The sequence below is a fragment of the Equus caballus genome, chromosome 16, assembly GCF_041296265.1.
Source record: "Equus caballus isolate H_3958 breed thoroughbred chromosome 16, TB-T2T, whole genome shotgun sequence".
NCBI classification, from domain to species: Eukaryota; Metazoa; Chordata; class Mammalia; order Perissodactyla; family Equidae; genus Equus; species Equus caballus.
The window spans coordinates 62,477,984-62,593,106 of NC_091699.1; the positions used below are offsets into that span (position 1 = coordinate 62,477,984).

At 42.7% G+C, this 115,123-nt stretch overlaps 2 protein-coding genes and 2 long non-coding RNA genes across 6 annotated transcripts; 1 reads left to right on the plus strand and 3 right to left on the minus strand.

Annotated features, from left to right (window-relative positions):
* Positions 1-9,831: 9,831 nt before the first annotated feature.
* LOC138918063 (uncharacterized) lies at positions 9,832-11,510 on the minus strand. The gene is made up of 3 exons (XR_011426991.1): positions 11,246-11,510; positions 10,560-10,737; positions 9,832-10,365 (listed from the first exon to the last, which is right to left on the minus strand). It is a non-coding gene; the product is annotated as an uncharacterized lncRNA (long non-coding RNA).
* Positions 10,619-69,954, plus strand: SUSD5 (sushi domain containing 5). Of its 2 annotated transcripts, XM_005600855.4 has the most exons (5): positions 10,619-11,337; positions 23,208-23,385; positions 27,688-27,806; positions 45,483-45,671; positions 66,306-69,954. In XM_005600855.4, exons 1-5 carry the CDS (start codon positions 11,247-11,249, stop codon positions 67,607-67,609), a joined length of 1,881 nt encoding a protein of 626 aa, XP_005600912.2. In that variant the 5' UTR covers positions 10,619-11,246; the 3' UTR covers positions 67,610-69,954. The 2 variants fall into 2 exon arrangements, with proteins under 2 accessions (XP_005600912.2, XP_023476555.1); XM_023620787.2 differs by lacking the exon at positions 45,483-45,671 and having other exon boundaries at positions 10,795-11,337.
* On the minus strand, positions 32,457-45,975 carry LOC111768386 (uncharacterized). Its single transcript, XR_002800728.2, has 3 exons — positions 45,846-45,975; positions 42,428-42,559; positions 32,457-34,621 (listed from the first exon to the last, which is right to left on the minus strand). It is a non-coding gene; the product is annotated as an uncharacterized lncRNA (long non-coding RNA).
* Positions 69,955-76,159: 6,205 nt separating the features above from the next.
* CRTAP (cartilage associated protein) lies at positions 76,160-101,986 on the minus strand. Of its 2 annotated transcripts, XR_011426990.1 has the most exons (8): positions 99,755-101,986; positions 94,216-94,365; positions 91,296-91,467; positions 86,054-86,182; positions 82,752-82,897; positions 81,468-81,551; positions 76,999-77,208; positions 76,160-76,604 (listed from the first exon to the last, which is right to left on the minus strand). XR_011426990.1 is itself a non-coding variant. In XM_005614906.3 (7 exons), exons 1-7 carry the CDS (start codon positions 100,223-100,225, stop codon positions 77,155-77,157), a joined length of 1,206 nt encoding a protein of 401 aa, XP_005614963.2. In that variant the 5' UTR covers positions 100,226-101,986; the 3' UTR covers positions 76,289-77,154. The 2 variants fall into 2 exon arrangements, 1 of the variants encoding a protein (XP_005614963.2); XM_005614906.3 differs by having other exon boundaries at positions 76,289-77,208.
* Between the last annotated feature and the right edge of the window lie 13,137 nt (positions 101,987-115,123).

Below are 115,123 nucleotides of genomic sequence, written 5' to 3' on the forward strand. Positions count from 1 at the left end.
ATTCCTACTTTTCATTAGATTAGGTGCAAACAGTCTGAGTAAACAAAATAAAAATTCTCTGCCATTGGCAGCCTGCTGCTAACTGCTATACCCTGGATGGTTTTCTTTTCGTTAATAATTCAATTGCTAAAAAAAAAAAAAAGAAAGAAAGAAAAAAGAGGGGCTTGGCAGGGACTTGGCTCCAGCTGCAAATCAACTTCAGACTCCAGAGGAACTTGAAAGATCTACCAGCGCCCACAATGGCTCTTCAGTGCAGCCTGTGTTTACTCAGGACCCAGCCCACAACCTCCCTAGTCCTGAAGGCAGCCTGCATGTAAATGCTACATTGTGCAGTAATTTTTCGGTTATGTGGCTTCAGGCTGGTGGCAGATGATTTGTGAGACTGCTTCAGATCCATCAGGTTTGAAATTCTACGTTGGCTGGTGCATTGCTTTGGAGGCTCATTTACTCATCCTTGCATTCATCAAAGCTTAATTAAATGCCTACTATGTGCTAGGCACTGTACTAGCTACCAGAGATAGAAAAACACAAGGACATGGTCACTGTCCTAAAAAGACGAGGCTAGGAAGAGACTCATGCGATCCCTTGGCAAGTTCCTTCTTTTACTGAGCATATTACCATGACCCTTGACAAGCTCTCTCCTTGGGGTCCTTTGGAGAGTTAACCCAATAGCTTGGGGTATATGATTAATTCATCAAACATAGGTTGAGAGCTTACTATGAACCAGGCACTTCTCAAGGCACTAGAGGTAAAAACACAGAAAAGATGTAGCCCCTGTCCTCAAGGACATTCAGAGTAGTGAGAGAGACAGATCTGCATAACAATAGTTCCATTAAAGAGCCGTAATTACTAAAAGACATCTGTTCAGGGTACAGTGGAAGCACAAAGGGGAGAGTCATCAGTGGAGAGGTTGGACTAAGTCACAAAGGAGACTTCACAGGGGAGATGATGCTAGTATGGAGTCAAGAAAGATGAGCAGGTATTCGAGCAAGTATTCAACCAGGTGGACTGTGGAAAACAGAGGGTCCACAATACCATGGAAGTAACTTACTCATTCATTCATCAGACATTTAGTGAGTACCTATTATGTGCCTGGCACTGGAATAGGGGCTGTGCTAGACACTGGTGATACAGAGCTAATAAGACCCTGCCCCTACCCCCTGGAAACTTATTCTTCAGAAAAAGGGATAGACCCATAAATTTACAATCACATACGATGACCTAAGTTGTAGTCATAAGGTGCTCGAGAGGTTACTTATGGTTTCTTTCTCACACCTGGACATGAAATGTAACATCAGACTCTGCCTTTCAAGAATTTAACCCTAATTGAATGAGAAGAAATGCTACAGGGTATCTAAGAGGCAATATAGTATGAACATAAGAGTAGAGACTTTGGAATCATGTACAGTTGGGTTCAAATCCCACTTTTGCCATACTAGCTGTGTGACCTTGGGCAATTTTCATAACCTACGTAGAAAAAAATCTCCATTTTCTCATCTGAAACCTGACTGTAGAGTTATTGTGAAGCTTAGAGATAAAATTTAAATTAAAGTGCCTCGTTATCATAGGTGATCAATAAAAGGTAATTACTTCTTGGTGCACATATAACATTGTGAAGTAAATTTCCAGCACCAAAGTAATATGTTAAGTTTATTTAGGACAATTACTGTCCATAACTTCAGTGTTAAGAAAACTATGATCAACATTTAGCCTTCTGACTCTACATGCCGGGTAGAAATTTGGACATAACAAGATATAAATGAGGCCAGCTAGGCTAACTAAATTTGAAAGTCTTTAGTGATATACCAAGAGATCCTACTTAATGATCCAGGCCATTAGAGATTTTAAACAGAAAACCAGCTTTCCCTACAACTGAGAGACCAAGTGGGACACGATAGGCTGATCTATGTATTAGCTAGGGCTTTGCACATAGCCAGGCATCTTTTTGAATGCATGAACTCTGAAATATCCTAACCGAAACAGAATCTTTTGAATATAAAGAATGGGACTCTCAGGTAGGGTCTAAGCACACTCCATTTGTCATTTACAAATTTAATGACCATGGAATGTTTATGAGTGGTGTGTTTTTATGTGAGGATAAGAAGCCAGGAGAGGAGAGGGCCTGAAAAAAGAATGAATTTGGAAGTGAGAGAGAGTTGAGAAGAGAGAAGAGAAAAACAAAAGAAGATGGCTGTGGAAAGTGGCAGAGTGGGCAAAAGGACTTCGGACTTTTAAAATAGGCAAGTCTAATACTCCATTTTAAGTTGTTTGCACTTAGGTGAAAAACTCTCACCACTTTTCTAAAGCCTTTGACAAAAGACTGTTTCATAGGTAAAAGGTTTAAGTGAATAGAGTTTTGGTAAAAATTAAGAAAAAATTACTCCAACATGCATTCCACATTTGCGTGGGCACCAAGGTGGAAATAAAGGGACTACAGCCACTTTCTGTAGAACCAGAAGTGGGAGCAGTAATTTGAAACCCAAGCGTCTCAGAGATTTTCAGAAATCTTTGGGTGGACTTTGAACTTTTCACAGAATGTTGTGACTTTGTTAAATTAACCTTTGTTAAGTAGAGCCCCAGTTTAACTAAAGACCAAAGGGAAAGTGAAATAGAGAAGTTGATTGCTCACATGTCCTAGAGGAGGTACATGGCATGCCTTGAGGAGTTATATGGGGACGTCAAGGTGGGGTGCAGACAGAGCATTTCTGGATGTTATGTTTTTCTTCCCTATTTTCTATCTCTCTGTCATTCTGCTATACCTTCTGGGAGATTTTTTCAACTTTATCTTCAAACTTGTCTATTGAACTTTTCATTTCTTTTTTTTTTTTTTTTGAGATTTTATTTTTTCCTTTTTCTCTCCAAAGCCCCCTGGTACATAGTTGTGTACTTGTTTAGTTGTGGGTCCTTCCAGTTGTGCATGTGGGACGCCACCTCACTAAGGCCCGATGAGCAGTGCCATGTCCGCGCCCAGGATCTGAACCACCAAAACCCTGGGCCGCATAAGCGGACTGCAGGAACTTAACCACTCAGCCACAGGGCTGGCCCCAGAGCTTTTCATTTCTGATCTCATGTTTTAATTTCTAAGAAATCTTTTTTTTTTGTATTCTGAATATCCTTTTTTTTTTTTTGGTACAATGCCCCTCTTCTATGGTTTTTAATGCAGTATCGTCTCTTATCTCCCAGGTTATTGCGTTCAAGTTTTCTTGTCCCTGCATTGTCTCTGTCTCTTCTGGGTTGTTCTTATTTCCCGTTTCTTTAGTTAGGTCTCTAGCTATCATACTATAGGTTTTCCTCAGATATCTGGTGATCCTGCATTGTCTACACTTGAACATATGAGGTCTTCAAGGGATATGTGCTGTGACAACACCTACACACAAGGAGCCAGCTGAGTCATGATACATCTCCATTTTCTATTTAGATGGTTACATAGCTTACACAATATTTCCAGGCATCCATGCCACATAAATCCATAGATCACAGGTTTATTTACCACAAGTAATCCTAAACAACCATATACATCCTTCAAAAAGCATTCCAAGGATAAGGTTCTTGCTAGAAAATATTATTTGTTTGTTTGCTAAGAAGTCTGTCATTAACATATTTAAAAAGAGATTTGATGGGATCGCCTTCTTTCTTTCCTGGTTCTATCTCTGGAGTAATGAAGAAAATGAATTACAGACCTATTGCTTAGCCAATTACTTCACTGTGTTTACGGTGTGCTAGGACCTCTTATCTAATCACAAGAACTCTATGGGGTTGGTGTTATTATCCCCACTTAACAAACAAGGATGTGAGTGTCAGCACTTAAATCGTTTCCCCAAGATCATGACATCTGGTGAAATCAAGAGGGCCTCAAATGGCTAACTTCAAGTTCTTCTCCCCACTATGCTCCCACAGCTGATGTCCCCTAGCCAAACAACCCTCATCATCACAGGGACCAGGCACAGTTTCTGTTTTTCCCTGAGCAGCAGGTTTCAGTTCTCCACCAGTCTGAGGAATTATTGAAACAACCCAATCACATCCTTCCACAGACACCAGAGGTCATCTCACCTTCTTGTCACTACAAAGCCTGTGTCCCATAGCTCCTCCTTGTTCATTCTGTTCCCAAGTGCAAACCCCGTGTGGCACTGCATGGCATGCAGTGTCCTCCTCTCCTAGGCTGAGTATATGTAACTATTAAACTGCTATCAATCACACCTGTGTAGTGTTGAGTGTCATGTGTTTGGCCATCCTTATAAGAAAATTAGGAAATGATTCCAGGAGACCCGGCATGTTTCTCCTTTGATAGAATGAGCTTCTGAAAGATTTATCTTGATTTCATGCATAGACGAAAAAAATTGGACCGCTATTTAAGTAAGCTGATTTTCTTTTTAATGTATTGATGACACTGTGTGAAACTGGCATCATTTAACCAGTAATGGAATCAACATATATGCACAGGAAAACTTGAAATAAAAAAATGAAACAAATTAATTTATAAGAACAGTCATTTGATCACATTGAAAAGTCATGTTTCATAGAATCGTATGTAAATGGACCTTCTGCATTGCACATGTTAACATACTGTCTTCAAGCAGTGTTCTTAAAAATAACTGACAACTTTTGAAATGATTGCTGATGCATCAGCAGATTCACATATTCTGATTTTCATGTTGTCAGTGAAATCCTTCAGGTCCATGATGGATCGTAAACGTTGACAAACATTTTCGACAACTTGCATGTTCATTATTAACTATCTTGAGAAATGGAAATACAGTACTTAATTTTTCATTAAATATGCTATCAAAAGAATTTATTGCAAAATAGAGTTACCAAACAATAAAATAAATAACTAAATAGTTGTAGATTTACACGATATAATAAATGATCGTTCTATGTAGCAAGAGCATTCAAACTATACAGTAAGTGCTCGAGGATTCTTCAGTCTCTATTTTCTGCACATATTTCACATAAATTGAACCTATAATGTTCCTCTTTTCCCACTGACCTGCTGACTGGTGGCCTCGTACATTTTACAGACCACTGAAAAGCTGCCTAATAAGTTTATTGGTTGGCAGAGACTTTGAATACTTTTCCCATCATGACCAGAGACCATAAAGAGTGAGCTGTCCCTAGCTTCTTGCCTTTGAGCACACTTGATTCATATTGTTAATCATTCTGCATACTATCCTTGAAAGGGAGAAGTTGGTTACATGGCATCAGAAAAAGGTCAGGGAAAATGAGATGGGTCTCTGGTTATCTTTCATGTTTAACCATGTTTTCAAGTGAGAACTGCACACGCATCTCACACATTACCAGGTGACAATATGCAGAAGCTAGAAGTGCAAAATTGACAACTACCATTCTGGTTTATGTTACTTTTACTGTTAATAATTTTTCTTTTGAAAATGAAAAATCTGGATCAAATATAAAATTGGACAGGATGCTGGGACAAGAGGCACAAACAAGAGGTATAAACCAGGATGTTTGGTCATTCAATGTTTCTTTCCTGTTTGCTGGAGTGAAAGCCAGAAGAATTTGGACACTGTTAGTGGCTTATCTTCAAATTAATCAGGTGTTGAGGGCAATTGCACCTGCTCTTCCAGGTATATTGTCATTCCTAGGATAAATCAATACAGATTTTGGCACTTGTTATGTCATTATTAACCCAGCAATGGTTTATTTTTAATTTCATCAACAGAAGTATTTTGCCTTTGTCTAGCAAGGATAGCAGCACACTTTCACTGTCTCATCTCAGGGCTGTATCTAGAGACAAACTGATACCTCTGTACTACCATGAGGAATAACAAGATACGGTGGTTTGGGGACCATTTACTATGTGGAGACCCATAAGGCTCACAGTTTTGAAAATAGTCCATAGCAAGAGGGAACTCCACAACATCCAGGCAGCAGTGCAAACTGCCTTGCCACTTTGGCATCGTGTCACAAAAGACACAATGCTTTGTGTGTGTGGCAGATAGGGATACCTTATGAAGCTTGGGAAAACAAAATAGTAGAATGGCAATGCAGACCTCTAGATTTTAGGGTAAAATCAACCATTCTCCATTTGATAAGCAGTTCCTAGCTTGCTATTAGGCCTTGGTGGAGATTGACTTGACCACAGACACCACGTGAGTATGAGACCTTAGCTGGACTCATGAATGGGGCATTTTGAATCACACGGAGAATTGCACTGTTAAGTGGAAGTGGTATATACAAGGGTGGGTCTGGAAGGAACAAGTCAATTGACGGGCAGGTGACTCAGAGTCTCACGGCACTTGCTCCTACTGCTTTGCTGCCTCAACCCCAACCCACGCCTATGGACTCATGGGGAGTTTCACTTAACAGAAGAGGAAAACCCTTGGGCTGGCTTTACACTTGAGTGTTGATGGCATAGCATCAGCCATCCCCACTCTGGTATAGCACTAAAAACAGTAGTGACACAAAATGACAAACATTGTATGATTCCACTTATATTAGGTACCCAGAAGAGTCAAATTCATAGAGCCAGGAAGTAGCACAGTGGTTACCAGGGGCTGGGGGATGCGGGGAATGGGATTTATTGTTCCATGAGCACGAAGTTTCAGTTAGGGATGATGAAAAAGTTCTAGAGATGGATAGTGGTGATGGCTGCACAAAAATGTGAATGTACTTAATGTCATAGAACTATACATATAAAATGGTTAAAGTAATAAATTTTATGTTATGTATATTTTACCACAATGAAAAAGAAGCAACAAAAGAAAATCCTCCCAATGGGTGGAACGTTGGTTTACATGAAAGGAAAAATGGTTTATTCATGGATCTGCATTGATTTATGGCTAATGCCTAAAAGAGTTGGTCAGAGAATTGAAAAATTCAAGGTTGGAGGACTGATAACAAGGGTGTCAGTATGGAACTCTTGAAATGAGCAGCCTGTGAATACATATGCAGCCTATCCCCCTCTACAGGCATTACAGTGGAGAAGATGCTCCTAACAATCAGGTGGACACCTGGGAGAATTGGACCCATTTTCTAGCTGTCAGTTGCCTCCTTCTCCAGCCACATCTGTGCTTATGCGATGGAACTGTGTATGTAGGGGCCATGGTGACAGGGATGGAGGCCTTGCAGGAGTGCAATAACACGAACCTCTCTTCTTTTTAGATTTGATCTGATTACCACCACTGCTGAGTGTCCAATGTGCCAACAGCAGAAGCCACCGTGAGTCCCCATGTGGCATCATTCCCTAGCCGGCCCCTCCTGTTGGCTATGTGGGAAAAGATTGTTTACATTGGATCCCTTTGTTCATAAAGGCCACAGTTATGTGTACTCATTAGAACAGATCCTTATACTAGACATGATTTTGCCTTCCTTGCCTGTCTTGCTTCTGTTAGCACGACTATCATGGACTCAAGGAATGCCTCATCTATTGCCCTGGAATCACCTGTTACATCATCTATAACCAAGAAAATCATTTCATGGCAAAGGCAGTAGGGCAATGGACTCATGCCCATGAGTTTTACTATATACCCCATTACCCAGAAGCAGGTGTCTTGATAGAAAGGTGAGGTCACAGGGTACTAGCTGGGGACAACACTCTGAGAGGTTTGGGCAGTCATCCAGGATACAGTATATGCCTTAAAAACAGCAGCCAATATCCGTGGTCATTTCTCTACAGACAGAATACACTAAGAACCAAGGAGTGGAAGTGGGAGTGAGTGCCTTTCTATTACATGTAATAATCCACCTACCAAAGTTTCACACACCATAGCCACAATCTTTAGGTTGGTGAATTGGGAGGTTTGGGCGGGCGAGGCAGAAATACTTCCACCAGTAAACACACAGGTATGTGCCAGTAAATTGGAAGCTAAGATTGCTCTCCAACAGACAGAAAATAAGGCCACTCTTCTGGCTGGTGATTGATCCTGATTACCAGGAGAAAATTGGGTTGCTGCTACATAATGGGGGCTTGGATGACTATGTCTAGATCCCTGGGGATTCCCACATCCAAAAGTCAGTAGGAAACGTGGCAAACCAATAAAGATAGGTCCTTAGTAGGAATGAAAGTCTGGGTCCTTCCCACCAGTTAAAAAAACAAACAAACAAAAACTCCTGCGGTGAAAGATGTTCAGAGAGTGGAAGGGTAACATTGCAATGATTATCAAATAAGGCCTCATGACCAGTTACGGAAGTGGGAACTGTAGCATCTATATTTTATGATAATAGTTTACTTCTCCCCTTTTCTCTTTAAGTGAAAGAGGACTTATGTGAAAATAACCACTGATGGTGGTTAATATTACAGGTTAGCTCCAAGTGAGAATTTGATTGACATATTTGAATTGATGTACTTCTAGATCATACAGAAATAGATAGGACTTTGTGTTTCCCCTGTCTTGTTTTTAATTATTTTCATCCATATGAAAGAAAAGAATAGATGGATTGCTGGCTGTCTTCCAATTGCCTCGCCAGATCCACTCTCTACCCTTCTTTGCCCAACTCTGCATCCTGGGAGGACAACATCTAAGGACCGTGGCACCTGCGCTCCTTTGCCCTCCAGCCCATAGGGGGCATCAGGAGGAATCTGAAGGTTAGAAGGAGAGAGAGGCTGGGGTATTTCTTCCCCACTCCCTCCCTACCAGGCCCGTGGCAGCGATTTTATCTTCTACCTATGGCTACCACTCCTTTCAGGCATCCTCTTTCATGGCCACAGCCCTTGCTGGGTTTTGGTAACGCCCCACCCTCCCCTCACACCTTCAGGCCTCAAGGTGGTAACGGCTTCCTACTGTTGATAGTCCCGAGAGCTTTACCATCCTTTATTGGTTCCCTCAACTCTGCCCACATCTCTACATGTGGTCCTTTTATTAGACTCTTTTCTATTAAACCTATTTATTCCTTAGGTCAATGGCTGAATATTATTTTTGAAATATTTGTTATTAAGGTATAAATAACATTCAACAGAAGGCACAGATTTTAAGTGTATAGTTTGGTGAGGTTTGACAAATGCATGCACTCCTGTGACCACCATGCTCATCAAGATACAGAACACTCGCGTCACTTCAGAAGTTCCTTTGTGTTCCCACCCCCCTAGAAGCAACCAGTGTATGGATTGTTTTCACCACAGAATAGTTTTTCCCCTTCTTGAAACTTTGTATAAAAATGGAAGCACACAGTAAGTGTAAGTCTTTTGAGTAAGGCTTTTCTCATTCAGCACAATATTTTTGAGATTCATTCACATTATTGAGTGTATCAGTTTTTCATTCCTTTTACTGTTGAATAGTATTCTTTTGTGTGACTATTACACAGTTTTTCTATTCATCTGTTGATGTCATTTGGGTTGCTTGCGGTTTTTAATTTTTCTGAATAAAGCTGCTATGGCATTTGTGTGCAAATCTGTTTGTGGACCTAAGTTTTCATTTCTTTTGGATATACACTTAGGAGTGGACTTTCTGTTCCATAGGGGAGGTATATGTTTAACTTTATATGAAACAGCCAAACCGTTTTCTCAAGCAGTTGTACCAATTAAACCTTTAGAGCATGTCATCTCTCTAAATTAGGACAGCCCAAGACAGACCTGCATAAAGACAAACTTTAAAATGTCATTAGGATTAGGTAGTAATATCCAGTTGACTATTCTGAAAACATTAGCAGGCACAGCTCCTGAAGGAACCGGTCCGGTGCTCCTGCAGGTGCCTTCTGGCTCCTCCCTTCCATTCTCAGCAATCATCAGGCTTTAAAAGGTCCCCTCCAGCCCAAACATGCCAAGTCTCGCTCCAGGTTACCAGTTAGCTGTTAGAAAAGAAGTAGCTAAGTAAGTTAATTTACACTTACATGTGAATGATTGTCAGGCCTCACTGCATTTAACACCCTAAGGTATTTGTATTTTTAAAACCAAGTTTTATTTCACAAAGTAATTAACCACTAATAATAGCCTTGTAGTTGACATTTGGGGTGGAACATGGAGAGGAGACATCTTCTCCGTGAACGTCAAAAACTACGTGATCTGAAAAGTGACACCTGTAATATAGCAGATGTGGGTTCAAATCCCAGTTTTCACCTGGAAAAGAAAGTAAATAGTCTTTCAATGTCTGCATCCCAGTTCATTGTCATTGGGTCAATCATCTGTCCCTGTTAGCACCAATCACTTGTTCAATCTTCCTCAAGCATCTGTCTCATTTAAGCGTGAGCATTTTTAGGACAGACTGTAGCCTCATTCGGGGTCCAGCACGGGCGCAGGCACGCCGAGGGCACTCGATAGATATTTGTTGACCAGTACATGAAGACGGAAGGGGTCTGTAAACTGTGCAGTGCCACCAGTGCCCCACTTATAACAATGCCGATCTTTATTACTCCACCTACGAAGAATGCAAATTTTCGTTCCTTCACTGTTGATGCTGGGAGACGGGTAATCTGGAAGAAGAAATCAATTCAGGGCAGGGACGCCTGCAGCAGGATTCATAGGGACACTTATTTAGAAAGTAGATTCCGAAAAAAATCCGAATCGCAGGCCCTCTCCAGGTCAAGGAGCCCTGCTTTGGGAGGTGTAGTAATGGTGACATCCCCACCAGCGCTCATGGTGTTCTTGGAGAAAGGTTACGGTGTACCTGGAAAAGTCGTGAAGGAAGCGATGCGCAGATGCCCCTTTTGGAGTGACTGTCAATCTAAGCTCTTAGAGAAGAGGCGTCTCGCTATTCCGTGCGTTTCATTCCTTAGAGTGAGGTTGGTGAGTTAGAGTCTTCTTCTTTTTCATAAAAATGTTCCTCCTCTACAGGAGGACGCCAGCTGGAAAGTCAAGAGGCAGAGGGCAGAGTTAGGCATCCGTTTTCGAACGGTCCTCCCAGAGGGGCTCGCCCTTTTAGACTGCCTCACCCTCGCGCCGAGGGTCCCCAGCCAGTCGGGGGTTCCCTGCAGCCGGCGCTGCGTTCTCCCCGCCTCCCTGCGCCCTCGCCCTCCGCCCGGGCGGCGCCCCGGGGGCTCGCGGTCCGGCGCAGCCTCTTTTGGCACCGAGGCCTCCAGGTGTCCAGCACCAAGGCGGAGCCGGGCTGCAGCCGCCTCCCCGGCGCCAAGGACCAGACCCCGGGGAGTTCGGGGCCCCAGCGCCGCGGCTCCGGCGTCCCCAGCTCCCCGAGGCCCTCCGCGCTCCTCCCTCCCGACGCGCCGGGCGCGAAGCCTGCGGCGCGCGAGCCGAGCGCAGCGCGCAGAGCCGAACGGCGCACGCTGGGCAGTGGCCCGGGCCGCCCGGATCGCAGCCAGAGTCGCCTCGAGCCCGCCGGCCTGCGGGCGCCCGCACCATGGCAGCCGAGGGACCTGGCCTCCGCGCCCGGCTCTGGGCGGCGACGCTGCTCCTGCTCGCTCTGCCGCGCCTCTCTGTGCGGGCGGATGGTGAGTGTCCGCGGAGCGCTCGGGAGGCCGGGGACCGGGGGGCGCGTGGGGTCCGGGTCCGGAAAGCGGAGCCCGCTGGGGTGCCCCCGCGGACGAGCCCGCAAAACGGCAGTGCTGGCAGGGAACCAGGGGAGCGGCCGTCCTGCGACCCTGCGTCCCTCTCCCGGCCCAGCGAGTCTCCGCGCGCCGGAACGCCCCGTTGGGCCCCTTCACGCCGGGCGCGCGCTGGAGAAAGCCCGAGCGTCGGTCCTGCAGCCCTGCCGCTAGCCTTCCCGAGATCTCCATGAAAGTTCTTTGAAATGAAATCACGTCTAGGGTGGCCTAGAACCTCCTCTGCGGAGATATAATTTTCCACGTCTATTAAATGTACTCCTGTCGGTAAGGCCGTTGATTAGAACACTCCCTCAGCATTTTGGCTTGATCCAGGAAGACCTGAAAGATAAGTGGGAATCAACTAGACAAAGGGGAGAGGAGAGTGTCTTGGGTAGAGGGAAATAGCACGTGCAAAGGTCCTGTGAGCGGCAGGGAAAATGGGATAAATGATAGACAGTGTAGCTGGAGCTGAGAATGCAAGGTGAGGCTGTCCCACGACATGAGGCTAGAGAAATAGATAGGGACCAGATTATTGCTGAGAATAATCTGAGAATCGATCCTTGCCTCTTTTTTTTGTTCGTTTTTTGAACCTGAATTCAGCTTTCAATAATTCCCTGAAATTAGCCTGTTTGGAGCCTTATATCAATTCAATTTATAAAGGTAAATCAGCTGAGTTTTGATTTTGGAACAAAACTCAGTTGACTTGGTGCAGGAGGATCTGAAAGAAAAGAAGCCAGCAGTTCTTACATCCATGAGGGGTTCCTAGTAACTACAAGTTTGGGACAAATTAGATCGATGAAGCAGAAGGACCGTTGCCTGATTCAGGATGCTTTGTATATTTTAAAATGTCACTGCTATTTAGCAAACAAAATTGGGTGAAACGAAAAGGCTGGACAAAAGAAGCATGGTGGTTAGGGAAAGGGGAAAACAAGGAAAAAACCTCCAGATGTCATCTTGGAGTTTTTGGTGCTCTTTATCCTATGTACCACCTTGAAGAACTCTTTGCTCCTAATTAAGAATGAATGTCTTATTTCTTTGTATCCTCAGAGAGAGTGTTAGAGGAGAAAACATTTTTAACTTTCAAGGCTCCTTACTGACCACTGTTAATTTTTTAATTGAGATATAATTCATGTAAAATTTACCTTTTTAAAATGTGCAGTTTGGTGGTTTTTAGTATATTCATTATGTTGTGCAGTCATCACCACTATCTAATTCCTGGACATTTCCATCACCCAAAAATAAGTCCCATACCTGTGAGCAGTCAATCCACTGTTAATTCTTTACTGTAGGATTTGTTTTTGTTTTTGTTTTTGTTTTTTTTTGCCTGACATCAAGTCATGAAAATTAAGCTGATTTTAAAGAATGCAAGTAGAATAAATTGGAGCTAGTATTAACTTTTGAACAATGTAAACTATTGTACCAATTTTAATTCCTTTTAAAGAAATATCTCTGCAATCCATGAGGCTTTAGAGTTTCACCCCATTATACCTGCTTAAGTGGAATGCCAGATGGATATGGATCAATATTCTGTGCCTATCTGGCTTGATGTCAGTCATAGAAAATTGAAGGCAGAAATATCATTGGAAAAGGAGAAGGTAACGACAGCACCAGAGCATATTTTCTTGTTACCGCTTGCCAGAAATGTCTCTGTGTCTCCCTCCTTTCTTTTCTTCTCTCCACTTCCTCAATGGAGAATTATAGGTACACTTGTTTTCAAGAAACTCTGTTTGCTGCGCTCCAACTTTTATAATAGAGCCATTGAAGAATTATAACCTATATTATGAAAGGATTCTTTTCTTTACTAAATATATGCTTAACTACCACCACTTTCCACATTTAGTTATTTGTGTGCTACAGTGATGGAAGGGGTAGAGAAATGTTTGGCTAAACTGTGATGCGTTACAGACATTTGAAGAGAGAGAATTGGAACTATTTTTAAAAAACAAGTCAATGAGAAAAATTCCAATGAAAAACATTTAGTTTACATTCGACTAATTAGATATGCATCTCATCCATAAGGGAGACGTGCTACTGTACTTTTAAAATACTTTTGAAATTGAAAATCTTCACATTAACTGAATGCAAATTAAGTGTGTTGGATTACAGTAGTTTGATTAAAGTTTGTATGGGTAACAGGAAAAGATTCATTAAATCAACAGATAATTTATTGAGTATCTACTGTATGCTAGGTACTGTCCTTGCTGTTGAGGATAGAATGGTGAGGAGAAAGAGGTCCTTGCTATCAGGGAACTTTAAAGTCTAATGGAAGAGAAAGTCACTAAGCAAATAATTGAATGAATGAAATGTGAAATTGCAATTTTGCTAAGTGATCAGATTAAAGGATAGAAGGTACAATGAGAGTATATAATAGGAGATTTTGACTTGGTATAGGAGTCTCTGAAAGATGAGTAAGAATTAACTAGGCAAAGAGAGGGAAAGAAGAGTATCTGGGTAGAGAATAGCGTATGCAAAGAAACTGTGGGTGGCAGGGAAAATGGAACATGTGATAAGAGACAGAATGGCTGGGGCCAAGAGTACAAGATGGAAGTAGCTCAAAATGCTGCTAGGGAAATTGGTAAGAGTGTGATGATGTAGGGCCTCATAGGCCAAATTTAGTTGTTTTTTTCTTCTAAAGATTAGCACCTGAGCTAACCACTGTTGCCAATCTTTTTTTTTTTTTCCTGCCTTATCTCCCCCACATCCCCCCGCTACATAGTTGTATATCTTAGTTGTGGCATGTGGGACGCCGCCTCAACGTGGCCAGATGAGTGGTGCAATGTTCGTGCCCAGGATCCAAACCGGCAAAACCCTGGGCTGCCGCAGCGGAGCGCGTGAACTTAACCACTCGGCCACGGGGCCGGCCCCCCCTAAATTTAGTTTAAATCCAAAAAAGGAAAAGAAGCCATTGAATGGTTTCCAGTAGTAGAGTGACTGATCAGATCTGCATTTTGAAAACAATACCCTGATTGTGATGTAGGGAGAATGGATGGGACCAGGGCAAGACTGGATATAGAGAGACCATATAGGATGCTATTTCCCTTGTCCAGGTGACAGAGGATGAGAGTGGAGAGGTGGATGGGATGGAAGGAAAGAGTCTGGACTAAAGAGAAAAATGTGAGTCATCTGTGTAAGGATGGTCTTTGAAACCACGTGTGTGGATGGAATCCTGGGGAAAGGTTTTATCGTGAGAAGAGATGACCTAGAACTGAGACTGGAGTGAGGGAAACAGATTTAGGATTACTGAGTCTATGTTCATGAAATATATTGGCCTATAATTTTCATTTCTTGCGATAGTCTTGTCAGATTTTGGCATGAGGGTTATGATATTCCTAAAATGAACTGGAAATTGTTCCATCTTCTGTTCTCTGAAAGGGTTTCTGTGAGGTGAGGGTTTTTTTAAATGTTTGGTAGCAAGGTCATATGTGTTTGGACTTTTTCTTATTGGGAAATTTTAAATGATGAATTTAATTTCTTTAGTAGTAAAGGAATAGTCAGATTTTCTTATTCATTTTGTCAGTTTTGCTGTTTGTTTTTTAAAGAAATTTGTCCATTTCATCTAAATTGTCAAGTGTATTTACATATGTAACATAATAATCTCATTATTTTTTCAGTGTCCATGAGATCTGTGGTGATATCCTCTTTCGTTGATATTGGTAATTGGTATTTTCTTTTTTTCTTGATCAATCTTGCCAGGTGTTTATCAATATTATCATTCTTTAGAAAAAAGCAGCTTTTGGCTTTATTTTCTTTGTTATGCCTCTGCTTTCCATTTGATTGGTTTCTCTTCTGTCTTTATTATTTCCTTCTTTCTACTTCTCTAGAGGCTTTAATTTTATGTTCTTTTTTCTCTGTTTTTGAGATAGAAACTTAGATCCTTGATATTCAACCATGCTTCTTTTGTAATATGAACATTTGAGGTTATAAATTTCCCTTAAATGCTACTTGAGTTTCTCCACAAGTTTCTGTCACTTAAGTAAAAAAGTTTTATTTCAGTTGTGGTTTCTTCTTTGAGCCCGAAATATATTTGGTAATTTCCATGCACTAGAGGATTTTTCTAATTATTCCTTTGCTATTGAGAGGCAGTATAAACACAGGGGTCAGGATCACTGACTCAGAGCCAAACTGCCTGGTTTTGTATTCCAGCTGTGTGATCTTGGGCAAATCATTCATAGTAAACCTTAACTATAGAATGGAGATAATAATAACACGTGCATCATAGACCTGTTATAAAGATGAATTTAGTGGATATTTGTGAAGCAAGTTGAATAAGACCTGGCCTATAGTAAACACTATATAAGTGATAAATAAAACAAGTGATTTTAGTTTGTTTGTGTTGTGGTTTTAAAAACGTGCTTTGTATGATTTGGGTTTTTTGAAATTGTTTTAGATTCGTCTTGTAGCTCAGTATTTGATCAGTTTTACAGGTGTCCTGTGTGTGCCTAGAATGAATGTGTATCCTGTAGTTTGCAGGACTGTGTGTTGGTCCTTAGGTCAGTGTGTTGATTTTGTTGCTTTTAAATCTTCTATATCTTTTCCTTTTCTTTTTCTGTTTTCTCAGTTACTGAAGGAGATAGTGGTTAAGATTTTCGCAAGCATCGTGGGTTTTTCTATTTCTCCTTGTAGTTTTATTAATATTGCTTTTTTGTAGCCTAGAGTTGGTATTAGTGTTTGAAATTCTTATGTATTACTGATGAAATAAATCTCGTTATAAGAGATCCTGCTCTTCTCTAGCAATGTCTTTTTTTAATAACAGTTTTATTGAAATATAATTCATATGGCATACAATTCACCCATTTAAACTGTGTGATTCAGTGGTTTTAGTATCCTCATAGACTTATGAATCACCACACACAATTTTGGAACACTTTCATTACCCCAAAATAAACTCTGTACCCATTAGCATTCACTCCCATTTCTCCCCTCAAGCCCCAAGCTACCACTACTTTCTGTCTTTATGAATTTGCCTATTCTGGACATTTCGTGTAAATGGAATCCTATAATGTGTGGGCTTTTCTGACTGGCTTCTTTCACTTAGCATAATGTTTTCAAGGTTCAATCATCTGTTGCATGTGTCAGTACTTCATTTCGTTTTGTTGCTGAATAATATTTCATTGTGTGGATATATCATAATTTCTTGATCCATTTATCAGTTGATGGTCATTCGGTTGATTCTACTTTTTGGCTATTATAAATAATGCTGCTATAAATATTTATATACAAGTTGTCATATAAACGTGTGTTTTCAAGTATGTTGGGTATTCACCTAGGAGTGTGATTGCTGTATCATATGGTAACTCTATGTTTAACCTTTTGAGAAACTGCCAGGTAGTTTTCCAAAGCAGCTGCACCATTTTACATTTCCTCCAGCAGTGTCTGAGGGTTCCATTTTCTTCACATCCTTTCTATCACTTATTACGTGTCTTTTTGATTATAGCTATCCTAGTGGGTATGAAGTAGTATCTCGTGATTTCGATGTGCATTTCTGTGATGGCTAATGATGTTGAGCATCTTTTCAAGTGCATATTGGCCCTTTGTGTATCTTCTTGAAGAAATGTCTATTCAGATTCTTTGCCCATTTTTTTAACCATTTTCACCATCTTTAAGTGTACAGTCCTGTGGCATTAAGTACTTTGACATTGTTGTGAAAACATCACCACTGTCTGTTTCCAGAACTTATTCATCTTCACAAATGAAATTCTGTACCTGTTAAACAATAACTCTCTATTCCCTCTGCCCCCCAGCCCCTGGAAACCACCATTCTATTTTCTGTCTCTATGAATTTGACTATTCTAGGAACCTTTATATAAGTGAAATCATACATTATTTGTCCTTTTGTGACTGACTTATTTCACTTAACATAGTCTTCAAGTTTATCCATGTTGTAGCATGTGTCAAAATTTCCTTTCTTTTTAAGGCTAATTAATATTCCATTATATGTGTATACCACAGTTTGTTTGTTTATTCGTCTGTCAGTGGATGCTTCGGTTGCTTCCTCTTATGGCTGTTGTGAATAATGCTGCTGTGAACATGTACAAATACCATTTCAGTCTCTGCTTTTACGTCTTTAGGTATATACCCAGAAGTGAATTGCTGGATCACACGGTAGTCCTGTGTTTAATTTTTTGAGGAATCACCATATGTTTTCCACATCAGCTACCCTATTTTACAGTTGTATCCGCAATGTACAAGAGTTCCAGTTTCTCCACCTCTTTGCCAACACTTGTTATTCTCTGTTTTTTTAAAAATAAGAGTCATCCTAATGGGTATGAAATGGTGTTTCATTGTGATTTTGATTTGTATTTCCCTAATGATTAGTGGTATTGAGCATCTTTTTATGTCCTATTGGCCATTTGTGTATCTTCTTTGGCGAAATGTCTATTCAAGTCCTTTGCCCATTTTTTAATCAGATCATTTGGATTTTTTGGTTCTTGTTGAGTTGTAGGAGTTCTTTCTTTATTCTATTTATGAATTTCTTATCAGCTATATATTTGAAAAATTTTCTCCCATTCTGTGGGTTGTCTTTTCACTTTATTAATTTTGTCCTTTGAAGCAAAAAGTTTTAAGTTTTGATGAAGTCCAGTTTATGTTTTCTCTTTGGTTGCTTGTACTTTTGGTGTTATATCTAAGAAACTATTGCATGATCCAAGGTCAAAAAGATTTCCTCCCATGTTTTCTTCTAAGGGTTATAGTTGTAGCTCTTACGTTTACGTCTTTGATTCACTTTGAGTTTATTTTTGTATATAATGTGAGGCAGGAGTCCGACTTCATTCTTGTACACGTGGCTGTCCAGTTGTTTCAGCAATGTTTATTGAAAAGACTCTTCTTTCTCCCATTGAATGGTCTTGACACCCTTGTCAAAAATCAATTGACTGTAAATGTGAAGGATTATTTCTGGACTATCAGTTCCATTTGTCTGTATGTATGTTCTTATGCCAGTACCACATTGTCTTGATTACTGTAGCTTTGTAGTAAGTTTTGAAATAGGGAAGCATGAGACCTGCAACTTGTTTTGGCCATTCTGAGGCCCTGGAATTTCCATACAAATTTTAAGATCAACAAAAGCCACTGGGATTTTGATGGAAATTGTGTTGAATCTGTAGATCTATTTGGGGAGTATTGCCATCTCAACAATATTAAGTCTTCTGTCCATAAATATGGAATGACTTTCTATTTATTTGGGTCTTCTTTAATTTCTTTCAATAATTTTGTATAGTTTTCAGAGTATACATTTTACATTTCTTTTGTTAAATTTAAGTATTTTATTCTTTTGGTGCTATTACAATGGAATTTTACTTTTCATGTTTAGTTTGTCCATTGCTACTGTAGAGAAATGCATATGATTTTTGTGTATTGATCTTATATATTGCAACCTTGCTGAGCTAATTTTAATAGTTTTTCATGGACTCCTTAGGATCTTCTACATGCAAAATCATATCATTTGCAGATATAGTTTTACTTTTTCTTTGCAATCTGGATGCCTTTTATTTCATTTTATTGCCTGATTGCCCTGGCTCGTACTGCCAGTATAGTGTTAAATGGAAGTGTCAAGAGCAGATGTCCTCATTGATGGGGATCTTAGGGGAAAGCATGCAGTATTTCACCATTAAGTATGGTGTTAGCTATGGGATTTTTGTAGATGATCATCGTCAGGTTGAAGAAGTCCCTCTTCCTTCCTGGTTGGTTAAATGTTTTTATCATGAAAGTGTGTTGAATTTGTCAAGTGCTTTTTCTGCATCTGTTGAGATGATCATGTAGTTTTTGTCTTTTATTCTGTTGATATGGTGTATTGCATTAATTGATTTTTGGATCTTAAACCAATCTTATATTCCTAGGATAAGTTCCACTTGGTTGTGGTGTACAATTCTTTTTTTATGCTGCTGGATTTCTTTTGCTAGTATTTGTGGAGGATTTTTGTGTCTGTACTCAGATAATGACACAAAGTGATATCAGCCTGTAGTTCTCTTGTGATGTCTTTTGTCTGGTTCTGGTATTAGGGCAACGATGGCCTCAGAGAATGAGCTGGGAGGTGTTGTTCCCTCCTGTTCTGTTTTTTGGATGAGTTTGTAGAGAATTGGTATTAATTCTTTAGATGTTTGGTGGAATTCACCAGGAAGCCATCTGAGTCTGTGCTTCTCTTTGTGGGTAGTTTTTAAATTACTAATTGAATCTCTTTGCTTGTTAAAGATCTGTTCAGATTTTCTATTTCTCCTTGAGTCAATTTCAGTAGTTTATGTCTCTCTAGGAATTTTTCCATGTCATCTAAGTTATCTAATTTGTTGGCATATAGTTGTTTATAGTAGTGCTTTATCATCTTTTTCATTTCTGTAAGTTTGGAGTAATGTCTACTGTGTCATTCCTGATTTTAGTAATTCTAGCCTTCTCTCTTTTTTTTTTTTTTTTGAGGAAGATTAGCCCAGAGCTAACTACTGCCAGTCCTCCTCTTTTTTGCTGAGGAAGCCTGGGCCTGAGCTAACATCGTGCCCATCTTCCTCTACTTTATATGTGGGACGCCTGCCACAGCATGGCTTGCCAAGTGGTGCCATGTCCGCACCCGGGATCCGAACTAGCAAACCCTGGGCCGCCGAGAAGCGAAACGTGCGAACTTAACTGCTGTGCCACCGGGCCGGCCCCCTCTCTTTTTTTTCTTTGGTAATTTTAACTAAATTCAATTTTCTTGCTCTTCAAATAACCAATTTTTGGTTTTATTGATTTTCTTTATTGTTTTTCCTTTTCTGTTTCATTAGTTTCTACTCCGATCTTTATTATTTCCTTCTTTCTGCTTGCTTTGTGTTTGATTTGCTCTTTTCCAGTATTTTAAGGTAGAAGGGTAAGTTTTTTATTTGAGAGTTTTTTCTTATTTTAACATAGGCATTTACAGCTATAAATTTCTCTCTAAGCAGTGAATTAATTGGATCCCATAAGTTTTGTATGTTTGTTTTCATTCGTCTCAAAGTATTTTCTAGTTTCACTTATGATTTCTCCTTTGACTTATCAGTTATTTAGGAGTGTGTTGTTTCAACTCCACATATGTATGAATTTCCAAACTTATTTCTGTTATTAATTTTTAGTTCCACTGCATTATAATTAGAGAACATACTTTGTACAATTTTAATCCTTTAAAATTTGTTGAGGCTTATTTTATGGCCTAGCATATGGTCTATCCTAGAGAATGTTCCATGTACACTTGAGAGAAACGTGTATTCTGCTGTTGTTGGGTGCCATTTTATATAATCAGTGTTCATTTATATTTAATCATGTATTGATTTTTTTCCCCTTTTCCATTCCATCTTACCTCTCAGATAATTTTCTTTCTGCCTGAAATACTTCTTTTAGTATTTCCTATAATTGAGATCTGCTGTTGGCAAACTGTCTTGGTTTTGGCTTGTCTGAAAAAATGTTTGTTTCACCTTTGTTCTTGCAACGTGTTTTCAGTGAGTATAGAATTCTAAATTTGCAGTCATTTTCTGCTCATAACTGTATTCTTGCCTCCATTGCCGCTGTTTGAGAAGTTGGCTGTCAGTCTGACTGCTGCTGCTTTCAAAGTGTTCTGTCCCTTTTCTCTGTCTGCTTTGACAATGCTCTCTTTGTCTTTACTGTTCAGCAGCATCACTAGTATATGGCTCCTTAGAGATTTTTTTCCCACCTCAGCATTTGTTGTTGGACATATTCAATCTATATTGGAAAATTTATCAGTTCTATAAAATTCTCAGGCATTCTTTCTTCAGATATCACTTCCACCTCATTATTTTCTCTCCCATCCATCAGGAATTCTAATTAAAGCATACGTTAAGCCTTATTCTTTCCTCCATGGCTCTTTATTATCTTAATATTTTCCATCTTTTTTTCTCTGCTTCATTTTGGATGATTTCTTCTGATTTCTTTTTCAAGGATAAGTTCTTTGTTTAATCGTGTCTGATATACAGCCAAGAACATCCATTGAATTTTTAATTTATCATTGTATTTTTAATTTCTAAAAGTCCTATCTGGTTCTTTTTCAAATCAGCTAAATCATTTTTTATAGTGCTCTATCCTTTGCAGATATTTTCAAACTTGTCTTTTATTCCTTTAAATACAGCAATCATCATTGTTTTGTAATGTGTGCCTGTTAATACCAGTGTCAGACTTATGTTTAGGTCATTTTCTGCTCTGTGTTGTATCTGTTGCTTCTCACGGTGCCTCATTTCCTTGTACACGGGCTGTATTTTATTGTGGTGCGCATTGACTTTGAAAAACTATTTGTATGGGATTCCCTGAAGCATAAGGTGAATTCTCCAGAGAGGATTTACATTTGCTGTTACCACGTGTCTAGATAAATGTTGGTCTTAGGCCACTTTAAGCTAAATCCATGGCTTCAAGTATCTCAGACGTCAATTTTCTTGGACTACAGTTCCCGGTGGGGATTAGCACTTGGGTTTCTAGCACCAAGGCAGCTCTTCCCAGAGCCCCTTGAGGGTGAGGGGAGGAGGCTGTTTATCCATGTTCACTCTTATCCGGAGAGTTTAACCCTTCAGAGTCCCAGCTTCATGTATTTGTGTGTGTGTGTGATGGTGGTGGAGCGGTGAGGAGAGGTCTATCAGATTCCCTGCCTCGAGTGAGCCCTGGGCTGTCACTTTCATCCTCCTTGCTCTAGGGCTTGGGCATCAAAACCTAGTTTAATTTCATAACATTTTTTTCCACAAGGGCAAATGCTATTAATACAGAAGTGTCTTGGGGTGCATCCATACTTCTCCAGGCAGGGACAGCAAGTACAGTTGTTCAGGTTGCGTACTGAACATTGGGATCCAGTCTAAGGGAACACCAGTCACCTACAGATATGTCTATTTTGAAATTTTTTATTTTTATTATAACTTTTGGTTCCAAAGCTGGAGGGTTATTATATTTATTACAATAATTTTGCAGTAGATGACAGTTAAGTGTCTTATTCTAGTAAAATCACTATATTATGACAATTTTGCTGACAGCTGGAAGTAAAATGTCTCATTCTAACTGGGTTTTTCCTCCTCTGCCTTTATGTGAACTTCCCAGGGCCACCCAAGGCTTTGCTTCATCCCTCCAGGAGGCTCCTGGGGACCACACCACTCCCTCCTGCACCCTGGTTTTCTTGCCTAAAGCTCTCTTTTGCTTTCAGCCTCAGTTTCCCCCTGTGCCTGAATTCATGTTCCCATTCCACCACTTGTCACACATTTCCTGAGGCCGCTACATGCTCGTGTACTGCTTTGCGGCAGGAAGCAGAGACATGGCTGCTGCTGTCTTGTCCAGTAGGGGGAGAAATGCAGGGAACAGAAGTGAACTCATGGTGGGAAGGGCCTGATGATGTCCTGAGACGATAGGACAGAGAGAAGGGAAGCAGCCTGCTGGGTATGGGGTCATCCCAGGGCTGGGGCAGGCAGAAGAAGGCAGAGCTGAGGCCTGAATCAGTGCCTCGGACACCAAGTGACCCAACTCAGGGGAACCTAGGACCCTGAGCCTTGCCAGATGGTGTTTGTAAAACACCTTTTTAAAAGGAAGATTTGAAGAGCTTATCTGGATAAACATGCCGGAGCAGATGGTTTATTTTTTTTTTTTAAAGAAGACAAGAGCAAAAAATGGATTAAAACACCCATAAATTGTCATCACCTGGTCCCAGAGATGCATACAATGGGGTAATTGCTGCACTTGGGTATTCTGGCAAGTCGGAAACTACAGTTCTGACAGGCGTCTGCCAGAGAGCGAGTTTGCTGAGATTAAATTCCCATGGATCCTGGAGTCACCCCATGTTTGTGTTTGTCCCCACACAGGGAAGCTCTTTGTGTTGGAGTCTCAGAATGGCTCTCAGGGCCTGGAACTGGAGGCGGCTCGGCTTTCCTGCAAGAACAGGGATGCTCGCCTGGTGTCTGCGGATGAGCTGCGGAGAGTGGTCCAGGATTGCGCCTTCGCGGTGTGCACCACGGGCTGGCTGGCCGACGGCAGGCTCGGGTAAGTCAGGCGAGCTGGGGGAAGCTCTCCTTCCAGCTCACCCTGACTGCCCCACCGGGGCTCATATGGGAGCTCAATAATTGTTCTGTTGAGGTGCCAGGATATGCAAAGTGCAGTGGGCAGTGCATTCTTGTTTTGAGTTTTTATATAAAAACATTTTTCTGGAGTTCTGTCAGTTTTTTCCTCCTTACTTTGTTATTTTGAATTTCCTTTTTAAGTTACAAAAATAATGCATGCTTGTTGTAAAAATTTCAAATAATACAGATATGAATAAAGTACAAAGTGAGTTTCTCTCCTCTTCCCCACCTCGGAGGTAATGACTCATAACTGTTTGGTATATATTTTTTATCCCTTTTTCTCTGCATACATATGAATAGGAAGATGGTGTGGAGATTTTAAAATATGGCCACAGATTCTTTCACATTGCTGTCTTCGAGAAGTGGGGTCTGTGTCCATTTAAATCAGAGACAGCATAGTATTGCCTCAAATGATAAAATGCAGCAGAAATGATGCTATGTGACTTCTGAGGTTAGGTCAGAAAAATCTATGCCCAGATTTTTGGAGACACTCACTTTTGAGGTGCCGTGTAAGAATTCTGACCATCCTGAGGAGGCCATGCTGTGAGGAAGCCCAGGCTACATGGAGATGCCCCATGTAGGTGCTCTCACCAATAGCCCCAGCTGATGTCCTGGACAGTAGCCAGCGTTAACTGTCAGAAATGTGAGTGAAGATGCCTCCAGGTCATTCTAGCCTTCAGCTGTTGAGTTATCGCCAGCTCATGAGTTTTCTCAGCTCAGACCCTAGACATTATAGAGCAGAGACGAGCCACTCCCACTGTGCCCTGTCTGAGTTGCTGACCCAAATCCTTATAAAGAAGTACATCTTCTAGCCATCTAGGATAAAATTTCCCAGAAGTGCTGCTAACTGCTTCTTTAGTCATGCTCAGATGACAGGAGTCTTTCCACGTTCTCCTTTATGCCACAGGAATGTGAAAGAGTAAAATGGGCTCCAGGAACTACTTTGGTTGATAATGACTCTGAAGATGTCTGGCTGGCAGATGGCCATGGAAAATACACACAGCCATGCTGACTCATGTCTCATACTGTGCCACATATGAAACAGCAATTGAATAAAGAGGACCATTGAGGCTACATCCAGAGCTTTTCAGTGAATCTGGAACTGTGGCCCTCTCTGCCTTATATTTTACATCTATGTTCCTAAATAGACAAAATAAGTCTTGTGAATGCACACTTCCATAATATAGTCAAGTATGGATATTTTTAATAACTCTGTTACTATCGTTGCTTCAGATAATCAAGGTATTCAGAGATTCTGAAGAGCCAGCTTGGAGCCAGGCTTAGGGTTCCCAGACATTACAAGTCGTGGGTGGGTCATTGGAAAGGTCTATCTTCTCTGGGTTTGCTATAAGATGTTAGGACATATTAGTGGATCTCTCCATTGCTGAGTTGATATTTCTTTATAAAGCAAACATACTTACTTGATATATTTACTACAGGAAATATTAAAAATTGTCTTCCCATTTTAACATTTCTGGAACCAAGAAGTATCTGACAATTAGTAAGTACATTTCACCATGAGTTTTCCTGCACAGGCATCCTCCCTCCCCACCAAAACCCAATTATTAAATGCATGGTGCATCTTACAGTTGATGGCGTAGTAGGCATATAGTAGGTCTCATCTGTATCTCATGAATTTATGTTGAATATACACATAATTCCAGAGAAGGATGGAGGTCTAGAGTGGTGAATCCAAAATTTGGAACCACTTCTTTGGTGTGAGCTTGTGCAGATCCCATAAAGGGTGGCTGAAAAGCTGAGGAGCAATTTAGGTAGCCTTGGGGGACTTGGAGGAGAGGGATGTGAATTCAGGTTTTGTGTAGGAGGGGGCCTGGGGAGCCCTTTTGCTTTGGGTTAGAACATTGTAGGGCTATACCCCAAGAGTAAGAGTAAACCAAAAGAAGTACACAGGCCCTCACAGGAACTGCAGCATAGCTTGAAATCCTTTGAAGTCATGAAATTGGATTGAGATGATACTGGCATTCCCATGCTCCAGATAGCTAACAGAACTGAATTTAAAAAATCCTCTCGCAAGGAAGATAACATTATCCTAGGCAATTTATCTCCACAATTTTAGCAAGTATAGGATTTGTCATACAATATAAAATAACCAGTCACATGAGGAGACAAAGGAACAAGAGCAAAAATAAGGAGAAACAATAGTTAATAGAAACTCTAGATATTAGCATTGGTAGATGAGGACTTTAAAACAACTGTCTTCAAAATGTTCAAAGATACAAAAGACAAGAAGGAGAATTTTGGCTGAAGACTGGAAACTATAAAAATAACCAAATGAAAACTCTAGAAATGAAAAATACAATAGCTAAAATTAAGAACTTAATGGACGGATCTGCTTAAATAATTAAAAGGAGCCAAAGAGAAAACTAGTGAACTGGAAGATATTTCATAGGAAGTATCCAGAATAAAGAACAGGAGAAAAAACAAAAACAAAAAAACATACAAGAAAGGGTTAAAGGCAAAAAAGATGCATGTAGTTGGAATTCCAGAAGAAGAGAAAGAGGATGGAGCAAAAGCAATATGAGACTTACCCACAACTGAAGAAGAAAATCAAGGCACAGATTCAGGAAGCTCTACAAAGCCTAAGGAGAACAAATAAAAAAAAATTCACAACTTGACACATCATGGTAAAACTGGTAAGAATCAAATATGAAGAAAAAAATATTAAAAAGTAATAAGAAGAAAAAGAGAGAGTACCTTCAAAGGAGTGACAAAAACTGACAATGAAAGTCCAAAGACAATAGATGACACCTTCAAAGTCCTGAAAGAAAATTACTGCCAACCTAGAATCCTATACCCAGTGAAAGTATCTTCCAAGAATCAAGGTAGGGGCCGGCCCAGTGGTGCAGTGGTTAAGTTTGTATGTTCCGCTTCTCGGGGCTTTGGGTTCGCTGGTTTGGATCCTGGGTGCCAACATGGCACCACCTAGCATGCCATGCTGTGATAGGTGTCCCACATATAAAGTAGAGGAAGATGGGCACGGATATTAGCTCAGGGCCAGGCTTCCTCAGCAAAAAGAGGAGGACTGGCAGTAGTTAGCTCAGGGCTAATCTTCCTCAAAAAAAAAAAAGAATCAAGGTAAAATAAAGACATTTTTAGACAGACAAAAGGTGAGAGAATTCATTATATCAGACCTGCACTAAAGAAACACTAAAGGGTCTCTTTATGCAGCGGGAAAATAATTGCAGGTGGAAGGCTAGAGATGCAAAAGAGGATGAATGGAAAGAGTAAATATGGGGATAAATTGAATTTATGTAATTATGTAAAGCAGTAATAATAAAAATAAATACTAAAAAATGGTATATACGTCAGGAAGTATTTTAATTATGTTAACATGGTTTTAAGAATTTTAGGTTGTATTATTGGGGAAGAGGGTAAAATTAATATTAAGTTTTAATAAGTCAAGGAAGCATATTATAACTTCTGGGATAACCACTAAAAGAATAGTAAAAAGATAGAGAAAAAAGAAAATGCCAAAAAGAATTCAAACAATTCAAAATAGGGGAAAGAAAAGAGAGGAAGAAAAGAAAAGAGAATGGACAGAACCAATAGAAGGATAGCAGATTTAAATTCAAAGAGCTCTGTGATTAAATTAAGTATAAGTAGATGAGATGCTCCAATTAGAAAAGAAAGATTGTTAGAGGGATATTTAAAAATTGTACTATTTGCTCTTTACAAAAGATATCCCTAAATAAATCATGGGACATAAATATAATGGAAATTAGCATTTATGTAAAACTGAGTAATATTAAAAATACGACATACTCAAACTCATGGGATGCTATACCTAGAGGGAAATCTAAAGTATTAAATGCTTGTGTTAGAAAAGGAAAAAGGCTGGAGGTTCATGAACTAATGATCCGTCTTAAGAAATCTGAAAAAGAACAGCAAAACAAACCCCCTCAAAAAGAAGAGAACTAATAAAGAGAAGAGCCAAGTTTTATGAAATTAAAACCAAACGCTTACTGGAAGAGATCAACAATGCATTGCCTCTGAAACTTGAATTAATACACATGACCTCAACTTGAGCATCACCTCTGTCTTCCTGATTTTAGACCTTTGTTTCAGGAGAGTGTTTCCATATCGATGCTTCCAGCCAAAGCTCCTGAATCAGAAAATCTCTGCTGATTCAGAGCTGACAGCAGAAAAGAATTGTTCTTTCCCAGTTTTGGTGAGTTCTCCTAACCTTGTGTTTTCTTTGTTTCAGGACAACCGTGTGTAGCAAGGGGAGTGGGGAACAGCAAAGCTTGAGGGCTGTTGACGTGAGAATTGACAGTACCCCTGTTCCTGGCGGCACATACAATGCCCTTTGCATTAAGGATGAAGGTCAGTGCCAGAGTCTTTGTAAAGGTTCTGGAAGGCGTCCTCTTGGGAGTTGCCATCTTAGGTTGGGTTCTCTAGAAGCCACCCTTGAGATGAGGATTCACTGAACATGGTTTATCAGGAAGTCTTCCAAAGAGAAGCCAACAGGGCAGTGGGTCAGTCAACAGGGAAAGAAAGGGACCAAGTGGCAGTACAGTACTACGCAAAGTCCACGGTGGTGGTGAGGTGGGGAGTAACTTTGGCTCAGTCCCTCCGGGCATCTCTGGAGACAGTGTGTGGGTCACCATGGTTTTCCTGATCGGGGTGAGGGAGCAGGGGTATTTATACCACTGCACCTGTCAGTCATTGGTTAAGGGCTGCTTCAGGGAAATGTAAATTCTCAGGCTCTTCTGGTTTTGGTGTGCCCAGGCAAAGGGTTCCAGTAGCCTGAGTGCCACCCTCCAACAAAGAGGCACAGATGCCCCCCAGGAGGCTCTGAGCATAGGAAGAGCAAAGGTATCTACGGATGATGGGCAGACCCTGGACAGTGTTTGCTACAGTTGCTGATATAGCTTGCCCTCAGTCTCTCTTTGTGGTGGGCAGCACACTAGAAAGAAAGAAAATCCTTTTTCCCCAAAAGGAAATTTATAGGATTTAGAAAACTGCTCCGAGGAAGGAAAATTCACCTTCCTTCTGGGAAATTAGCGGAGTGGTGGGGAGAAAACCATAAAGGAGTCTCCGGGGCTGCATTTCATTTGCACTGAAGTAAGTACACGTTCATTATCAGACACACATGCCGTTGAAAGGGAATGTTCGTGCAAATGGAGAAAAAGCCCCCTGCTTACTCATCACTCCTAGAAGTCAGCACAGGTACTGCTGGGCTGCACTTTGGTCTCGTCTGGGAAGTTTTTTTTTTCTTTCTTCTGCTTTTTTCTCCCCAAATCCCCCCAGTACATAGTTGTATATTCTAGTTGTGGGTCCTTCTAGTTGTGGCATATGGGACGCCGCCTCAAAGTGGCCTGATGAGTGGTGCCATGTCCGTGCCCAGGATCCGAACCACCGAAACCCTGGGCCTCTGAAGCCGAGCGCATGAACTTAACCACTCAGCCACGGGGCCGGCCCCATCGTCTGGGAAGTTTTAAGAAATACTAATGCTTGGGTGCCAGTCCTAGAGATTCTGATATAAGTGTTCTGGGCACTGGGGTTTTTAAAAGCTCCCTAGTGATTTTTAACGTGTGACCCAGTTTAAGAAGTGCTTCTCTAATGCAGAGTTTCCAAACCTCTCTGATGATGAAAAATATCAGATGAACTTGTAGAAATACAAACCCTCAGGCTGCATCCCAGAGGCACCAAATCCTAATTTCCAGGGAAGTGTCAGAGGAGTTGATAAATCAGAGAGCCATAGTGAACCCTAAGGCCCTGACTCATCCCTGTTAGATGTTGATGAGTGATAGGCTTCTCTGCTGCTATGGGGTCTCCCTCCAGGAAGGGCTCTTCCTTTGCTGATTGACATGGGAGAGTGTGTTGGGAGAGTCTCCTGAGATCATCTGTTCAATCAGTCAACTGAAGGATGTGACCTTACCCTGGGGAGAACAATATCTATGGGTTTTTTTGTTTTTGTTTTTGAGGAAGATTAGCCCTGAGCTAATATCCGCTGCCAATCCTCCTCTTTTTTTGCTGAGGAAGGTTGGCCCTGAGCTAACATCTGTGCCCATCTTCCTCTACTTTATAAGTGGGATGCCTGCCACAGCATGGTGCATAGATCCAGGCCCAGGATGCGAAACAGCAAACCCCAGGCCACCAAAGTGGAGCATGCAAACTTAACCACTATACCACTGGGCCAGCCCTATGGTTTGTTTTTTAAAAACCACAGAAGTGAATTAAAATGATACTTTGAATCCCAAACATAGGCAAAAGTTCAGATCCCTGAGGAAGGCAGGACAGAGCCAGAAGAAACACAGCATGACCTTCTGTCCTCAGTGATCTCAAAGGAATAGGTAGGGCTTCTGAGTCTTAGCTCTTTCCCCTGGTCAACAAGCGGTATCAGTTAGCTTTTGCTATGTAACATACCACCTCCAAATGTAGTGGCTTAAAACAACAACTCTTTCTTTAGTTCACTGTGTTTTTGGACTGGCAGTTTGTGTTCTGCTTCTGGTCTCAGCTGGGCTCACTCATGAGTCTACAGTCAGCTGCTGGTTAGGTGCTGCTTCTGGGAGTTGGCTGGCTGTTGGCTGGGGTGATGGGGGCAACTGAGCCAAATGTTCCTCATCATCCAACAGGATAGCCTAGGCTTCCCACCTCAGAGGCCTTCAAACAGGTTGTGTGTATGCAAGTGTGTGCCCCTTTTGCCCACAGTTGTAGCGCATGAAGCCAGAGGTTGGAAATATTCGTTTGCACCCTGTAGGGCACAAAGGTCAAAGCCATCGTAGTGACTCCAAAATGGAGTTATTGCCAAACCAATGTAACATGCCTCCTGATATATTGCACTCAGAGGAACACAACTTCAATTCAGTAATATTCCTGCCAAAAATGCATAACTTGAATCTAACCATGAGGAAACATTAGTTAAATGCAAATTGAGAAACATCCTATAAAATGACTGGCCTGTACTCTTTAAAAAAGCATCATGGATAAGAAAAACAGAGAAAGGCTATGCAACTGTTCTAGATTAAAATAGACTAAAAAGACTTGACAACGAAATGTAACTTGTGATCCTGGATTGTATCCTGGGCCAGGAGAAAATAGCTGTAACTGATGAAATCTGAATACAGATCATGAATTAAATAATAGTATTGGATCAGTGCTTGAATTTCCTGATTTGGGGAACTGTCCTGCAGTTATATAAGAGAATATCCTTGTTCTTGGAAATGCATACCAAGGTTTTTAGGGACCAAGGGACATTATATCTACAACTTACTCTCAAATAGTTCAGAAAAGAATTACAGCTATAAATACATATTCATATGTATGTGTACACTCATATATACGTATGTATATATGATATATGTATCTTCCTCTCTATATAGATATCTATATCTAGAGAGAGAGGAGAATGATAAAGCACATGGGGCAAAATGAAAATACATTGGTAAATCTGGATAAAGGGTATTATGGGAGTTCCTTATTCTTACCATTTTTCTATAACTTCGAAATTATATAAAAACAAAAAAGTTCAATAAAAAGTAAAATGGTCTACATAGTCCTCCAAAACAAAGACAAAAAAAAAATCAAACCCTAAGAAACAGAAAAAACTGTGAGCCATGGGGAGCCAACCTGTGAAGCAAATTCATGATGCCTGTCAACTCCTGTGAAGACTGATACCATTTTAGCGAGCGGGCACTGTGTGTGGTTTCTCAGAGTCAAAGTGCTCAAGGGCTCTGCATCCCAGAGCAGCTTGCCTGAGCCTAGCCTGGCCTCCCCTCGCCTCCAGGTCAACAGGGAGGGGCTTATGTGGAGAAGACTGGAGTCTTGGTCCTCCGAGCCTTATTTGTGAGGAGGCTTCAGGTGGGCATGAAGGAGACTCAGGAATGCATGCTGAGGGCTCCTCTCTCTTGGGCTTTCTAGAAAAGCAGGACAGATTCCTCAACTCAGAGAGAGCTCTGTCCCTGTTCTTCTGCCTTTCATCCTTTAGAAAGAGCATGTAAACTGCTCCCACAGGGCCCTCCGCCCTGCTCAGTGGAGCCTTTGTTGACAGCGCAGTCAACAAAGGAAACCTGTGTGCTGAAGGAAGGTGCAGCGACTTAGCAAAGCCCAAGAGAGCAAGCAGTTCCTTGGGTTCCTGCAGAGTGTAGCTGAGGTCTGGTTCAGCATACGCCCCAGTGCAGTATCATTTCCAAAGGTTGCCCTTTTTCCGATGATGCTTCATGGCGCTTAGCTCTGTGCTGCTGCTTCTCTTTGGTAAGAAAGGAAGAATGAAGAGTGCTAACTCCCAAAATGGCGGACATGTCCTCATAATGAGCACAGAAGGAAAATAGAGCCTGTGGAATGTTCAGGCAGCTTCCTCCTGTGTTTCTTTTTTGAAATAAAGTTCATCATGACTGTAGACTTTTCTCCATTTCCTTCTAGTATTTTTGTTTCACTGACAGTGAATTTCCAGCCCTGTGGTGATCTCACTTAAACTAATAAGTGAAGTTATTTTTAACCAACTGGATGCTGATGAAATAAGCTGCCTCCATTTGGGTTCTCTGGCTTTGCTTCTCTTGGCACCTTGTCAGTGGGGTCGATGACTTGGAGTCTGGAGACTTCAAGTCTCGTCTCACCTCTCTTTTGCACCCACGAGGCCCCGCTCTGGGTCTGCTTCTGTTTCTCCCTGTCTAAGACAGGGCTGGCCTGGCTGCTGTTCCCCACCAGCCCACCTCACCTTCTGCATTCCACTTCTCCTGCATGCTTCACTGTTGCCTATAGCTCCCTTAAGAACAGAAATGGAATGATTCCCTTCCTTTATGTCATCAGGAAGAGAGCTGGATGCTCACCTCCTTGAGAGCGATCAGGAATTTTGGAGAGTAGTCAATTCCCAGGTCTGCCTGGAAGAGGCCCCATGCCTCAAGATTGGCTTTGGGGAAATTCTCCGTTGTGATCAGGAGACTGGAACCAATTAATTGCACTGCTTTGAACACCTGATAGCATTCGTTTAGTTCAGGGTCTCCCAAAGGAGTGTGGAAGACTGTGAGTTCATTACCGTTGACCTGGCATTGGCCCTTTGTTTATTTATTTGTCCAGGGTAATGCAAAGTCCAATGCTCAGACTTGTGGGTACTTTAGATAGATAGGTAGGTAGGTAGGTAGATAGATAGATAGATAGATAGGACTTATCTCCACCCCCAAGAAGTTGACAGTGTATAAGGATAAGAGATTAATGTGTTTCCGTGACACAATGGAGGACAGTAATTAGGGAGACTTCCTAAGGCAGTGGAATCTGAAGGATTTTGTTTTGTGGGAATAATGGGTAAGGCAGGGAGGAGAGGACATTGGAGACAGGAGAATAGGGGAAGCAAGGGATCCCAGTGGTTCCGGAGAGACTAGCTCTGGGTGAGCTATTGTATTAGTGCTTCAGGAGAGTGAGTCAGGTTCAGAACATCCCTGGGGGCTCCAGTAGCTGCCAGGCAGGTGTGAGGTGGCTGCAGAGGGCAGTCCAAATACACACCATCACAGTAAGTACTGATGCCCTCTCCCCTGCCACCCACACACCCAGGCTTCGACAGCATCGGTTCTTGCTTTCCCAAGACTGAGCTCTTCCATTCTAAAACAGTGGGCTAGATCAGACCTGATGCACAAACAGCCAGTTCCCAGGAAGGCCAAGTGTCTGGGCAGCCAGAGAAATGGCGCCAATGGTTCCTTAGCCCCTGGGGCAGATACCTCTGTGATATCTCTGTAGCCTGGGGCTGTAGGCACCAACAACCTGGACAGATTCTCCCCTTCTGTGCTACTCAGAAGACCTGGGGCTGCACTCTGGACCCATTGGCGTGTTCGGCTAGTTGTGTTTGGCTTTCTGGAATGAGATAAACGTGAGGAGGAGCCCAAAGCCCGGCCTCACAGACACACACATGAGCTCCCAGAGCTGAGTACACCAGGGGCAACTTTGTTCTCAAGACTTGGAGGTGCTTAACTATGTGCTGTTCCACAATAGCCTCTGGACCTGCAAGAGTCACTTGCTTAGTGACAGTCTGTCATTAGCTTTCCTAGAAAGTGTCTTTATGGGGCTCAGAATTCTGCAGAAAGATAAAAAACACAAAGCAAGGTGTGCTCCAGATAGAGGAAAGACCACACAAACATTTACAGAATATCTACCAGAAGGACTTATAATACCCCACCAAATCCTCCAGCAGCTTGTGTAGGCTCAGAGTTAGAAGTTGCCCAAAGCCACAGTTAGCAATTAGGATGTGGCTCTTTCTGACTCCAAAGTCCAGGTTTTCTGCCCTGTCACACAATGTACCACAGGAAGCGACGCTTTCTTGAGCCCACGTCGGGGCACGTGCACCCACGCAGCCCACATTGCGTTGCAGAGTAGCAGTGAGTGAGCAGCTCTCCTCACAGAGTCGGGTCCCTCTCTTGTGTTTGCCTGAGGCCTCCAATTTCCAGCTGCACTTCTGTTCATGCTTAAAAAGAATGAATAATGTACATTCCATGGCCCTTCATGTCTCCTCTTTTGTTGGTGAAGATGAGCTGAGAGAAACATCGGGGATGTGGGAGGAACCTGGCGCTGGAGGGGAAGTTCAGAGGACGACCTGGTGGCTCAGGGGAGGTGGGCCTGGACCGCCTCGGTGGTGGTCAGAATCCCCTTGACTATGACATAGGGTAACACTCAAGTGCCTTCCCTCCTTAGGAGCCCATGATCAAAGCCACTCATATGCAATTCGGATACAGAGCGCTTCCTTCTTTCTGTCTCCTGGCCCCTCTCCGTATCCACCTAGGCCTGACCTGCCTCAGTTTACTCAATAGTAAGGTCATTTAAAGGCCTGTCTTCCCGGACATGGGGACTCACGTCCACACAGCTAGCTCTCTTAGTGTGACTTTTGGGCAGCTCATCAGCTTACAGCACACGTTTGACTCTTCCTCTTATCGTTTCCCTCCAGTAAAGCACACACGAGCATTCTTCTGTTTGTAGAGGCTGAGGGTTGCAGGTGTACTTTACAGATCGAAAGTGTTTAATGGAAGAAGCAACACTTGTCTGTGACGATAGACCTAGGAGGCCTGGTCTAAATTCCAACCACACCTGTCTCCCTCGAACTTCAGAATCTCATTTAGTACAACTGATTCCACCAACCACGGAGGAATTGCTGGGCGGGGTTACTGTCAGGAGAATCCTCAAGTGGAGAGACAGCGCTAATGCCTTCCAGGAGCCTGTTTGGGGAGAACCAATGGGTAGAATTTACCAAAATAATATTATTTTAAGATCACATAATGGTCCTCCTCAGAGGGGTCAAACCAATTACTAGCATTACTGCCCATCTTGAACTCAGCTGGGGGCTGAGAGAAGCGTCTGTGATGTCGTCAAGGAGAGTGAAGTGTCTGCAGGAGGGAGAGGGCAGCTGGAGGCTGGGTAGACCATCAGGGGTTGAATCAGAACTGCTTTCTAAACCCAAAATGCTAATGGGGTCACCTCTGGGCAGTGGAAGGGGCCGATCTTGGGGAAGGGGTGTTTTCACTTTCTACTTTTAACGCTTCTGTACTGAATGAATTTCTTACCATGATCACAAAAGAAAGAAAGGAGGGAGGAAGGAAGGAAGGAAGTGGGAGAGGGAGGGAGAGAGGAAGAAAGAACTAGCAATTAGAATGAATGGAGTGAGAGCTATGACATGGAGATCTTCCAAGACGTAGTGTGCAGGTCTCAGAATAAGTATAAGACATCCAGTTCATGCTTTAAAAACACTTATTTTGTGCAGGCAAGAGCTTGGTGTGTTTGGGAAAGTGTGCCTGGATGGTTCAGGCAAGGGGAGAGTGGTCCAAGATAGGGCTGGAGAGGTCGGGAAAAGAGCTAGATATGCAGGGGTGAGAGAACTGGACTGACTTTTAAGGGAAAGTGAGAAACTGTTGTGGGGTTTGTGGATAGGAGGTGACTTTTGACCATTTTCTCAAGATCATTCTGGCTGCCAGTGGTGCAGTCCAGTAGAGGAGGAACCCCCAAACCTGTCCTCTGTGCAAAGTGCTCTGAGCCCCTTGTTTATGACAAGAAGGTTCATCGGAGCTGAACCATTGTGTGCTCAGAGGAAACAACCCCTGGAACACAATGGTGCACGGTGGTTAGTCCCGTGGACTCTCTACCCAGAATCCCTGGGTTCGAATCTTGGCTCTACCGCTTACCTGCCTTGGGAATAATATTAGAATCCAAGACATAAAGTTGTCAAGAGGACAGAATGGGTAATGCAAGTAAATCACTCAGCCCAGTGCCTGGCGCAGAGTGAGACCTCAGCAATACAGTATGAGCTGTGACTATGATTAGTTTCTAGCACACATGAACTCTAACAATACAGAGTGATCATAGCATGGTTTCTTCCTTCACCTTGATGTCACACTATTTCCAATCAATCAACCCATAATTTCTTTCCAAATCATTGAGCAAAGTTTAGTATGCATGTGCCATGCAACTGAGCAATTCCACACCTAGATATTGACCCAGGAGAAACTTAGGACCACAAGAACCTGGGCACACAAATGTTCATAGCAACTTTGTCATAAAAGCCAAAAACTGAAAGCAACCCAAATGTCCATCCACTGGTGAATGGATCAAACAATTGTGGTCTATCCACATCATGGATTACTATTTGGCAATAAGAGTAATGAAATATTAATACATGCTAAACATGGATGAATCTCAATAACATTATGCTAAGAAGCCCAGCATAAAAGGTTACGTACTGTATTATTCCATTTGAATGAAATTCTAGAAAAGGCAGAACTACTACTGATGGACAGTAAAACAGTGGTTGCTTGAGGTGGGGTTGCAGAGGGCATCCAAGGCCGAGGGCGAGGAGGAAATTGTTTAGGAGAGGTGTTCTATACCTTGATTGTGGTGGTGGTTACACAGTTGTATATGTTTAGCAAAAATTATTAAGCTGTACACTTAAATTTGGTGAATTTTATTTATATAAATAAAATCTTAATGAAACAGAACAAGAAAAAATCATCAAGCAGCTTTACAATTCCAAAATTCTTTCTTTCCAAAGCTTTCCTGCATCTATCATCTCATTTAATCCTCAGAGCAATACTGTAGGGAGGAGATTATCTTTCTTTTTATTCAGATGAGGAAACTGAAGGACAGAGAGGTCATGCGGCTCCTGGGAGGTGCAGATGGGAGCTGTCACCCACACGCATTCCTGTCCTGCTCTTCCCAACCCTGTGCAGCAGGTCCCAAGACCCAGTCAAGCCTGATGCTTCCATCTCTACCACTTCTGTTGACCCTGAGGCTGCACCTCTAATAATAGACTTGGCATGTGCTTCGGACTTTTGACTTCAGGAAGAGAATAATAACTAACATCTGTATAGCATCCACAATGTTACCTGTGTTCACTCATTTAATCCTCACAACAACCCTGAGGAAGTTACTGTTATCCTTATTTTACAGATGAGGAAACTGAGGCACAGCAAGGTTAAGTAACTTGCCAAAGTCACACAGCTAGTAAGTAGGGGAACAAGGACTTAAACCCAGACACTAAAGGGCTTTTGTTTTCTGAGGTGCTCTTTTCTTTTTACCTCTGAATTGCTCATCTTCCCAGGGACGGCTATTCCAGCCGAGATGGATAAATCTCATATGAGGGGACCCTGCCTTCAGTTTTCCCAGGACAGTCCATGGTTATGGTGGTTGTCCCACTGTAATGATTGACAGGGCTCCCTCTCATTTTCAGAAGTGTCCTGGTATGGATAATAAATTATATAGTCACCCTAGCTATTATCAATACTTGATCATCAATCAAGGCTTGATGTAGAAAATTCCCTCTGGGGGAGGGTGTGTGGATGGTAGAATAGTTACAAGTGGATCTGTGCTTCACCCTGCTCACTACAGAGGTCCATTGTTGTTGGAAGCAAGACAACCTGACAGATCCAGAAATGCAGCTCATGCCCGTGGTACGGTTGGGGGATCTTTCCTGCAAATCCTCTTGTGTCGTCATTTGCTGCTTTCATGGACCATAGCCCAACTCCGAGAGTTTGCATCCATCAGCAATCCCTCTGTGTTCCCAGTTCTTCTGGCTGCTTCTCACCTTGAACGAAGCTGCTGTCACTGACCATTGTTGCCATATTAACAATGGGAAATATGGGCCCATATCTGATCTGATCTTACGAGCCATTTTGTTTTGCCCTTTCATGGCCACAAATGGCATTTAATTCCTGTTCAGTCATCATGTACTTGGCTATATTTGGTTTATGGGAACTGGGCATTCAGTTACCATGATTACTGGAAGAATGATTCAAAAGATCATCAGTCTCCAACTATTTACTTGGGAAATGGAATTCATTTTTATTTATGTTCCTGTTAAGTTCCAGGCTTGTAGTGGGCACTGGGCAAAGCATAAGCTCATTTAACTTTGGGAACAGCCCTATGAGATAGGTGTTATTAGCTCCACTTTACATATTAAATATATTTTCTAATTATAAACATGAATATGTGGTCATTGTAGTAGAAAGTATAAGAAAATTTAAATCACTCATAATCTGTCTGCCATGAGATAACTACTTTAGCATCAGTCTTTTTTTCTCCTACATTTTTATTTGGTTTACCAAATTGGGATTGTATGGACAAAATTCTGTTTTTTTCACTCACTAATATATATCTTCTCATGGCATTGCATATTCTTCAAAGGATGATTTTTAATGGCTATTATAACAATCCATTATACGAATGTACCATAAATTAAACATTCTTCTGTTATGAGACATTTTGGTAGTTCCATGGTTTTCACTATAATAAATAATGCTATGATTGAACATCCTCATATATATATCTTTTTGCTCATCTTTAATTATGTCAGGCTCTTTTTATAGCTACGGTTTATTGAGAACTATGTGTCAGAAATTGCACTAAGCTTGTCTGTTGTGTACTATTGTGTACAGACATTGTCAACTCCCTATGCGACAGCCACTCCCTCCCCGACTCCCCAACAGTTTCCCCCTCTGAGAGCTGGTGGTTAACATTTATCAGCACACCACTGGTCAGTTAGGGGACTAAGCAAGCAGCAAAGAATTACAAGACAAGTGAAAGGTGTCAACATTTCAAAAGAAAGGGAATTATTTTAAGGAATCAAAACAAATAAAATCACTCGAAACTGTTTAGAAAATCATATTCTCATCAAGCTGTTACTCCATGTCTCTCTCCCCCTCTTCATAGCCCCAGAAATCCTCTACTTGAAATAACGGTCTCCGTTATCTCCCCTCCCATCATTCCTTTATTCCTCCATCCACTGCTTTCTGGCTGCTGTCCCATCACTGAAGTGACACTGCTCTCACCAAGGTTACTGGTAGCTTCCCTATGGCTAAATATAGTAGCCATTTCTCAGCCTGTGTTTTGCTTGCTGTTTCTGTAGCCTTAAGTACTTGACCATGCACTGCTCACTGAAACATGTTTTCCCTTGATTTCCTTTGGGTTTTCTATCTGTCTGGCTGTAGTGGTGACCTTTGTGAACTCCTCGTTCTCTGCTCACCTCCTTGAGCCTCTGACTTGGGCCCTCATCTTTCCTCACTCAACACTCCAATGGCTTCAATTTTCATCTAAATGCTCATTAATCCCAAATCGTTTTCTCAAGCCTAGGTGTCTGCACTGAGTCCCAGATTCTATACATACAGCTACTTATGGACACTTCCCCTGGAACTTCAACCTCTGTGGGTCCCAAGCTGTGCTCATGATGCCTCGGCCTCCCTAGCCCCTCCCTTGGCCCTGATGCTCTCCTGTACCCCCACGTCTTTTCAGTCCTAAATTCTGTGCATTTTTTCTCAGTATCTCCCAGATCCACTTGGTTCTTGCACCTCATTTCAGCTCCTGTCCTGCTATCTTGGTCATCTCCAGTAGCCTCCTAACTGGTCCCCTAGTTTCCAGGCTTGTTTCCTCAATCCGGTCTCCACACTGCAAAGCAGGGCTCCTTCTAAAGTGCTGACGGGATCATGTTATTTCTGTTTTAAACTCTTTAATGGTTCCCCATGCTCCACCAGAAAAATTCCAAACTTCCTACCTAGTTTATATGGTCCTCCATAAACTCATGCCTGCCTGCCTCCCTTGTACTTTATGCTTCAGTCTTACTGACTTAACCCCATTCAAATAATAAGAGAGGCTCAGATATCAAAACACATTTTAAAGCCACGGTAAACAAAGTCATTTGGCACCAAGACACAAATAGACAAATACTTCAGTGCAAAAGGCTGAAAGGACCATAACAGATACGACATACATAAGTATATAGTGCGGGGAATAGTTGAAACTTCAGGTCACTGGGGAAAGGATGGATGGATTATTTGAGAGTTAGTACTAGGTTATCAGTTAAGAATTTGGGAAAATAAGACAATGGATTATTGTATTGATATATGTAGATCTCCTATAGGTTGATAAGAAAAAGATGTGGACCACAGTAGAGAAATATTTTTAAGAAATACAGTTGGTGAATAAATATTCAACTCTTTTACCAATTAAAGATAGGCATGTTAATATAAGAAATCGCTTTTTTGGCCCATGAAACTGTCAAAGTTTACAAAGAATGATGGTCTCCAGTGTTTTGAGGAGAAACAGGCAAATTTATATACCACTGCTAGGAGTGTAGATTCTTAAATACTCATATTCAACTTGGCACAACCTATCAGAAGCTTTAAAAATATATATGCCCGTTCAACCATCAATTCCACTTTGAATATTTTATTCTAAAGAGATTGGCATTGATGAGTACAAAGGTATGTTACAAAAATGTTCATTACTTAGTAGGGAAAAAATGGAAACAAAGTTAATTTCCCAAAAGAGGGGGTCCATTATGGTAAATCCATATAAATGGAATAATATATAGTCATTTACAAATAAGTTCAAATAATACAAATATTTGTTGACAGGGGAAAATTTCACAATATAGTGTTAAATTAAGCTGCAAAACAAAACAGTTATAGTTTGGCAAAATATTGTGTGCGTGTGTGTATGTATGTTTGTGTAACACTGAAAAGGTAAAAACCATGTTAACAGTGGTTATCATTGGTGAAATTAAGGGAAAATTTTTATTTTTCCTGTGATGTTTCTTCCCTGTGAGTTTTTCAAATTTTCTGGCTTGTGTAAGAATTACCTATAGGGACAATTTTAAAACTTTGTATCATGAAAATTTTCAAACAAACACAGTTAGGGAGAATACTATACCAAATCCCCATGTAGCCATCACCCAGCTTCAATAGTTATCAATATTTTGCCAATTTAGTTTCATCTTTTTCTGCCAATGTTTTTCTCCTATTGAGATATTTTAAAGCAAACACTGGATGTTGTATCATTTCATTCTAGAACACTTTTTAAAATAATTTTTTTAGGACGAGAAACTCAGGAACTAGTATTGTGTAGATTCCATGTGATAGTAATTGATTTAGATCTATTAATTGACATGGGGGTTATTTGCATATGAACTCTCCTACATCTCACAAACACTGTAGTGCTTCCTCAGTAGACAGCATGCAAGTTGGAAACCACTATCTTAAGTCATGGATCCTTGTCAAATGCAGTCCCTTTTAGGAGTGGTCGTGAATAATTTTCAACCATTTATATTTCATGCTGAATAAATTGCTGAGTTTTTGGAGGAGAGGTATTTTTTAAGTTACTTCATTGAAGTATAATTTACGGGAGCAAAATGCACAGGTCTTAAGTTGATGAGTTTTGACCAAGTATACACTTGTATAATCAACACCCAATCAAGATAAAGAACATTCCCTTCACCCCCAGAAAGCTCCCTGGAGTCCTTTTCCAAAAGTCCTCCGCCCCTCCCCATCCAGCACAGCCAGAAGCAATCTCTGTTCTGATTCCTATCACTGTGTATGCGTTTTGCCTGTTTTTGAGGGTAGGTTTTTATCTAGAGCAGTAGTTATCCAAGGATGGTGCCTGGACCAGCAGCATCCACATCACCTGGGAACTTGTTATACATGCAGATTCTTGGGTCCTAACTATGACTGGGTCAGAAACTCAAAATACAGCTATGTGTGTGCTTGTGTTACAAGCCCTTCAGGTGATTCTGATGTGTGTTCGAGTTTGAGAACCAAGAATAAAATTGGATGGAGCAGGGAGGGCAATGCTGGTTGTGTATTGGGTGGAGTAGGATGAGTGGGAGCTGGGCAGGTATGCGTGAAAGACAACTTCATAGCTTAGGTTACACCAAAAGGAAGGAGTAAGGGTCAGGTATTTGTGTTAGAACTTCTACCTCTTGGTTTGTGAAATAATAATGGGGCTTTACAGGCTCTTCTTTAGAATTTCAAAAGTCATGTTGAAAGTCTTAGAATTTCTCAAAATAAAAGCATCACTTTTCATATGAGTTTTAAACTCTGTGGAAACACTGGATATCAGAAGCTCTGATTGGCAAGCAAATGTGTCCTTTTAAATCGAAAAAATGAGTCGCTGTTTATTCATACTATTTGTTTGATTGGACAAGATCTTTTATAAAATCTTTTTTCCTTGGAAAGGAAAAAAATAGAATTTGCTCTTTCTGTTGAAAGCCAGCTCTAAGGTTTGAGAAATCCACAAGCCGCAATCCCCACCTGCAGAATAATTGAGAAGTTGCTGTGAAGACTTTCCAAATGTAAGTTTCTTTAGAGAGGAGAGGAGGGCCCAAGTATTTAGCCAGCTATTTTCCATAGCTCCCTTGTGAGTTTCAAGATGGGAAAGTTAGTGAAAGGAACTAATTCAAGTTGCACCTGGATATGAGTGGTGTTTTTGGCACACATTTAGTTGTGTTAGCGCATGGAACTGTTGTCCTGGAGCTTCTGAAATCACACCAGCTAAGAAGCAGTGTGTTTCCTGTCTTGAGCATTTGTGGGAAATCCAGAAACACATGATTTGTGTATCCAGACACTCAGGAGTGTTATTGTGGTTTTCCTGAGCCAGATTCTAGCCCCTGGATTCTGGAAATTAACTCTCAGGAAGAAGATCCCACGAGTCTAGTAGGGTGTGAATTTGGCCTGAAGTTCCCCTTTATCTACTCACAAAGCAGTTACCTGCTCCTGGATTTTCCTTTCAAGAAGTTGGTGTTATGTTCCACAAATAGAGCTGGGTGAGCCAGAAGATATTTACCGGTCCTTTGATAGTGAGTATTGGATGAAGAGCCTTCAGTTCGCGGGAACTAGATCCTGGTAAGAGGAGAAAACATCCAGCATGAGTCATAGGCAGCTGAGGATGGTGGAGAGAGAGACAGAGCCTTTTGCCCCTGAGATACTAGCTGGAATTCGGTCCAGCCTGACTTGACTGAGGCTGATGACTTTGGTCCATTCTTCTCAGGATGCCCTGCTCAGGCCAAGTGACCCCAAGGATGATGCCTCTCTGCTCGGGGGGGGGTGCCCCTGGATTTGTGGCAACTTTCAGATGGCTGCCTGTCCCTACTTGCTGCATAGGTGAAATAAACCCTTGATCTCATGGGCTGTGCAGTCAAGGCGGTTTTGCTTGAAATGCAGCACTCTGCACTGGCTTTCCAAAGGACAGCCACGCTTTTTCATTCAAAATCTCTCGTGTTAAAGAACGTGCATAGCTGTGACTCTTTGAGAAAGTGCTACCAGAAGTACAAGCTGTCAGGCCAAGCAGGGTGGCTTAAAGCACAAGTTGTATTTTCTATTTTCATCTTTTCTTAGCATATATTCTTTTAAGCAATATGCTTCTTAGGTAATTTGATTGCATAAGGACTTAAGGCTCTCCTTTCAAACATAAAAAATTAGAAGAGGAAATTTGAATTAAAAATTATTTCCTTTTTTTCAAAAAACAAAAACAAAAATTTTTCCTTTTTTTCACTGCATCACTTTGAGGCAGCAGATCCCCTTCTAGAAGTTTATCCTAATGAAATAGGATATGTGCAGAAAGGTACATATGAGGCTGTTCATAGTAGCATTGTTTTTAATAGTGCAGATTTGGAATCAGCATAAATGTCTGTGTAATGATTAAATAACGTGTGCTATAGTGTAGCCTTTCAAAAGCTTGAGGTAATTTTTAGTACTAATGTGGAAAGAGCTCTAGAACATTAGGGGGGGAGAAAAGGACTTCTTGTTTCTGGTCCAGGATGTAAGGAAAGAAATTGAATCAATAATTAATAACATTCCAAAACAGAAAGCACCAGGCCCAGATGAGTTCACTGGTGAATTCTACCAAATAAGGAAGAAATTATACCAATTCTCTACAATCTCTTCTAGGAGTGAGAAGCAGAGAGGATACTAACTCATTTTTTGTGGCCAGCATTACCCTAATACCAAAATGAGACAAAGACATTACAAGAAAAGAAAACTACAGACCAATATCTCTCATGAACATGGAGCGAAAATCCTCAATAAAAATATTGGCAATTTGAATCCAACAATATGTAAAAAGAATTATACACTGTAATCAAGTGGGATTAATCCCAGGCGTGCAAAGCTGGTTCAGCATTCAAAATTCAATTACTGTAACCCGTCATATCAAAGGCTAAAAAAGAAAAAGCACATGATCATGTTGATAGACACAGAAAAAGCATTTGACCAAACCAACACCTATTCCTAATTAAAACTCCCAGCAAACTAGGGATAGAGGAGAACTTCTTTAACTTGATAAAGAACATCTACAAAAAATGTATAGTTAACATCATACTTGATGGGAAACTTGAAGATTTCCCGCTAGGATATTTTTTATATTTTAAATGCAGTTTATTCTATCTATAACTACCTCAGAGGAGGCAGTGGGGGAGGGGCTTCAGACCACAGCAAGTGCGCCCACTGCTGCCCCAGATCTGTAACCATTAACCTCGTTCCTCAACTAACACCATTGAAAGTATCGTTCCACATCATCGGGCTGTGTGTTTGCTTATGTGCCGTGGACCACTGAGCCCAGGGGTGTCACCCGAGTGGAACTCAAGGGCTCTTGCCAATGTGGAAGGAGGAAGGCTTGGGCCCTCCCTGCCTTACTTTTTGTGCTCCCTCACTGGCCAAAGCCTTGGCTGGGCCCCTTAGTGGCTGCTTCTTGGACCAGCCACAGGTTTTTCGTAAGCAATTTACAAGTTTTAATACAATCCAGTCTACGTTCATTCCTAAAAGGCTCATTTCCAGTAAAAAAGAAAAATATGCCAGTAAAAACATTCTCACAGGAGGACCAGGGCAGGGTTAGAAAGGGGACCTGGGCCATATCCCCCAAGAGTGACTCCCGGGGCCAGCTTGAGGGCAGGCCCAGGAAGAGGTTCCAGGGCAGGGACGGGCTCTTCTCCATCCGCAGATCCAAGCCTCAGGCTCCCCTGCAGAGTGGACCCGACTGTAAACTATGGACTTGGGGTAATAATGATATGTCGATGGAGATACATCACTTGTAACAAATGTACCGCTGTGGTGCTGGATGTTGCTAGTAAGGTAGGCTGCGCATGCGTGGGACCAGGGGGTACACAGGAGCTCTTTGTACTTTGCATTTAATTTTGCTGTGAACTTAAAACTGCTCTAAAAAGTAGTTTATTTTTTTAAAAAGCAGGTACTCAGTAATACATATGATGTAATCCCATTTATGTTAAAAGCCACACACACACAGAACTGTTATATATCTATCCATCTATGTGTGTATGTATATGTGTCTGTATCTATATGTATCTATATCTGTATTATTTGTATATACCAAACTGTTACCAGTGTTACTGTCAGGGTTGAGGTTGGGGGAGGGGAGAGGCACCATCTCTGTACTCTATAGTCTGGAACAATTTAGCTTTTGACAGAGTAGCCCTTTGTCACTTATGTAAATAAGGCAAAAAAGGGGCTTGCTGCAAAGCATATGTCTCTGGGTCCCCCTTTCAAGGAGACATTACAGGGTAAGGCTGCCTGGCAATTTTAAAATACAACGTTGTAGCGCTTTGCAGCACATTCATTCACTCAACAAGTATTTTTGAGTGCCTCATTTGTGCCAGGCATTCTGCCAGGCCCTGGGGATGCCAGAGTGAAGGGGAAGCAGCCCCTGGGAGCCCTGTTCAGGGTGCAGGCGGTACCCAAGGAGGGGAGAGTTGCTTTTTAAGTTTGTCTTTTCCCAGAGTTTGGGAAAGCTGATTGTGATCCTTCTCCTCAGAGAAGCCGTGCGGAGACCCGCCTTCGTTCCCACACACCATCCTGCAGGGACGCACCGGCTTGGAGATGGGGGATGAGCTGCTGTATGTGTGTGCCCCGGGCCACGTCACGGGCCATCGAGAAACCGCCTTCACCTTGCTGTGTAACAGCTGTGGGGAGTGGTACGGCCAGGTGCAGGCCTGCGGGAAAGGTAAGCCGCCCCGGCTGGGCCACCTCCACCTGCCCACACACTGTGAGCCACGCAGCTCCACTTCTGCTGGTGGCCTGTGGTGGACTCTTCTCCACAAAAGTCCCTTTCAAAGAGACTTTCAGATTTTTCCCTTGAGTTCTGGACCTGGCAACATGTCCGCTTGGGCGTTCCTACCGCGTTTCAAAGGCCATGTATCCACAAGTGAGCTCTTCGTTTTCCATGCTGGGGGTAAAGGATGAACAAAACCCTCTCTTCTTCAGTAAGGACAGAGTTGACCTTGGGTTAACGTTCTAGCTTGTTTCCCTGGTCAACATGGCCTGCCAGCTGTGGTACCAAGCAACCATGCGTAGGGTAAAAATGACTCCTGATTGGTGAACTGGGCTGGGAGGGCTGCCATGAATACAGGAGAGGAACCCCAGCTTTGGGCTTCCCTGGGTGTGGGGATTCTTGTGACTGGGCATGATCCTTGTGGGGACCCTGAGAGCTACGCTATGGGTTGTGACAAGAGCTGTCATCTCTTGTGGGGCACGGGGCTTGTAAACCAGGGTGGATCCACAGCCACACATGCGAGTCCTGTTCCCTTGCACCCGAGCCATCATAGGGGTGTCGGGGGCGGGGGGAGGGAGAAGCAGGGAGAGTAACTCCAGGGCAGCCGTGTGGACTGCTCCTACTGGTGATGATTGCCTGTCGCGTGCTGCTGCCTTGCTCTATTCCCTGGCCTGTAGCCTGTGGCTGTCGTGAGTCTGAATGTTTAGTTGAGACTAAAAAGACTCCTGGTGGGCATTGAGCTCCCCAAACCTGATCAGATTCTCCCAGATGTCCCCATTCCCTTATTATCACATACCTGGGGGTCCCAGGCTTCTGCATCCCACCTCTCCCACTATCGGAAATCACCGTCTCCAGCCACAGCCAGGCCTGGCCTCCCCCATCTCGACCTGGGCTATGATTCCTATGCCGTGGACCTCCTGCTAGACCCTGCACTGTTCCTTGATCTCACAGGGCTCCTCTCACCCCAAGACTCCTTCAGGGACCACCTTTCTGACCCCCTACGACATCTGGGTATGGAGCGGAGCCTGGCTCTATAGAGGGGAATGACTCCAGCACCACAGTGTTAACTGAATTTTTGGGACAGTTTGTCCCTAGAATGTCCTGCAGATCCCCTGGGGGAACCATGAGGAGACTAGGGTGCTGTCTTGTATGCAAGATTCATCCACATTGTTGCCTGAGGTGTGGCTTGTTGTCTTCACTGCTATTTACTATCCATATTGTGAATACACTACCATTTATTTCTGCAGTCTGCTGGGAGACTTGTGGCTTGGTTTCATTTTGTGGCTCTCACAACTTACGCTGCCACAATTGTTCTCATGCATGTCATTTGGTTCAGATGTGAACACCTTTCTGTTGATTCCTGGGACTGGAATTGCTCACCACAGCATAGGTGTGTGTTCAGCTTTAGTGGATGCTGCCGGAGAGTTTTCTAAAGTACAGTGTTTGGAGCAGTTGACTCTCCCGCTAGCTGTGTATGACAGCTCTTGTTCAGCATCCTCACCAACCTTCAGGATTGTGAGACTTCCCCCCCCCCCCTTTTTTTTTCTTTGGTGAAGAAGATTGGCCCTGAACTAACATGCATTGCCAATCTTCCTCCTTTTTTGCTTGAGGAAGATTAGCCCTGAGCTAACAACCTGTGCCAGTCTTCCTCTATTTTGTATGTGGGTCGCTGCCACAGAATGGCTTGATGAGTGGTTGACGAGTGGTGTAGGTCCATACCCAGGATCTGAAGCTGCAAACATGGGCTGCCAAAGCGGAGCATGCCAAACTTAACCACTACACCACAGGCCAGCTCTGACACTTTTGCCTTTTTGCCAATCTAGTGACTACTCCAGGTGACTTGTAGTTGTAACATTCATTTCTCTGGTTGAGCACTTGTCACGTGTTAATTGGGCATTAGCACTTCCTCTGTAAAGTGTCCAAGCTTTTGCCCATTTTTCTAATTGATTTGAATTGATTATTTACATAATGTAAGATTTCTTTTTTACATAAAACTTTCTTCATGTGTTGCAGATATATTCTCCCATTCTGTGGCTTATCTTTTTCCCTCTTGGAGTGTCTTTTAATGAATAGTGTTTTTTTTGTTCTTGTCTATTTCACTACTTCTCAAACTGTGGACCATTAAAAAAATTTTCTAGTCATTGGAGGATGGATACTTTAGTAAAATGCAATAAAAATAAATTAATATAGAACTAAAATAAACAAAGATATTCCGATTATAAACCCCGTTTTTTAATTAAATAGATATAAAATTCCCTTGTCAAATTGTTACAAAAGCTTCTAAAAACTTCCTGTCAGTGTATCTCCTTGCCTTGTTACATTCTAATAACAAAAAGTTACAGACTGGCACAAGTGCTAGAAGCATAAATTGAGCAACCTTCTAGCACTTTCCTCATCTTTCTTCTGCTGCTGTTGCTTTTTGTCAGGCAGGAGCTCCCTGCCAATTCTGACCATTCACCTGTCAGAGAAAATTAAGCATAAGGCCCAAGCTTCCTGTTTGTTGAACGTGTCACCTCAAAGCAGACTCGTACTCACCCTGAGATCTTTAATGAACTGGCTCTATTTCTGGTGAGAGCTGAAGCCACACCTTCTCATGAGCCACTCCCACCAGCCAAATGGGTTGTTTACTGGCCCCAGTAGAATGAGAACTAAATGCAGGTTTTGTGTGTCTGAAATGGTGTTTATTTTCTCATTGCAAGGCAGGGTTGTTAGAGCTTTTAGCTGCTGGGCAGGAATTCTGATTTCTACACTTGGCTGAATATACAGACTGTTACAGTTTTCGTTACTATGTAGATTTAACATTGAAAGTATATGTGTCGTTATAAGAAGTGTGTGTGTCTGTGTGTGTGTTACAAGAATATCTTCACCAGGTATTTCACTCCATTTTATGCATTTGTTTTTCCAACAAACATGAACTTTTTTGATTAGGCAACTGCTCCAAATTGGGGAGAAGTCATCTTGGGAGACTGGGTCAAACAAGGGTGTTAGAGTTGGACCCATCTGGGTTTGGATAATAACTGTTCCTTGTACTGATTGATGAGCCATTCATTCATTCATTCATTCATTCTCCCATCCCACATCTGGCAGGGCCCTAGGTGCTGTGTATACAAAGTTGAGCAAAACTGTCCCAACCGTAAAGGGGTCTCTGGTAAACTGAGTGCCTCAGAGGAGACAGAAAAGCAGTAGACCATGAGGTAGAAGGAAAAGCTAGAAACCGAGGTATCGCAGAAGGTGAAATTTTAGGGGAAATGTGTGTTTCCAGATGGAAGAAGTGCTCAGTGAGCTCAAAGGCTGCAGAGATCAAGTAAATGACAGCTAGAAAATGTGTGTTGGCTTCACAGTGTAAGAAGGTTCTGGTGGCCTTGTGTTTTCAGGGTGTATGTGAGGAGTGGGATGCACCTCAGCCACACAGCTGTAACTACAGGAATGAGCTGGGGGTGGAAGAGGACCAAGGGAAGACAAGAGAATTAGGGAAGAACCAATGGGTAGAGCTCAAGAGGATCAGGGGGCCAAAGAGGTTGTGGGGGTTTGTTTTGTTTTGTTTGCTTGCTTTTATTGTTTTAACATGGGAGAGACTTAACCTTATTTAAATGACAGTGGAAAGGCTTAGAAGAGAAGAGGAAACTCAATAATTTTCTTGATTTCCCTGAGCCTTAATTTGCTCGGATGAAAAAATGGATACTATTTATCACATAGAGTTACCCCATGGGGTTCCCACAGGTGCCTCACTTAGAAGAGGACCTGTGACATGGTCTGGGCTCAACGAATGTTCGTTCTTTCCCTTTCGCTCTCATGCTGATCAGGGAGGGCATTCAGGCCCTTTCACTTAAGGGATCTACAGGGATTTGTGCACGAGCCTGGCTCCTCGCTTCCATGTGTGTTATTGACTCTAGCCCCTATTACAACAAATAATCAAAGGCAGTCTGTGACCTCCACTGTCTGTTACTTGGGTGAGAAGTTAATCTTTGCCAGCAGGTGTCTCAGAATCTGAAACCCAGCAGCTGGTCCTTTCATAAAGGCATGGCCCATGTGGCTTTAGGACTTGATGGAGACCCCATGGGCAAGCAGCTGGTAACTTTCTAACCTGTGGCTCCCGGGCATTCCATACTTGTGGCCCAGCTGCCTCACTTCTCCAGGGAGCACTCGTCTCCTTGGTACTGGGCCAGCGACTGACCCTCCCTTCACATCGTGCGGTTGTCAAGGATTTCTCCCTGCCCCCACCCTAGAACATTTCCTTGTGAACGGCTGGAGCCTACTGCAAGCCTGCTGGTGGAACCCACCCATAGACACTGCCCTAGGAGCTCCTCTGCTGAGGGTGAGATAGCATCCTTGCCCCTTATTCCCCTCATGACCTCTTCAGGCCCAGAGAGCCTCAAGGCGCAGGTACCTTGGAGATCAAGACTTAAAAGAACTTGGGGCTCAGAAGGGTTTGGTCTCAGAGATTTTGGGGGCTTAAGGGCTCAGGGCTACTATGAAGACTATTTCATTGAAATCTGTCATTGTTTGGGCATTTGAAGACTGGCTGGGTGACTTGGGTGAGATTCTCCAGAAGCAGAGCCTATTCAGATGCACGTGGTTTGTTGAGGGAGAGGGGAAGTTAGGGAAGCAGAATAGGTGAGGTGAAGGAGTTAAGGATGTGGCCTCAGCTGGATTCTTGCTTTGCCTGATCCCGTGAATTGCACCACAGGGTTGGTCCCAATGGGAAACAAGGGGACCAGCATTGAGTTCCTCCATGTCAGTGTGTCATTGGCTGCAGGCTGCTGGGCATGAAGGGCATGTGGCCTGAAGCCTCCCAGGTGAGGCTCCCACTCCACCAAGGGCTATTCTATAGAGAACGGGGTGGCTGTGAACCAGTAGGTGCCAACACTCACTGGGGGATGGTCCACTGGCCTGGGAAAGGGAACATGGGCAGGACACCAACAGCAGTCACTATGGTGGAGAATTTAGTTGCTCATTAAAGCATCAATTCAGTGGAGCAGTGATTTCAAAAAAAATTCATTAGTAAGGTGAGGACCGCCTGAATGAGCTTGCTGAAATTTAAAATTTGTGATGATGAACAGGCATGAACCCAGAGGGGCACGTACACCTGGGGGGATGGTGCAAGAAGGTACCTTGGGCACACCGCCCAGGTTGTATGTTTACCGCAATGTTAAGGTCACCTCAGGTGGTGGTGGTGAGGTCTCTCACTTAAGCACAGGGACTTTAGCCTGGACCATTAACCTAAATGAGTGCGAATTTATTTAACTGCCATTTTCGCCCCTCTGTGTATGGTATTTCTCTAGCTTTAGTTCCTAGAGTCCGGGTCTGGGTCTGGCCATTTAGTTTTCCATTCTCTTGTCCGAATCCACATCTTCTTGGTTTCCATTCCCAGTTGGGCAGTGCGAGATGTCTGTCTTACCTCTCTACCGTTCTCAGTATCTAACTATAATTGATTGTCTCCTTAATTACAGAAAAATCCTGATGCTTTGCTCCCAATTGTGTATGCAAGAGAATTTTATGCTACATTTCGTTTCCTTTGGGCTTCTTGTTACATCAAGTTCCATATCCATCTTCAAGACCATATTTTCTCTCTGGCCACTTGCACCCCAAGAACACTCTCTATCTCCCAGCGTTCTAAGTGGCCACCGTTGGCCATGTGACCCCAGTGTCAGTGCCCATGTGGGTCCCACTTATGGCCTTCCTAAGGTGCCCTCGTGGTTCCCTTGGTATACTGACTACTCCTGTCCTCACTGTCCTGGCCCCACGTTGTCTTCGACACCTCAGCTCTCTCTTGGCTTCAGCACTCAGCAGTCCTGTGACCTCTGCCCCGGGTTGTAGGTGAGACTGTTTATCCTGTCTGCGACTGGGGTGGCTGGGAGAGAAGAGCTGCTGGCAAGAGTAGCATAAGACAGATGACCCAGGAAGTGAGAGACTCATAGACTCTTCCTCTATGATTTGCCCCTTATTCCTCCTTTAAAACTTGCCCTGACAAAGGGTGTCTGCCAAGTGTTCAGACAGACTCCGAAAGGCCTTCAAGACTTTCCACCCCAAGCTCCAAGGGTTCTGTTTGTACTTTCTGGTCTGTAGTATCAGGAAAGTGAGTGACACCAAACTTGACCTCACTCCACAAGGCCCACCACCTCTGGGTCCAACAACAAATAGAGAGCCTTTCTTTTTTCCTCCCCTGGTCTGCCACAGCTGTGGAAACAAGATGCATTCCCTGGTTAGGCACTGAGAAAATAACTATCATAAACCAAACACTTGTTCCATGCCATCTCTGTCCCGGGAGTTGTTTTTTTGTTTTTGTTCTGTTTTTTAACAAGTCTATTGAGGGGTTAATTTGCATACAATAAACTGTACCTATTTAAAGTATAAAAGTCTCAGTTGTCACAGCTGTATACACCCATGAAACCATCATCACAACCAAAATATAGAACATTTCCATCCTCCCCAGGTCTCTTTGTGCCCCTTTCTATGAGAGGAGTTTTGCACACTTTATCTGATTCAAAAATCTGAGAGTCAAAATGGCTAGCTCCACTTGACAGATAGGAAAACAGGTACAGAAAGGGTCGGTGACTTGCCTGCGTTACACAGCCAGAAAAAGGCAGAGCCAGGATATAAAATCAGGCATGTCTCATTCGAACTTCTGTCACGTCTATGTGCTTCCTCGGGGGGCCTCTAAACCTCGAGGAGAGCAAAGCCTCCGGACAGCGCAAGGCTCGCCTACAAACTAGTTGTTCCCTCAGTGAGTTCCTCTGCTCTTTTTTCTCATTTCTAAAGCCTTTCTTTTGTTTTCTTAAACAAACTTCAATTTCTGTTTTTCTCCATCTTGTGGACTTAACTTCCTTCAGAGAATAAAGCATGAGACTGAAACTAAATTTAGAAGTTCCTTGTCAATATTGCCATATTTGTTCAGAGGTTCATTGAATCACTGGCTATTTCTGGCTTGTCTGGTTGTCTTTTTCAAAATTACTATTTTTAAAGACTGCGTAGCCAAGACCAGAGGGAAAAAGGAGGTATGTGTGGGCTTCCAGAAATACGACATGAAAAGTGGCAGCACTGGGTCCGGGGCTCTGGCCTTCTATGCTTCAGCCCCTGACCATGTCACACCCAGATAAACGCAGGCAGTGTGCGAGCCAGCCTCTGCCTTCACTCCTGAGTTCTGTCTATCTGTGGTCTTCTATTTTCCAAAAGTAACAGCTAAATATAAACAACCAGGGAATGACCTGATTTTTGCCACGAGAACCCATGAAGTTTACATTTCCCGGACTTGTTGGTCTAGATCAGAAGGCTCCATGTTGTGTTAGCGCAGATTTCAGGGAGAGCGTGGGGGAGGGGAGAGGGCTGGAAGGATCGCTGGCTGATTACGGAGCCAGTGTGCAGACTCAGGAAAGCAGAAGGGAGGGGAGAGAAATAGCACCTCAACAGGCAAAGAGCTGGGCGTCTCCATCTTGTGGGCGGAATTTAATTTTTGGTTGAGATTCAGTGAATAACAAACTTTACTATTACTCATGAGGAGAAAAACAGGCTTGGGATACTTTTTCATGAGTAGACTGTTTGTAAACAGTTGGTATCCTTGTCTTCATTTGAGGTTTTAGGAAAACTGTAACAGTGAGAACCTGTTTCTGAGCCAGGACCTTGACCTGAGAACCTGAGGAGACAGGAAGAGTGTGGCTCAGGGCCCCAGGCTGTCGTCCAGGGATGTTCTAGGCCCAGGGAGCTCTGGAGGCAGAACCTCCAGACATATAAACACAAACACACACACACACACACACACACACAGGACACACACATGGAGCTCAGACTGACCCTGAGGGTCCAAGTCAGGCCCCCACACAGCCAGAGTGGGCTGACCTTTCCCAAATCCTCAGCTCTAATGTTATATGTTAGGCCAGTGTTTCCTGCCTGAAAAGGGGTGAGAGAGGAGAACATGGCTCATCTCCTGTCCATATTCCAGGTGCCTTTTGACTTCATGACATTTTTAAGCTCATCGGATGAGTTACAAGGGAGGAGGAATTTCGCAGACATTGATTATGCCCAGTACTGGAACAAAAAGGTCGTTTACCGTTCTTCGCTACTGACACAAATCAAATAATGCCCTGGCTGATGGATATCTAGACTGAATCAAGCTTTATCAAAATGAGCTTCCACCACTCTCTTACTCACCTCTTCACTCACTCATTTATTCATTCAACAAACATTTGTGGAGTGTCTACTATGTGCCGAGCACCATGCTGTGGACTGGGGATACAAGACAGAGAGGACATGTCCCTGTTCTGAGAGAGTTCCCTCGGCTAGGAGGAACTGGGCAGGTTATGCAGTGAGAGCAGAGTGGCGCGCAGTGCAGGGTCACGGAGAGCGCAGAGGGATGCTGTTCCCATTGTTTCAGTGAGTAGGACGTTACTCCCAAATGAGACCATCTGGGGTTGAAGTCTCAAGCACATCAAGGTCTACACTGGTTTTACCCTGTCAATATAAGGGTGAGAAATGTCTCTAAAAATATTCTTAGCCAATCCCCATATCATAAATACCTTTCATTTTACCGATGACAGCCCATTTCTGATATTTATCATGGTAGTTAATAAGCCACTAATTTCACCAATAGAAAGCCATTTCAGATAGTCAAGGTGCTAATTAGCAAAGCAATGGTTTTGATCAAGATAGATAATAGAAGTACTTGTAGCCTCTACATCTAGAGGATGAGTTTCTGATGAGAATGCTAAGTGTCTACCCCTAGACTGTGAATTCCTGATTGGAATGTCACCAGCAACTGGTTTACAGCTTAGTGTAAGTAACACATGCATAATATCACACAGTATATTCTTGAAATATTTCAAAGTGCAGTCATCCTAAGAAGAATGCATGTCTACTGTCTTTATAATTGAGTAACATCTTAACAAAGTATAACATTGTTGAATTACATTTTCTTTCCCTCAAAGGTTATAAGACATCGTTCTCTTGTTTTCTACTGTTGAATGCCGAGGAGAAATTTTAGGCAAGCCTCATTTAATTTTTCTTCTTGTGTGTGATTTGCCTTTTCTGCCTGACTTTCAGTTGAATTCTTTCTTTATCCTTGGCATTCAGTAACCAAACTCTGTGTCAGTTTTTCCTGGAACATGGTGTGCACTTTTGATTGTTTGTTTAAATTTTTCTTTAAGAGTAACGTAAATACAGAACATTTAAAAAATCAAAGGTTATAAAGCTCAATGAATTATCATATCATAAACACACCCATGTAATCATCACCCAGATCAAAAAGTTGAACATCACCAGCAATCCAAAAACACTCCTAGTGTTCCCTTCCAGTCACTGCCTCCCTGAAAATAACCACCATTATCCAGACTTCTGAAGCCATGAATTACATCTTCCCTGCCTCAACTTTGTTTCAGTGGAAACATAGAGTGTGTACTCTTCTATATGGCTTCCTTTGTCCAACATTATGTCTGTAAGACATCCCTGTTGTTCCATGAAGCTATAGATCATTCTGTTTCTTTGCTGTAGTATATTCCATTTGACTGTTGATGAACATTTTTGTTGTTTCAAGTTTGGGACTATTGTAAGAACATTCTGTACAGGTCTTTTGGTGCCCATGTTGCATGCATTCCTCTTAAGTATATATACCTAGGAGTTAAATTGCTTGCTGGGTCATAGGGTATGTGTATGTTCAACTTTAGTAGATAATGCTTAACCAGTTTTCAAAATGGTTGTACCCATTTACACTCTCACCAGCAGTTTATGAAGTTCCAGGGGCCCCATATCCTCACCAACGATTGGTATTGTCAGTCTTCTTAATTTTTAGCATTCTGATGTAGAGGTTGTAATATCACTTAATTTGAATTTGCCCTATTATTAATAAGGTTGGACACATCATATGTTTATTGGCTATTTGAATATCTCTTTTGTGAATTGCCTATTCAATTCTCTTGCCCCTTTTTCTACCCATTTCTATAAATGGGTTGTCCATTTATATCATATCGATTTGTAGGAGTTCTTTATATTATTCTAGATACCAGAACTTTTGAGGTTATATTTGTTGCAAATATCTTCTGCTAGGTAAGTTGCCTTTTCACTTTCTTCATGGTATCTTTGATGAGTAGAATTTTAATGTAGTCTAATTTATTAATCCTTTACTTTTTTAAAAATTGTGGTAAAAAACACAACACAAAATTTACCGTCTCAGCCATTTTTAAGTACAGTTCAATAATATTAACCATATTCACATTGTTGTGAAACAGATCTGCAGAACATTTTTGTCTTGCAAAACTGAAACTCTATACCCATTAAACAATAATTCCCCTTGCCCCCTTGCCCCAGCCCCTGGCAACCGCCATTCTACTTGGTCTCGCTGATTTTGACTTCTCTAGATACCTCAAATAAGTGGAAGCATACAGTGTTTGTCTTTTTGTGACTGACTTATTTCACTTAGCATAATATCCTCAATATTCTCAATATTCAATATCTCAATATCCATAATATTCTTATATTCCTAATTGTAAGGGTTTTTATCCTGTTGACTTTTGTCAGATGCTTTTCTGAAACTCCTTTTATCAAATAAACCAATCATGAGTTCCGGGGATAAACCTAAACTGGTATGGTGTATTATCCTTTTAATATATTGCTTAATTATTCAGGTTACCGATATTAATATATTACTAGTTTCAGTTTGTCAACACTTTATTTATGATTTTTGCATCTGTGTTTAGTGAGATGGGTTTGCAGTATTATTTTCTATCATGTCCTTGCCAAGGCTTTGGTACCAAGGTTACACTGGATATATAAAATAAGTTGGGAAGTATTTCCTCTTTTTTTGTTCTCTGGAAGAGTTTGTATAAAATTGAAATTAGCCTCCTAAATATTTGATAGAATTTATTGACAAAGCCACATGTGTCTAAAGTTTTCTGGGTGTAGTGAGATTCAATTTCATTAATAGTTAATGGCATATAAAATTTTTCTATTTCTTCTTGTGGCACTTTTGGTAAGTTGCATTCTTCTAGGATTTTGTTCATCACAATTTTTAATGTTGAGGGGCATAAATTTATCATAGAATCCTGTTATTGTTTCCTAATATCTGAAAGATGCTTGTTATTCCTGGTGTTTTCATTTGTTGTTCTCTCTAAATGTTTCTTAATTAGTCTTCCTAAGAACTCATCAATGTTGTTAGTTTTTTCAAAAAACCAGCTTTTGGCTGTGTTGATCCTCTCTATTGTATGTTTTATTTTTATTTCATTAATTTTCTGCTCTTTTTAATCCCCTTCCTGTACTTTGTGTTTAATTTACTCCTCCTTTCCCAGTTTCCTGAAATCAATGTGATTTTCAGCCTTTTTTCTTCTCTAACATAGGTATTTAAAGCTGTAACTTCCCTTATGAGCACGGCATTTGCTGCCTCCCACAAGTTTTGATGTGTCATAGTTTCATTATTATTTAGTTAGAATGTTTTCAAATTTCCATTGTAATTACTCATTTGACCCATGAGTGATTTAGACATATTTTGCTTAATATTCGTACATATGAGAATTTCCTAGTAATTTTTTTTCTAAGTTGATTTCACCAAGGCTAGAGAACATATGTGTGATTTAATCCTTTAAAGTTTGTTGACATTTCTTTTATGGTCAATTTTGTAAAAGTATTCTATACACACTTGAAAAGGATGTTTTTTCTACAGTTGTTGGATGTGGTCTATACATGTCAAGTAGGTCAAATTTATTAATTAAGCATGTTTTTTAGATATATATTCTTACCTTTTTGTCTACTTGTTCTAATTGTTAATGATAGAGATGTTTAAACAGCTGTATCATTGTGGATTTATCTGTTTATCCTTTTAGTTCATATACTTTAGATTCATCTATTTTGAGGCTATGTTAAGTACATACAAATTTAGAATTTACTATCTTCCTGGTGATTTGGAACATTTATCTTTAGAAAATGCCCCTCTTTATCTCTAGTAATGTTTTTTGCTTTAAAGTCTTCTTTGCTGGTTAGTCTTTTCATGGTATATATATTTTTTCATTTTTTTACTTTCAACTTCTCTGTATATTTATATTTAAAGTAAATCTCTTTTAAGTACCATATAACCAATTGGAGCATTAATTCATTTTACGTTTAATCATCAATAGATTTGGGTTTAAAATTACTGTCTTTTTATTCATTTCCTCTGTGTCCCATCTGTTCTTTATTCTTTGTTCTCTGCTTTCCTGCATTCTTTTGAAGTGATTAAGCATTTTAAAAATAATTACATTTACCCCCTTTATTGCATTCTAATACATTCTTTTACTCTTCTTTTAGTGGTTGCTCTGGAAATTATAACAGGCATCCCTGACTTATCAAAGTCTAATATAAATTAATACTTTTCCCCATTTCCTGACAATTTAAATACCTTCAAACATTTTGACCCCATTTACCTCCTACCAATTTCTATGCTGTTGTCAGGTGTTTGAATTATTATTGTGTGCGTGCGTGTGTGTGTGTGTGTGTGTGTGTGTACTTGTTGTTTGATGCAGTCAGTATTCACGTGGATTTGCCCCTCTGTACGTACCTGTTTCATCGTTCCTTCCTTCCTGCATCTCTGAGCTCTCGTCGAGGGTGTTTTCAGAGTAAGAATTCTGGGTTGGCGGGCCTGTTCTCGCACTGGGAAGATATCATCACATTGTCTTCTGCTTTCATTGTTTCTTTGGAAAGTCAGCGTTCAGTCTCGTTGCTTTTTTGCAGGTTATACGTCCACTTTCACTGGTTGCTCTTAAGTGTCTCTGTCTGGTTTTTAGCAGTTTGAATTCGGTGTAATTTTCTATGAATTTATTCTGTTGAGGTTTGCAGTGATTCTTGAACATGTCCCTTCAGATCTTTTTCTGTTTTGTAAAATTCTCAGTCTGTTCTATCCTTTGCAGTTTCTAATTTATTTTCTGGTTCTGTCATGATGTGACATGGGACCTCAGTGTGATTCCTGAAGTTTAAAATCACCCTTTTCATAACATTCTCTTGTTTTATCACCTTGCCTTTGAGCTTTTGTTTTTTTCCACTTACTTTCTTAAGTTCTGTAGTGTGAAGCATTTGTAAAGAATTCGTTCTGTTCCTTAAATTCTTGTTTCCTCTGAGTTCGGTTCTTTGCCCTGACATGTGTCTTCCCTTCACCCAAAAGAGGGAACAGTAGCAGGAAGGGACAGTTCAGCTGAAGTAGTGTGTCGTTTTACTTTTGTTTGTTTATCTGTGTGTTTTAAAATATCTGGGCTCTGCTTTCTCTTCAGAAATGTTGTTAAAAATCTCCTATATCAGGGTTTACTTCACCTGCACAATGTGCAGTCCTGGCATTTTGGGTTCTCTCAGGCAGAGTCGGCCCCACTGGTTATTGGGCTGTTTCTCTCCACCTTCTTTGCTTCTCTCTGGGACTTGTTGACTCCCCCATAGTTTTCAAAGGGTGAAGTGGGTTAGGAGCTGAGCAATGCTGCCCTTCTCTATTCTACTCCAGAATCTTCTATTTTCTCTTCTTGGTAACCAGTTTTTGAAATTTGCTGCAATACATTATTCCCCTTTCCATGCATGGTTGTTGTTGGTAAAATTTTTTTTCTATGTTTAGTATAGTTTCCTCAACTTTTAAAATTCATATCCAACATGCCTAGTTGTGTGTGTGTATGTGTGAGCACATTTGTAAAAATTTATTGTGGAGTTTCCATGTTTTGATAAGTATAGGGGAGAGAAAATGTGATACAGTTTCAATTGGAACACTTAGATATTTTTCATTGTGGCATATAATCTACCCTGATGATAAAGTGATTTTTTTCACCTATGCCCCCTGGTAACATACTCAAGTGGTCTGGAATGTAAGTGATAAGGTGGAAGAAGGAGAAAGCAGAACAGAGGACAGGCAATCAGAAGGAGCAAGAACATAGAAGCACATAGGACTCGAGCTGATGGAAATGGAAAATGGGGTGTGAGGAGGAGACACTGGGAAGAAGCCAGAGCAGAGGTTACAGAGACACATCAAGGCAACAAAAACTGCGAGGCGCTGGAAGATTTGTGCGTATCCCTCACTCACCCTTCTTTTTAGCTGTTGGTTGTTTGGGTAGAATTCTGTTTACCCATGGGCCATATCAGTCTTGGCATCTGCGTGTGATTACAAGAAGACGGTGTGTGAGAATAGTGAGGCAGCACTCCCACTCTGCTGCCCACCTTGACCTGGGCTCCCTGCCGGCTCTCCGTTTGGCAAAACTCTGTGCAAATATTGGTTCCTTTAGCTTATTTACACCCAACGGTCAATGAGCTACAGTTGATGACCTGAAAGAAAATGAATATAGTGTCAGAATTTAACCAGAGATGACTAAAGTTCTGTGGAATAAAACAGAACCATTTGTGGACTCTTGATGGTTTGGTGTCTTAGGGCTGCAATAAGGCAACAAAGAAATACTCCCTGTAAAATAACATGTGGTAAGAGGCCTTCCATTGCCGATCATGCATGAGGTCATAGCCTACGATTTCAAGTGGGTGAATGCTTCTTAGGGAGAAATGGTCTTGGAGAGACCTGCTTCCTGCCTTTGCCCGTCATGAAAGGGGACTGTGTTCTAGCTGAGAACACTGGCATATTCATCCTTGAGAGCAGAACCTCTGGGAGACAAATGGCAAATGTATATTGTTTTGTAAAAATAATTTCTTCTGCAATGCCATAGAATACAATCATTTTTGTAATTAAAAAAAATTGGATATGACGAATTTGGGGCCCAAATGACCTGTCAGGTGTGTGGAGTTCCAGATTTCTTTGTATTAGGACTAAATTTTGGCAGAGAGGGATCACTTCCCTGCTTCATTATGACGAATCTGCTAGCAGTGGGGAGGGAGTTCTCCTGGGGTGTGCTTTTAAACTGATGGGGGTGGGGCACCAAGGAGGGGCTGGGAAGAGAGTATATATTCTCGTGGACCAGGCTGTGGACTAATTTGCTCACCAACATGTGAGAGGTGTGTGTGTAGTGCACACTCGTGTGTATGTCTGTGTCTTCAAGTAGTCCTTCAACGATGGCATCTTTTCAGAGGGTCTTCAGGGTCTTATGAGAGATTATCATCATAAGTAATTCGTTCCTCACAATTTGGAAATGAGTCTGTAGTCCTCTTGTGTTTGAGGGCACTGTGCGCCTGGAAATAGATCTTAGCTCTGAGCGCTTATGAGGCAGCAATGAGGAGACTCTTGGGGTCTGACGAGATATTGCAGATTTTCCCCTCCCTTCCCTCCCAGGGCCATTGATTCTTTCACAGGTTCAAGAATACCTGTAAGAATACCTACAATGGGCTAGGCACTCCTCCACCCCAGGGATACAATGTCTCGCTTCCTGCCCTCGTGCAGCTCATTGCTAATTTATTAATTAGCTTTTTCTGCATAATAAACCACACCCAAAAAACTTAATGGCTTGAGACAACGATCATTCATTTGGCTCCAATTCTGTGTGTCAGTGGTTTCGGCTGGCATCAGCTGCATCATTCTCCTGGTCTTGGCTGGGCTCACTCAAGTGAATGTAGTCAGCTCCCAGGTAGACTGGAGTTGGCTGGTCTGGGATGGCCTCAGTTGGGACAGTTTCCCTCTCATCCTTCAGCAAGCTGTCCCAGGCTTGTGCACATGGTAACTGGCAGGGTTCCAGGATGGAGAGAGCGGGAGAGAGAGAGCAGAAGCATGCAAGGCTCTCACTGTATTCTCTAGATCAAAGCAAGTGACAAGGCCAGTCCAGATTCACAAGATAGAAAGATAGGCAGCACCTTCTTGCAGGGAATTGCTACACGATCCATTACAAAAGGACTTAGCACAAGGAAGAGCAGAGAATTTGGCTATTTTTGCAATCAGTCTATCACAGCCAATCAGTACACACACATGTGCAAGCAAAGAATCTACCACATTGTCTTAAAGTCAAAGATTTAAGTCATGGCCTTTTTTATTATTTTATTATTTTATTTTTTTGTTTTTTGTGAGGAAGACTGGCCCTGAGCTAACATCTGTGCCAATCTTCCTCTGTTTTATGTGGGATGCCGCCACAGTGTGGCTTGATGAGCAGTGCTAGATCCACACCCGGGATCCAAACCTGCAAACCACAGGCCACTGAAGCAGAGTGCGTGAACCACTACGCCACCGGGCTGGCCCCAAGTTACGGCCTTTTTAAATCTCCAGCCGGATTCAGTATGCCTTGTCTATATATTCTGGATAAATTTAAGGGAAAAGTTTTGTCATAGTAGCTTTTGTTTCTTTTGTTGTGTTCTCAAGAAAGGATGGTACTTGGGGCTGGCCCCGTGGCCAAGTGGTTAAGTTCGCGCGCTCCGCTGCAGGCGGCCCAGTGTTTCGTCGGTTCGAATCCTGGGCGCGGACATGGCACTGCTCGTCAGACCACGCTGAGGCAGCGTCCCACATGCCACAACTAGAGGAACCCACAACGAAGAATACACAACTATGTACCGGGGGGCTTTGGGGAGAAAAAGGAAAAAATAAAAATCTTTAAAAAAAAAAAAAAAAAAAGGATGGTACTTAAATGCGAAACCTAATGTATATTCAGCATGCTGGGTGAGAATTTGTATACACAAAAGCTTTGCAGTTCCACCTGATAGGTCTCAGGGCTGTGGAATTCTGTCCCACGTGCTCCATGAGAGCAGAGACCGTTTGTCCTGTTCACTGGTGATCCCGAGCCTTAGAAGTGCCAAATAGTCAGCACCCAGTGAAGTTTGTTGAGGGAAGGAGTGGATGAATGTAGTACTTAGAATGATGGTGGAACACGGAATAAGGCAGTGTGACATAACAGTGAGCGTAGCCTGGGATGCTGTATTTGAATTCTGTGAGGCTCACAAGACTGGTCCAGCCATCCGATATGGTTTTTATCTGGGGATTGTGAACAGGACATCATGAGGTGGAAGGGTCTCCTGAAATAATTACAGAGCTGTCTTTTTCTAAGCATAAAACATATACGCATTTGACATTTATCAGAGGTGTTTCATCTTTATCTACTGTTTTCCATTTTTGTCCGAGGACACAAGCAATGTAAATGGGCTTAAATTTTAGGAGCAGATCAGAAAGGATTTTTAAATTTATTTATAACTCTGCAAGTTATTAAATAAGCAAGATATGGAGTCTTATTAGAAGTAAACCACATGCCCACTAATCCAGTTTCAGCGCCCAGGAACGCACCACATGGCCCCTCAGCATTCCATCAGACCTTGGTTCTGGAGCTCTTTGCTTTTTGTGCTTTCCAGGGTGCAAAGTGAAGTGGGGGGAAACTGCTAAGATCTGTTTCTACCTGCAGAACACTTCTGACATCAAATGTGATGGTAGCAGGGAGGCCCTCCCACCAACAGCCAATTCTCCAAGTCTCCGGACCCTGGCTGGGTGTCCCACGATTCAACTCAACTCTAACACCACCTACCTGGCGTTAGTGCATACCCCGCCGATTAAGGGCTCAGTCCCACAAGACTGCCCCCACCTCACATGCCAATCACAAGCCAGGTTGTCACCTCTTCTTCTGACCAACTGACTGTAAATCAGGGGTTCTCACAACTCCCTCCTCAGGTTCAACAATTTGCTAGAACAGCTCATAGAACTCAGGAAAGCACTTTACTTACATTTACCAGTTTTGTTTGTTTGTTTGTCTGTTTTTCTGCTTTTTCTCTCCCAAACCCCCCAGTATATAGTTGTATATTTTAGTTGTGGTCCTTCTAGTTGTGGCACATGGGACGTGACCTCAACATGGCCTGATGAGTGGTGCCATGTCCACGCCCAGAATCCAAACCCTGGGCCGCAGAAGCGGAGTGCAAGAACTTAACCACTCAGCCATGGGGCCAGCCCCACATTTACCAGTTTATTGTAAAAGACATTATAAAGGATACAGATGAACAACCAGATGAAGAGGTACATAGAGTGAGGTTGAAAGATCCTGAGGGAAGGAGTTTCTGTCCCTGTGAACTTGGCGTACAGCATCCTCCTGGCACATGGATGTGTTCACTAACCTGGAAGCTCTCTGAGCCCTGTAGTTTAGGGGGTTTTATGGAGGTTTTGTTACATGGGCATGATTGATTAAATCATTGGCCATTGGTGATTAACTTAATCTCCAGCCCCTCTCCCTCCACAGAGGCTGGGGGTGGAGCTGAAAGTTTCAACCCTCTAATCCAGCCCCCATCCTGAAGCTATCTAGGGGGCCACCAAGCGTAACCTCATTAACATAAGCTCAAGTATGGTCAAAGAAGCTTGTTATGAATAACAGAAGATGCTCCTATCACTCGGACAATCCCAAGTGTTTTAGGGGTCTGTACCAGGAACCGGTACCGGAAACGGGGAACAAATATACATTTCTTATTATATCACAATATTTTAGAGAACCATTCTGTTTAATACTTATGTGTGTCTTCCAGTAGGACTTGACTTTCAAAGACCATTGAGAGATGGGAAAGCCCAGCAGGCTGCCCTCTTCTGAGGACATGAGCTCCTAGACACCTTCCTAACCAGCGTGATTCTCATCTCGTCCAGCTGTCTTTACATTCTGGGCTCCTAACTCTGGGGCCTCTGTTCCTTCTTACTCAGCTGGATTCAGAAGACTTCACAGTATAGTTTCACGACTCAGAGGTCTTACAAAGAGCAAATCAGTGTTTTAAAAGATAACATCTTTACTTAATTATAACATCCATACAAATCATAAGGGAACAGATCAATAAATTATCAAAGAAAGAAATTTTCTGAAGGACAAGGATTAGCCTTGATGTACAGACTGTATACACCTTTATTAGTTGTTAAAACATGGAAATAATAATAATAAATTTTTTTTCCAAAGATTGGCACCTGAGCTAACAACTGTTGTCAATCTTCTTTTTTTTTTTCCCTGCTTTTTCTCCCCAAATCTCCCCAGTACATAGTTGTATATTTTTTTGTTGTGGGTCCTTCTAGTTGTGGCATGTGGGACACTGCCTCAGCATGGCCTGATGAGCGGTGCCGTGTCCGCACCCAGGATCCAAGCCAGCGAAACCCTGGGCTGCTGAAGCGGAGCATGCAAACTTAACCACTTGGCCACGGGGCCCCCCTAATAAAGAAATTTAGCCACCATACAAGTCAAGAAGTAGAACTTTGCCAGTATCTCAGAAGCCCTGCTTGTGCCCAGACTCTGTCAATGAGCCTTCCCTCCTACCCACATGTACCCACCGTCCGGACTTTTAACATCATAGATTAGTTTTGCCTGTTTTTGAACTTTATATGGATAGAATCAAACAGAATGTGCTCTTGTGTGACTGACTTCTGCTGCTCAACGCTATGGCTGCGAGAGTTATCCATGTTGTTGTGGGAAGCAGTGGCTGGTTCATTTTCATTGATGTACAGGTTTTCTTTGTATGACTATATCATACTGTTGAATCAGTTCTGCAGTTAACGGACATTTGAATCGTTTCCAGTTTTGGGTTATTATGAATATTTCTGTGCATGTCATTTGGTGCCCATGTGCACACATTACTGTGGAGTATATATTTAGGAGTGGAATTGCTGTGCCATGGAACATGCATATGTTCGATTTTAGTATCAATGCCCAGACAGTTTTCCATAGTGGTTTTCCAGTTCACACTCCCACCAGCAGTGCTGCACGTCCTTGTTAACACTAGATATTGGCAGTCTGTTTAATTCTAGCCATTCTGCGGCTCTGTAATGGTATCTCATTATCACTATAATTAGCATTTCTCTATGACTAATGAGGTTGAGCATCATTACTTATGTTTAATGACTATTTAAATATCTTTTTTCTGATATACTGATGCAAGTTTCTTGCCAACTTTTCTATGGTTTGCTTATTTATTATTGGTTTGTAGGAGTTCTTTATAAATTCTGGATACGAACTCTTTGGAGGTTATCTGTATTGCAAATATCTTCAACTCTGTGGCTTGCATTTTAACTCCCTTCATGGTGGCTTTTGATGAACAGAGGTTCTTAAACTTAATGTAATCCAATTATCTATCCTTGTGCCAATACCATAGTCTGAAAAGTACTCCAATTTAACTAAATCTTGAAATCTTGTCATGTACATCCTCCAGGTTTTTTCTACATTTTCAAGATTGCCTCGTCTATTCTTGGCTCTTTGCATTTCCATAAATTTTAGCATCAGCTTGTCAATGTCTGAGATTTTTATTAGGATCCTATTAAATCTGCATAGATCAATTTGGACAATGCTGACAACTTGACAATTTTGAGGCTTCCATTACACAAACACAGTACATGCCTTCATTTCTTTAGGTCTTCTTTAATTTTGCTCTGCAATATTTTGTACCAGTCCATGTAGAAATCTTACACATAGTTTGTTAGATTTATTCCTAGGTGTTTGATTTTTTTTATGCTATGGGAAATGGCATCTTTTACAATTTTTGTTTTCTATTTATTGTTGGTATATATAAATAGGGTTGATGTTTTATATAGACTGTAGACCCAGTGTCCTTGATCAACTCACATGTTAACTATAACCATTTCTGTGTAGATTCTTTGGGTTTATCTGTGATACACCGTCATATCATCTGTGAATGACAGTTTTATTTCCTCTGTTCCAGTCCTTATGCTTGTTATTTCCCTTTCTTATGATCTACACTGGCTCTGTGACCTTGGACCTAATGAGGTTTTTCCCTCTTTCCTTCCAGATGAGGCTGAGGCACACATTGACTATGAAGATAATTTCCCTGATGACAGATCCGTGTCATTCAGAGAGCTCATGGAGGACTCCCGGACAGAGGCAGAGAAGGATGGGCATCAGGGAGAGGCCTCTGAGGAGGCTCCGAAGCAGGACCGTCTGGTCTCCATTTCTGTGAGGAGAGAAAACATAGCCCGGGATACAGCCTTTGTGCCAACTGCAGGCTTGCCCAGTGCTGGGAGCAGTGTCCCCACAGACCTGCCAGGATCCCAACTAAACCAGAAGTACTTGTTCTGGTTTCCTGGTGAGACCTTCCACAAGCCTGAATTGGAAAAGGAGATAGATGATGACACCAAAAAGCAGTTTCCTGCTGGAGACCACAGTGGGATAACATTGGCTCCGGGTGAACCTGAAACCAAAGTGATCTATAGCAGCACTGATGGTCCCTCAGTGCCATTTGTGGGCAGCAATGACAGCAAGGCAGGGGATCCAATGGTGAGCAGCAGCGATGGGTCCTGGTTAGATGGCTACCCTGTGACCGATGGGGCTTGGAGGAAGACAGAAGCAGAAGAGGCAGAAGAGGAGGAAGATGGGGATAAGGGGGATGGGTCAGTAGGACTGGAAGAAAGTATTCTAGTTACTCCCAATCAGCCCATTCTTGTGGAAGTTAAGAAGCCCAGAAGTACCACCCTCATACCAAGTGAGGACATGACCCGTAGTTCAGTTGTCCTATCTCAAACACTAGATGTAGAAGCTTTGGCTCTCAGACCCATGAATGTGTCTGAAACTGAGGGTCCCAGCAAGGGGAATGGTGACTTGATCACCAAGTACCAGTCAACTGTTCCTTGGAGATTTGCCACAGAGAAGCCTCCCGTGGTTACTCTACCTTATGAACTCACCAGCTCTACCCTGGAGACTGTAACAACTGCTGTCCAGAAGATGCCTAACCACATTCCCTCAACTGCTATGGCGGCCACCCAGACTCCCATGGAAACCACTGCTCCTGAGGTCCAGGATAGCTTCCCATACCTACTGTCTGAGGACTTCTTGGGACAAGAAGGCCCCGGCCCAGGTGCCAGTGAGGAGCTTCTTCCAACCTTGGAGCCGTGTGTAGGGGATGAGTGTCCCAGCCTCAGCAGAGGCCCCGTCATCGCCACGGTTGTCACTGTCCTGTGCCTGTTGTTGCTCCTGGCAGGTGTGGGAGCAGTGTGGGGCTACCGCAGGTGCCAGCACAAGAGCTCTGTGTACAAGCTGAATGTTGGCCAGCGGCAGGCTCGGCACTACCACCAGCAGATTGAGATGGAGAAAGTCTAGCCACCTTTGGAGTGGGCTCTCCCAAAGCCACTTGGGAGGAAAAGAAACTGTGACACATCACATGGATAAACACTGATAATTCACTAGAGCATGAAACAGGTGGAGTAGGGCTCATCTTTTTCTCAGGTGTTTGTTTTATAGGCTGAGAAGTATCTCTGGAGGCACCTGGCAGGGCAGGAAGGCTTTGGTGGCATCATCACGCACGTTAATATCTCCTCAACCATCTGCCCTGGAATGTATTGCACTAATCCCAGACCTGTGCTTGGGCCTTAACTCCAACGTCAGGTCAAAACTCACCTCTTGTTTCATCAAACTATTGTCTTCTTTTCCTTTTTTAAGAAAAAAAAATTACTGACTCCATGACCTGAAATTTTTGAAATAGGCTTGATAAATGGAGCATTTGAGAGCAGTGTTATTTAGGATATAGATATTTACTTGTTGGGAGTGGGATACAGAAGAATAATGGGTTATTTCCTTTTAATCTTGTGATGTTGCTGAGGGCAAATGAGCCAAGAACCAGGACATAGTCTAGAAGCTTTGAGATTTCTCTTTGTTTGTTGAAACTGGACAGAATTTAAGACTGACATTTTGTTGCAGGGGAAGTGAGGAGGGGCAGGACACACATCCACCTCTGTTCCCTCCATTCTGTGGGACAGCCCATCATTTTTTTAAAAACAAGGTTGGCTTTGTACTAGTAAGCACCATTTCCTCTCGGAAGCAGTGGCCTAGTTGTCCTTGACCAGTCTGTGCCTAGGAATGTCTTAGAATTTTTGCCAGGACTAACAAAACTCAGTCCTTGGTTTCCTCTCTCAGGATTAACCATTTCTCTGAACTCCAGTAAGAGGGAATGACATGGGAGGAAAAAAATGTTTTAAGAGGGCCAAAGGAGTAGGATATCTATGGGTACCTACTTGATAGAGAAGCAGATTAATTAAAAAGGAATATGAAACCTGTGCCAATCTATTCTTTACTCTATTTTGGCAACTGTGAGCTCTATGTAAACAGCATGAGTCCAGGATGGATTCATCCTGGCTACTGAGCAACCCATTTCATAGCATCTAGATCAGCTTATGGTGACTCAGCAAGGCTTGTTTACAACAATGGTCCTCAGAGTGCGGTCCTCAGACCAGTGCTCCAATATCACCTGGGAACTTGATGGAGCTGCAAATTCTCTGGTTCCACCCCAGACTTAAGAAGCAGAAACTCTGAGAGTTGGTCCCAGCTATCGGTGTTCTAACTAGCCCTCCAGGTGATTCTGATGCACACTCGGGTTTGAGAACCATTGGTTTATGATAACATAAATTTTGTGCTTTGAGGCCAACTGAAGTTCCAGTGGCACAGAAGATGAGTAACACCTGTGGCTTGTCTTGCACGGAAGTCAGGCATCACAATGTGTACCTGAGGTAGCATTTGAAGCTGCCGAAATACCATCTCCAATGGTCTCCTGTGTAATGGCACAGAAAAAAAACTCATTATATTTTTCTGAAATAGTTTTCAGCAGTAAAAAGTGATGAAGGCAGTACATTTATTTTAAGACAGTCTAAGAGTCCAAGTGTTTTTTGTAGCATGAGAGAAATCCTGAACTTTTTTACAATGGAAAAATTGTTGGTGATGTTTTACCTAAGGAAAAAAAGAATTCTCGCAATATGTTTTCTACCCTGCCACCTCTTTTTTGGTGCAAGTTTTGGAAAAATAATAGGCTAAGTAGCTATAAAGTTGGTACAGCAAAATCAAAGACCCCAGTCCCCGTTAGTCAGTAAAACGAAGGCCTAAAGGTACCAAATGGAATACCTATGTGTCAGATGAAATCTAGAACAATAGGAATGAAATGCTTTCTGCATGTAGCCAAAGCAAAATACAAAGAATAAAAGCCAGAGACTGTATATATTTATAAATTAGATTCTTTTCTAATCTATTACAAGATAACTTTTCTATTTGTAACTATATAAAATAACCTCCTTCTCAACATTGGCATCGTGTTATCAACTATTATTATGTAATAACCCAAGAACATTGACCTAATACCAACACAAAAATAGGTATTATTAATACAAACGTATTAATAAATTTATTACAAATACATTAATACATATAAATGTATTATTTTGTAGACATGAACTGCAAAATAGACCCAACACATCAGTTTTTAAATTTTTATTGATTTGGTGTAATCTAAGTTAAAAATGCATGTAGAAAGGGAATGATTAAAACACTGTAAACCTAAATTGTATGTCATTAAGCATGTTTTGAGACTGGTAAATGTTTAATATTCATGAAAATTGGGTGGGGGGATCCATTAACACAAAGCTTCTGAGATATTTAAAATAAATAAATATTTCCCCAAAGAGTTGCTTAACGTATTTTATATCTGGGCGTATCATGATCGTCTTTTTTTTTTTTTTAAAGGGTTCTCTAGTAATCTTGAAAATAGTGTCTTAATACTTGCTATATCTAAGACGGCCCTCTCTAAGCCTAACTCTAAGGCATGTTACCTCCTGCAGCAGGATTTCAGGGAAGTCTCCAGAGCTCCTGCTTTCTCCTCCCTCCCTCCCTCTTCCTCACCCCAACCAGAGACCACACCCCTCACCTCAACAAAAAGCCCAGGACCTTGCTATTGCTACTCAAGGTGTGGTTCCTGGGCCAGCAGCACAGGCACCACCTGGACTCAGAAGTGCAGTGTCTCAGGCCCCACCCCAGACTTGCGGATTCAGATTCTGCATTTAACAAAAGGCCCAGGTGATGAGTATGCATGGTGAAGTTTGAGAAGCCCTGGCTAAGAGCTCAGAACCGATTGCCTCCCTTCTCCTAACTGATAGGACAATCAAAGGAGTAATTAAAGAGGGTTAGATGTAGGGACTAGTCATAAAAGTGTGGGGAGAGTTAACAGAACCATCAAGGGCTGGTGGAGGGCTGTTTGTAAGCGGGCCAGAGCTTCAGCAATAGGGAAGGCACTGCGGGACAGGATCATGGGTCTCGAGACCATAGCCACTGTCCAACTGTGGCCCAGAGGAGGCAGGGATTTTAAAGACCTAGACCTCTTCTCTCACCTTGCAATTTCTTGCCAGCACATCCCACGGGTAACTGGAAGTCAGAGGTGAGGGAACCCAGAGAATGTCGACCATAGGGGTCAGGCCCCTGGGGCACAGGGCAGAGTGGAAAAGAGATGTGGAGGGGCAAATGGAGAAATCCAACTCAGAGACCATCAGCACCAACCCCGTCTGCCATATGTCCCTTTCTACCTCTGAACACCAGGCATGACTCCTCCCAAGCCACCCAATGTTGTAGACACTGTTGGTGCCTGCCCAGATCGGCTTCACTGGGCAGGTGAACCCATCCTCCAGCTGCCCTGTTGGCTGCTAAAATGCTCACAAATGTGTAAGTGTACCCTTCTCACCCAGATTGACCTTGATCTAGTGGGAGTTCCCTCACCCAGTAGTTAGGCCCACCATCTATGCTCCCAAGGCAGCTTGCAGCCAAGGACTAACCGACAGGAGCATACAAAAAGCCAGCCTTCTTGCCTCAAGGTGGGGACAACTCTGTGGTGTAATTCATGCTCCGCAGCTCCTGTGGGATCAGGCTGAGGCTGGTGTCCAATGAGACCACACCCTTGCTGGCTCCTTCCTGCTTCCCTCACAGCCGTTCTCCTGAGAGTACTCCATCCCTTGCACAAGGGTTTGCTTCAAGGGATCTGGACCTAAGGCATCCATCAATGTGCAAATTCTTATTCCCTACAGTGCCACTCCTCCTCAATCCAAACTTTTCCACCATATCCTCTGGAATTCTTGGGCTGACATCAACAAAATCCCTGTGTCCATCTTTTCTTCAAACAGCTGATGTTTGGACCTTCCATCTCATGGATCTCTGTTTTGCCCTGATTTGTTCCTCACTCTTTCCACCTGCCTCCTTCTACTCTTTTCTCTTTCTCCTTGCTTGCCTTCCAGTGACATGCATGGAGCACGGTAGCTGTTGACAGTCATGCCTGAAGATGTTTTTCATCCTTGTTTGCAATGGTAAATATTCTGCCACTTCTCAGACGTTGGCAGCGAGGGACCAGCTCATCAGATCCAAGTAAGCCCTGGATTCCAAATGTTTTTCCTAACTGGATCCCAGATCTCTGGAAGATAACCACCCTGGGGAGAGAAATGAGCCCATATCTCCTGAAAAGCCCTCGGCACACCCATGGCCAGCAAGGGGCACCCCTGCTATGGGAGATCCGAGTCTTTGGGGTACGGTTCTGCTTTGCTAGATGAATGTCAGAAATCTCACTGACCTGAGAAAACTGAGTTCATTGTAACGTGTCCTAGAATGACTAGGGCTGGTTAAGATGGTCCCATCCAGTGGATAGAGAAAGAAAGCAGTAAAGAATAAGCAAAATAAGACATTTAATGTGATTTTTTTTAAAGTCTTTGTTTTTGATGATTTTCCAAGTTCCGATTTCCCACAAGCATGAGATTGCACACACTGCATTAGCCCAAGGTGGAAAAGACATCAGCAACAACGTTTATAGTTTGGCCTTCTGACCGCCGCCCTAAAGTGGGCAATAAAACTCTGGGATCAATCTCTCCTATCTGTTGGCCAGATTGCTTAATTCCTTGCTATTCTTTTCTGGAAAATGAGGCACCAGTATCTTACCCTATCAGCCCCAAGAGGATAGTGAGCCAACTCACTCATTCACTCAACGAGCCACCAAAGCCAGATATTTGAGGGGTGGGGGGCAGTTAGGTGCTAGGGTATGGTGGCTCACATGCCGGCCCTAGAGAGAAGCACTCTACTACGCTATATCCCACAGCCATGCCTGACTCTTACCTCGGGGGTAGGAGTGGTCAGTCAAGGCAAAGCTGGGCTGTCATGGTGTCTTCCGGCTCAGGGAGATGCCATGGGGATGGGGTGGGGAACAGCCTTGCCCCGCCTGAAGGCACAGGAAGTCCAATGCACAAAACCTTTGGCTGAGGCTTATTTAAGGTTCCTTTCCTTTTTCTCCCCCCCTTGTACATAGTTTAAACTCTCCACACTAGGTCATTCAGGCCTGGAGTCCCCAGAAAAAAGAAGTCGCTGTTTGGGGGATGGCAGATGCTCAAGAGTTCAGACAGCTGCGATGAAGGATTAGTTGTGGGTTTTCTCAGTGCTTCGCTACAAACTCTGTTGCAGTTCCATGTGCAAACACTATTAAATGAGAATGTTTTCTCTGGCACCCATCCACCTTCTCCCCACAGTTTAAGTATTGAATTTTTTAAAAACTGAAGTAGCTTAGGTTTACGGCTCACATTGAAAACTTAAAAACGTTATTTCCATAAATGTTGGCAGAAACCCGCCACTGTTTATTCCACCAGCAGTCATAATAAACCCTTTCCCATTGACAATCTAACAAATCATTTTCTGTTTGCCACTGAGTTTCTGTTCAATAAAATTTTTGTGCTCTTAAAATTCCCTTAGTAAGAACTAAAAGCAACATTTCCTAAGGCGGCCTTTGTGGTCAACGTACCCAGTGGTTCTCCTGGATCCCGGAGGTGAGCACAACAGGCTGGTGGCTGTAATTAGAAAGTCTCAAAACTCAGAAAGACATTAGTATGTTGAATACGTTGGTATGTGCGAAATTTCAGTCAATTAGTCACTTTTAAACCTGTGTACGTACAAACCTCTCCTCAGCCCTTCAAGGCTAATGTAGTCTGAATATTAACAGGGGCTGCAAGGGGTGGCCTTTAGACCCTTCCCAGTGGTGCCCCCTGCCTGGGTTGCCTGAGTGGCACTGGAGCTGGACAGATGCCCCCCATCCCTGTGGTAGACAGCCTCCCTGGGTGGACCAGCCTGAGGAAAGCACAGCAACTGTAGGGCTCCATGCTGTGGGTCAGAGGGCAAGCAGGCCATCTTAGGCTGGGTCTGGAAACTCCCACAAAGCTTACAAATGTGTTTGTTTTTTCAAAAGACAGGCTAGGCTGATACTGAACCCATGAGGTCTCAATCCAGGCATTCTCTAGGCTCCTCCAAGAAACACACTCAGGGAGGGAGGTGCTGGGTTGAGGTCACTGAGCGCAGCCTGAACACTGGGGTTTCTTGGTAGGTTTGGAGGAATTGGACCCCCTTTTTTTCTTTTTGAAAGGTTGCTTTGGTTTCCTTTGAAATAAAAAATTTAGTAACTCAGATCCACAGCCTTCTCAAAGAAAAATGCTGACCATGTTGATCATACTGTCCCCACTGTTTCTTCCTCAGGGGACATTGCTAGGATGGGGGTGGAGGTGCTTTTCAATCCCCAGTGCAAAGAGGCCAGCTTCAGAGAGTGAATGAGGATGCCCCCTACCACCACCACTCAATCCTGTGTGGAAAGTCATCCACCAAAAGCTCACCCCAGGCTCAGAGGAGGAGGACCAAATGGAAGCTCTGCAGGCAGAGGTGGAGTGAGTCAGACCACCCAACCCAGCCTGGTCCCCATGGTGGTCTCCTTGCATTTTCTTGCACAGCTAGGAAGGACAAGTGCAGCCAGGAGCTATGAGGAGAGTTAAACAGCTGCTGAGTGCACTACCTCCACTGACTCAGGAATCCTAGGGCGGGGCGTCCCCTCCCTGGGTCCCCTTCTACTTTATGGTCCTGCCCTATGACCCTCTTCCACACTGATTTCAAAAGGAAGTTTCTCTGGTGAAACAGAGGGTGGGGTGAGGGAAGAAAGGAGGACCCAGGATTCCAGGGGCAGAAGCCATATAGGATCTGAGTCATCACTGGGCTGGAGGGTGCTCTGATTGGGAAGCTGCTGTGGACACAAGCGCAGCCATCAATAATGCCAATAACACTGACTCCTTTGACCACACAGCCCCCTGGGAGTGCAGACTCTGCTGACATGGGCAAATTCAGTCAAAGCCATAGGAGTAGCTTATTGTCTTGAGTTGGGTACCCTAGAAGGAGAACTTGACATGAGGATTCTTGTGCAGATAAAAGAGGAAGTTCTCTCAAGAGAGAGGGGATGAGGGAAGCAGGGTAGTGCAGGAGAAATAGGATACATCTGAGACCCGAGGTTGGAATAGTGAGATGGGGGGAAAAGAAAGCCTGGAAAAGCAAAAATATGTGAGTTTTCCACCCCCAATTAATCATCATTACACTAAAGACCCAAAATTCTATCTCCTTTCATTCCTTTCCATGCCATTGTGGGACAAGTCCTGTCTCCCAAATGCTGCGCCAGTCTCCTCCAGCTTCCTTTCCTGGAGGGTCCCAGCTAGACTAAGTGCCCTATTGGAGGGAACAGGTTGAATAAAGAAAGCTCAGATTTCAAAACACCACCCCTTCTGGTTTTCTCCCACCTCAAAGGTGGCTCCCTCTCGGTCTCTTTGGTGGGTTTCTCGTTTCCCAGAGAGCCCCAGGGCTCTGTCCTTGGTCCTTTTCTCTTGCTTCTTAATATAAACATACAATCTAGGGGACCACATCCAGCCTCATGGCTTTAAATACCTTTTACACGCTGATGATTCAGTGGTGGGCACTGTGGAGCTCCACCCAGATCCCCTTCACAGAGCCAGTACCCACATCCCTGCCCCCACCCCCTCACTGCGCCCATTGGCTGCCAATCGCCCAGTCCCTTTTCCTGAGAATTGCCCTCAGTTGACCAAGCTATTTGCCATCAAAGGCACACCCCTTCCCCCAAAGGTACAGTCAGTGGCTGACTGACGGAGGCTTTCACAGGTTTCTCCTGAATACAGCCCCACAATAAACTGCATGCATTCGGATCCGTCTCAGGCTCTGCTGAAGACCTGACCTGAGAGACTCTCAAATTTTATTTACAGCCTGAACCTCCCATCCAAACCTCAGCCAGCCTGCATTGCGCCAAATTTCTTACCTACCCACTCCACTCCTCCATCTTCCCCATTTCAGTGAACGGCAACTCCATCCTTCCCATTATTCAGGCCAAAAACCTTGAGGTCACCGTTAGCCCGTCTCTCCCTCTTACACTCCACCTCCAATCTGTCAGCAAATCCTACAGGCCCTGCTTTCAGAATAAATCTACAATCTGACCACTTCTCACCATCTCCACTGCTACGGCCCAGCTCCAAGCCAGGGTTCCCCTTGCCTGGAATTTTGCAGGATCCTCCTAACTGGTTTCCCTGCTTCCACCCTCGCTCACTTTCAGGTTTTTCACAAGATGGCTGCTAGAGTGATCCTGGAAAATGTCAGTCAGTCAAGGCACTCCTTCGCTCACTCAGAGTAGAAGCCAAAGGCCTTACACGGGCCAACAAGGCCCTAAGCCATCTGTCCTCTCCCCCACCTCATATACATATACCTCTCTAGCCTCATCTTCTTCCATTCTTCCCCTTTCCCACTCCTCTCCTTGGCCTCTGTGCTGTTTCCTGACCACAGCAAGCATGTTTCACTGTTGGGCATTGCACATGCTGTTCCCTGTGCCTGGAATGCTTTTCCTCGAGACCTGCTTCCCTAAGGTCTCTGCTCTGCTGTCACCTTCTCAGGGAGGTCTTCCCTGAGCACCCTATTTACATCTGTAGCCTCATCTCCAGGCTTCCTTATCCCCTGCTCTTTATTTTTCTCCATAGCAATTATCACCCTTGATACTTTGTATATATTTATTCTTGTTTATTTGTTGTCTGTCTTTCCCTGTAGAATTTAGGCTCCTCGAGGGCAGGGATTTTCTTCTGTTATTCTATGCAGTATCTCCAGTGCCCAGGTCAATGCCTAGCACATAGCAGGTGCTCAATAAATATTTATTGAAAGAATGAGTGAAAATAGACTCCCTCTGCTTTCTTCCATTTCCAACTCTGAGATGTACAACTGAACATTGTCCTCAAATGGGATGAACCAACTCTTAAGACTTTGGAGATGCAAAAGTGTTAGGCAAAAGCCACATTTCTGTACTCTACACTGTCTACTCAACTTCTTTTTCAGTGGGTGCCAGAAACAGTGCAGGTCAGACCATGTGTAGACCATCATGGAGTGCAGAGAAGTTTACCACTTTGTCCTCACCATCTTTGCTGGATCAGAGGATGGGGAGAAAGGAGACTAAAATCTGGAAAAGCAGAAAGGCCACAGTAGTTTTCACAATTGTGATCTTTTAGGAGTATTTTTCTTATTTAAAAAATAATACTGACTTTCTGGAAAAAAACATCCATGGAAAACTGTCTTTCAAACCAAAATGGTGAGAAAGGCAGGTATAAACATGGAGAAGGCAGTTGTGAAGATGGAGAGGCAAGTGTGAACATGGGGAATGCAGGTATGAATATGGGAAGACAGGTGTGAACACAGGGAAGACAGGCGTGAAGATGGGGAGGCAGGTGTGAACATGGGGAAGGCAGGTGTGAAGATCGGAAGACAGGTGTGAAAATGGGGAGGCAGGTGTGAACATGGAGAAGGCAGGTGTGAAGATGGGGAGGCAAGGGTTGTCACAGGGAAGGTAGGCTCACCCCTTGTTATATGTAGTGAGAGATGGGGGCTTCCCTTTCACTTCTTAGAGTAAAGAGAAGGCTTTGAGGTATCAACAACTTGGGCTAATGGGAAAAGGAAAACAAAGAATCTGTGTTTCCTGAACATCAAGGGGAAGTCTCTTTGGCTCCTGTGGACTAGCCAGTCTCCTCCAGCTCCAAGAGGTCATCCACATATTCCACAACCTCTCCCTGTAAGAGACAACAGGACACCTCTGTTAACTGGACTACCTGACCTTAAAAGTGCTGGTGAACAGAGACTAGAAATTTCTCCAAAGAAGTTGTACAAATGGCTAATAAGCATACAAAAAGATACTCAACATCATTAGTCACTAGGGAAATGTAAAACAAAACCACAATGAGACCCCACTTCTAGGTCTCACACCTACTAGGATGGCTATAATAGAAAAGATGTAGCAAATTAGAACTCCCACACATTGCTAGGGATGGAAAATGTTGCAGCCACTTTGAAAAATAGTCTGACAGTTCCTGAACAAGTTAAACACAGAATTCCCATATGACCCAGCTATTCCACTCCTAGGTATACCCTCAGGTATATACTCCTAGGTATAAGAGAATTGAAAGCTTTTGCCCAAACAAAAATTTGTACACAAATGTTCATAGTGTCATTATTCAAACTAGCCAGAAAATGGAAACAACCCAAATGTCCACCAATCAAAGAATAAACAAAATGTGGTACATCCATACAGTGGAATATTATTCAGCAATAAAAAGGAATTTTTACATGTAACATGGCACATGTTTCAACATGGTTGAACCTTGAAAACATTAGGCTCAGTGAAAGAAGCTAGTCACAAAGACCAAATACTGTTTGATTCCATTTACATGAAACATCCATAACAGGAAAATACATAGACAGAAAGCAGATTAGTGGCTGACAGGGGCTAGGGGCATGGGTAGGGGGTGGGGGATCGGGGGGAAGAAACGGGAAGTGACTACTGATAGGTTTGGGGTGATGAAAATGTTCTAAAATTAGATGGCAGTGATGAATGCACAACTTTGTAAACATACTAAAAACCAGTGAGTTGTATAGCTTAAAAAGGAGGATTTTACAGTATGTGAAGAATAACTCAATAAAGCTGTTCCAGAAAGGCATAAGGGAAACTGCTTATATTACAGGGTTAAAAGGAAAAGCCATGATATATAATTACAGTTGAATTTATACTGAATATATATTGGAAAATGCATAGAAAAAACTGGAAACATATAAACTAAAATATCAATAGTAGCTTGCCTCTGGATAATCAGGTACTCAACCCTGCCTCCTTTTTCTAAATATATTTTTCTCCGCTTTCCAAACCATAGCAGCCAATCTTGTTTGTATCTGGCCAGCATTCCTTCCTTGGCAGCATCCTTGTGATCTTATCTCAGGCTCTGCTTCAAGGGAACTCAAACCAAGACACATGGCATACGTATCACTTCCTAGTTACAAAGCACTTCCATATGCAACATAATATTTCATTCTCCCAACCCTGTGAATTCAATATTATTAGTCTCATCTTATAGATAAAGAACTGAGGCTCAGAGAAGTTAAATGAATGTTAATGATGGGTCCATCCCATGCAAATTTGTGCACAGAAAACAAATTCCATGATCATGTCTTATTTAGAGAGGCTTCATCAAAAACTGGGGCAGTAGAAAGAGCAGATCTGGAGGCTCAGGCCCATTGGGTCTGGCCTAGCAGTTCACAGAAATTTCCTGTCCCCTAAGCTCCTCATCTATGAAGTGAGGGGTCACAGCGGGGAGGCCTCACCCACCAAGCACAACAACTGGTACAACCTAGATCCAGACGGCAGCAGAGCTGCAAGTCTGGGTGAACAAGATCCCAGCTACCTCAGACACCCATAGTACCGCTGCAGTCCCAAAGAGGGGAGCACATCTGGGTGGGACTGTGAGAACAGGTGGCAGCAGCCACATGACTGTCCTCCCAGTTGGTGGGAGACCTCACAGGGCTGCTGTGATCCCAAGGAGTGGCCCAAGCTCAGACAGGCACAGCTGACAGGGATCTTGGTGGGCTCAGATTACCCAGCACCTGCCCACTTCCCTCAGTGGTGGCATGTGGAAGCTGCGACCAAATTCTATCTCTATGTGGAGGCACAAATCCACACTGTCAAGCAGTATGAAAAAAATATATTAAATCTCCAGAAAAGAAGGAAAATGACAAGTACCCAGAAATCAATCCTGAAGACACAGAAATCTATAACCTAAATGACAGAGAAATCAAAATAGCCTCCATTAAAAAACTCAATGTTAAAAGAGTTAAAAGAGAATGCAGATACACAATTCAATAAGTTCAGGAGCTACTTCACAAAAGAGATTGAAACTATAAAGAAGAACCAATCAGAAATGTTGGAAGTGAAAAACACAATGGATGAGATAAAGAAAAATCTGGATTCCCTGAACAGTAGAGCTGACATTATGGAGGAATGAATTAGCAGTCTGGAGGACAGAAATATAGAAATGCTTCAGATAGAGAAGAGAGAACTAAGATGAAAAGAAATGAAGAAATTCTCCAAGAAATATCTGACTCAATTAGGAAATGCAACATAAGGGTCATAGGTATTCCAGAGGGAGAAGAGAGAGAGAAAGGAACAGAGAGCTTGTTCAAAGAAATAATACTTAAGGACTTCCCAAACCTGGGGAAGGAGCTGGAAACACATGTGACAGAAGCCAATAGTCTCTAAACTATATCAAGAGGATCTTCTCCAAGGCATATAGTGATAAAGCTGGCAAAAGTCAATGATAAAGAAAAAATATTAAGGGCAGCAAGGCAGAAGAAAATAACTCACAAAGGAACCCCTATCAGGCTTTCAGCATATTTCCCAGAAGAAGCCTTACAGGCTGGGAGAGAGTGGAATGATATATTCAAAATTCTGAAAGACAAAAACTTTCAGCCAAGAATACTCTATCCAGTGAAAATATCCTTCAGATATGATGGAGAAATAAAGACTTTCCCAGATAAACAAAAGTTAAGGGTGTTCATCACCACAAGACTCCTCCTACAAGAAATTCACAAGAAGCCTTCACACCTGAAAAAAAAAGAAATGGCTTACAAAACCCTGAGCAAGGAGATAAATAGATAAAATCAGAAGATTGCAGCTCTCTATTAGAACAAGTTAGCAAACAATTATAACATTAAAGATAAAGGGAAGGAAAACACCAAAAATAAATATAATCTTGTCATTTTAAACACAAACTCACAACACAAGATGGAATAAGATGTGGAAATAACAACTTAGAAAGGGAAAAGAAGAGGGATGGAATCAGCTTAATCTAAGGAAATAAGAGCCTATCAGAAAATGGACTATCTCATCTACAAGATTTTTTTATACAAACCTCATGGTAATCATTAAACAAATAATTAGAACAGAAACACAAATGATAAATAAGGAGAAAACTAAGAAAGCCAGCATAGAAAACTACCTAACCAAATTGGTAGTCCAAAATAACATGGGGAGAGAAACAAAGGAAATGCAGAACTGGAAAACGAGTGATAAGAAGGCAACATTAAACCCTTTATATCAATAATCACTCTGAATATAAATGGATTGAATTCTCCAAAGACACAGAGTGGCAGGACGGATTAAAGAACAAGACCCAACAATATGCTGCCTCCAGGAAACACATCTCAGCTCTAAACACAGGCTCAGAGTAAAGGGATGGAAGACAATACTCCAAGCTAAAGGCAAACAAAAGAAAACAGGTGTTGCCATACTTATATCAAAGTAGACATCAAGATAAAACAGGTAAAGAGAGACAAAGAGGGAGAGTACATAACATGAAGTGAGGGATCAGACCAGAACAAGTTCACCACTCTCTTCCAGCTCCAATAGCTGGCAAGTCCCCAGCTATCTCAGAAAGCATGTTCTGGTTTGTTCCAAATGCATCTCTATAAATACAACCCTAATGATGGCTTTTCTGTGACAAGGCTGCCCACCACAAAATACTGCAACATAAAAATGGAGTCTTTGTGAAAAAAGGAGCTAGTGGAGTGAAAATCAGGAATTTGAAGCAATCTCAGAGAATGATACAATGACTTACAGCAAAGACCTAATTTACAAAAAAGAAAAGATAATCTCATAGAAAAACGGGGATTGGGAGTTTTGAAGTGCCTTCAGAGTACTGAGTAATTGAAAATGTACTGTGTTTTTATAAAGTTAAAAAATGACAGCTGGATGACTCCTGAGAGGGATTCCTGGAGCATCACTCCACACACTGTCAGGACATGTGGCACTTCAGCCTGGGTTTCCGAGAACATCCTCTTGCCCAGGCCAGTGCTCTGACTGTCATTAAAACACTCAAAGAAACCCGACTTCTTAAGGTCTCCTTCTGTTCTTTATTTCAGGGACAACTCAGGCTTCCAGTGATTTCAGCAAAGCTGTGAGTAATATTTTCTCTTATCCAGATGTGTGCTAAACCTGAAAACTTACCTCATCATCATCCATTATATTTTCCTTAGCAAAGTCGTACAGCTCTTTCTGGAGTGTAGTCACGTTAAAGAACTGAACTGCTTCCTGTTCAGACACAAACACAGAACAGTTTGTATGGCCAATCGTTTCACATTAGAACTGGAGGGGCGGGGAACAGGGTATGGGACTTATTTTGGGGGTGATGAAAATGTTTAAAATTAGATAGTGGCAATGGTTGTGCAACTCTGTGAATGTACTAAAACTACTGAATTGTGTATTTTAAAAGCATGAAATTTATGGTATATGAATTATATCTCAATTTGAAAAAAGAGTGGCCAACCTCGAGTAAATGAGACAAAGAGTGTGTGGATGTGTGCATTAGCAGGGGAGTGAAGTTTTTTTACGACAGATGTATATATGGCAAACCAGGACAGTATATAGAAATCTCAATGAAAACACATGTTAAGGACAAAGATCAGTTAGAAAAATCTCTTGAGAATAACATATAATCCATGGAGTTCTCTGACAATACATGCAATGCTGACTTTGTCCATCAAAGGAATTAAATGATGGTCCATCCATAAATGAGCCTGGGGGCCGGCCCAGTGGTGCAGCAGTTAAGTGAGCACGTTCCGCTTCAGCAGCCTGGGGTTTGCTGGTTCGGATCCCGGCTGCGGACATGGCACCATGTGGCAAGCAATGCTGTGGCAGGCATCCCACATATAAAGTGGAGGAAGATGGGCACAGAAGTTAGCTCAGGGCCAGTCTTCCTCAGCAAAAAGAGGAGGATTGGCAGCAGATATTAGCTCAGAGCTAATCTTCCTCAAAAAACCCACAAAAAACAAACAAACATAAATGATCCTGCCATGGAATTGTTTAAAAAAAAGTAATAAAGTAGGTGTATGGTGTGACACAGAAAATGCTCAAGATGAATTGTTAGAAAGACAAATCAAGTTTCAAAACAGTACGTAAAGTATGATCCTGTTTTTGTAAAAATCAAGAAATATATGGTGTATATCTGAGTAAATGTATAGCTATAGGCAGCATGAGAAAGAGAAAGTATGAGATTACGAGGGAATTTCACTTTCTAAGTAAAATATTTCTGTAATGTTTGACATTTGTAGCTTTCACTGCTTCAGAAATCAGAATAAAGCAGTAAAAAGTTAAAAGACAAAAAATCTACAGAAAAAAAGAGTCTCCCTTCATTTCTGAAATAACCCTTTCTCTTCGGGCACCAAGCAATCTCCTGAAAGTGGGAAGGATGAGGGGGAAAGAAAATGTAACACCTGGCGCACTGGCACTTACTGGTCTGGGCTGGAAATGCTCGTCCGAGAGTCCCCACTTGTCCCTGTGGTACTGATAATACACCAGGTTCTGCTGCATGACCTTGTCACTGTGGTCAAAGAGCAGGTAGCTGACCGCACAGGGGGCCGCATTCTTCAAGTCGTTCACTGGGGTCAGGGAGAAAAGAGGAACAGGAAATTAGTGAACCTTGCCCTACAATTCCTGTCACCAGCTTCCTAAAGGAAAAGGTCATGAGCAAGCCCCTTCTCCGCAACCCCTCCTTCAGAAAGCCTGCAGCTGACCAGAATCACCCCTGGGTGGTCAGGTCACAGACTGAATCTCCATGGCGGCCTGAAGGCCAGTTTGGAAACAAGGAAGTTCCCGGTTAGGTAGATTCCTTTGCAGAAATGCCTGCTATATACCACATCAGGCTCCGGTGATCTGAGCTGGTCTCACATCCCTGGGGTTTGAGAAGGCTGGGTCCCAAGGCCTGGGTGACCATGGGGCTGAAGGAGCTGGGGGGATATGCTCAGCAAATGAGCCCCTCATTGGGGGCCCACAGTCCTGGGTCCCATCTGGATGGTACCTCAATCCCCAGATTCCAGGCAGGCCGTCCCCAGCTAAACCAAACCTAGAAAACCCAAAGAATGGTGAATCCTCTGGGCTGGAAGAGATTTGAAAAGTGACCTGGTCTTGTCATCTCCCGGAGGTGGGATTCTCACCTCCAGCCTCCCTCCTTAGAGTTGCCCCACCTCAACAGCATCTTCAGCATAGGGGTTTTGCAGGAGTTGGGGGACAAAGAGGAATAAGTGACGAGCCACCAGCCCCTGGGTATTTATTCTGGCACATTACGCTCCAATTTACAACCCAGGAACACTACTTTTGCTAAAGCTCTGGTTGGCTGGAATAACCAAAGCTTGAGTATGAATAAATAGTGCCACCCAGTGGCTGTTTCCTGTAACAACAACTTTAAGACTAGCCCTTACGGGCACTTATTCACAAGGCCTGCAGGGCTCGGAAAGAATTCCAGCGGAAATACCACCACCTGCCCTCAAGACATTGAGTGGAGTAGTTAATCTAGAAAGAGTTCAAAACAGGGCAGACTTTTCAGGAAGCCAATTTCAGAAAGTAAATTGTGCGTACACTGTTTACTTATAACCCAGAAAGTAAAATTTTCCTGGGGAGCAGCAAGAAAAACTAGAAGTTTGGGGTTGCCAGTGTTTCTAAGTCTCAGCCACAGTTTCTGATAGGCAGGGTGATTTTCAGAGCATGTGAGGATTCCAGAGGACCAGTAAACTGCCAGCGCCTGGGTGGGTCTGGAACACTTCTAAACGCCTAGTGTTCTGGCTTTGTGCGCACAGAACCGAGCCCTGCTCAGAGGGCTGGAAGACCTGATGGATTCTTCCCCGTGTTTCAAAGTCCAGCACAGAGCTGGCTCACTGACCTGCCAGCACAGGTTTTCATGAAAATGGAATAAAAACACTAGCCTATGTTTTCATCCAACAGAAAATCTTTAAACTGTGAACCCAAGATTGGCAAAGTGTTGATAAAAGTTGAAGCTGGATGCTGAGCAGGCTAGAGTTCATTATCCCATCCTCTCTAACGCATGTTTTAAAATTTTCCAGAATAAGTTTTTTTTAAAACCACATATATAATTTTTCATAATTCTCATTAAAACAGGGCTCTTCCAAGTGTGGATGAAGATAAGCAAAAAGTTAACACCGGGATAGGGAAGGGGAGGTGGGGGAGGTGGGAACAGGTGGCTTGCTCTGGATGTTTCTCTGTATATCTCCAAGATGTTTGGTTTGCTGCAACAAGCCTATACTACAAGCCTTTGTGAAAGAAAGCACTACTCAGTCACTTATATTAAAAAAGAGAGCTCTTCATTAGCAAAAACGCTACCTAGTAGAAACCATCCCCTCAACACTAGAATACGGTCAGCAAATATTTTGTGAGGACCTACTATGAGTTCAGTGCTGTCTCATAGGAAAGCGTGTTCATAGATTATGTAGAACAAGACTCTTGTCCTTTATGCTAAATAATTTTTTACCAAACAGCTGGTGCCAGGGTGGCAAGTAAGACCTCATCCCTGCCCTCCGTGCAAGGGGACTTCTGGGAAGGACATCTGTTTAAGACACACCTCACCCTCCTGTTAATCTTGGAAATGTCCCAGCCAAAGGAAGCGAAGCTTTTCACTGCATCCTTAGATGAGGTTCCGGCTGAGAAAGGCAAGTTACCTTACTCAGGAAGACCTGGTGGAAATGACTGCTTCAAAGGAACAATCTTGATTCAAAGCAAAAATTATATATATACCTATATACATACATACATATATATAAATTTTTCTTTTTTGATCTTCAGCAGGCAAGGCTTTCAGTGTGTCCTGAAGAGGACAGGAGGTGGGATAAAAAGGTAAGTAGCTGTTGTGGGCAGAGAGAGCCCAACAAAGAATAGAATAGCCATAGCAGGGAGGGAGGGCGATGGAAGCCAAAGTCACCTGTCACTCTTCCCAGGACATCCCTGAATCTCCAAGGCCAGCCGCTCCTCAGTTTGAAGGGTAGCCTTGGGGAATGTAGCCAGACTCCTGCCCCTGGACCCAGGCATTCATCAGTAGGGCAGAGTAGTTCCTGCAGCAATTGTCCCTAATAATCCCCCTGTGCTTGTAACTCCTGTCCCTAATAGCCGCCGACGCACACGCTGCTCGAACAAGGGGCTCTCAGCGTCAGTGACAGGGAGAGGAGGAAAAGCCAAAAAAGACAGGCCCTGAAGTCTAAACTCTGAATGACTTTCTCTCCTGCATTCATTTCCCTTTGTCCCCTTGGAATGTTCTGATTGATAAACATCATTTTCAGGCCAAGGGAGGACCGACTGGAATGAAACTCTAATAGCCTGAAAAATAATGCCAGTGATAGGGAGGAAGGGAAATAACGATAAAAAGAACAAACACTTGGATAGAGTCTGCTCTGCGCCAGGGTGCAAATACCCTAAGCAGTCTACGTCCATCAACTCCTTTAATCCTCACAACAATCCTATGAGGCTAGTACTATTATCTCCACTTTACAGATGAGGAAACTGAGACACAAAGAAGTGAGTAAGTGACGAAGCTGAAATTTGACCCAGACAGTCTGGCTCCAGAGTCCGTGTCCTGAAGCACCAGGCCATGCTGACTGTGCAAAGCACGGCACCAGGGCTGTCAAGGCGACCTTGATAAATTCTCTCAACAACCATAGGAAAGGGTTGTACCCTTATGTCACAGATGGGGAAGCTGAGTCTCAGAAGGATTAAGTACCTTGCCCAAGATCTTACAGAAGATAATTACTTACGCTTATAATAAGCAAACTGCAAGTAATGATACATGGTAGCCACAAATTTCTCCACTGGATAGCCTCCTATCACTGGGGTGAGGTTCTCTTCACACTGTATTTTGCATTCCAGAACTTCTATATAATGATCTGAAAGAACACACAAATTTTCAGAGCAGTGCATTCATTATTTTTTTAGTACCACTTCTGCCCTGCCCCCCAAAGGATAAAGGTAAAAATGATAAAGGTGAAATATTGCAACACATATGATAAAGGACTAAAATCTTTAATACATAAAGTTCCTTAAAATCAACAAGAAAAAGACGAACACCCCAATATAAAAACGGCCAAAGGATGTTAACAGAAATTATAAAAATGCTAATAAACATTGCGAAAAGATGCTAAACTTTTTCTGTAATTAAGAAATACAACCCCACCTAAAATAATAAAATAATTGAAACGGTTAAATTTGCAAATTTTTAAAAATTTAATAACATCCAGTGTTAGGGAGAGAATGATAAGACTTACACACTCTCATATTCTGTTGGTAGAAGCAAAACAGGAACAAATTTTTGGACAGCAATTTGGCAAAATCTATCAAAGGTTAAAATACACATATCCTCAAACCCAGCAGTCTACTTCCAGGAAATTTTCCTCAGACAGAGGCACACAAAAGCACTGTTTGTAATAGCAAACAAACTTGGAAATAACTTAAATGCCAATCAATAGGACGATGATTAATAAATTATGGTACATACAAACAATAGAATCTATAAGCCTTTAAAAGAGACTAGGTGGACCTAAATATAATAACAGAGAAAGATGTCAAAGACTACATTTCCCAGCCTCCCTTGCAGTTCAGTTGGGGCCACATGACTAGCTGTGCCAATGAGATGTGGATTGCAATAACTAATGAATGCTACTTCTGGGGCTGGTCCCTAAAAACCTTCCAGTGATCCTTGGCCCCCTCATTTTTCTCCCTTCATGTAGCTAGAAGCAAAAGGCTCCAGGATGATGGCACACATTTTGTTGGCAACACTGTGGAGGGACAGGTACTGTCATACATTGTTGGGAGGAATACAAAATGGTCACTTAAAATACTAAATAATTTACAGAAATATTTAGTCTTTGAACTATCAATCCCACTTATGTTGACTTTGAAAACATACCTCTATAGGTAGGGGGAAAAAAGCCTAAAATTCCCCATTGCAATGTTATACATAAGAGCAAAAGATTGGAACAACCCAAAAGTCCATCAGATAGTTGACTAAACTGTAGTATGTCACTCTCTCAACTCCTCAATGCAGGACGCAGAAGCAATAAAAAAGAATGACACAATCTCTGTGCACTAGTTAGGACACATTAAGTGGAAAAACCAAAGAACAGAACGTATAACGTACGGTACCTATTCTGTATGAAAGAGGCAGACATAACATTAAGAGGAAAACAGATTTATACTTATATATCCTTTATAGGAAAAAAATGATTCAAAAAAATATTTAGGCAAGAATCTTCCATAGATGCTAAATCAACAGAGCAGGGATGGGGAAACACAGAGTTTGATGGATAATAAGTTGTATCTCCCCACAAATTATTTATTAATCTCTAAACTAGTAATTATATTGTGGAGAAACTAGGAACCGGAAAGAACTTTAACTAAATGCTTAAAAATTAACATCACCAATAAGGGGCAAACAGATACCACGCACACTGGGATGTGATACTCTGAGAAGGACGTTTCTGTAACGTTCCAACCAAAAACGCACAATGTGAATGTAATTGTAAAGACACATCATAGAAACTCAAATTGAGGAATATTCTATAAAATTATTGGCCCATATTCTTAAAAAAGATCAATGGCATAAAAAGACAAAGAAAGGCCAAGGAACGGACCCAGATTAAAAAACACTAAAGAAACAAATAAATAGGAAACATGATCCTGGACTGGATCTTACACTAGAAAAAAAAAGTTGCTAGAAAGGACATTATTGGTACAATTGACAAAAGTGGAATATGGACTACAGTTTGGGTCAAAAATAATTGGATCAAAAATAATAATAAAAAAATTGTATCAATATTAAGTTGCCTTAATTTAATAACTGTATTGTGGCTATGTGGGGAATATTATTATTCTTAGGAAATATACTGACGTATTATGGAGTAAAGGGTCATGATGTATGCAACCTACTCTCAAATGCTTCTGAAATAAAAGTAATGATACACACACATACAGAGGTCGTGAAAAAGGAAATGTGGCACAATAATTGTTTAAATTTGGTGAATCTGGGTAAAGAGTGTATGAGAGTTCTTTGTACTGTTCTTGCAACTTTTCTATAGGTTTGAAATTATTTAAAAATAAAAACTAAAGGTCTCTAAATATCTATCTATATAGATAGATAGAGTCATAGATATAGATACAGATATAGATATATATCTTAGGTATATCAAAGATAAAGTTATCTTTGCTTATTTTTGTCAAAAAAAAAAAACCTTTTAGAAGTATAAGCCAGAAGCTAATAAAAATGGTTACCGTTGGGGGTGAGTGAAATGGGTAGAAGAAATGTGGATGGAAGCAAGACTTCCTTCTAGCTGCTTGTAACTCCTTCCTCCCCTTCAGTCTAGGAGATAACAACTCAGCTACTAGCAGCCCCGGGGTACAGTGTTGCCCCTCGGGTTCCCCGTCGCCCACACTTCTGTAAATAATCCCTGTTACTCTGTAAATAAATCTTTCCTGAATTACCCTGCTGTATGTGTGCCATCTATTTCCAGTCAGAACCCTGACTATACAGAAGGAAACATCTTTCACAGTATATCCTTTTGTGTCTCACATTTTACACTAAGTGCACATATTACCTTTTCAAAAATAAAAGTTCGAGACTAAGTATAACGTACCCCAGGAGGTGGGAAACTGTTTCACTGGAGTTAGGAGAGAGGACTCAGCAGTCAGAATGCCTGGGTTCAAATCCCAGCCCTTTCCCTGAGGACAATGAGCACAGTAGTTAACCTCTCTATGCCTCAGCTTTCCCAGCTGTAAAATGGGAGAATGCTAGTACCTTCCTCATAGAGCTGCAAAATTCTAATTCTAATAATACACATAAAGAGCATAGAATGGGGCCTGGCATCTCCTTAGAGCTTCATACATGTTACCTTTTCTAATAACTATTTTTTATCTATAGTCAAAACACTGCAGCTCCAAGTAAGCCCCCTTTTCGCACCCCAGCCTTTATTCTGTGTGTAAGGAGCACTTCCTGACAATGCAGGCATGAAGGGAGGCTGGAAGGAATGACGCCCTCATCAGCAGAAGCACACTGGGTAACAGATTCTCTGTGAGGTCCAGGCGTGAGCACTAGCAGCTGCCAACATCACAGAAAGAGACAACCAGACATTCTGTGCCTCCTATAGGAGAACTCAGCGCCAAGTAGGAAGTAGCCTTGTCCCCCAGCCACCACCCAAAAAAAAACAATCTGAACCTGATCAAGCCTCTACATCCAACTACCAATTTATAAGAAATACAGAAGGCAGAGAATCAGGGGGCACAATCAGCAAATCCAAACTATGGGAATCTCTACAGGGCAAACGAACCAGTTTTTTCAATTGCAACTGGGAAAGATATGGAGGAGGGACCTATAGATTAAGAGAGATTTAAAAGGCAACCAACTTCCTTTAATGTGGATGAACCTTGCGGACATTATGCTAAGTAAAATAAGCCAGTCACAAAAGGACAAATACTGTACCATTCCACTTAAATGTGGTACCTAGAGTAATCAAACTGATAGAGACAGAAAGTAGAATAGTGGTTGTCAGGGGCTGCGGGGAGAAGGATGGGGAGTTAGTGTTTAAAGGGTATGGAGTTTCAGTCTGGGAAGACGAAAAAGTTCTGGAGATGGATGGTGGTGATGGTTGCACAACAGAGTGAATGTACTTAATGCCACAGGACTCTACACTTAAAGACGGTTAAAATAGTAACATTTATGTTATGTATACTTTACCACAATAAAAATTTAAAAAGATAACCAAGTGCAATTTTTGGACCTTATTTTGATCCTGATTCAAACAAACTGTAAACTAAAAGTAAACACACATACTTATAACATTTCTGAGATGCCTGGGACACTGTCTGGATAATTGATGACAAGATTAAGGAAATATGATTAAAATTCTTTTAGGTGTAATAGTTTGGTGGTTATGTTGAAAAAAGTTATCATTTAGAAGTATATACTGAAATATTACAAATGAAGTGATACAGAATCTGGGATTTGCCTCAAAATAACATGAGAGTGGGGAAATGGGTGGGAATTAGGTGAAGCCCAAGTGGCCATGAGTTGACAACTGTGAAGCTGGGTCATGGGTACATGGGGGTTTGTTATACTCTTCTCTTTATTTTTTGCATAAGTTTGAAATTTTCCACAATAAAAAGGTTTTGTTAAGAAAATAATAAGGTACTCTGAAAAAAAAGATTCATGAACAAAAAATGATTTAAAAAAACTCTGGATTTAATACCTTAAAAGAGCTGTCATCCAGCAGGATTTCTACGGGCCTTTAACCGCTAATGTACACTGTGACTCTCCAAGAGGCAGACAGCGCTCAGCCCATTCCCAGACTTCTTGGACCAGGGGACCCTTTCTGCACAGGGCAGTTCTAGGATCAGTGTTCCCAAAACACTTTAGGAAATCTCTTGGCCATTGCCCATTTTCTGGAGCAATACTGCCCACTAAAGGTTTAAAGAGAGATCCTAGGGAAAACTGAGCTATCTATGGGTAGTATTTTAAATTTTCTTTCTTTCTTCATTCTTTCCTATGTTTTCTAAACTTCCTATAATGAGCATGCATTGTTTCACAATTAGAAAGAAAAATCTGCCAAGTTACCTTAGTGACAACGACTAAAGGTTTATCATACTTTTCATTCTACCTTCATATGTGTTGGAAAATTTCCATAATCAAAGTTATCTGAGTCATGAATTGCTCTTGGGCCCATTTTTATTTTTCCAAAATCTAGTGGGGAATCTGTAATCTGCCCCTGCAGGGCAGAGTTGATATGGTGGACTTCCTCTCCAGCCCTGTGCTTGAACACTGTACCAAATTATTTCTCCAGAAGCCCCTACCCAGTCAAAGGCTGATCTATGCAGGTGTCGGCCACCCCAGTTACCCATTAACATTCAAGCTCAAAAGTTCCTCAGAGGCCACTCAAGTTATGAAGAAGGCAGGCAGGCTCCACAAGAGTGTTTGGAATCCCATTTACATCTAGGATACAACTCACCACCAACCTGCTATGGAAAGATAGAAATCCTTGAAGTCCTTGATCTCCCTGGAGCCCTCACAGGCTGCGAGACACTCATAAAAGGCTTTGAAGAAGTCGGGAAGGGCCAGCTCCATGTCCGTGATGGACGTTCTCCAATTCTCGCCATTGTATGCCCGAACAGCTCGGATGAACAGGCTCTGGAAGGCAAGGAGAAGCCAGTGAAGCTCTGGACACAAAGGGAGATGAACTTGTCCTCCCAAAAGGAATCAGCCCATCATAGAGCTCCACTCTCATTAGTTCTCAAGAAACCATGCTGACCCGGGGCTGACCCCGTGGCCGAGTGGTTAAGTCTGTGCGCTCCGCTGCAGGCGGCCCAGTGTTTCGTTGGTTCGAATCCTGGGCACGGACATGGCACTGCTCATCAAACCACGCTGAGGCAGCGTCCCACATGCTACAACTAGAAGGACCCACAACGAAGAATATACAACTATGTACTGGGGGGCTTTGGGGAGAAAAAGGAAAAAATAAAATCTTAAAAAAAAAAAAAAAGAAACCATGCTGACCCTTAATAAGAAGCCAACCAGTGACTGACTTATATCCAGCTTTTTCTACCCTGTGTACAATGGTACACTTATTTCATTTAATTCAAAAAGTAGCAGGCACTTGATAATAAAATCAAATTCAAATCAAGGAAAAAGGGAAAACCAGTGACAGAAATCTGAGCAATGGCAGCCAAGAGTCAGGGGTTGGGATAAAGGCTTAACTACAAAGAGGCATGAGGGAACATTTGAGGGGAGATGAAAATGTTCTAATCATGATTATGGTGGTAGTTTCATGACTGCATACATTTGTCAAAAGTCATTGAATTATACACTTAAAATTGGCAAATACATTTTAAATAAATTATACCTCAATAAAGCTGATTTTAAATGTGAATCAAGGAAATGGTACAAGCTTGAGAGCAGGTGTCAGCTACCTCTGCCCGTGACAATGAAGTACAAAATAAGAATGCTGTGCATCAGCTCTAATTACCAGGGAGGGCAGCCATGTGCCAGATGGTGGAAGCTTCAAGGAATGTCTGCTCATTGTTGACTGGACCAGATGAAGGGCAATAACCAGGGTTGAGGAAGCAGCTTGGTCTCACAAGCAATAAGACAGATCTTAGACACATGCAAAACTATGCTGACTTGGAGGGGCCAAGACAGGCAGGCCTTGAAATAAGCATGGGACTCTCCATCTTGAGTTTCTTTTCAGCTGCACCAGAACAGGGGTACCCAGGGCCAACCCCAGACCTGGAATTTTCACCAATCTTAAGGCATCAGGTAGAGAAGGTGGATCTCCCTAAACCTCTTGGACAGGCAGGATCCCCTGGAAGTAAGACATGCAGAGGACGGAAGGGGCGTTGCCTGGAGACTGGGTAAATGAGCAGCCACTCCAGGCAGCTGGCTCTGCAGAGGCGGTAGGGCAGAAGCAGCAAGAAGAAAGCAAGGCAGAAAGAGAGAGACCAGCGGGCACACAGGAGGGCAGCCCGCCACACCCAGCAGGACTCCAAACAGGGACAGAAGGGCCTAGCTGACTTGCAGTAAAGCACAGTGCTCTGACCACATGCACTCAGCTTTGCTCCCCAAACCCTATGAAAATGACAATGAAGCAAGTAAAAAGGCCTAAATCCTTTTTATAGGCAAATGGGAAAGGAGCAAGCAGCAGACAAGAGAATTCAACAACTTTTGCAAAGACAGAAAGCCAAATTATCACCAAGGAGGGTCCAGTAGGGAAATGAGCCACACACCCTGTTGGCACTTGCAGGAACTAGGGACCACGGAAGGCTGGCGCAAGGCACAGAACGGAAAGCAGGGCTGAAAAGCCTGAACGGGGCTGCTGGAGCCCTAGGTTCTCTCCCAGCACCTACCTGCCCACCCAAGGGATCACGCCTCCCAAAGCCACTCCTCATCAGACTGGTGATTTATTCTAGAGGCTCTATCCATAATAGCTGAAGGTCAGGGACCAGGCATAGCAGAGCTGGGGCTGAGGCAAGGGGCTGAAAACCAGGAAGTAGGTAAGGTCTGACTCAGCTGTGAGGCCTCCATCCTTCTCCCCAGACTGGCTCTCAGACACCAGCAGACAAGCATGGACACTCTACCAGTCCTGCCAAAGTCTGGAGAATTCTTCCCTGGAAAACTGAAGGGCCCCCAGAAAAGAGACTTTGCACACTATATTTGAGAGTCACCACCAGTGAAAAAGTGAGCTTGCAGCCAGGTCACACTACAGGAAACCCTGTAGTCAGACCTTGGGGTCTAACAGTTCCCCATAGATACTTTCAATACATCCCTCTGTTTTCAACCCTGCCCTGCCTTCCTTGGTACCCATGCCCCCAGTGCCCGAGCTCGACAGGCCCAGGCAATAGTAAGTCTCAAAGGGGTTAGATTCTTCCTCTTACTGTCATCATTAATCCTCATCAGAACTCCCCTTTGCAGAGCACAGATTTAAGGAGCCTCTAATACATCAAGTCAGTTCTCCCAGCTCCTCTATTCTCTTTCCACCTTAATATATATTGGGGGGCGGGGGGCAGGAATGTATAAAAATATATGTCTCCTAGTTTCATCAGAAATGGAGACTTCAGTTTCTGTTTCTTGTGTTCTTGGTCATTTTTGGATGATTTCCAAGACATAAGTTTATTCCACAATCTTAAAACTGAATGATCAAATGACCATATTTCTAAAATGTAGGATTCAAAGGAAAAGTGGCTTTAAAAGCATCATGAAATGTAAAAATCTCATTCTTAAGTGGGTCAACTTTGTGATAAAAAGTCAATCACTTCTATTGTTGTAATATTCACCAATGTCATAAAAATTACTAGAGGTCCTTAGATGTCAATAGCTGTTCAACAGACACTCTTCTTCAACAATTCACATTGCGCCAAGTGCTGTGTAAAAATCGAAATATACCTCATATGACTTGGTTTCCAAGTCTTTAATGTAGTCCTCGGCATCAGGCAAGCTCTTGTAATACGCCATGTTTCTCTTCATCATTTCATCATCAGGATGCTTCAGTAGAAAGGTGTGAGCAGCTGCAATAGCTTTTGGAAGATTATTTGCCTAAAGTACAAAGAAGAAAGATAAGAGTTACTCAGTGGATGGGGAGTGGGCGAAAGGGGTAAAAGGGCACATATGTATGGTGACAGATGGCAACTAGACTTTTGGTGGTGAACAGGATGCAGTCTACACAGAAGCTGAAATATAACGACGTACACCTGAAATTTATATAATGTTATAAACCAATGTGACCTCAATAAAATAAAAAATAAATAAATAAATGAATTTTTTTTTAAAGTTACTCAATGGATGATGAGCAGTGATTTGGGTAAAACAAGAATGCCTGTTTAGTCCTTCAAGTAACTTTGTATTCTACACAATGGTTCCAGCTTAGGGTTCAGTGACTTCCAGGGCCCAGCAAGACCTGGACTCTCTTGCCCTCGAGCTTCCAATGGGGTTCACCAATGAGGAGCCCCAATAGGTGTTTGAAGGAAGGGAAGAGAGTAAGGTTGGGTTATCTAGTCTCCTGACTCCCTCCCTGCACAGTCACCTTGGGCTGCTATTGTTCCTTAACTGAAGGTCACAGCTCCTCTCAAGGTGGCCCTCACCATAGTCTCTCTCCTTCCAGGTTGCTCTCTCCCTTTCCCTTTTTTTGGCCTAGGGGTAGTCACACCCCACCATTACTAGCCTTTGTAAATAACCACCTTACTAAACATCTCTCCAGTTACACCATGTGACTATACCACGTCTTTTCTGCTGGAATCTTGACAAATACATGAATATTTTCCCAAGTCTCTCACAGAACCTCCTGCTTCACCATTCTTGATGACCCCCTGCCACCTCCTCACTTACTCATTCGCTCACTCATCAAATCTCTGCTGAGAGCCTCCTACATGTAGGCACTGTTCTACAAAGTGGGTTTGTAACAATGAGCAAAACAGGGGAAAAAAATCCCTGCCTTCACGTACTGTGCATTCAAGGAAGTTTCCCTATCTGCCAGCAACCTCCACTAAGAGCCTCTTTTATGTTACACCGTGTTCTGTCCTCCTGCTTTTCACAGCACTCTGTAGCTTAGCTAATGCGTCTATCTCCCCCTCCAGGCTATGGTCCTTGAAGGACCCACAGTGTCATTCATGTCTGCATTCCTGGTGCCTGGCACGCTTCCTGGGACAAGGCAGGACGCAGTGAGTATCAGTCATTTGGACATGACATTATGACTACCTAATATTTTCATAAAATTAACTCACATTTTCCTCTTTCCCCCTTCTTCTTCTCCCCACTCAGGCGGTGGCCAGCTGATTCTGAGTTTCACTGCCTCGAGGGAGGTAGCTGTCTGGTGAGAATGCAGAAATTACCCATATGACAGAAGCCCTGTGCTCTTGAGAGAACTTAGCAGGTGTGAGGAGAGGAAGAAAGGGGGAGAGGGGCTGCGGGTAGAAGCTGAGAGAAGTGGGAGAAAGAGGGAGTCCCCCAGGCTAGAAAAAAGGTTCTCCTTGGGGCCTACAGGAACAGCAAGGTCTGTGGCCCTGGAGCTTCAGACTTGGCGCTGTTGTGGGCAGAGCCCAGCAAGGCAGAAGTCCTCAGGGAGGAATGGTGTGCTGTCGGGGCCCTCAAGAGGGCAGGCAGACACGGATTTGGACACCTCCCTGTGTGGACACACACCAACAACCAGAGAGCCCCCCCACACTGATGTCTTGGCTCTGGCCGTCCCCTGGAATCATGGTACAACCTGGTGGGGGAGGGGAGGCACCCGAACATGTGCACAGAGACTCCTTCAGCCAATGCAGAGGGACACTCAGAGGGAGGAATTCAGTTTGGAAAGAGAAAATAAGAGGATATTTGGAACACCTCGGATTTCTGAGAATCAAGGGGTAGCACATATCTGTATGAAATTGCCCCAGATTTCGAGCCAAGGCATTTGGAGATGAAGGCAGTGGCTATACTGGAGAAGTGGTGCGTGGGAATGAGGGCAGACTCCCAGACGTCAGTGCTGACATTCTGAGAATGCCCGTCAGTGGCCTGTGGTGGGGCTGCCTCTGAAAGAATTCTACAGAAAGGTTTATACTGACCGGGAAAAGGCCAGTCCGGCAGCTAAAAGGAAGGGAGGAGGTATGAATGCAGCCCTTTTAAAGAATTTGCCAATGAAATTAGATTCTGTCATTCTCAAAAGAGCACTTAGAAAGAGGGGTACGGGGGGGAATATTTTAAGGCCACTAAGTCAGGACCTGAGTTTTACAAAATGGAACCCCTTCCGGAGGAGGAAAGGGTGATTTTACTCAGTTCAGCTCAGGTTCTGCCAGCTGGAACAGGGGGCCACATCTTGGCAGCTAAACCTCTGAGAGACCCAGGCAGGTTTTGGAGAAGGTGGATAGAGCAGCTACCCTGCCCTGGGTTCCCGGAGACAGCCACCTGCATAGGAGGCCCCCAGCCACCTGCCAAACGAGCCACCCCTAAATCGGCCTTGATGTGCTGGCAGGCCCTGTGGTTCAGGGGAGAACAGAGTCCACGTCCAGGCAAAAGGTGAGCTAAGAGTGCCTGCGGGGCGGCCAGCTCTGTCCAGTCAAAGTCATTAAAGGTTTGATAAAGTTGGGGCTGGCCTGGTGGCGCAGCGGTTAAGTTCACACGTTCCGCTTCTCAGCGGCCTGGGGTTCGCTGGTTCGGATCCCGGGTGTGGACGTGACAATGCTTGGCATGCCATGCTGTGGTAGGCGTCCCACGTATAAAGTAGAGGAAGATGGGCACGGATGTTAGCTCAGGGCCAGGCTTCTTCAGCAAAAAGAGGAGGACTGGCAGTAGTTAGCTCAGGGCTAATCTTCCTCAAAAAAAAAAAAAAGGTTTGATAAAGTGCTGGGGCCCACTTTTCCCTTGGCCTGAGGGGAAGATGAGCATTTCATGGAGATGGCAGCCATGGAAAGAAACCACAGCTAGTGACATGAAACTAAGGCAGACGGGGGACATGAGACCTATGGTGGGCTTGAGGACTACACACCAGGAGCACGGCCCCTTCTCTACAAGATCCCACATCCAAGCCGCCTGACCTTGCTCTGACAGTCTGAACCCACCATCCCCTTCCACGTGTTCAACTCAGGCATTTGTCCTGAATCACAAGACAGAGGCCTGTGAATCAGAACCGCTCAGTAACATCTATCCACATCCTGTTCCAGCTCGCAGCACCATCTAGCTCCAGACTCCGCTTCCAGGCTTCAGGTGCCAGGGAGAATGCATGTGCCTCACCAAGCATTTTCTCTCTACCCAGAAACACAGTTTGAAAACATAAACATCACTAAGGAAAAAAAATAAACCATACAATATTGCCACCTAAAATCACTCTAGCAGTGATTTTCAGTTGAAGCAATTAAGTGAAGATTTGGGTTTATTAGTAAAATTCTTGGCGCCAGCCCCGTGGCACAGCAGATAAGTTCACACTTTCCACTTTGGTGGTCCAGGGTTTACCGGTTCAGATCCCGGGTGTGGACCTACGCAGTGCTCGTCAAGCCATGCTGTGGTAGGCATCCCACATATAAAGTAGAGGAAAATAGGCATGGATGTTAGCTCAGGGCCAGTCTTCCTCAGCAAAAAAAGAGGAGAATTGGGGCTGGCCCCATGGCTGAGTGGTTAAGTTCGCGCGCTCTGCTGCAGGCGGCCCAGTGTTTCGTTGGTTCGAATCCTGGGCGCGGACATGGCACTGCTCATCAGACCACGCTGAGGCAGCGTCCCACATGCCACAACTAGAAGAACCCACAACGAAGAATGCACAACTATGTACCGGGGGGCTTTGGGGAGAAAAAGGAAAAAAATAAAATCTTTAAAAAAAAAAAAAAAAGAGGAGAATTGGTGATAGATGTTAGCTCTGGGCTAATCTGCCTCAAAAATAAATAAAAATAAAATTCTTAACTTTTTCCTCCCCTATAAGAGATGTCCAAATACTAAGACAGATGGTATTTTACTGCCTTTTACGTAAGTGATTGTCATCGAGACATATAATGGGTTTTGAGGAGAAGCTATGAACTTCCTAACCTTTAAGGATACCATGATGAAGGAGAAAATCCATGCCTTACTGTCACATTGAGTAAAATGCTCTTCCTCTCCTCCCTATAGCACTTGTTTCAAATTCATCTATATATTAAAAAAAGCAGAGCTTCCATTATTTTCCAGGTTTAAAAGTAAAACATTTCCTCCTTGATTATGTGACTCAAATTTGGTTCAGACTGTATTTGCCAAAAGCTATACAAAAAAAGAGAGAGAATTAAACGAGTCATTTTTAGCTTAAAAAGTCGTGCTCGTATGAGTCAGCCATCATTTTTCAATGTCCTGGAAATTTATTAATCTTATCTCCCTTTCTATTTTAAAACTGATTTTTTATTGCCAGGACAAACATTCACAGAACTGATACTTTATATAAAACTGTAACTAAGCATGGAAATAACCCAGTTTTTCTCCTATTTGGAGTTTTGTTCTATTTCATTGCTCATATGATTGCAACATACACGTGGCTCTGTTTCAGCGGAAATATGAAAAACAGATCTTGTGGCCCAAAGTCTCAAAGCAAAGTTTAAAAAAATAAAAACCCAACCAACTTCTACTTCCAGAATCTGGGATATGCTGTGAATCTATTTTTGTAGTCGTTAAAAGAAATGCAATATGTTCCTTTAAAAATCGTTTTCTATTAGATACAGTAGAAACCGGACTTTGAGAGGCCTCTCCTGGCAAAGGAGGTGAAGACCCTCCAAGTTCAAGCCTGTTTACCCAGTAACAGGGAATTCAGCCCATTCTCAAAATTTGTGGCTCCCCAGAGTAAGGACTCAAAGGAGAGAGAACTGCAATCTGTGGCTATTTTTAGCCAGCAATCACAGAATTTAAGTAGCCACAAAAAGGAGGAAGACAACTGTGTTAAATTCTAAATGAAAAAGAGACAGCGGCGAGCGCCAACCGGGTGAGTCATGGCGCACAAGCTCTGCTCCTCTAGGCACGGATGCGTCCAACCAAGCACGCCCTGTCCTTTCCTGGCCTCAACTTCCCCCTCTAGCCGGCTCCTCAGGTCCTCTTCCGCTTTATTAGTGAAAGTCACTACTCACTTGAGAAAAGGGGATTTTAATGGTATATACAGAAAAAAGGAGTCGGTCTTCAAATAACACGTAACATTTATCAGGCACTTTGTTGGGTGCCGGACACTGAGCTGGACGTTCTATGTACGTGTTCTCTGCCTCAGAACGACCCTTCCAGAAAAGTAGTTTCATCTCTATTTAAGACGAAGAAGAGGGGGCAGGATTTGGAAGCATCCTTTGGCTGGGCTGGGAGGGAGAGAGCCCTGGAAGGTCATGAAAGGTCCTGAAAGGGCGGTGCAAAAGCGGCCCAGGCCGGAGGGGCGGGGGCGGGACCAGGGCCGCGGGGCGGGGCAGGGGCGGGGCCCTGGAGGGGGCGAGGCCGCGGTCGCAAGGCCGGGCGGACTTGCCTTGAAGTAGGCGAACTGCAGGAACTTGTAGGGCTCGCGGCGCTGGAAGTCGGCCAGCACTTCGCGGCTGGGCTGCGACTGGCGGAAGGCTGGCAGGCCCTGCTTGCACCGCTTGAGGCAGTGCGCGCGGCGCAGCAGGCCCCCGAAGAGGCGCAGCTCGGGGTAGCGGGCGAGGCCGGCGGCGGGCTCGGGCTGGGGTGCCGCGCTGCAGTTGCGGTGGCAGAAGGCCTCACTGTCGCGCAGCAGGCGGTGCAGCCGCAGGCTGATCTCCAGGTAGCCCACGCTCTCCGCCCAGTGCTCGCCGCTGTATTGGTCCAGCGCGTGCCGGTAGGCCGACTCGAGCGGCATCAGCTCGTCCCGGGGGAAGCTGCGGAAGCTGTAGCGCTCGTACTGGGCGCGCCCGGAGCGCAGCGCACAGCCTGCGCACAGCAGCGCCAGCAGCAGTGCGGCCGCCCTGCGCCCCGGCTCCATCGCGCCCGGCGGAAGGAAGGACGGGAGGAAGGGAGGAAGGGAGAGAGGAGGCAAGGAAGGAGGCGGACGGCGCAACGCGGCGGGCCGAAAGCCTGGGAGGCGGGGACGCTAGCCTCCGGCCCGCCCCGTCCGGCCGCCCCTCCCCACCCATCCCGGGGGGCAAAGCCGCGCTTGCGGGGAGGGTGCCCTGGGGAAGGCGCGCAGCCGTCTGGTTCCTGCACCGTCTAACCCGTGTTCTGGGGTTCCACTGTTCCTTGGTTTGGAGACGGCCGTCTGCAAGCCAGACGCGGCCCTAATGGATCCTAGATTAGCGCTAAACTTTAGAATCACTTGGAGGACTTGTGAAAACTTAGATTCCTGGGCCGTGCCCATAGAGTTTCTGATTCAGCAAGTCTTGGATGGGCGTCTGAGGATTTGCATTTCCAGCCAGCACCCTGATGAGGCTGATGCCTTGGGTCCCAGGCCTACACTTTGGTAGCACTGCCGCCCACCTTACATTTCAGTGAGAAAGAGAACGCATAAATAAAATTAATAAGAATGTCAGTGGCACTTTATAAACTATTTAGCTAGCCAAATTGAAGGTGCACGCACCTTATGACTGCCGTTCCACTCTCCAGAATATACTCCAGAAATAGACTCTTGTATGTGTGCATCAAAAGATATGGATGAAATGTTGAAAGCACTTTTAAAAAATTCTTTATTTTGAAATAATTTACAGAAAAGTTGCAAGGATAGTACAAAGAACTCCTATATACCCTTTAATCGAGATTCACAAATTGCTAAGGTTATGATGCCACATTTCCTTTCTTTATCTGTGTGGCTTTTGCCTTAATCTTTCAGTATGTGTATCCTAAGAATGAAACTACAGTGATCAAATTCAGGAAATTTAACACTGATGGAAGACTTTAATCTACACTCCCTATTCCAATTTCCTCAACTGTACCAATAACGTCTTCTACAGCACTTTTTTGCATTGACACAATGCAGTCCAGGATCATGTATTGCATGTGGTTGTCACCTCTACTTAGTGTCTTCTAATCTGGACCTTTTCTTCATCTTTTCTTGTCATGCTGTCAACATTTTTGAAGAGTATAGGCCAAAACAACAATGAGATACCACCACACACCTACTAAAATGGCCAAAGTCCAAAACACTGACAACACTAAATGCTGGCAAAGATATGGAGTACCAGGAACTCTCATTCATTGCTGATGGGAATGCAGAACGGTACAGCCACTTTGATGGCAGTTTGGCAGTTTCTTACCAAACTAAATGCACTCTTATTATACAACCCAGCAATCACATTTCTCTATATTTACCGAAATAAGCTGAAAACTTATGTCCACACAAAACCTGCACACAAATGTTTATAGCAGCTTTATTCATAATTGCCAAAACTTGGAAGCAACCAAGATGTCCTTCAGTAGGTGAATGGGTAAATAAACTGTGGTACATCAGACAATGGAATATTATTCAGTGTTAAGGAAAAAAAAAGGAGTTATCAAGCCGTGAAAAGACATGGAGCCACCTTAAAGGCATATAACTAAGTGAAAGAAGCCAATCTGAAAAGGCTATGTACTGTATGATTCTAACCATACGACATCCTGGTAAAGGCAAAACTATGAAGGCAGTAAAATGTCATTGGTTGCCAGGCATTGAGCGGAAAGGATGAATAGGCATAGTACAGAGTATTTTGGGGGCAAACTATTCTGTTATAAACCAACATTACCGCAAGTAAAGAAAAAAAATAATCTAACAGAAAAAAAACTATTCTGTATGATACTATAATGGTGGATAAATATCATTACACGTTTGTCAAAACCCATAGAATGGGGGTCTGGCCCCATGGCTCAGCAGTTAGGTGCAGACCTAGCACCACTTATCAAGCCATGCTGTGGCGGGTGTCCCACATATAAAGTAGAGGAAGATGGGCACAGATGTTAGCTCAGGGCTAATCTTCCTCAAAAAAACAAACAAACCCATAGAATGTACAACACCAAGAGTGAACCCTAATGTAAACTATGGACTTTGCGTGATTATGATGTGTCAATGTAGCTTCATTGATTGTAAGAAATGTACCACACGGCATTCTGAGAGTGGGGGCAGCTGTACATATGTAGTGGCAGAAGGTATATGGAAAAATCTCTGTACCTTCCACTTGATTTTTCTCCAAATCTAAAACTGTTTTAAAATAAAATCTGTTTTAAAAGAGAATACAGGCTAGTTATTTTATAAAAGCTCCCTTGTTTGGTGTTTTCTCTGATGTTTCCTCATGATTAGATTCAGATTAAGCTCCTGCGGCTAGAATACCACAGAAGCAATGTTGCAGCCATCTCAGGTGTCACATGGGAGGAATACAGTGTTGGCCCCTTATCAGGGATGTTAATTTTGACTACTTTGTTAAGGTTGTATCGATTTTCTCCACTTCATTTCTTTCTTTTGTAATTAGTAAGTGTTTCTGGTAAGATATGGCAGTCTTATTCTTTTTTTTTTTTTTAAGATTTTATTTTTCCTTTTTCTCCCCAGAGCCCCCCGGTACATAGTTGTGTATTTTTAGTTGTGGGTCCTTCTAGTTGTGGCATGTGGGACGCGACCTCAGCATGGCCTGATGAGCAGTACCATGTCTGCACCCAGGATTCAAACCGCCGAAACCCCGGTCCACTGAATCGGAGCGCGAGAACTTAACCACTTGGCCACGGGACCAGCCCCAGCAGTCTTGTTCTTAATAGCAGAAAGCAGAAACACCTGTCCATAAACAGAAGAGTGGATTTTTTTTTTAAGTGAGACTATGTGCACATAGAAGAATATTTTACAGCAGGGGAAAATGAAAGAGTGACAGCTACACATAACAACACAGTTTAACCTTAAAAAAAAAAAAAAAGAATGATTCCATTTGTCTAAAGTTTAAAAATATGCTAAAGTACACAAAATATTATTTAAGAATGCAAATAATATAGTCTTACCTCATATAAACACACAGGGTAAAACTTTAATGAAAAAGGAACCATAAACAAAAACTGGACAGTGGTTTCCTGTGAGGTAGAAGGAGGGGCATGGAAGTGGGAGGGGGTCCCATTGGGGTGAGGAGATGGGAGTGAGTATGCATCACTTTTTATGGCATACATTTATGTTTATAAGATATAATTTTATAGTTACTTGTTACTTTAAAAAAATATTGCAATAGTTATATAAGGAAAATAAAACAAGTGGCTGGGATGAGGTGGGGGAAGATTACATGAGGAGGTGATATTCGAGCAGAGACCTGAACGGGGGGAAGGAGCCTGTGCAGAGAGCTGAGCTGGGAGGAGTTCACCTGGTCCCCTGGAGCCTCCTGCTCAATCCGTGACCACCTTGCTTGGGGCTTGATGTCCTTAATGTGTGGAGAACATGAAAAAGTCCAATACTCCCTTTCAAAAACAGGCACACAAAGGAAAATGTCCAATAACAGAAAAAAAGTTCAATCCTACTAGTAATAAAATACAATTAAAAAGCATCTCCGGGCTGGCCAGGTGGTGCAGCCATTAAGTTCGCACCTTCCACTTTGGCGGCCTGAGGTTTGCCAGTTCGGATCCCAGGCACAGACCTCAGCACCGCTTATCAAGCCCTGCTGTGGCAGGCATCCCACATACAAAAAATAGAGGAAGATAGGCATAGAGGTTAGCTCAAGGCTGATCTTCCTCAGCAAAAAGAGGAAGATTGATAGTGGATGTTAACTCAGGGCTAATCTTCCTAGAAAAAAAAAGCTCACCCAACAGCTCAGTTGTACCAGCTGCTAAGCTCTGGCCGCCGCTTCCTCTGTCTTGTACTTGCCTTGCCAGCCCCTGCTGAAGGCCCTTTGCCCAGGGCTGTTATTTTAGATCCCATTCAGATGTCACTTCCCCAGAGACACTTTCCTTTCTTCTCTGTCCTTCTTAACTACATCTGTTCAGAACCTCACAGAACTTGTGACAATTTCAGGTCAAAATTTCTCAAATTGTATACTTTAAATATGTACAGTTTCTGGGACTAGTCCCGTGGCCGAGTGGTTAAGTTCGCACGCTCCGCTGCAGACGGCCCAGTGTTTCGTTGGTTCGAATCCTGGGCGCGGACATGGCACTGCTCATCAAACCACGCTGAGGGAGCGTCCCACATACCACAACTAGAAGGACCCCCAACGAAGAATATACAACTATGTACTGGGGGGCTTTGGGGAGAAAAAGGAAAAAACAAATAAAAATAAATAAAAATGAATATGTACAGTTTATGGTATGTCAATTATACCTCAATTAAAACTGTTTTTAAAAAGGGCACAATAATAAAAAAAAAAAAAAACCACAACTCACAGACCCACGTGCCTGTCATTGTAGCATCTATCACAGTTGCAAATTTACGTTTCTTTTTGTGATTATTTGATTGACATCTCTTTCCTCATAAGACTGTATGCTTCACAAGGTAGGGACTGCATCTGTTTTACCTACCACTGTGTTCCTAGCACGTCAGAGAGTGCTTGGCACTTAGTAGGTACTCAATAAATACTTGTGGAATGAATGACACATCTGTCAGACTGTCGAGTCTCTGTTATCTCCACCAAGCTATTTCTCTCAAAGATATTGTTCAAAAAAGCTTATTAATCAATCCGTTCTGTGTGCACAGCATTATCCTCAGTCCAGTGTGTTTGACAAGGACGAACGAGTAAGTGAAGCAGCATAAACCTAGAAAGGAAGATAAGACAACTATTAAATTAACCATCTTCTGGAATACCAGAACCAAGTGGAAAGCTACTTTAAGATACACATAGCAAAGTGTTTCCTTTCTACAAAAAACAAACTCATCTAAGAGAGAATGAACTGAACATTTGCTTATGGTTGATTGCAGGAATGCTTCAAATTCCTCCCCTCTCCGTACAATTTCTCCATCAAGAGGTGGAGTCAGTTCCTTCACCCTTTGCATCTAGATTTGCCTATGTGATTTGCTTTGGCCAATGAGAAAGCAGCAAATGTCCCACTTTGTATCAGGACTTGCCTTCTCTTGTGGCACGTAGGACCCTCTCTTCGTGTGACTAAGCCTAGGCTGGCCTGCTGGGGGATGAGAGACTTGTGGCCCAACTGTTTCTCCATCACTCATGCCAGCTGCCAAATGTATGAATGAAGCCATCCTAGATCAGCCAGCACCAGAAGATTCCTGGGCTATCTGCGGATAGATGAGAAGTCCAGCAGAGGCAAAACCAAAAAATCCACTCAGTTGACCTGGAGAATCATGAACTAAATAAATGATTGTTGTTGGCCTCTCAGTTTTGGGGTAGTTTGTTACACAGCATTAGCTAATGAATACATCGACCAAAAGTTCAAGAAGGATACCTCTTTTTTTCTTCTCATTTGGCTCCTTCTCTTGTCCTTGAAGTCAGTTTGAGTCAACCTAGTGGGGTTAATGGAGAGAGACTGTCACATGTGTACTGTGGCCCAACAGAATTTTAAAAGGAAGTGAAACCAATGTCTACTGTGTCTGACCCCTAGACTTATGGGCTGGTTGGTGCCATCAGAGCTCTGTCTGAGAGGGTTCCTCACTAAAGGAACCAGTGTTCTCCAGGTGACTTTAGTGACAAATTCTCTTTCGTATCATGAATTTATTCATTCTTTCAATATGCTGTTCAACATCTACCTTATACCAGGTGCTAGAATGCAAAGATGAATCAGACAAATATCCCTGATGGCAAGGAACTTCCAGTTGAGTAAAGATAAGATGTTTATTTTTTTTTTCATCTGTTACGTAAATCTATAGCAAACTATTGTGTGCCAGGCACTGTATTAGGGAAATGATATCAACTGTTTCCTCAGGGAACTCAAAGCCTGAAGAAGACAGATAAGTAAATCTTCCATTACCCTACCATTAGAGCTGGAATGGACATACGGACAGAGGACTGTGTGGGCCCCAAGGGGGCTCGGGTAACTGTCTTAGTCTGTTCGGGCAGCTATAACAAAATACCATAAGCTGGGTGGCTTATAAACACAGCATTTATTTTTCACAGTTCTGGAGGCTGAGCAGTCCACGAAGAAGGTGCCAGCAGATTCGGTGTCTGGTGAGAGTCCACTTTCTGGTTCACAGACGGCATTCTTCTCACTGTGTCTTCATATGGTGGAAGGAGCAAGGGAGCTCTCTGGGGTCTCTTTTATAAGGGCTTTATCTTCATGACCTAATCACTCAAAAGACCCCAAAGACCCTACCTCCAAAGACCATCACACTGGGTATTAGGTTTCAGCATATGAATTGGGGGGGGGGGACCTCAAACATTCAGTCTATAGCAGTAATGTAGTTTGAGAGTAAGTCTGGGAAGGCTTCTTGCAAGACACCCTGCTTGAACTCCTTTAAAGGGTCTTAAAAGATGGAGAAGTTGGCTGGAGGCAAAAACAGAAAAGGAAGAAGATTCCTGGCAGAGGGAGCAACATGTGCAAAGGCTCAATTGGGGAGGAAGGTGATGGGGCTGGAGGCCAAAAAACAGTATAGGAGACTCCCGAAGTTTTCCCCATAAGACAGTTGAGGACCTGAGTTAAAGCACAGAACATAAAGAGCCATAACATAGAGAAAGATGTCATAAGTTAGATGTAGGGAGAGCACTATGGAAATTTCTGGAAGGAAAGAACTCCTTCGACTAGTGCGATCACTGGTTACTTCACTAAGAAAGAAGCACTAAATCTGGGGTTTGAATTGGGAATGAGTTGTGACCTATGGTCCTAAAAGCAAAATCTAAGAGGACCTCCCCAAAACCCAAGGTTGGAGAAAGCTCAAGAAATGCATACAGGAAATGGTAGGCTTCAGAGCAATTTCATCATGTTGAACAAATAATTGTCTCATCTGGGTTCCCTAGAAAATAGAGTCTGAAGCAAGAAGTGAATGTTTTTGTTTTTGTTTTTTGAGGAAGATTAGCCCTGAGCTAACTGCTGCCAATCCTCCTCTTTTTGCTGAGGAAGACTGGCCCTGAGCTAACATCATGCCCATCTTCCTCCACTCTATATGTGGGATGCCTACCACAGCATGGCTTGCCAAGCAGTGCCATGTCCACAACCGGGATCCGAACCGGTTAACCCCGGGCCGCCGAAGCAGAACGTGCGCAGTTAACCACTGTGCCACCGGGCCGGCCCCAAGAAGTAAATGTTAATACATACTTTATTTGGGAGGCACAATCAATGACAGTGAGAGTGAGAGGAGAGGAAAAAGAGGCAAGGGAGAATGAGAAGCCACATAAACGTGTTCCTATGCTCGCTCCTGCTTCATAACGGCCTTGAAGGCGCAGCCAATTTCCTGGCAGGTGCACCCACTAAACCACATGGAATGTCTCCGGAGGCTGTACAGAGAAACCACACTTTGAGTTAATAGTTAATCTGAGGGAGGAAGGGAGAGGACATTTACTTACTGGCTTTTTCCCTCCTCTGGTCTCCCACTGCACTACATTTCTCCATGGGGGGTGAACGTGTCTGCCCTTCTGGGTTGCACCACCCAACCTCTTTGGCAGCCACATGGTGCTTCGCTCCAGTGAGTCCAGAAGTGTCTGGAGGAGCCAAAGACTCTAGACGGCTGGCTTGCAGTGGCAGATGTGCTTGCTGCAAGGGCATCTGAGGTGGAGCAGGCAGCCCAGGGTTCAGGAGACAGGTGACTAGTGAATCTGAGGTGTCACAAGGATGTGATTGATATAGCAATCATAGACGTTGCGATCAAATTACCGCTGAGACACTCTGACCCAGAAGTTGCAAACTTAAATCTCTCATGGGGCCTGCAGGTCATGTCAAAAGTGAAGTGGACCGGATGGAGACTGTTGCTGGATGTCCCAATCTCTGGTCTACTGTTACCCCATGGGACAGTGGGGCTGGTGTGGCCAGAACTTCTGATCTTTGAAAAGAAGCTAGAAATCAAGATTATGTAAGTTCTACTGACTAAATGTTGACAACTCCAAGAATATAAAATTTAAGACACTGATGGGCCAACATGGTGACTGTCAGAACAAATAGCCCTTCTGGCCATATCCAGTTGTAACCTTCAAATGAGCTAGAAAATGACTGTGATCATTCAGAGGACTGAGCCACAACCGCAGATGTGGCTATAAAGACAGAAAGGGTGGCCGAACCTAGGGGCCCAGGTGAAGAAGAAACAACAGCCCTAGAACAAACATGAAGGGAAAAAAACGCAACCCTGCAAAGATGCAGCTGAGACGCCCCAGGGAAGCAGATGCTCCTGACAGATAACAAGGTGATGGAAAAAAGATAGACGAGAAGAGTGTTTGAAACAAAGTCATCATTTTTATTTCCTAAGGCAGGTCTCACTTGGGGCATTTTATGTCTACAGATATCTCAAAGGGAGTTTGAGGACATAGGGACAAGGACATTGTAACGTTCATGACTGCCGTATGGTGTGGTCCAATTCCTGATACACAGCTAACTTGTATTGGAACTGTGCGGAAACTGTTGGCTGATATTTCACAATTTTATCTTTCTATTGTTTTATAACCATACTCATTAGTTGGTTGCACAACTTAGCCTCAGGACTTTCTGTGTCAGAAAACTTAAAGATATGTGAGAAGGCGAAGGAATTGCTGCACAGAACTGTCCACATCTGTAGGCTGGAGACTTTATTTTTCGAATAAATTTTTGTTTTGATATAAGAATTCCTGTATGCCTTTTACCTAATTCATCAATTTTTAGCATTTTGCCTCACTTGCTTTATAATTTCTCTTTCATCATACACATGTAATATATATGTATGTTATGTATAATATATAATTACATGCATAAATATATACATATTATTATTATTATCATTTGAGAGTAAGTTGCAGACATTATGCTCCTTTACCCCTAAATATTTCAGAGTGTATTTCCTAAGAACACAGCTATAGTATAATTACCAAAATTAGGAAATTTAATATTGATACAATCTTTTTTTCTAATCCATAGTGTATATTAAGCTTTCGTTAATTGTGCCAATAATGTCTTATTTTGTGGTATTTTTTTTTCCTGGTCTAAGAGCCAATCCGGGATCGTGCATTGCATTTAGTTGTCATGTTTTTTTAGTGGAGGCCTAGTTTTTCCCCTGCCTTTAACATATATCTTTTAATACCACTAAAACCTATTCCAAGTTACAATCATTTTAATGGAATTTTTAAAATATTTAGAAATGTAAAGTTAGTTAAATTTTTACACTGAAACACAGGTCAGAACTCACATGGGGACGTGAAATTTGCTGAATAGGAAACTCTATTAGGACCATAAGTGAAAAGAGACCAATGAAGGGGGTTGAGATTCATGCTTACTTTCTGTGCAAGGCCCTGTTAGGGTAGAAAAACAATGTTTTCATCTGTGTTATTGAGCCGCACATCTCTCTCCTTCATTGTTCTTAGGTTTCTCAAACTACCTTTGGTGAAGAATCAGTTTTGTTTCTGTGGTTATCAGTGCTCTTTCTCATCTATCAAGGACCGATCCTCTTGTAAAAATACGATAAAAATAAATTACTAGAAAGACAAAATAAAAATAGACACACAAAATTCACATCCACTTTTTTCATTATTAGATTCAACAGACAAACTTTCTCATATTGCTACAAGTTTCGAAATAACTACTCTGAATTTCTGTACTTATCTCTTGCCCACTGGTCCTTGGACCACACTTTGAGTAGCACTGGTCTATGTTAGAGCACGCACCATATTTAGTCGTGTATGTGGACATCTTTTTCACTGGAGATGACTCTCTACAGGGGGACAGCCTTCTTATGCTCATTTCTTATCCCCCACAACCTGGAGCAGCCTGGTTTGCATCCCAGCACACTATATATAGCCTTGGACAGGAACTGAAAAATAAAGTATGGGCAGAAGCATGGCATTGTAAAAGTAACTCAGGCTCTAAAGTTAGGCAGTGTGACTTGAGAGACTCCATCACTTGCTAGCTCTGTGACTACTGGCAAGTCACTTAACTCCTCTGTGCCTCAGTTTTCTCATCTGTGAAATGTGGATAACAACATGCAACTTGGCTTGAGAGGCAGAGTAAAGCATTCAGCACAACAATGTCCATTACTATTATTGCTAGTTCAACTACAATACAAAGTCAAGTACTAAAATCTCAGAAATGGGTGGGCGGCCCAGTGGTACAGTGGTTAAGTTCGCATGTTCTGCTTCGGCGGCCCAGGGTTCGCCAGTTCAGATGCTGGGTGCGGACATGGCACTGCTTGGCAAGCCATGCTGTGGCAGGCATCCCACCTATAAAGTAGAGGAAGATAGCACAGATGTTAGCTCAGGGCCAGTCTTCCTCAGCAAAAAGAGAAGGATTGCCAGCAGATGTTAGCTCAGGGCTACTGTTCCTCAAAAAAAAAAAAAAAATCTCAGAAACAAACTACAATCTACACCCTCTGGGCAAGCTTTTACTGCAAAGGGACAGATAGAAAATATTTTAGGTTTTGTGTTTCAACTACTCAGCTGCCATTGCAGTGCAAAAGCAGCCGTACGCAATATGTAGAGGATTAGGAGGGGCTGTATTCTAATACAACTTTATTTATGGACACTGACATTTGATTCTCATATCTTTTTTTTTTTAATTGAGTTATTGATAGGTTACAATCTTGTGAAATTTCAATTGTACGTCAATGTTTGTCAGTCATGTGGTAGGTGCACCACTTCACCCTTTGTGCCCACCCCCCACCCCACCTTTCCCCTGGTATCCACTAAACTGTTCTTGGTCCATAGTTTTAAATTCCTCATATGAGTGGAGTCATACACAGATTATCTTTCTCTTGCTGGCTTATTTCACTTAACATAATTCTCTCAAGGTCCATCCATGTTATTGCAAATGGAATGATTTTGTTCTGTTTTGCAGCTGAGTAGTATTCCATTGTATATATGTACCACATCTTCTTTATCCATTCGTCTGTTGATGGGCACTTAGGTTGCTTCCACGTCTTGGCTATTGTAAACAGTGCTGCAATAAACATTGGGGTGCACAGGACTTTTGGGATTGCTGACTTCAGGCTCTTTGGATAAATACCCAGTAGTGGGATGGTTGGATCGTATGGTATTTCTATTTTTAGTTTTTTGAGGAATCTCCATACTGTTTTCCATAGTGGCTGCACCAGTTTGCATTCCCACCAGTAGTGTATGAGTGTTCCTTTTTCTCCGCAACCTCTCCAACATTTGTTGCTATTAGTTTTAGATATTTTTGTCATTCTAACGGGTGTAAGGTGATATCTTAGTGTAGTTTTGATTTGCATTTCCCTGATGATCAGCGATGATGAGCATCTTTTCATGTGCTTATTGGCCATCAGTATATCTTCTTTGGAGAAATGTCTGTTCATGTCTCCAGCCCATTTTTTGATTGGGTTGTTTGATGTTTTGTGATTGAGTTGCGAGAGTTCTTTATATATTAAGGATATTAAGCCTTTGTCAGATATATGACTTGCAAATATTTTTTCCCAGTTAGTGGGTTGTTTTTTTGTTTCAATCCTGTTTTCATTTGCCTTGAAAAAGCTCTTTAATCTGATGAAGTCCCATTTGTTTATTCTTTCTATTGTTTCCCTTCTCTGAGAAGGCATGGTGTCCGAAAAGATCCTTTTAATACTGATGTCAAAGAATGTACTGCCTACGTTTTCTTCCAGAAGCCTTATGGTTTCAGGTCTCACCTTTAGGTCTTTAATCCATTTTGAGTTTATTTTGGTGAATGGTGAAAAAGAATGGTCAATTTTCATTCTTTTACATGTGGCTTTCCGGTTTTCCCAGCACCATTTGTTGAAAAGACTTTCTTTTCTCCATTGTATGCTCTCAGCTCCTTTGTCAAAGATAAGCTGTCCATAGATGTGTGGTTTTATTTCTGGGCTTTCAATTTTGTTCCATTGATCTGTGCACCTGTTTTTGTACCAGTACCATGCTGTTTTGATTACTGTAGCTTTGTAGTATGTTTTGAAGTCAGGGATTGTGATGCCTCCCGTTTTGTTCTTTTTTCTCAGGATTGCTTTAGCAATTCGGGGTCTTTTGTTGCCCCATATGAATTTTAGGATTCTTTGTTCTAATTCTGTAAAGAATGTCATTGGGATTCTGATTGGGATGGCGTTGAATCTGTAGATTGCTTTAGGTAGAATCGACATTTTAACTATGTTTGTTCTTCCAATCCATGTACATGGAATGTCTTTCCATCTCCTTATGTCGTCATCCAATTCTCTCAGAAAGGCCTTGTAATTTTCATTATATAGGTCCTTCACTTCCTTAGTTAAATTTACCCCAAGGTATTTTATTCTTTTTGTTGCGATTGTGAATGGTATTGTATTCTTGAGTTCTTTTTCTGTTGGTTCATTACTGGAGTATAGAAATGCTACTGATTTATGCAAATTGATTTTATACCCTGCAACTTTGCTGTAGTTGTTGATTACTTCTAACAGTTTTCCAATGGATTCTTTGGGGTTTTCTATATATAAGATCATGTCGTCTGCAAACAGCGACAGTTTCACTTCTTCGCTCCCTATTTGGATTCCTTTTATTCCTTTTTCTTGCCTGATTGCTCTGGCCAGGACCTCCAGTACTATGTTAAATAAGAGTGGTGATAGAGGGCATCCTTGTCTTGTTCCTGTTTTCAGGGGGATGGGGTTCAGTTTTTGCCCATTGAGTATGATGTTGGCTATGGGTTTGTCATATATGGCCTTTATTATGTTGAGGTAGTTTCCTTCTATGCCCATTTTGTTCAGAGTTTTTATCATAAATGGCTGTTGGATCTTGTCAAATGCCTTCTCTGCATCTATTGAGATGATCATGTGGTTTTTATTCCTCAGTTTGTTGATGTGGTGTATCACGTTGATTGATTTGCGGATGTTGAACCATCCCTGTGTCCCTGGTATGAATCCCACCTGATCCTGATGTATGATTCTTTTGATGAATTGCTGAATTCTGGTTGCCAAGATTCTCATATCTTTTTTAAATGTCACAAAATATTATTCTTCTTTTGACTTTTTCCCAACCATTTAAAAACATAAAAATGGGGCTGGTGTGGTGGCGCAGTGGTTGAGTTCACATGCTCTGCTTCAGTAGCCCAGGGTTAGCAGGTTCAGACCCCGAGCATGGACCTATGCACCGCTCATCAAGCCATGCTGTGGTGGCATCCTACATATAAAATAGAGGAAGACTGACACAGATGTTAAGTCAGGGACCATCTTCCTCAAGTAAAAAGAGGAAGATTGGCAACAGATGTTAGCTCAGGGCCGATCTTCCTCACACACACACACAAATAATTAATTAATTTAATTTAATTAAAATGTAAAAGTGATTCTTAACTGGTAGGCCATACAAAAACAGGCAGCAGGCCGGATTTAGGCTGCTGGCTGGTTTGTCAAGCCCTATGTTAAACCCTTTCTGCCTCAGTTCAGTTAAAAATGCCTGCTGCATATCATCACCTGGTCTACAGGCTGGGAAAGAAGGTGGGAAAAGTTGAATCTGCCAGGTGCTAAGGATTTTTTGTTTTTAATTTAACTTCATTTTGCAATAACTTAGAAAAAAGTTGAAAAAACAGTACAAAGAATTCCTTGATTGATTCCCCGAAGTCCACATTTTACCACATTTGCTTTATGGTTCTGTGTGTGTATACACTTTTTTTCCTGAACTGTTTGAGAGTCAGTTGCAAAGATAATGCCCTTTTGTTTCCTAAAAACAAGGACAATCTCTCATGTAGCCACAGTGCAATTATCAAAACCAATAAATTAATATGAAACTATTATTTAATCTTTAGACCCAGTAACCTTATCAAAATCAGGAAATTAACCTATAGGCCTAATTCTGACTTCATCAACTGTCCCACTAACATCCTGTTGTGAAAAACGTTTTCGTCAGCTCTGGTAACTCTCCCAACTTCCCAGTGAGTTCCATATTGTCTGTTTACCAGTTGAAGGAACTAAAGCTCAGAGAGGTTAAGTAACTTGCCCACAGTCACAGAGACATTAAGTGGCAGGGTTGGAAGTCCAACTCAAGGGTGCCTGTGTGCAAAGCCCTTGCTCTTCAGTTCTGGACTCGGATGGCAGAGTCTGAAAAGGCCTTCACAGGAGCACAAGGAGAGAGAGTTGGTATTCTAGGCATGAAAAGAACCTGAGAAAGGTCCAGTAAGAAGGGAGAAAAGGAGAAGCAAATGGAATTTTAGGTATTTCCTTACACAACATAAAAGATTTTTTTGGAACATGGCTAAGGTTACTTTTTAAAAGTAAAAAATACCTTTTGACTTATTTTAAAAACAGATTCAGAAAGCAACACAAAACACATAAATGATTTAATAAGTTATATTATGAATACCCTTGTAACCACCCTCTAGTTCAAGAAACAAAACTTTGTTGCCCCCTCCCAGAAGCCCCTCCATGGGCCCCATCCCAGTCTCAGCCCCTCACTCCCGTAAGTAACCAACATTCTTGACTTTCATAGTCATCACTCCCAGCGTTTAAAACCAAACTAAGGTTTTTAAAAGATCCACAAGTTGTAAAAAGTAGCGCTAAAGAAAAAATTATTCTGACTTGTTAAAATGGTAAGGAAGACTTCCTTCAAGACTGTTGTGATGGGGTCAACTCTATTGCGATAGGGGAGAGAGCTGGGTCTCAAATCTAGGAAGGGCAAAGACAGCTGGGGATTTATATAGCCAACCAGCAGAGCGAGGGATTGTGGGTGGAAAAGTATAAGAGGAGATATCAAGGGATTCTTCCTAAGGGCAGGTCAAGGACTTAGAAGTCAGAGGTCGGGGATAAGGAACTTGACCGGATATCAAGGGTGGGGAGATTCTCCCTAAACTGACTCAGCAGGATTCTTTGCTAAGACTGGGCAAGGCAGGCCAGGCAAGGACAGGATGACAGGCACAAACTTGAGACCCGGATCTAGTGGTGACTGGAGGTCCTGGACAAGTTATCTCACACTGCAGAGCCTTCGTTTTC

Coding starts and splice junctions, on each gene's coding strand:
- CRTAP (XM_005614906.3), bottom strand. CDS start 100,225: ATGGAGCCGGGGCGCAGGGCGGCCGCACTGCTGCTGGCGCTGCTGTGC. Junction 94,366..99,754: donor TGCAGTTCGCCTACTTCAAG/GCAAGTCCGCCC, acceptor TTTGTACTTTAG/GCAAATAATCTTCCAAAAGC. Junction 91,468..94,215: donor TGGAAACCAAGTCATATGAG/GTATATTTCGAT, acceptor CTTGCCTTCCAG/AGCCTGTTCATCCGAGCTGT.
- SUSD5 (XM_005600855.4), top strand. CDS start 11,247: ATGGCAGCCGAGGGACCTGGCCTCCGCGCCCGGCTCTGGGCGGCGACG. Junction 11,338..23,207: donor CCTCTCTGTGCGGGCGGATG/GTGAGTGTCCGC, acceptor GTCCCCACACAG/GGAAGCTCTTTGTGTTGGAG. Junction 27,807..45,482: donor CCTTTGCATTAAGGATGAAG/GTCAGTGCCAGA, acceptor CCTTCTCCTCAG/AGAAGCCGTGCGGAGACCCG.